This window comes from Barbus barbus (genome assembly GCF_936440315.1).
Source record: "Barbus barbus genome assembly, chromosome: 24".
Taxonomy (NCBI): domain Eukaryota; kingdom Metazoa; phylum Chordata; class Actinopteri; order Cypriniformes; family Cyprinidae; genus Barbus; species Barbus barbus.
Genome location: NC_136752.1, coordinates 17,658,994 through 17,774,868, shown reverse-complemented (window position 1 = coordinate 17,774,868; position 115,875 = coordinate 17,658,994). Strand labels below are relative to the sequence as shown.

At 38.0% G+C, this 115,875-nt stretch overlaps 5 protein-coding genes across 8 annotated transcripts; 2 read left to right on the top strand and 3 right to left on the bottom strand.

Moving 5' to 3' along the window:
• Positions 1 to 11,656: 11,656 nt before the first annotated feature.
• rhov (ras homolog family member V) lies at positions 11,657 to 14,176 on the bottom strand. Its single transcript, XM_079375397.1, has 3 exons — positions 13,828 to 14,176; positions 13,661 to 13,719; positions 11,657 to 13,262 (listed from the first exon to the last, which is right to left on the bottom strand). Exons 1-3 carry the CDS (start codon positions 14,024 to 14,026, stop codon positions 12,816 to 12,818), a joined length of 705 nt encoding a protein of 234 aa, XP_079231523.1. The 5' UTR covers positions 14,027 to 14,176; the 3' UTR covers positions 11,657 to 12,815.
• A 665-nt stretch (positions 14,177 to 14,841) lies between these two features.
• On the top strand, positions 14,842 to 21,529 carry LOC306843740 (vacuolar protein sorting-associated protein 18 homolog). 2 transcript variants are annotated; one of them, XM_079375387.1, is made up of 6 exons: positions 14,860 to 15,266; positions 15,358 to 15,499; positions 15,891 to 15,982; positions 17,524 to 19,397; positions 20,168 to 20,741; positions 20,856 to 21,207. In XM_079375387.1, the coding sequence occupies exons 1-6, from the start codon at positions 15,176 to 15,178 to the stop codon at positions 20,894 to 20,896; spliced, it is 2,814 nt and encodes a 937-aa protein (XP_079231513.1). In that variant the 5' UTR covers positions 14,860 to 15,175; the 3' UTR covers positions 20,897 to 21,207. The 2 variants fall into 2 exon arrangements, with proteins under 2 accessions (XP_079231512.1, XP_079231513.1); XM_079375386.1 differs by having other exon boundaries at positions 14,842 to 15,266; positions 20,168 to 21,529.
• An 865-nt stretch (positions 21,530 to 22,394) lies between these two features.
• On the top strand, positions 22,395 to 63,272 carry ino80 (INO80 complex ATPase subunit). 3 transcript variants are annotated; one of them, XM_079375616.1, is made up of 37 exons: positions 22,395 to 22,465; positions 24,883 to 24,944; positions 25,046 to 25,220; positions 25,500 to 25,660; positions 25,970 to 26,037; positions 26,563 to 26,709; positions 26,797 to 26,911; positions 26,997 to 27,199; positions 27,300 to 27,353; positions 27,858 to 28,061; positions 28,153 to 28,348; positions 28,442 to 28,509; positions 28,599 to 28,808; positions 29,344 to 29,424; positions 30,302 to 30,397; positions 31,242 to 31,301; positions 31,650 to 31,792; positions 33,295 to 33,379; positions 33,593 to 33,710; positions 34,295 to 34,380; positions 34,480 to 34,647; positions 34,846 to 34,979; positions 35,748 to 35,815; positions 35,895 to 35,988; positions 36,192 to 36,387; positions 38,913 to 39,053; positions 41,507 to 41,732; positions 52,503 to 52,630; positions 54,733 to 54,827; positions 55,169 to 55,241; positions 56,569 to 56,727; positions 57,138 to 57,240; positions 57,772 to 57,860; positions 58,367 to 58,528; positions 58,806 to 58,965; positions 61,576 to 61,797; positions 61,881 to 63,272. In XM_079375616.1, the coding sequence occupies exons 3-37, from the start codon at positions 25,078 to 25,080 to the stop codon at positions 62,081 to 62,083; spliced, it is 4,659 nt and encodes a 1,552-aa protein (XP_079231742.1). In that variant the 5' UTR covers positions 22,395 to 22,465; positions 24,883 to 24,944; positions 25,046 to 25,077; the 3' UTR covers positions 62,084 to 63,272. The 3 variants fall into 3 exon arrangements, with proteins under 3 accessions (XP_079231742.1, XP_079231740.1, XP_079231741.1); XM_079375614.1 differs by having other exon boundaries at positions 26,797 to 26,917; XM_079375615.1 differs by having other exon boundaries at positions 26,797 to 26,917; positions 58,370 to 58,528; positions 61,881 to 63,270.
• chac1 (ChaC, cation transport regulator homolog 1 (E. coli)) lies at positions 63,089 to 65,652 on the bottom strand. The gene is made up of 3 exons (XM_079375617.1): positions 64,830 to 65,652; positions 64,682 to 64,717; positions 63,089 to 64,275 (listed from the first exon to the last, which is right to left on the bottom strand). Exons 1-3 carry the CDS (start codon positions 64,998 to 65,000, stop codon positions 63,892 to 63,894), a joined length of 591 nt encoding a protein of 196 aa, XP_079231743.1. The 5' UTR covers positions 65,001 to 65,652; the 3' UTR covers positions 63,089 to 63,891.
• Positions 65,653 to 72,355: 6,703 nt separating this feature from the next.
• On the bottom strand, positions 72,356 to 80,404 carry dll4 (delta-like 4). Its single transcript, XM_079375197.1, has 11 exons — positions 79,969 to 80,404; positions 79,580 to 79,840; positions 79,226 to 79,283; positions 78,308 to 78,571; positions 76,571 to 76,631; positions 76,235 to 76,365; positions 75,836 to 76,005; positions 75,161 to 75,380; positions 74,320 to 75,040; positions 73,735 to 73,843; positions 72,356 to 73,424 (listed from the first exon to the last, which is right to left on the bottom strand). The coding sequence occupies exons 1-11, from the start codon at positions 80,020 to 80,022 to the stop codon at positions 73,419 to 73,421; spliced, it is 2,055 nt and encodes a 684-aa protein (XP_079231323.1). The 5' UTR covers positions 80,023 to 80,404; the 3' UTR covers positions 72,356 to 73,418.
• Positions 80,405 to 115,875: the final 35,471 nt, after the last annotated feature.

Genomic DNA, 115,875 nt, shown 5'->3' with positions numbered 1-115,875 from the left:
CCAACAGAGCACATCATAAACAAGCCGTCCACCATCAGCACTTTTCCAATGAATTCAACTCAGTATACAATAGAACATCAGTGTGTTTAGCTGCTCAAATTGACATGTTTACACTGCGCCCTCCAGACCCAGTTAATTGGCGCTAACCACGGTTTATATCGTTGTGTATACATAAACACTCCAGAGACACGTGAGCTCCCTTGGTTTATAAACTAAAGTACTCAAGTGATAAAACTTGGCATTTTCAGCACAAGTGGGAGGAAGCCTCTTGAAGGGCTCTGTTGGGCTTATTTTGCACAATTGATAGTAGAAAATGGTTCTTTGGATTATTAAAACACAAAGAAAAAAGGTTCTTTTAAGAACTGTTCACTGAAAGGTTCTTTAGGGATCCTAAAATGGTTCGTCCTTGACATCGCTGGGAAAACCGCTTTTGGATCCTTGTTTTTAAAAGTATATTTAAACTGAGACCCCTCGTGAGCGGATTTAACAGCTACATCTGATTGCCTGAAGGATGGGCTGTTTTTGGAGGGAAAAACAGTGTGGGAAGGGTGCATGAACCCCGCTGTGATGGGAGTTCCCCTCCTGACACTACTTTGCCTCCCTGTGGACTTTTACTATGTGCTAAGGTGTAACATTCACAGGCCATGAGGCAACACAAAAACACCCTAGAGATAGAGTATGGATGGACCTCTGCAGCGATTCCCCTCTCAGTTGTAATCTTCTTGTCATTGGCCACCTTTTTTTTTTGTATGCAGCTGCTAACTCATGGGTTGGGCATACTTATGTTACTGGGAGGCTGCATAAACCCTCCCTAAACTGTGTTTGTGTGCTTTTTGTATTGTGTAATAATAACATGCAAATAGTGCTGAGTAATTCAATGCAGAAAATCTCACTGCATCTGCTTCAGTTATTGACTTCAGATATGCAAATATATCAAATATTAGCTGAAGTAAATCGGGATATAAAAACAATCTGAGGGCATTATAAAGGCTTTGAAAAAGGAGAAGGCTCGATAGTTTTACCAAGGAAGCTATACTGCTGTGCTCTTTCAATGCTCTCCATCCCCCATACCTCTCTGAATAACAAAACTGTTACTGGAACTTCAACCAGAAAGCCCACCCCTTCAGCCTCAATTTGAATCTTGGCTCAAAACTCTTCAGCTTCTCTTGATAAACGTGTGCAGAAACGTAGGACAGGTGCTGTGGATATGCATCTTTTGTCACCTGAACTGACTCATGGGAACTCGGTGGCGTCTTTTGCCTTGCCTTGCCATTTATTTCTTAAAGTAGCCTGTTATAAAATGTATTTTTTCAGCTTTGCAGAGTTACTCAAGCTCTCTCTTTTTTCCTGAGGTTGTTTTGGACTGCAGTTACAATCTGCCTCCCTGTGAACCTTCACCTAGAAATAGCCACCAGATATCCTCTTAAATTAATTCATCAAGTTTGCTACTGCCAAGCCCCTGAGAACGGCAAAGAGGGAATAAACCATTTTTGTGATAGTAGGTCAGGCAGCACTGAAGCTGAAATGTGACTCTTATTATAATAAAACGAAAATAACAATAGTTGTATTGACATCATTTCCCTTAAAATCCACACCCTATAGAAGTTATTGTAAATAATCTGTTGGGAATGCATTATTGAGGTCAAATGTGAGAACCAATAAATAAAATACTTTTAAAATGATCAATTAATTCAGTCAATTTTGGCAATTAAAAAAGGTGTGTGTGTGTGTGTGTTTAATTTAACTTTGAAGTTAAATTATTCATCAAAGAATTCTTGAAAAAAAGTATGGTTTGAATAAAATATTAAGTTTATTACACACAAAATCACCATATTTCAATGATTTCTGAAAGATAATGTGACACTAAAGTCTGGAGTAATTGCTGCTGGAAATTCAGCTTTGCCATCACAGGAATAAATTGCATTTTAAAATATATAAAATTGTGGGAACACTTTATTTTAGGGTCTCTTAACCAGTTGCTTAGTAGCATGCATATTACTAGAATATTAGCCATTTATTAGTAGTAATTAAGCACATATTAATGCCTTATAATGACCTTATGCTACATCCATAATCCTATCCAATACCTAAACTTAACAACTACCTTGCTAACTATTAATAAGCAGCAAATTATATAATTTATTGAGGGAAAAGTAGTTAATAGTGAATAAGTGTTCCCTATTCTAAAGTGTTACCAAAATTGTTATTTTAAATTATAATCGTATTTTACAATATTACCGTTTTTACTGTATCAAATAAATGTAGCATCGGTGAGCATACCAGACTTCTTTCAAAAACATAATTCTTATGGAGCCCAAACTTTTAAACGGTAGTGTGTCATTACAGGCTTATCAAACATTGCAGCAATGCTATTTCCTCGAGGATTAATGTGAGGGCCTCAGTTTCATTGGAGCTTAATCATATATAAATCTCATTGTCTAAGTCTGTGGAAGCGGATGTTGATGTGTTAACCCAGCTCTCTGCTCACATTACCTCACCAGCAGTTAGCTGATCTGAAGGCTGGGCCGATAGGTGTTCTTCCAGTCAAACCGGCTCTTTTGACTCGGTGGCTTTTAAGATGAGAGGTGAGAGAGAGAGCTTGTAAAGCCGGTCAGGTGAGCGTTCGCTTTGTTAACAAATCTTTAAGTCTCGTGCAGACTTCGTTTTAAATCATCCGTTTACCTCTTATCAATGACCTTTGGTCTGGATATACTTTATACTTACATTAAGAGCCACAGTATGGGTTTCCACAGCTGGGATAAATTCAACATTTGTAGGGCTGGATAATGCTGATCATCCACTCATTTGCAGAAATGCATTTATTGTGACATCATGCTAACAAAAATCTTCTCTTCAGTGTTAAAGGAACACTGTTTTCATCTTTTTTTCAAGACTGGCTAGTTTGGGTATATTGGTGCTTCCAAATAATCCCTTGTCTTAATAGTCTTTAATAGTCCAAATAATAGTCTTTTTCCATCATTTTAACAATCAAAAATATGTAAAGCTTCTTAAAAAAAGCAAGAACCAGTCCAGTTTAAACATTTGGTAGATGTCATTGGAAAGTCAGCTGACCCACATGCCAGTCCTGCATGCATTGCATTCTTACAGTAATACTACGATTAGAGCTGACAAATGATGACACTGATGTCTGAACTGTCGCAGATCATTCTTACAGAGGATTATACGGCTCTTGAATGCTTCCTTTTCTTAGCTCAATGTCAAGAACTTAATCTGACTTCGTCTCGTAGCAGTGTTCAGCAGCAGCGCCTTTCTATCTTTCTTTAACTACTTAAAAATGGCCAAGTTGTCACTTCACTAATGAGAAATGTAATAAAGCAAAAAAAAAAATATTGACGAGACATTTCTATTTGTATTTGTTGGGGGAATACAAGGTAATTTCCCCAAGCATTTGTGTCTGGACAATGTCTTTGTACATTTGTTCCAGGTTCTTTTGGTGTTGTGAACTATATTTAAGATGACTGAAATAAACTGCCAATCTATGAAACTGTAATATCTGTCAGCCAATCAGAATCAAGCATTCTAGAGTGCCGTAGTATCCTTGCCACATGAAATTAAGCTATTTTCTGTGAACGTGTGAGACTTCTGATTCATTAGCTGCTATAGGTAATTAAGTACAAGAATAACAAAGTGCAGTACTATTTGTGTTATAAACCAGTGGTTTTATGATAAAGGTGATAAATTAAGGAGATAATTCACCCAAAATTGAAAATTCTGTCATTAATTACTCACCCTCATGTTGTTCCAAACCTGTAAGCCCTTCGTTCATCTTTGGAACAAAATTTTTGATATTTTTGTGAAATCCGAGAGCATTCTGACAACCCAGAAACGTAGAAAGAACATTGTTAAATAGTCCATGTGACATCAGTGGGTCAACTGTAATTTTATGAAGCTATGATAATACTTTTTGTGTGCAAAGAAAACAAAAGTAAGGTCACATGCACAACGACATCATACACATGCATCGTACTGTCATGAAGACTGGCACGGAAGAGAAGAAATTGTTGAATAAAGTTGTTATTTTTGTTTTCTTTGCGCACAAATATTCTTGTATCTTTATAAAATTAGGGTTTAACCACTGAAGTCACGTGGGCTATTTTAACGATATCTTTACTACATTTCTGGGCCTTGAACGTGTCAGGTGTGTTGCTATGGAAGGTCCGAAAGCTCTTGGATTTCATCAAAAATATATTAATTTGTGTTCAGAAGATGAATGAAGGTCTTATGAGCTTGGAACGACATGAGGGTGAGTAATGACAGAATTTTCATTTTGGGGTGAACTATACCTTTAAAATAGCATAATAACTAATAGTACTTTGCGATATAACGGATTTTTTTTGTACAGCTAACCTAGCTGCTGGCATTGGAACCCTGGCACATTCAAGTTAAAAATGGCTGTGCCAACTCTTAAGATAAAAGGTGGATAACAAGGATGTAATGTAGGATACAGTGCAGCTATTTGAAAATAAAGCATTCCCCGTTGTGTTTGTAGAGGTTTCTAATGTGGAATGGTGATTGAGGGACAGTGATGGCGTTCTCATCAGCCTATGTTCTTGTTATTCAACAAGCCTTAGCAAGCTTGTGAGAATTCATGCGACTTGATGTACCATTGTTAAACATGTTCTGATGTCAGCTTGTCCTCTCTTTCGGTACTAGCTCGGGTGGTTGAAAAGTGTGGGATACTGTCGGTTGTTGTTATCATCTTGTCCTTACTTGCAGTTGCGCCACTCAGTTGGCTCGTGAGCCTGCACCCCCACCCCTACATGCAAAGTGTGAGAAAGGCACCACCTCCTGATTCTCACCCATGATGGACCTATCATAATTAATTCACTTATCTTTACAGAGGCATCTCATTATTACAATAAAGCTATTGATGTTTCTAAAACTTTATATTGGCTGTTTGTGTGGCCAGTTTGTCTTGAAGTACGAATGTGTATATGGCTTGTTTCAAAATGTAAGGAGCTTCTATGGTAAGCTTCTTAACTGAAATGAAGTGACCAATTTTGATTGCTCTAAAGCAAACCGCAGACTTGACTCACATTTGCTGCAACCTTAATAAAGTGATTCTCTAATAAGCTTAAAAGCCCAAACATTACATTTAATTTTTTTAGAAAATGCTTTCAAAATATTAATCTAATTATATGCTTTGGTATTTTTTTCCTGGATCTTTTGCTGTTGTACGAAGCTCTTTAAATAACTTAAATAAAGTCATATGGAACTGCAATATCTGTCAGCCAATCAAAATGAAGCATTCTAGAGCACTGTTGTAGCCACCTTATTTTGCAACATGAAACTTAGCTGCTTTCTGTGAATGTGCAACTGACCTCACTGATTCATTATTTATATATATATATATATATATATATATATCATACAGTGATAGACATTATGAAATAGTTAATGGAAATCAAAATACAGCAAAGTGAAATGTCAGCATGTAACATTGTCTCATGTGACAAGATTGTATCTTTGTGTTTATGTTGACCAAGATGGATCTTTTGTTGGTCAAACTAAGCAGATCGTTGCTCAATGGGTTTCAAAAGGTCAAACTGTAACATGGGTAAGAGTGACACGTCAATGGCATAAGAGCCACGCAATTGATTTAGATCAATGGTCAAAATGATATCATCACATTGAACAGTCCAATCAAGGCTAATATCAAATTTTTGAAGTCATTATCAGCTCATCAGTCTTGTGAAAGAGGGCCAATTTGAGGGTCAGGAATGATTTCTTTGAAGATGGACATTTGTAATCCACTGAAAGACATGAACTATTGCAGCTGATGAACTGTCAGTCTCTAATGAAGCAATCCATTATGTCCGTGTTATCAAGCATTCAGTGTTCACAAGATCACATGACTACCAGTTAACTGTCAATACAGCCAGCAAAAGATTTAACAGGATTCTATCATACAGTACATGTGTGAGAACTGAAACCATAACAGCTTATAAGCCACACACCCGAAACTGTGGATGAATCAAATAAATTTGACAGTGAGTATGTAAGGTTACTGCTTACAGGCAGTTCGGCAGACAACAGCTGTGAGACAAGCACAAGCCCTCGAGCTGTCCGTTATCACTATTTATTTTCCTGATTAAAACTTACCCTTGCTCCAGGGATATTTTCCGCAACAATATTTGCTATCTAATTATAAAGATTTCTTAATTTAGTTAAAAGCATCACGTTTAACTAATTACATGAAGAAAGTTTATTAGTGTCAATTTGTAAAGCTAACAAGGTCTGTACAACCCCAATTCCAGAGAAGTTGGCACATTTTCGTAATAAAATCAAGAATCTGTGATTTGTTCATTCTCTTTAACTTTTTTTAATTGACAAAAGTACAAAGAAAAGATTTCCAAAGTTTTCACTGACCAACGTAAATGTATTTTGTAAATATGAACAAATTTTGTTTTTTGACGGCTGCAACACATTCCAAAAAAGTCTGGACAGAGGCAAAATAAAAGTGAAAAGGTTATAGAATATCTAAACAGTTCATAGTAAGCAGGTGAATTGGTAATAGGTCAAGGTATCATGTTTGGGTATAAAATGAGCATCTCAGTCTTTGCAAGCAAAGCTGGATCATAGCATTTCGAGTTCTCAGTCCCAAAGACCAAAGGGACCATCCAGACTTTCATTAGCGACAGAAGCAAAAGCAAACATCTGTCATGGTATGGGGGGTGCCAAGAGCATGGGTAACAGACTGGCATATGTGTGAAGGTACTATTGACTTGGAGGCATATACTGGGATTGTATAGAGACATATACTGCCATCAAGATGATGTCTTTCATGGTAAGCCCATGGCAGCTCTCATTCTGCATGTGCTACAGCAGTGTGGTTTCACAGATACCGAGTAAATGTGCTAGACTGGCCAGCAGATCTGTCTCCTGTTGAAAATGTATGGCTCATCATAAAAAGGAGAATCGGACAACAACAATCACAGACTGCTGAGCTTCTGAAGTCTTGTATTAAGCGAGATTGGATAAAAAGTTTGCTTGCAGAACTTTAACAATTAGTATCCTCAATGCCTAAACAATTAAACGTTGTAATTAAAAGGGCTGTTGATGTGACACAGTGTTAAACGGGCCTTTATCGCAACAGAGAGTGTTGGAGTGTTGCAGCCATCACAATCAAAATTTGTTCATATTTACAAAATACATTTTGTGAAAACAGTCAGTGAAAACTTTGGAAATCTCAGTGAAAACTTTGGAAATCTTTTCTTTGTACTTTTACGAATTAAATAAAAGTGAAAGAGAATGAACAAATCACTGATTCTTGATTTTATTGCATTTTACAAAATGTCCCAACTTCTCTGGAATTCTGGTTGTATGTAAAGAAAGTTTGAATACATGAATACTAAAATTACAATAAATAAATAAATAAATACAAATTAATAAACTAATAAATAAAAAGTATTTTTTGCTTATTTTTATTTATTTTTTAATGCACCAGTTTTGCTCATAGTTAGTTCTAGGAATGCAATGTAAAAACTTAAATCATTTTCATCAATTGAATTAAAACTGAAATGAAATAGAATATAAATAAAAAATTTGATTAAAAACTTAAATTTTATGAAAATTTGAAATTTTGCATTGACAACAAGTTAAGTTGAAGTACTATAATTGCTAAAACTAATATACATATATATATATATATACACACACACATATATATATATATATATATATATATATATATATATACATGTACACACACACACACACATACATATACAGGGCTTGACATTAAGCATTCTCATGTGGTTGTCCTTCAGACAAGTAAATTTGTCATTTACTTGTCCGAGTATAAAAGTTACTTGCCCGGAGACAATTTTTTTTTTAATTGAGTTATAAATATAATTATTTATTTAGTTAGATTTTTCTTTTTAAATAAAATAATGAAAAAAATAATAAAGTGTGATAATACTGTTATATTTTAAAATAAAAAGGGAGTATTAATTACAAATACAATTATTTTATATTAAACTTAAAAATAAAATGCTAATATTAATTTTTAGGCCGAGGGACGAGGCCATGGCCACAAAGACCACCTGCCATGGCTTCCTGAGCTCCCTGCTCCGCCATGGCCTCCATCTGTCTGTTCCGCTCTGGAGGTCCCTGTCCTGTATTCCTGTCCGTGCCTGTCCTGAGGGGCCTCCAGAGCGCCCAGCCCCCCCTCCCCGGTGGAACTGTTAAGGCTCGGGACGAGCCTTTCGGGAGGGGGGAGTTATGTCAGTCATCTGTCGTGTGTGTCATGTGTTTCCGCCTCGTGTGTCCATATTTGGCTTGTTTCCTGTCCTTGTTTAATGTGATCATTTGTTAATTCTTGTCCAGCTGTGTTTGTCTCGTTATCTATGATTATCCTGTGTATTTATAGTCCTGTCTGTTCAGTTTGATTTCGTCTGGTCCACTCGTTACTCCCCGGTGTTCCTGTCTGTGTCAGCCTTGCCTTGTCTTGACCTGCCTTGATGTCTTCAGTAAAGACTGTTATTTTGAGTTACATCCTCCTCTGCGTGTTCCTTGTTCCTCCCTCGTGTGTGCACCGTGACAATAGATAGGAAAAGGTGTGTTATTATTTAAGGTATTGTACTTGCATTTTTTTATGATAAATTGGTCAAATAAATCTCTTGAAAAAGAGCCATATCTAAGGAACACAATATCATAAAAACTTTTACTGAGACTAAAACTATTAAAATAATTTTCATCAGTTGAAATAAAAATGAAATAAAATATAAAAATACAAATTGTGCAACTAAGTTGAAGTACTATAATTACAAAAATTGAAATAAATTAAAGCTAAATAATATTTTTTCAAAAATTTCAAAATGACTGTCAAAATGATTAAAACAAACTAAAATGTAATTAAAAATAGAAAATATATTAAAAAAAAGCTAAATAAAAATATTTAGAAATACCCTAGCAACTGTTCAGCAACATGCTATAAATTGCTCAAACACCCTGGCAAAAACAACCAAACAACTAGCATAAGTTATTCAATGGTTGATAAAATGCAAAACTCTAATAAGCGTTTTAAAGAATGAGGTAAATATAATTTAGAAAACAAAATTTGTAAGATTCAAATCAAAACAAGCCACAAATAAGTCCCAGAGGCTTATGCATCATCTTGTCTGTGAATCAGCCTCTAGCACTAACAGTAATGGGTGATTTGGCTGACCAGGAACAGGCCGGGTCTGTGACTGAGTACCTGTCTCCTCTCAGGAGGCCTGTAGGTAATTGTGACAGGAGTGAAACTCACTGAAACTGGCTGCGTGCCAGAGAAGGCACTAGTCAGTTTGGTCTGAGGCCTGGGAAAAGGGGCGGGCAAGAAAGCTAACAAAGAGGTGAGTAACCGTTTCTTTAACCACAAAGTGAGATGAACACTTCACCATTCATGGGAACCTAAACCTGTCAGGCCTGGCCTCTGTTGCTCAACATGTGGAAAGCGGTATCATGCTAGACTCCAAAACACAAATACATCCTCAAAGAAACATGGGTGTGTGTGAACATGGCTGAATTTACAAGCAGAGAAGATTAGATTAATTACTTCATGTCAGGCTAATTATATACATTTGTTATTTCTTGCTTTTCTATAGTCCTCTGGTTTTCACTTAGAATATGTTCACTATACTGCTAGAATATATGTAACAAAAAGTACTGTATTGTTTGATTCCATTCATTCAGTCATTTTGTGGTCATCAAACATGATGGTCATGCGTCATTTGATCTTTCATATTGTTAGGAGTGGCGACACTTAATGAAGTCTTCATAATCAATAATGGTTCACTTCAATGCAACAGGAATTGTGCAACTCATTTAAACAGGATTTCTCTTCAGGTAGCAAGAGCGTAACCCTACAGTGGAAGTGATTCATTGTTGTTAGGCTTTGTTGCAGCAATAATGAGCAATACCATCATGCACATGACAATTTCACTATGTGGTTTTTGTCATTTAAACAAGTACTAATGGCAGCTGTTACTTCTGTAATTCAACATGACTGTTTAGTGTTTTATGAAACATGTGAAAGTTTAAATGCAAACTGTTATGATAGAAATTTGAATTTGATCTAGAAAAGTATAGTTTGTCAAGACACTTTAAATGCTGACACCACATTATAGCTTTGCCGGAAAGTTTAACACATTGTTGCTCACCGATGAATCCTCTGCAGTAAATGGGTGCCATCAGAATGAGTACAAACAGCTGATGAAAACATAATATTGACGAATAATCCACACGACTCCAGTTCATCAGTTCACTCAAAACAGAAAATTTTGGCATCATTTAGTCACCCTCGAGTTTCACCAAACCTGTATGAGTTTCTTTCTTTCGTTTAACACAAAAGAGGATATTTTAAAGAATGTTGGGAACCAAACAGTTGCTGGTAGTTACTGACTCCCATAGTATGGAAACAATGTTATGGAAGTCAGGGGGAAAACAAACAAACAAAACAACAGAATTTTCAGTTTTGGGTTCACTATACCTTTAACATCTTCTAAAGCGAAATACTGAGTGTTTGTAATGTACAAATGCATAATTTAATTCATATTTTAAATATTACATATCATTAACTGATGGGCTGTAGCAATGTGAATTAATTGTAGACAGCTTTTTGGACTCTAATTCTGATGGCACCCATTCACTGCTGAGGATCCAGTGGTAAGCAAGTTTTGTAATGCTAAATCTGTTCCGATGAAGAAATAAACTCCTCTAGATCTTGGATATTCTGAGGATGTATACATATTTAGCACATTTTCATTATTTGGTCAGCTACTTCGAAAGCCTTGAAGTTTGAATTCACTTCAAGGGTAGCGAGTGAAATCCTCTCCCACATCCCACATTGAGCTCGGCTCAAAGTCACAGCATGAGACCTCGGAGCAGAGAAGTGTGATTTCACAATGTATTCATATTCCTTCAGTACCCGACACTTCTCTGCCAATGATATTTGATATTTGAATGATATTTGATTTGATGATACACTTCTCTGATATTTGCAGGACCATTTACATCAAGCGCTCACGCTGTTTGGAAAGCGTACTCTGATCTCTAACATTTGTTTGCTATGTACATAATTTAGTAGCACATAGTGTGTGTAAATAAAGTTATGCTTGTTCAAATACCCACATATTTAATTTAGTCATTTAATTATTTTTAATCAAAGTGAATTTAAACATTCACAAGTTCATTTTAATTAGTTTGGAAAAAGATATTTGAAATGATTACAATTCATATATTTAGCAAAGATACATTCAATTAATCAAAAGTGACAGTACAGATATTTGTAATGTTACAACGGTTTCAACAAATATTTTAAGCCACATATTTTTTCTACATTGATAATATTAAGAAATTATTTCTCTCTTGCGCACCAAATCAGCATATAAGAGTGATTTCTAAAGGATCATGTGACGCTAAAGACTGGAATAATGGCTGCTGATTCAGCTTTGCCATCCTAAGAATAAATTACATTTTAAAATAGAAGTTATTTTTAATTATATTTCACATATTATTAAATTGTATTGTATTTTTGATTGAATAAATGCAGCCTTGTTGAGCACAAAAGACTAAATACAATAAAATAAAAAACTTTTGAATGATATAATGACTGTATTTTTGAGCTCAGTTAAGAAACAATTAGGGAACAATATCCATTTTCAACATGTTATTTATTTGATATTTAAGAGAAACACATGATTGTGTAAATAACTCACATATAACACTTAAAGCAGGAAAAAAGAATATAAACAGAACTTGCATAGTTGCATTGGGAAAACAGCACTGGAAATGTATTTTGCCCTTTAAATTTATCTTTGGATGATGCAAAGAAACACTGAAGGAGAAGCTGTATAAAAGTGCTGCTTGAATTTGATCAAAAGGCAAAGCAATAGTGAAGACAGATAAAATGATCAAGCGGTACATCCTTCTTGCCTGAGGCATCAAAACAGAATAGTGAAAACTGTTAAAACAAACAGCATTTTAAAAAAAGAAGAACTTCCACAAGAAGCATATTTGCAACAAAGACAGTATTGTTTACCCTGTGAGAGGCACACACTGTCAGTAAAAGATTAAAAAATTAAACCTAACCAAGCTACGGCTCCACAAAATGGGCTGGGCTTCTATACTTTCATCTGTGCATGGAAATAACCATGCCGAATTTTCCCCGGTTGTAGGAAACCATTTTCACACAAGCCTAATAATCTTATTTTGCCAATCTGCAAGACAATCCCCAGCTAAGGTTTATCAGGAGAACAGGCTGAATCATTGTAAGAGTGATGTCGGATTTATACAGTCACAGGCACCTAAGAAGGAGACATCTCACACATTGGTTTTAGTTTGAGCTGTTGCATATGAAAGAGTCTCTCTAAGCAGCACCTGACATAAAAAAAGATAAAAGACAGATACCCGCTCTTGTTCCCTCGACCATCAGAGACATCTCCATGTGAGCACCATTCAAGCTTTGAACAGGCAGCTATCCAGCTCATGCAAATTCATTCATTTACATATGGTGGGTGCTCTTTGCGATCAATAAATGATTTAAGGAGTAGTTTTCTCTAATCTTTCTTCATAATGTGTCTATAAATCTTACAGCAAGTCTTACTTATACAGCTTGTGTGATTAAAACGCTCTGTAAACTTTGTGTCGAGTAACGCAACAGCTCTCAAATGTCACTCGAACATTTCCTGGGAAGTATCCCACAGATCAAACAACTCCGCCCATAAAATAAAGCTAAATGACCGTAGGTAAACACATTGTCCAAAATAAATTAATATCTCATGTAAACAGTCCACACATTTTGACCCACAGGGTCAGATGAAGCAGAAGAACTTCTTCCAGCTGCACTTGGAAAAAGCTTTAGCTCGTCTGTCCGACAGTCTCAGTTTTTTGGCCTTCCTGGCCTTGTGTTTAATAGCCGCGAATATTGCCGAGTCGAAGGCCTCCTTTAGGTTTTTCTGGGTCAGGGCTGAACACTCCACGTACTCTGCGGCCCTAATCTTCTCAGCGAGGCTCCGTGCCCGTGAGCTGAACACAGGTTTGACCTTGTACCTGTCCAAGTCTATGAGAACGTTAACGTCCAATAGAAGGTCCGACTGAGTTCCAACTAAAATGATGGGGGAGGATGGGTTACACGCACGAATCTCAGGGATCCATTTCTTGGTTATGTTCTGGAATGACGTGGGGTTAACCACACTGAAGCAGAGAAGGAAGACATCTGTGTGTGCGTAAGACAGAGATCTGAATTCATCAAATTCTTCCTGCAAGTCAAAGACGAAGACAGATAAGAACACTAGACAAAGTTAACAATCTTCCGTTTAACAAAATGTACACTTTGCAGACTTAACAGAATTTTTTCACTGTTTACACTTGAAAAACTTTTAAACAATGTTTTCAAATGTACAAACCTTTTCAAGGTTCTTTACAAACTTTAACAATTTACAAAAAAATTTAACTTTGTTTAAAGTTAACAATTTACAAAACTTTCTGAACAGTTTAGACTTTACAAAAACATTTAAAATGGACAAACTAAAAGTTTACAACTGACAAACTTTTTGGACAAAGTTTACATACTTTATCCATTCTCAACTCACAAGACATTTCTACAACTAATGTGAAATATTTGATTAAATTTATCACAAATTAACAAAACAGTTACCTGTCCAGCTGTATCCATTAACTGAATCCGCACAGGGGTCCCATCCACCTGAACTTGTCCTGAATAAGCATAATGTAAAAACTGTTTAAGTTTGCATCCTCATAATTCATCTAATTACTTTATTTTAAGCATCAGGGTTTAGAAGGAGTCAAAGATCACCCTCTTACCCGAGAAGACGTCAAAAGCCGTCTGTTTGTAATCCGTAGGGTATCCATTGGTTGTGTAGCTGACTATCATACTAGTCTTCCCCACCGCACCATCCCCAACCAGCATACAGCTGATCCCGGGCTCCAGCGCGTCGTCCTGCTCTAAACACACGGACGGAACTCTTGACTCGTGGTAAAAGTAATCCATTTGAGGTGGCATGTCCAACAATTAAAGCCAAGAAGAACTGTTTTCAGGAAAACTTTGTAAACTCCACTGTATTGGGTGTTGTCTTTGTTGAGACTGATGAGTTACTCATTACTTTCGCAGCTCAAAAGCTGACTCTCTCTCTAATCTGTGACGGACCTCTCTGTGCTTTTTCAATCAGCGATTCGGAGAGGCTTGACTTTGCATTGCCACGCCCACCGCAGTCACGGCCCTCAATGGAAAGAACAAATCTTTGAACACAGATAAACTATTTAACGATTCGTTAACGATTTTAATCCCAAACGATTCTCGATGAAACAAAGTGCATGCCTTTTCTAAACGGTCGAAAAATGGCATTTTATTACTATGCAATTTAAATATTACCTACATTTCACTGCTGGACCTACATTTCACTGCTGGTTATACTCTGTATAATTGTGTATGTGACAAATAAAAATCTTGAATCCTATTAAATGCACTAAATGTAGAATACAGTAGTGTCCTGAGGCGTTTTGTGCTGTTTTCACAGAGTCATCATCTTTAAGAGGAAAAACTGGAATTAAACAGCCCCGGTCGACTGACTAGTTAAACACGAGTCAAACATGTTGGTTTTTACTCTTTCTAGACCTTTGTCTTTGCATCTGGATTTAAAATGTAAGACTACCATGATTGAGTATTTTTTTTTTTTTGTTATGTAGCACAAAAATAACCATTACAAATTAAGCATAATTCTAATATAACTTATAATACTGCAATATTTAATTATGCATGAAAGATATTCAATCCTTAACTAAACAGTGCCACTATGTGGACAGACAAAGAAGAACAGTGACGTTTTGTCATGTAATCACATGATAATCATCAGCTGACCAAGACAGCAATGCACACAACTCGGTCTCTTAGTTCTGTGTTTATTCATTCATAAAATATGATTTAAAGCTCAGTTTCGTTTTATTTTGTATCTTTTTTAGTTACAGTATATATTAACTAGCACTTAACGGAGGCATTGCCAGCAAATCAGCTTTTGAACGGGATATTTAGCTCACATGCTAAATGTGTTATGGCTGGGGACAGCTACTAGAGATACGTCTTTACATGCAGTGTGAACACAGCTTCAGTATTTGTTGTACATACGGTAGTTTTGTGAATAATTGAGCATTTGCAATGGCATCTATTCTGGATCAATATGAAGATTCTCAGAACATCCTTCAACACAGCCGTGTGTCAGCGGCCAACATCGGCATTACTCATTCAGGTATAAACCTCTTTTAGGATATTACAAACATTATGATTGGGTTGACTGTTGTACTTTACATTATTTTTTAAAATTATTTTTCCGTTCAAAGGGTTTGTGAATGTAAGGTTGGAGGAAGAGAAACCTATTTTCAACAAGCAGCGCATCGATTTCTCACCTCCCGAAAAAATCAACCACTTATTAGTGTGCAACAACCAGTTATGCATGAGTTTGGGGAAAGACACCCTGTTGAGGTAAAGCTGCCATGTCTATCAACAACTGTTTAATTGCGACATTTTGCAGCTGATATGTTTTGCATTGATTAGTTTATGTACATGCAATTAGTGTTTAATGTGTATTTTATTGTCTGAATATTGAAAGATGAAAGGACTAAGCAGTGAGGATGTGGACCATTAAAGACAATTCTCTTTGAAATGCAAATTTAATCAGGTCACAGGCTGTTAAAGTGGGATAAAAATAGCTTAATCTGTCTTTTATTTGTGTTCTTGTAAAATAAAAAATGCTAATTATGATTAATTCGCATTATACATGTCATTAAAATGGATGAATTCCTGTAAACTGACCTGAATGAGGTCAGCATCATTTAAAGTGTTGTAATATGTTGACATACATATTATGTTTCAGAATTGATCTTGGAAAACCTGATCAGCCAAATCAGATTGAACTGGGAAGAAAGGATGATGGCAAAGTGCACAAACTTTTTCTAGATCCTACAGGTAATCACGTGTCGATGTTCACATCTTGTAAGAGGATTTAAATGCATTTGGGACATCTATTAGACGTCATTAGACACATGAGTGGTCTGATTAGATTTCCATTGAAATTAGTATGATGATAGAAGCATCCCAAAGTAGTTTAACACATGTGAACTGGGAAATTCAATTAGGAAAATGTATATGTTCAGTGCTTGGAAACTAGTACAATGGATAAACACATGAAATGTAATCTGTTTTTGATAGGATGTATATCATGTAATGCTCTACAATGCATTCCATTAAGAGAAACCAATTCTCTGTTTAAGCCTGGTATTATGATCTGTCTTGTGTGATCCATTCACATATGGTCAGGTGAGAAGCAGCAGTGTTTACATCTGGTGACAATGTGCATTTGTCGTACAAACACTGTTTAAGCTTTGAGCTTTTTTAACATTTTTGAGCTTTCCATTAACCTTTTAAACTAGTCAGCTGGCATATGAGTTTTTTTGTTTGTTTTTTTTACCATGATTTTCCCCCTTTTGTCTGTTTTCTTTGCAACAGTATGCCACAAATTAATCAGTTTAGTTATTTTTTACCCTGTATGCTATCATTTAATGTTTTAATTAAATCATTTTAACATAAATATGAACTAAAAATATAAAGTGCAAATTTATAAATGTAAATATAAATTGTAATTTTAAAGTTATACTTTACTTTTTTTTTTAAAGCTGTAACCAGCAAAGCATAATATCTCTTTTTGGCACATAATTTGATTGACAGATGAGTAGGATCATAAAATTTTTTAAACTGGTTAACTTGGTCTAAATGCCTGACATTTCAAGTTTATCTTGTGATAGTCAATAGCACAAACTGTACAGTAGTGTTTTGCCATGTATGCCACAATTTGAATGCTTAATAATATTAAATAATTTAGAAAATGGTATTAAATTGTGTGTGTGTGTGTGTATGTGTATATATATATGTGTGTGTGTGTGTGTGTGTGTGTGTATATGAATTGTTGCATTTCTAAATTCTAAATGTGTGTGTATATAGAGCTGTAAAAGTAAAAAATAAAAATACATTTTAAATGTTTAGCAGCAATGTTAAAAACTGTCTTCGTACAATGGTTAATTGACAAGTGATTAGGCTCATGAGAAGGATTAGGGGTGGTGATGGCGCAGTGGATAAGACACATGCCTTTGGTGTGAGAGACCTGGGTTCGAATCCACTGTGAGACACCAATGTGTCCCTGAGCAAGACACTTAACCCCTAGTTGCTCCAGAGGCGTGCGACCTCTGACATATATAGCAATTGTAAGTCGCTTTGGATAAAAGCGTCAGCTAAATGAATAAATGTAAATGTAAATGATTAGCTTTTACAATGCGACACGGTCATTCTGAACCCCATGTTTAGCAAAGACTGAAGATGGATCTTATACCAGGTGTAAACTGGATCAAAAGCTCAGGCCTGGCATTTTTAAACTTGCAAATTAGTGTTGAACTGCTTAAATTTATTGGCTTTTTAATGCAATCTGTAAAATGACCTTATCGATTGTCTTACAGGGTCACATTTAGTCATCAGTCTCACCACAAACGAATGTGTATACCTAAACCGAAACACTCAAAAGGTCCGAAGTTTGTCACGATGGAGAGGCCATCTAATTGAAAGCATAGGATGGAACAAATTAATCGGCTCTGAGACCAACACCGGGCCGATTCTAGTCGGCACCAGCCAGGGAATCATCTTTGAAGCGGAGATCTCTGCCTCAGAGGGCAGTCTGTTCAACACTAACCCAGACCAGTACTTCAGACAGGTTCATTCCCTGGAGGAGGATGGTAAACCAGCTCCGGTTTGTTGCCTCGAGGTGGAACGTGGCTTGGAATCCAAGTACTTCATTGTTGCGACCACACGGAAACGCCTGTTCCAGTTTGTAGGAAAGCTTGCAGAGGGATCTGAGCAGCAGGGGTTCAGCTCCATCTTTGCCCAGAACCAGGATCTCCTACCCAGCTTCCAGGAGTTTCCAGTCAACATGGGCTACAGTGAGATTACGTTCTACACGTCAAAGCTGCGCAGTTCCCCGAAGACCTTTGCATGGATGATGGGAAATGGGGTTTTGTATGGACAGCTGGACTATGTGCGGCCTGACTCTCTACTCAGTGATGTTCAAGTGTGGGAATACACCTCAGACATCGATTTAAACTCCGTAAAGCCCATCTCTATAGTACTCACCCAGTTTCACTTCCTGCTCCTGCTCCCAGACCGCATCAAGAGTATTTGCACTCTGAATGGACAAGTAGTGCACGAAGAAAAGTTTTTTCCGGAAAAGTTCGGCAGTCTGAAAAAGATGATCAAAGATCCAATCACTGGGCTCGTGTGGATCTACACCGAGAAAGCTGTGTTTCGCTACCACATCCAGAGGGAGGCACGGGATGTTTGGCAGATGTACATGAACATGAATAAGTTTGACCTGGCTAAAGAATACTGTAAAGACAGACCAGAATGCCTAGACATGGTGCTGGCCAAAGAGGCGGAGCACTGCTTCCAAAACAAGCGCTACCTGGAGAGCGCCAAATGCTATGCTCTCACTCAGAATTACTTTGAGGAGATTGCGCTGAAGTTCATTGAGGCCAAGCAGGAGGAGGCCTTGAAAGAGTTTCTGATTAAGAAGCTGACCAACCTCAAGCCCACTGAGAAGACTCAGATCACCCTGCTGGTCACCTGGCTGACAGAACTCTATCTGAACCGGCTCGGTCAACTGGAGGCCGATGACGGCAAGCAACACCTCTTTCTGGAAACCCGTGAAGAGTTCCGCACCTTTCTAAAAAGCCCCAAACATAAAGACTGCTTCTACAACAATCGCAACACCATCTACGACCTGCTCGCTAGTCATGGCGACGTGGACAACATGGTGTATTTTTCAGTCATCATGCAAGATTATGAGCGCGTCATATCTCATTATTGCCAGCATGATGACTACAGTGCAGCCTTAGATGTTCTCTCCAAACACTGTGATGACAAGCTCTTTTACAAGTTCTCCCCGGTCCTCATGCAGCACATCCCCAAAAAGGTGGTCGATGCATGGATTCAAATGGGAAATCGTTTGGATCCGAAGAATCTGATCCCAGCGCTGGTGAACTACAGCCAGATGGGCAGTATGCAGCAGATAAACGAGACCATCCGGTACATGGAGTTTTGTGTGTATGAGCTGGATGTCAAAGACGAAGCCATTCACAATTACTTACTGTCGCTTTATGCCAAACACAAGCCAGATGCTCTTCTGTGGTACCTCGAACAAGCAGGAACGCACGTCTCTGACATCCACTACGACTTGAAATATGCCTTGCGCCTTTGTGCCGAACATGGTTACCTGCAGGCCTGTGTCTTGGTTTATAAGATTATGGAGCTGTATGAGGAAGCTGTGGATCTAGCTCTACAAGTACGTGTGCTTTTATACTCTTTACATTCTCTTTTAAAATCCTCTCATTAATTACTCACCCTCATGTTGTTCCAAACCCGCAAGACCTTAAGATATTTTGGATGAAATCCGAGAGATTTCTGACCCTGGATAGAAAACAAGGCAACTGACACATTCAAGGCCCAGAAATCATTCAAATAGTCCATGTGACATCAGTGTTTAAACTGTAATGTTGTGAAGATATGAGAATACCATTTGCGTGTGAAGAAAACTAAAATAACGACTTTATTCAACAAATTCTTATCTTCCGTGTAAGTCTTCAATTCGCGTTCAAAAGAGTACCACGATGCATGTGTATCCAAACCCTCTCGGATTTCATCAAAAATATCTTAATTTGTGTTCTGAAGATAAACGAAGGTCTGTTAGTGAAGTGAAGTGACATACTGCTAAGTATGGTGACCCATACTCGGAATTCGTGCTCTGCATTTAACCCATCCAACGTGCACACACACACCGTGAACACACACGCGGAGCAGTGGGCAGCCATTTATGCTGCGGCGCTCGGGGAGCAGTTGGGGGTTCGGTGCCTTGCTCAAGGGCACCTCAGTCGTGGTATTGAGGGTGGAGAGAGCGCTGGACATTCACTCCCCCACTCTTGTGGGTTTGGAATGACATGGGGGTGATTAATTAATTGCATAATTTTCATTTTTAGGTGAACTATCCCTTTAAAATGGTCTGTATTGGTATAATTTTAATTTTTTTTAAAATAATGCTTATGTTTATTCCTTTAGGTGGATGTAGATTTGGCCAAGTCTTGCGCCGACCTTCCAGAGGATGACGAGGAGTTGAGGAAGAAGCTGTGGCTGAAGATCGCTCGTCATGTGGTTCAGGAGGAGAAAGATGTCAAGAAGGCCATGAACTGTCTGTCCAGTTGCAACCTTCTTAAGATTGAAGACATCTTGCCTTTCTTTCCAGATTTTGTTACGATAGACCACTTCAAGGAGGCAATTTGCAACTCCCTGGAAGAGTACAACAAACACATCGATGAGCTGAAGCAAGAAATGGAGGAGGCCACAGAAAGTGCCAAACGCATCCGTGAAGACATCCAGGAGATGAGGAACAAGTACGGAGTGGTGGAGTCTCAGGAAAAATGTGCCACTTGCGATTTCCCCTTGCTCAACAGACCTTTCTATCTCTTCCTGTGTGGACACATGTTCCATTATGATTGTCTCTTACAGGAGGTCATCCCTCACCTCTCTGCCTATAAGCAGAATAAATTAGAAGAGCTTCAAAAGAAGCTGGCAGCGACCACGCAGACCGCCAAATCCAGGCACAGGCAAAAAGAGGAGGATACGGTCAGCTTAGGTAAGGGCCAAGGAAGCAGAGAGCAGATCAAATCTGACATCAATGACATCATAGCGTGTGAATGTGTCTACTGTGGTGAGCTGATGATCAAATCCATTGACAAGCCTTTCATAGATCCACAGAAGTTTGATCAAGAGATGTCCAGCTGGCTCTGAAGGACACACTACTCCATGAGTTCATTTGAGGGCTGCACAATAAATCTGTTATACGTTGCACGTATCCTGACAAATTAACCATTTGTGAAAGTTGAAATTTGTTTAGAATGTTACATGATACATGCTGAATTAATGAGTATTAACATATGTACTGTACAAATGGCCTTCTTTGATTTTATGTTGCTTCCTTAGATCACTGGTCACTTCAAAATTTAATATGCACTTGTTTTCATTTTGCATTATGAGTAATGTGAATAATATAATTTCTAATGTATGCAGCAAAAAAGAATAAATGATTGCTATATGACCAGAGTTTGTGTTGTGATAGTGTTTGGGATATCAGTGTAAAGGTATTACTCCTAATGTAAAGACATTTTATGGAAATTGTTTTCATTTTGTAAAAAAAACAAAACAAAAAAAAACAGTTACATTTTGATGAAATCAGTAAGAAATGTACTCAATACACACTTTTGTATCTAGGCACATTTTAAGTTATTGGTGTAATTTATTTAATAAGTTAAATGACCTTTGTTCATTAGTGTTATTTAATTTAACAATTATGCTTCTTATGTCCTCATTTGTGAGTCGCTTTGGATAAAAGTGTCTGCTAAATGACTAAATAAATAAATACCCAGAGATAATGGCCAAGGGTTTATACATAGAACTATAACACAGAGATAAAGGAAAATATATAACATGAGAAAATAAAAAACAATGAGAAAACTAAATGTGTTATATAGATTCTTACAGAATATATAAAAAGGTGTATAGATCACTTGATACAATAGACCTTCCCTTAAAATATAGATAAAAGCCAAAAAATATATAAAAACACCAAAATGTGAGCATTTTCAGTTTTAGTAGATTTTTGGTAAGATAGACAATTTATTTTTTTAAGTGAGAAAATTTGGGTTAATTTCAATACCTTACATTTATAGATAGCAAAATAATTGAATTGCATTGAAAAAAAATCATATTGCATTAGTGCTATTTGTTTTTTTGTTTTTTTTATTATTGAAGCTCAAAAATCAAGAATATAAAACGGAATAATACAACCATCAACATAACAATGATAAGTGCTATTTGTGTATTACAAGACTGTGACACATTCTACGTCAAGTCCCAATCACGCGATATTTTGAGGCTACATTCGGAAAGTGTTACGTCATAAGACCTTCGGCAACGTTCGGTTTTTCTAGGCACAATCAGTAGAACTCCGATAGCCATTACACTCTCCTCCAATATAACCAACTTAATTTATAATGGGTCGGATTCTCACCACTATCTTTTTTAAATGAAACTACTCTTTTCTTTTTGCTAATAGTACTTTATTATAATACGTCCCTAAATGCTTATAAGATTGCAGCCTTCGCTCTACAATTGATTAGTACGCCTGTTCCCCACTCTGTCCTCGCCATGGCGCCGTGTCCCTGCTCTCTTAGTTACTGAAAGTGGCCGCCTCTCTGCTGCTACCGACTCACGGTCTCTCTCCTCGCTCACAACCGCCATTTTGGAGACAGAGAGCTGCGAGTCGGCTGCAACAGAGACAGAGCAAAAACGGCGGACACGGTGAGCTAGCGTTTATGAGGAACATGGTGGGGGAGCAATGGGGGAAGATGGCCGAGAGGGAGAAAGAATTAGAATATGGGAGTCGCAGATCTGCTGGCCTCCTCGACTCCCGCGGTGCATATAGACATGAGACGGGACAGATGGTGCTTGACCTCACGTGGAACAAGGCCACGGAACATTACGAATCATTTTAAATCATATCTCCCTACAATTCATTTGAAAGAGGTGGTGGCCTTAAAGAGACAGAACCCATTTCAATTATTCAAAATGATCAAGAACTTGCCATGATAGTTAAACCTTTGCTAAAAAGTCACCTCTGCACGATTATCATTCCAAATAGCAGCCAGCTAAACTTCCTAGCCTTGTTTTGAAAAATCTAATAAAGCTCGTTTTTACTGGTCGTGGCTCAAGTTTACCTTACATTGCCGCGCTGCTAACTAGCTACATATCCAGTAACCCTGGGTTTAGATTAACAAGCAGCACTGGCTGCTGAGACGCTTAGCGTTAGCTAAACCTAGCTAGCTTAGCGTGCTAGCTAAGCTAAATCGGAAATAAAACATTAGCCTTTCGATAATATTCTGTGAACTAACAGTAGTTTTACCTGGATTTCATAAGTCTTAAGACACCCTGCGCCGCTATACATTTCCTCATTATATAAAATGATACGCTCGTAGTGTGCGCTAGGTTTATAAATTGCGTTGACGAGTATGAAGAAACCAAAATTGACGAGTATTTGTCAGTAACACATGAGTCCGTTGATTTTATAATAATACTTTCCCGGACATTAAAGCCAAATGAGTAGCCAAACTATAGAAATTAGTAACTCATAGGCTAGCCATCGCGCTGTTGGTTATAATGCATCCAGGAAATGGTTAAATGAGGCACTAAAACACTAGTGGTGTGTGTGCTTTAGTTATGTTTACAAAAACTCTCAAAAACCCGTGCAAATGTCCCAGTATTATTTGAGGTGGAGTATCATGTTTGCTTTAGAGTTGAATTACTATAAACTTATGTAAATCCTTTTCCAATGGTGCATTTTCAATAAAACTGCCTATTTTTATATAAATAATACTTTGCTACTTTACAGGCGTACTTTTATATGAATAATACTTATATTTTCACTAGTAGTTTTTAAAGTAGATGTGAAAAGGAAATTCACCCTATTTTCTATTTATCTATTTTATACATTTTAATTTTATAAATTATTAATTTGATTTTTATTTCAATTCAACAGTTCATTAGTTCAGTATTCCACAATTTAATATTCAACAATTCATCCATGCACTTCATGTTTTTTATTTCTTTAAGTCGCAGGGAAGATTTGTTGCTACATTTTCTCATCAGGAAATCACTTGATGCCACAAAAAGATGATTTGCTACTTGGTATTTATTACAAGTATTTTTGGAGGGTGTGGGTATTCTCATTCTAGTGAGCTTTTGATTTGAACAAAAATCTGCAGCGCAAGATGAGTTATCAATACCTTTTGATAAAATGTCAAGTAACTCTTTTGTCTGTTTTTCTGTAATACTTGAATTGTGTAATACTTGTAAGGTTAAGTTTTTTTGTGGTCAGTAATATTTTTTTAGTTTTATCAAGCAAGTATGATTAATGTGACTAAAAGTAAAGTAAACAGTAAAGACTTATTACAAAGTGTATCTCATTTTACACAAAATATTAAACAGTACAACTATTGTTAATGTTTATAATGATAAATGTTTCTTGAGCAGCAAATCAGCATATTAGAATGATTTCTGAAGAATCATGTGACACTGAAGACTTGAGTAATGATGCTGAAAATTCAGCTTTGTCATCACAGGAATAAATTACATTGTACAATCTATTAAATAAAATTGTATTAATATTTCACAATTTTACAGTTGTTACTGTATTTTGGATCAGATAAACGCAGCCTTGGTGAGCATAAGAGACTTCTTTCAAAAACATATTTAAAAAATCTAAATTTTTTATAAGAAAAATCTGCTCCTTGTCTTTGAACAGATGAAAATCTAAAATGTCCAATTATAAGTTCAGACAAAGTCTTTCACAAGTTTGCCAGCTGATTCTGAACCTCACAAGGTTGTTTATCAAGTTGATTAGCGCACCTCTGTTGCCCTACACATCCTGCTATAACAATGGAATAAATTCAGTATTATACTTCAGTATGCTCCCAATAAACCTGTCAGCTGTGTTAATCTAAATCCACTTCATTAACATTCAGCTACTGCCAGTATGCCATGCACAAATGTATTTTTTAATTTATTTCTCATTTTTATTTGCAATTTGTTATTGTCTTCTGAATATTTATATGCGGTATTCTTATTCTAATTGTGCAATAAATCTTACAGTGATTATATCTATATAAGAGCATACAGATTCATCAGTAAATAAATCAATATCACATCCTTTTCTGTTTCAGATTATTCATTTCTGGGACACTGAATGTTGAAATTGTGAAATATGAAGTTTCGCTTTCCAAAGGTACTGTACTGTTCTTTGACCACAGTTTTATTATCTGGATTCAAAGCATTCAGATGATCTTCATAATCTCATTTAGAGTACTTTCCATATTGTATTTGCAGTGATCGCCCTTTCTGGCTCTTAACCTCTACCTATGGCCTCGGAGCAGGATGGCGTGGGAGACGCCACATGCTCAAAGTTGGCCAAACCACTTCACCTGCAGTACCTTGAGCGATCCCTCCGCCTAGACACTTTTCTAAGGCAGACTGCTGCTGTTTTTAACCAGAACATTTCCAGGTAAATTGTTGTGTAGTTCTCAAAGGCATACAGGTACTTTTTGGCCTTTTATCTTTTGAGTTACTGCATGGCTACCATGCTTTTACAAAAATCCTTAGAGACTATAATGTCCCAACCCAGTTTGTGATTTTGAGCTGTTTTGTTGTTTTTGAATGTTTCTCCATTCCCCATAATTCCAAAAACCAAAAGCTAATTATGGGAAATAATGCACTGCAGCTTGGTTGTAAGGCATGTGGTGGGTTGTTTATGGTTGTGTTTGTGTGTGCTTCTCTATATCAGCGATGACAGCGATGATGGTTTGGACGAGGGGTCTTCTCTGGCCCCGTCTAACCCACTGCTGGCAGGGAAAAATGATCACATCAACCCTGAGAATGAGAGCAAGGACTCCTGCAGAGATAGAGAGGCAGAGTGTGGCACTCTCAATGGAGCTGTGCTGCAAGGTATAAGACACTAAATAAAAAATAGCTATGCTATATAACATAAGAATGTAATTTTCTGTATATATTGCGCTGACCAGTTGTCGTGGACTTCTGCTGGCATCTAATGCCATGGATGTAGTACATTTTGTCTTATTGATATGATATTATTTGGCTGGTCATGTGATTTTCCAGTGATTTTAGACATTCCAATGTTTATATGATTTTAAACATACTTTTCAAAAGTACTCTTCATTTATTTAGGGGTAGAAGCTTTTAATGGGTAAAAAATTTAACCTGAGTTCACCTTAAACCCCAAATTGTCATCCACAGAACACAAAGCTGACAAAGCCAGTCTGTATAACTTCTCAAAACTGAAGAAAAGCAGGAAATGGCTAAAGGTAACGTATAGATACAACACTACAGTAATTCTGGGAAAACCTTTATCTAAATACAATCCCTGCTTTAAAGAAGTCTGTTTTCGCCTCAAGAGTAAAAAATAAAACCAGTTATTGATATATAAATATAAAATAGTACATAAAGGCACTTTGCAAAATATAAACTAACAGTTACAAGAAATATAGTCAAAGTTTTGATATGAAAAGTCAAAATTGTGACAAATAAAGTGGCAGTAATAGTGAGAGTAAAGTCGCAATTAAAAGAAGTACACACAATATTGAGATACGAACTCTAAGAGGACATGGTGATGGAAAAAAATGAGATGCGGGAAAGAATTGTTGCAATTATGACAAAATGCAAATAGATTTCAGTAATACGATATGAAATTACAGTTGTTTTTGCTCTGAAGAGGAAACAGGTTTATCCATACTACTATTGGCAAAAAAGTTATTCATTGGTAATTGTGCCTCTCCTATATGTCTGTATCTAAGCGTTCTGATGTTTGGGAGATTGTTTGTGAATTTCAGGGCATCTTGCTGAGCGATGACACCACAGATTCCGATACTGACTCGGATGATTCTGACTTCACAATGTCACGGGAAGAGCTCCAGGACATGCTGCGCCTGCACAAGTTCACCAAACTCCACCAGAGCAAGTTCCACGCAGACAGAGAAGTACGATACGCTTGCTGAGTCTGGGATAGTTGCCCCCGCATAAATAGCTTCATGGAAACAGTTGGTAATGTGTGTTTGTGTTCACAGCTGCAGCACTATCAACACTACAGCACTGGCCTCTTGTCCACTCACGACCCATTCTACGAGCAGCAGCGCCACCTGCTGGGCCTCAAGAAAAAGAAAATCAAAGAAGAGAAGAAATGTAAGGGTAAGCCTACAGAACAAAAGAGGATGACAGTAGCTGTTTTCTGGTCATCTGAATACTCATCCTTCTTCTGTTTTCATAGCCAAGTTAAAAAAGATGAAAAAGAAGAAGAAACGAGGAGAGGAGTTCTCCATGGAGGGACGGCAGCACGTTACAAAAATTTTTGCCAAGTTTTCTCATGATGCACTTCTTCCCATAATCAAAAAGAAGCACTTAACCATCGAGCAGCTCAATGCTCGTAGACGAAAGGTCTGGCTCACGATTGCCAAAAAAGAAATCCCAAAGGTACAACCATTTTTCTTTGGAATCCCATTGGGCTTTGTGACACACACAATATCTATTTCTTCTGTTGCCGCTTTAATCTATGCTTTCATTCTCATTTCAGGCATTTAAACAGAAAGTTTCGGCAAAGAACTTTGTTTTAACCAATGCCAGAAAGGTAAGAGATGTTTATTTACATAACCTACCACTGGGGTTTGAAAGAAGTCTCTCATGCTCACCAAGGCTGCATTTATTTAGAAAAAAAGTAAAATAATGTAATATTTTGAAATTTTATTTTTATATTTTGATGTCAAAGCCAGTGTCACATGATCCTTCAAAAACATTCTTATATGCTAATTTGGTGCTCTAGAAACATTTCTTATCATCAATGTTGAAAACAGTTGTACTACTTAATATTTTTGAAGAAACTGAAATACTTTTCAGTATTATTTTATTATTTATTTTTACTTATAAGTATAAAGTAAGTATATATAAAGTATAATCTTTTGTAACATTATAAACATCTTTATTGACACTTTTGATAAATTCAATGCTTCCCTGATTAATAAAATAATACATTCTTACTGACCCTAAACATTTGAATGTCACAACATTTGAAGGTCAAAATTCTGAGACAATACTGAAAATCTGCTATTAAAAATGCATGTGTACACTTGTCCAGTTGGCCCACCAGTGTATGCGTGAGGTCCGGAGGGCTGCGATCCAAGCACAGAAGAACTGCAAAGAGACTTTGCCGCGAGCACGCCGCCTCACCAAAGAAATGCTGCTGTACTGGAAGAAGTACGAGAAGGTGGAGAAGGAGCACCGCAAACGCGCTGAGAAAGAGGCTCTTGAACAACGCAAACTGGATGAAGAGATGCGGGAGGTATCAGTAAATATGCACTAGAAATAATATTTCACTGAGACTCACTTCCTAAAAACATTGTCCTGACAGTTCTTCCTGGGTGTCCTATCAGGCTAAGCGTCAGCAGAGGAAGCTTAACTTCCTGATCACCCAGACAGAGCTGTATGCTCACTTCATGGGGGGCAAGCAGAACTCTGGGGGAGACAGCACACAGGAGGAGATCCTGCGCAAGCTTGAGGACAACACCTCCCAACGGCAGATCGACATCGGTGGAGGGGTTATGGTCAATGTCGGCCAGGAGGACTATGGTAAGATCTTATTCTGACCCTGATAGATCTTATCAAAATTTGGATTACAATCATATGCATTTTAGAGTCAAATTTCATGCTGTCCTTTTGCAGATAGTGAATATTACAAGTCTCAGGCCCTTAAAATTGCAAAAGAGGCATACCAGATTCACCAGGCCAGAGTAAGTGGCAATCTGATTTGCATTATACATGTCTATTTTAACGAATTTCGGCTGGAAATTATTACATTGTCCTTCTTTTTGTTGTACAGACTAGGTTGTTTGATGAGGAAGCAAAGGACAGTCGCAGTGCCTCTCTGCATGCAGCTAGCGTGTCTGGCTCTGGCTTCGGCGAGAGCTACAGCTTATCAAACCCGTCTATTCAAGCAGGTGAAGACATCCCCCAGCCCACCGTATTCAATGGGAAACTTAAATGCTACCAGCTCAAAGGCATGAACTGGCTGGCCAATCTTTATGAACAGGTGATTTTTGATGTTCTCTTATGTTTATATATATATATATAAGCGTTCAAAGTTTGGGTCAATAAAATTTTTCTAAAGAAATTGGTACTTTTATTCATCAAAGATGCATTCAATTTGTCAAAAGTGACAGTAAACACATTCATAAGGTTGGAAATGCTTTCTTTTGGACTTTCTAATCATCAGAAAATCCTGAAAAAATGTTTTCAAGATTGATAATATCAAAAAATATGTCTTGACTAAATCAGCATATTCGAATGTTTTCTGAAGGATCGTGTGACATAGCAGACTGGAGTAATGAAAATTCAGCTTTGTCATCACAGGAATGAATTATATTAAAATAGAAAATGTTTAATTTAAATTGTAATTGTATTTGACTATTACTATTGTTACAGTATTTTTGATCAAATAAATGCAGCCTTGGTGAGCATAAGAGACAAACAAATGTTACAGACCTCCAAACTTTTGAACAGTAGTGTATATCATATTTTTCCATCATGTCTGTGATCTTTAGATGATTTATGTTTGTCTCTCATAGGGCATTAATGGCATTCTGGCAGATGAGATGGGGCTTGGAAAGACAGTCCAGAGTATTGCTTTACTGGCTCATCTGGCAGAGGTAAGGCAAGGCAAGGCAAGGCAAGTTTATTTATATAGCACATTTCATACACAGTGGTAATTCAAAGTGCTTTACATAAAAGAAAGTGAAATAGACATTAAAATCAATAAAAACATGGAAATAAAAATAATAAAAACAAGGAATTTTAAAATGATATAGAAAATGATTTAAAATAAATTTAGGACTGATGTTCCAAGAAAATTAAGTAGCTACACACTGAAAATCTTAGCATTCACCCTAACTTTTAATAATACTATTTTAGTATTATTAATACATTTACAGAGTTCCATAAATAACAAATAGTAATACTACTATTACGACTACAACTACTAATAAAAAATCTCAAATTTAGTTTTCTTATAGCATTTATATAGCACGTATATGTGCTCTCCATCCCTATTGTATCATCTTCAAGCCAACAGATTGCACTTGAAAGATACTGTATTTCCCAATCTCCAGGCTCTCCGGTCGAAAATCTGGAAAAGGTTTATTTTTTGGGAATAAGACACCAGAATTTTAAAAGAAAACAATTCTCTGTTCTGCTTTCCTGTGCTATCATATTCTTTTCTCCCAAACAAACCCCTGACACCACAAATCAGTTGTTTGGCATCAGTTCGAACCCTCCAGCTGTCTCCGCTGCTCTCTGTGACTTCCAGGGCTTGCGAAAAGAGGAGGATACAGAGTTTTGGTATTTGATATGAAAGTGTAGCGCTGTGGGCCCATAGGAAGCCATGGTAGCATGTTACCTCGTTCTTTAGTTGTTTCCTGTTTTGACCCCTCTCTCCTCTCTCTTTCTTTCCCACCATCTCCGTCCCCTTCCCCCTCCGCTGTCTGCACCTGTTTGGTTTATTTTGTGTTCGTGTGCTCTATCTGACAGAGGGAAAACATCTGGGGACCCTTCTTGATCATCTCCCCAGCCTCAACACTCAACAACTGGCATCAGGAGTTCTCCCGCTTTGTCCCCAAATTCAAGGTGAGTGTGGCAGCTGTGCAGGGAAACACCTGCAGCCGTGGAATCCTTTTTACAGCTCTCTCTCTTGGTCTTTTTCAGTGTCCCTCACTGTCTCAAACTTTTTATAAACCCATTGAACTACGTCTATTTTTAAGAACAATGGAAAATGTGTTTTTTCTTACCCGTTGCATATTTTTGCTGTAAGGAAATGCATGAAAGATTACTGCACTTCTGGTCTGATTTTTGTAATCCTTAGGGGGCAGTGTTGTATCATTTATGGTGTGTTCCACTAATATCAGCATCCTAAATATTAATTTCCTGCCAGTCAGACTAAATCTCACAAATCATCTGTATCTGAAATCCCAGCCAGAAAAACTTTAGGAATATCGGAGGGCTGAGCAATAATTATTTCTTTTTGTTGGCCTGGTAAGGCCAGTAGTTCGGATTAATACTTGCCCTGCCAATGTTTTTACTGGCCCTGCCACAATTTATTTTTAGCAACACATTTTTGTGTGTCAGAAGGAAATATGTTTTTTCATGAATCACTAGTTTTCTTTATATTAAAAACAATATACAAAAAGTATTTAATCATGTTTTTTAATTTGTGTAATAACTGGACATTATAGAGATATAATGCAACTTGACGAAAGCTGTAAATTCAAACAAACACTTTTACTTTCTCATTCTTGCCTGGGTTAATCAATCTATCCTTATTGTACAGCCCTAAATAATTCATGTAATACACCTTGTAATGAAGTTAAGATTATGAAAAGTATATACATGTATTTTAAAGTTGTTGCTTTTTAAGTTTCATGTCTTTATTTGATTTCATCAGGCTTTCATCAGTTTTGTCTCATTCTTGCAGGTGTTACCATACTGGGGGAATCCTCACGATCGTAAAGTTATTAGAAAATTTTGGAGCCAGGTAAACATTTCATAAGAATATTGCTCTATAGGGGGGGAATTCTCACGATCATAAAGTTAATAGAAAATTTTGGAGCCAGGTAAACATTTGATAAGAATATTACTCTAAAACATAGGTCTTAAAGCCTGCTCCTGGTGACCCGCTGTCCTGCAGAGTTCAGTTTCAACCCTAATCAAACACACTTGAACCACCTAATCAAGGTCTTCAGGGTCACTTGAAAAGTCTAAGGCCAGGACTTTGCAAGATAGTTGGTCCCCAGGAGCAGGGTTGAAGACCTATGCTCCAAAGTATCAGACTAATTGAAATCTACTACTTGAACCATGTTTTATTCTTTTATGGCTTCTGTAGAAAACTCTGTATACCCAGAATGCACCGTTTCATGTGGTCATCACCAGTTATCAGCTGGTGGTGCAGGATGTGAAGTATTTCCAGAGGGTGAAATGGCAGTATATGGTTCTGGACGAGGCCCAGGCACTGAAAAGCAGCACTAGGTATTTAGCACTCAATTAGTACTTTTAAAATGTAAAATAGCACTTTTTAGAATGTTTACTTTACATGTATACATGTAGCACTATACAGTCATGGCCAAAAATATTGGCACCCTTGGTAAATATGATCAAAGAAGGCTGTGAAAATTAATCTGCATTGTTAATCCTTTTGATCTTTTATTTAAAAATCCACAAAAATCTAACCTTTCATTGGATAATAAGAATTTCAAATGGGGGGAAATATCATTATGAAATAAATGTTTTTCTCTTTAAAACACTTTTTTTTTTAATACACAATTAACGGCACCCTTTTATTCAATACTTTTTCAAACCTCCATTTGCCAGTTTAACAGATCTAAATTTTCTCCTATAATGCCTGATGAGGTTAGAGCACACCTGACAAGAAATCAGAGACCATTCCTTCATCCAGAATCACTCCAGACCCTTTAGATTCCCAGCTCCATGTTGGTGCTTCTCTTCAGTTCACCCCACTCATTTTCTACAGGGTTCAGGTCAGAGGATAGGCCCACAACATCAAAAATACAGCAGTATATTTCATTGTACACATGGGGTACTTTTTATCCCTGTGTTCACCAAACCCATCTTGAGTATTTGCTGCTAAAAAGCTAATTTTATAGGTTCATCTGACCATAGAAGCCAGTCCTATTTGAAGTTCCAGTCGTGTCTGATAACTGAATATTTAACTGAATAGTTTGTTTTTGGATGAACTAGAATAATTTTTCTTGAAACCCTCCCAAACAACTGCAGCAGTGGTGATGCCATACAAACAAATCTTGAAAAAACAATAAATACACAAAATGAAATAAGCTTAACATAAAAGAAAAACTGAAAAGATTGAAAAAAAATAGAATTTCACCCCTTAAAGCTATAAACGTTGTTTTACATAGTATTTACTGTGTAAACTGACACTAGCATTGCCACACTGCTGATAATCTTAAAATGGCCAAGTACAGCCAGTCAATCACTGTATTTCTGGTTGTCACACTGATAATGCATCCTTAGCTGAACCTTTCAACAAGGGAAAAAGATCTTATAAAAAGCTACAGATGCTTCACGGAGTCTCCAGTACTGGTGCATGTCAGATTTTCCATGTTCCTGTCCTCATAGTCAGTGCAGTGACACTATGTCTGGACTGGAACCCTTCAGAGAATAAGGGCCTCTCGGGCTCTAAGTGTGAGTTTGAGCCTCTCTGGAGATGGCAGCCCATGTGCCAGCAGCTTCTGTTGTGGTGGAACATGATTTATTGCCCAATCAGAGTCTCCACAGGCCGTCAGAGTGGCTTTCATGAGCTTTTAAGTCTCTAAAGTCCCCATAATCAATGGAAGACTTAACCGAGTCTGAGAAGTGAGCTCTGAGAGAATACCTGTAGGATTCAGAGTTCAGCATTGAGTGTTGATGTCATGTCGAGAGTTGTATCCTCCGTTAAACTCAGCCTGCTGCTTGCTTGTGAGGTCTTAGTAGCTGTGTCTGGGTATTCTTGGCAGTGTCCGATGGAAGATTCTCCTTCAGTTCCAGTGCAGGAACCGCCTTCTGCTAACAGGGACACCAATCCAGAACACAATGGCAGAAGTGAGTGTATTCATGTGAGACCTTGCCTGTGTCCCAATGTGCATACTATCCACTAAATTCTATCTATAATTACTAATATGTAAATTCTATATTAGTAATTTTCAATACTATTTAGGGCATATAGGATGGATAGTATGCACATTGGGAAGCAGGGCTTGTTTGAGAGTCCAAGTGTGCGAGTGAAAACCCTGATGTTGTTGTTCTTCCTCTCAGTTGTGGGCCCTGCTTCATTTCATCATGCCCACTCTATTTGACTCTCACGAAGAGTTCAACGAGTGGTTCTCCAAGGACATCGAGAGTCATGCTGAAAACAAATCTGCTATTGATGAAAGTCAGTCAGTTCTTGTGTTTATTACCTTTTTGTTGTTTACTGCTCATTTGATCTCCAAGTAGGTTACAATATGTATTGTGGAAGGGTGGAACAATGTAGTCAAATAAATAATTAAAAAACAAATTCAAGACAAATGTGGATGTTGATGTGAGAAAGACAGTATAGAAAGTCTGAAGTTGATTAAAAAGCTTAAAGTTTGAAGGTTTTCAGTTTGAAGTAGTTTAAAAAGTCATCCTCTGTTCTTCATCTAGTCTATCAGATATAGTTTTATCATTTTGCTAGCATATTTTAGCATGTTGTTAGGCTTTGCTTGTATGTTTTAACATTTAGCTAGCCTAGTCCTAAGCTAGTTGTTAGGTTTTGCTACTGAGGTGTTTGTATCAGAAATTGTAATCTCAGAATAATTCTGAGCCAACATAATTAATTCATTATATATTATTTGGGATTTCAGCTGATATAATATAAATATAATTAAAAAAATGTAATATTAAAACAGCAGCACTCACACTGAGCAAGCAAAGCCTTCATGTTTTGCTTATGTTCTTCTGTCGCTTGATGTGATTTACCGTGGTTTACTCTTTCAGACCAACTTTCCAGATTGCATATGATCCTAAAGCCCTTTATGCTGCGCAGAATAAAGAAGGATGTGGAGAACGAGCTCTCTGACAAGGTGATGTCCTATCGCCCCTCAGTCAAAATTAAGGTTTCATACCTAAAATGTCTATGTATGTGATATTTATGTTGCTTATTTTTCAAACCTGCATCTCAGATTGAAATCTTGACATACTGCCAGCTGACCAGCAGACAGCGGCTGCTCTACCAGGCTCTAAAGAACAAGATCTCCATCGAGGACCTGCTGCAGTCATCAATGGGCTCAGCCCAGCAGGCCCACAGCACCACCAGCAGCCTCATGAACCTTGTCATGCAGTTCAGGAAGGTGAGGCCGGGTTTGTCAGCTTTAAAGTGATAGTCCACCCAAAAATTTGGTTTGAAACCACAACAAGGTGAGTAAATTGACAGAATTTTAATTTTTTGGTTGACTATCCCTTTAAAGCCTGTGTGACCTTTTAAACTCTTATTGTGTATGTAGTGAAGAGCTGCTGTTTTTAAAACATGTTTTTCTCAACTTTAAAAGGTTTGTAACCACCCAGACCTATTTGAGCGTCAGGAGATACGTTCGCCTTTCCACATGTCCCTGAAGCCCTTCATCATGTCCAAATTTCTGTTCCGACACGCCATCCTCCACACGTCTGACCACGGAAAGACCAAGTAAGTTGATCTCAATGTAGCTCCCAGGTTACTGTACATTCCTTAAGGCCCGTTCACACCAAGGATGATAACTAGTTAAGTTAACCGCTCTAATTATGTAAGAATAGGGAAGTCCACACCACAAATGTACACAGAGGAACAATATGGTTGGCATAACTTGTTGGAATAAAGGGCAATATATATATTTTTCTAGCTAATTAATTAAAAAAAAAAAAAACATTGTCAGCTTATCAGAGCATTTAAAGCAGCAGACAACATACAGTTGTGCTCAAAATTATTCATACCCTTGGTAAATTTGATCAAAGAAGGCTGTGAATATAAATCTGCATTGTTTATCCATTTGATCTCCATTTGAGACTGTCCCTGCTAGAAATTTTATAATGGGCCATGGTTCGATTTTCCATCAGGACAATGATCCAAAAAGACATCAAAAACAAAACAAAACTGGTTCACTGAGCACAAAATAAAGCTTCTGCCAAGGCCAACCCAGTTCTCTGATGTGAACTCTACAGAAAATGAATGGGGTGCACTGAAGAGTTGAAGCACCAACATGGACCTGGAAATCTGAAGGGTCTGGAGAGACTGTAGTTTATAGTTTTTGTTACAGTTCTTTGTAGTTATCATGCTTTATGTGAACAAATATTTAGGGTGATTCTTAACCAATGGTGTGGCATTGTTGATTCCATGTTGTTATACAACATGTGTAAAAGCTTTTACAAGTTTTTTACAAATTCAATTCATTGTTTTATTTATTCTCTCACTCCTCAGGCTGAAGCAGACTTTTCTCTCTCCGTTCTCTGCTCAACACATTCAACAGTCTTTGTTTCACCGAAAAAGTAAGTCTCTACTATTCAACAATTATTTTCTGATTTTGTAAACTTATCTAATTTCTGATCATATGTTCAACTGATACAGCTGACGAGGAAGGCAGCAGCTATTCTTTCCTGCGTTTCATCGATGTGTCTCCTGCTGAGATGTCCAACATCATGCTTCAGGGGACTCTAGTCAGGTAAATTATGCCACACTCACGTCAGTCAGAGAACAGGATAGTTCACTTCATATATCAATAAGAATCAAATTATTGCCACACTTGAAATGCATAACTGTGTGAATTAAGGTGAGGTTTGGGTGCATTTCAGCACATTCATTGTTTCCTATGGCAGACAAGCAACTGAGGAGCTGTTTAGATAATAAAATCTCCTCTTTTCTCAGGTGGCTAGCCCTATATCTGTCCTTCAAATCGGCCTACCGGCTCCACCACAGCCGTCTGTGGGATGAAGAGGTGCAGGAGAACGAGGCTAAGGGGAGACCCCGGTTAGACAAGCTGTGTCTTTCACACAGTGATCTCATCCTGTGGCTTAACCGGCCAACATCTTACCCAAATGTCCACAGGAGTCCTATTCTACAGGTGAACTCTGTCGTTCTTTTTCTTGCTTTGTCATATGACAATATATTTACTAGCTGCCTTAATCACCATATGTTAGTGGTTCTCAACCCTTTTGATGGCCCCACTTTATCCAGGACTATTCAACAGCCCTTCGACCCAAGATGATAAACCTCAAATTTTTTTGGTTGCATTTTAAAGATCATTAATATAAATAAATGTAAAAATTTTAACATTTATTTGGCCCCTTCTGGAAGTTGTCCTTTGTAAGTGTTCTTTTGTCTGAACTGTGACAGATTACAAAAATTAAGCATCGACTGTTGTAAAATGATGTCAGATAAATTATGACAGCAGATGCAACAGCTTCATTGCTCTGATTTGCTGTAGTTCTGCAGAACCACAAGCCATTTACACAGTTATTGCATTGAAAGATGTGAGAAGCGGGCAATGGAATGGAAAAAAAAAAAGTTATTTTAACACAAACGCCACATTTTAAGAACGCCACGATCCATTAGATTTTATGAGATGGAAGACGTGAGCGTAACATGTATACATAGAAAAACATACGAAAAGCAGTACAGTGGAATACAAAAAAAAAATGCTTTCTGTGTGAACATCCCCTAGACTTCTCATTATTGGCATACGATCTGGTCGAAAGGTACGTCCAAAGATAATAAGTACTGGTTATTTCTCAGGCATAGTTCAAAAGACACAGTGGAACAGTCTTGCTTCTAGATGTCTAGTTAGCATGTTCGAACAAAACGGAATATCTTCCAAAGATTTGATTGCACAAATTTTGGCATATTTTTTGCTCATCATATTTCTTGCATCCACCGGTTTGGAGTTTATGTATGAGTGCGCAGGTCTACTCTTGCTTTGGGTTACCCCACCAAACCAGATTAAATGACCCTCATCTTTCATTAGCGTCAAAGGGTCGTATTTCGTTGTGGAAACCTTTTCCTACTCACCCACGAGACTCTCCAGTGTTGCTGTATATAAAATGCTGATGGAAATATCAAAGGTCCAAACTGATTAGCGGGGAACGGAAAGACGATAGAGGAAGTGATGCTGGATGTCCCAGTCCAGAAGCTACAGTGTCGTCCCCTGGAGGCCAAACAGCGGCAGGGGTTAACCTGCAGTTTGGCATGCTGACGTGTGTTCAGGCTACGGTCAGGGGAAGCTGTGTTCAGAAGGTGCTGACTGAGGTGTAATATTATCCACTTCCCACTATGGCTTTTATACTACACAAGCGTCTCCTAGCTCCACTGGGGCATGGATGGGGAACACGACACCACAACAGTCAGCTCCCCGTGTGGACTGGTCCATATCGAGGCCTGCTGTTAGACTTGTAAAAAAACCTTAAACTAGACTAACTAGTGACAAAAGTGAAAGCACCTGCCTTTTTCTACAATTTCAGATCTCCCCCAAACACAATTTGGAGCAGTTCAGTTTTCTCCAAACATTGCAACATATTGAGATTTTGACTAGTAAACCAAGATACTGAAACTGATTCCCAGTCTCTAAATTTAAGATGGCAGTGTGTGATTTGTGAGTTATCACGTATTGCTCAAGCCCAGTGCTGAATGTGAACCGAGGGATCCTCCTCTCTGTGCAGATGTAGCTGATCTGTGTGTTGTTGTATGGTAATTAGCATTTCATGTATTTGTATCAGTCAGTGAGCAGCCGCAGGCAGAAGTACTGTGAGAATCTCAGGGCTCTGGATGCTGGATCGTATTGATGCCTCATCTGTGTTTGGACGGTCACGCTCACTGACGTCTTGGCACGAGTTTCAAGCCTGTGCTTTATGAAACGAGACACAAGCACTCCTGCTGACACTGCCCTACTGCACCTTTCTTTCTTTCTTGCTTTCTTTCTCTAGCTTTTTGTTCTTTCATTTTATTGTTGGTGTTTATTTGTTCTTTCAGTCTCCCTGTTTTTGTTCTTTCATTTTTGCTTTCTCTCTCACTCCGCCTTTCTTGGTTTTTTCTTTGGTTTTTTCTTTCATTTTCACTCTTATTCTTCTCTCACTTTCTCTTCTTTCTTTCTCTCTTATCACATGTCTTTCACACCTTATCCATCACTAGCTCACGGCCTCCTCTAAATGAAGCTGACATGTCTGTTTATTCTTGTCACTTTTGTGGATGCAGACAGGAAACAGGCAGATATATAGGCTGGTCTTTATGATTCATGTGAGTCATTAGAGCTGTAGTTTTGACTGTGACCCCATCTGGACGTCTGTTACCACTGTGGTCTCATTTAGGGTATCACTTCTGCTCAGTGTGACCTCTTGACTTGTGACAAATGGAGTTGATGAGATGGGAGTTGGATTTACATTAGATTAGCAGTAAGTCGTTGTAGAGAGTAGTGAGATCACTAGGAGGTGCTGCAGGCCCATATACTCCTTTGTGACAAAATTCACACTTAGTGCAGAAAAACGGCCATCCTCACACACACACACACACTCAGTCATACATGTTGACGTTTTGACAGTATGTGATTTAGTAGGGTTTAATATGCTATACTGACCTTTTTTTCTTTCTTTCCTGCAGGAATTAGTGTTCACGTCCACAGGGGCTTTGCTGATCTGTCACAATGACGTGGTCATCCACAGCAGACGCTCATCCACTCAAACCTTCAGACCATGCCAGCCTACCCAACCACCCAAGTTTTTACTCGCCGTCACACCCAGGGTGAGAAACACACAGCCTTTCCCTCCAAGAACATCTAAGTGGACCATATTGATTGCCAGAACTTTCATTCAGTTTAGTGGTTTGAAATAAATCCAGATTTCTATATGCAGTAACTCTGTTTTCAGTATCCAGTAACAGTTTGGCAAAAGTCAGAAACTCATCAGCGTGGATTTCTGCTGAGGGTGGTCAGATGCTAACAGGGATCTCCTGCTGTCTCAGAAACAAACTTGCTATCCAAAATGAAAGACTTGTTCTCTGTGTGGCCCTCAGTACAAGCCTGGTTTATTTATCCTCTTTGACCCCCTGACAGATCTTCTGCTCAGCTGATCATGACCCCGGTGGAGAGTAACCAAACAACACAAGCCCACCAGTGAGAAATCAGAGTTCTTGGTTAAGGGCTGCTTTTCTGGCTGAGAATAAACAGCCCATCAAAAACCACACAGCCATTTGGGATACTCGCAAACTTGGGGATGTTATCACGATATTGTGAATTCACATGTTTGGTACTAATGGAAACATGGTAGTTGAGACTGAAAACATTATTTGCTGGATCAACATTCCTATCAAACAATTCTAACCAAACTATCGGAGTGGTTTTCAGATCTTTTTAGATAATTTCTACAATAATATTATAATTTCTGTTTACATATTTGTATTAGATTTTATAGTTATGAAATTAATAATATATATTTATATTATTATATATATAATATATTATTTATATTATATATATAATATATTATTTATATAAATAGTAATGTCAGTATTCTTATGTGTTCTTATTTATCTTATAATTTCATGTAATATAATGAAATAATTAAGTATTTAAATATATTTTATAGTATTTTATAAAATTAATAATGTTATAATTATTCTACATTCTTATTCTGCTATTTAAATATTATAATTTTATTTTATTCACTCAGTTTTCTTCGTTGTATTCCCAGTTTAAACCTCTGCTCTTTTTCTAACCCTAACAATGATCCACCTTTTAAACCTTTTATCTTTTATCAAATGACAGTTTGATCAGGATCTTTTACAAGGCCTTAAGCCTAACCGTAACCCTAAACCTAAACTGAAAATCTGATTGGTAGATAGGAAGGTTGTTTCGGATCCAACAAAAGAGGGTGAGCCAGGAAAACTTCCTACTTAAGCTAGTCAAGATATTAATCTTTTATACGTGACCAGTGTGCTTGTACTAAATCATATCCGCAACGTTAATGGTTCAGCCATGTATGAGAAACTGTTCTTTTTCCTCCAACATCTGCTGTTAACTTGGCTAATGTGAGGGTATCTCTCTGTTATCCCAGCCCTGGGAGTCGGGATTGTGTCTGGCCTCATGGGCACGATGTGAGAATTGGCACCGCGTTGGCACCGGCCCCTAGGCACCAGGGGCATATGGGCACTGTGGGAAAGTGATAAGATAGATTAGTCGCCTTTTTTCTCTTTATTCATGAGGGACTCTTGACCCTGTTGGCTTTTTATGGCCACATCTGCGTGTTCGCGCTCCTATTGGTCAGCTGTTTGCTACAAACCTGGAAGCCTGGCCAAAGCTGAGCTGTTTTTCATCAGAGATAAGAATGAAAGGAAGATAATATCATCCGCTTGTCAGCACGCCATAAAATTCTCCGAAAAGCTGAAAGAGGGATAAAGCGAGAGGGAGAGGGAGAGAAAAGAAACGGCCAGTGGAAGGGGTTGTGAGCAGTGTGAATCACTACAGGAAATGGTCATCTGTTACTCAAAGACCTGTTAGCGCTGTTAGCACCACTGACCTCTGCCACGCTTTCCTGCCAGAGCGGCGGGGTTCGGACAAAATGTCAGAAAGACAGGGTTGTGCGTGCCTGTGTGTGTGTGTGTGTGTGTGTGTGTGCGCACGTTCAACAACTGGAAATGATTCTTCTCCCCCTCAAGCTCCAATTTGTTTGGTGTTTCTTAGCGATAAAAAGATTGTATAGGGAAATAGATGCCAATTATCTGGAGGAAAGACACTTTGATGGTGTAAACAGAGATCTGCTTGAGATCTGCTAGTGAGCGACGCCGTGTGGTACCATCACAGAGAGGCTCAAAATCACTCTCCAGAACATTTTCGTTCACCATTCCTGGCTAGTGGAATAATCTTCCCCCTATCCGGAACGCCGGATCCCTGGCAACCTTCAAGCAACAACTGAAAACTCATCTCTTTCGGCAGTACTTGACTTCATCCTAAACTAAAAAAAAAAAAACTTTCCCTCTATCTTTCTCTCCACCTACTAGCTTGTACTTATTTGAACAATGACTGAGACTTGGTGTTACGAGCACTTGTCTGCTCTGTCTGATTGCCTCTTCAAGATTAATCGCTTTTTGTATTCCCCAATTGTAAGTCACTTTGGATAAAAGCGTCTGCCAAATGACTAAATGTAAATGTAAATGTAAACAGCCTCTGTGTTGACTAAGGGATTTTCTTCTTTCCCTAGGTGACTTCAGTTCCCATGGAACGCTACTGTGCGGATCGCAGCGCCGAGTATGAATGGAGATTAATACGAGATGGAGGGAGTCTCATTGCCAAGCAGTGCTTCCTGTACGGTTCCCCCGAGCTGGCTTGTGCCTGGGCTCAACGCTCTCAGGCCTTCCTCCCTCAGAGCCCAGGGGGCGTCATGGCCCTGCAGCAAAGACACGGCTGGTCCTTCATAAGGATCCCAGGTAGGTGAAATCCTGGATGGGAGTTAGCGTGCGTGCATGTGTGTTTGTTTATGTTTGCTCGTGTGTAAAAGCGGTCGAGAGGTACTTCGTTTTTCCAAGACGTTTGTATCCGGCTATTGTCCTTGCAAAGACATTTTTATTTAAGACAAAGGACTTTCTCACGTTCATTGGTTTGCTCATAAAGGTTTCGAATGTCTCGAGAGGAAGTCAAAATTTTATTGAAATGTATAATGCCCTCAGAAGCGACAACTCCCTCCTTTAGACCAAACACAAACCAGAGAACTGTCTCAGCTCCTTATGGCAAGCCTTCAGGCCCTGAGGGACCCCATGGCACCGCTGTGCTCTGGGGCCAAAGTGCATTTCAATCAAAGAAAACTGGCTAAAAATGAGATGGAGACCCATGGGAGAGTGCTGGAGGTCATGGAAGAGGCCACGTCTGAGGGCCGGTGCACCTCAGTCACAGTCACTGTTTTGGCATTAATGCACAGCCATTCGTCACATGTTTAGCATGGCAGTGCGATGGGAGTAGTGCCAGGCGATACTTAAGACTTAATTTGCAGATAAGACTGATTTTTGCATCGGCCTGTTGTGTGATTTACGCGCAGGCGTGTATTTGTGTGCGCGTTCCAGTGTAATTGCTGGGAGCAGACTGGGGAAGAGAAAGAGGTCTGGGAGTGCTTGTGAAGTTGGGAGGGGGGACAAAGCAAGGAAGTTGGACTATTGGACATTGTTTCTGCACAGCGTTAGGTAAGCGCTTTGAATGTGTATGTGTGTGTATCACTGTGAATGTTCATTCACAGGCTTAAGGTGTTTCAGAGCGCACATTTCTCAGAGTCATACTGTACCCAGGGAAGGAAGTGACACAAGACTGGGTAAGAGTCATTGAAGTATGCTGGCGGTCCCACCACTGGCTCGTGGAATTGAAAGCCTACATCTCCATGTAGAGGCTGATGGAGGATTTATGAGCAATGACTGGATACTGTGTTGAACGATTCCTAATTATAGGGTAATACATAGGGTAATATATATAGTCGTGGTCAGAATTATTGGCACCCTTGGTAAATATGATCAAACAAGGCTCTGAAAGTAAACCTGCATTATTAATCCTTTTGATCTTTTATTTTAAAAAATCACAAAAATCTAACCTTTCATTAAACTAAAACAATTTAAAATGGGGGAAAATCTCATTATGAAATAAATGTTTTGCTCAAATACACGTTGGACACAATTATTGGTACCCCTAGAAATTATTATGAGTAAAATATCTCTGAAGTATATTCCCATTCATATTCACAATTTTGAGCACTCCAGGGTGATTATGAACATGAAATTATCCAGCCATGACTTCCTGTTTCACAGAAATATAAATAGGAGGGAAAACTAAGCCCAAATGCCCTTAATCATCCATCACAATGAAAAAAGCCAAAGAATATATTTCTGATGTGCAGAAAAAGATAATTGAGCTTCACAAATTAGTGAAGTGGCTTTAAGAAAAGAGCTAGAGCAGTGAAAATTCCCATTTCCACCATCAGGGCAATAATTAAGAATTTCCAATCTACAGAAAATGTTACGAAACTGCCTGGAAGAGGACGTGTGTATATCGTCCTAATGCACGGTGAGGAGGAGAGTTTGAGTGGCTAAAGACTCTCCAACGACTACAGCTGGAGAATTGCAGAAAATAGTTGAGTCTGGGGGTCAGAAAACCTTAAAACAATATTGTCAAACAGCACCTACATCACCACATGTTGTTTGGGAGGATTTCAAGAAAAATTCTTCTAGCTCATCCAAAAACAAACTCCAGCATATTCAGTTATCAGGCACGACTGGAACTTCAAATGGGACTGGCTTCTATGGTCAGATGAACCTAAAAAATTAGCTTTTTAGCAGCAAACACTCAAGATGGGTTTGGTGAACACAGGGATAATAAGTACCCCATGTGTACAATGAAATATATTGCTGTATTTCTGATGTTGTGGGCCTATATTTCTGCTGGAGGTCCTGGACATCTTGTTTAGACACATGGCATCATAGATTCTATCAAATACCAACAGATAAAAAAATCAACAAGTTACTCTGTTAGAAATGTTATAATGGGCCATGTTTGGATCTTCCAACTGGACAATAATCCAAACACAAACCTCAAAATCAACACAAAAATGGGTCACTGGGCACACAACTTTATGTATATGTATGTGTGTGTGTGTGTGTGTGTGTGTGTATGTGTGTGTATGTATATGTATATATATATATATATATATATATATATATATATATATATACATACATACATACATATTTTTATTTACCCCTTAGTTATAGAGTTATGGATAAATTTATACCTGAAACAACCATCAAACAAATGTGGACATGTTCACCTCTGCCCTCTTCAAAGTGCAAAAACATTTACTGTGTTTACTGTATCACACACACACATTTAGCAAGATGCATATTTTTTTGGGCTGTTAACATCGGTGTGGCCGCCCATTGAGCGGGTTGCACACATGACAGTGTTAGTGTACTAGCTGCTGTACCTTTCGTGTCACACTAATTGGGGGGCAGGCCACAGGAGGACAGGCTTTCTCTTACAATAGCTCTGCACATTGTTGTAATGCGACTGCTGCTTTGAGCTGTTGTTTTGATGGAGAGAGAGTGAGAATGCTGCAGAGCTCAGCTCACAGACAGCCTGTGGGAAACTCTGCTTTCCCTTCCTGTTCTTTCAAAGAATCTCTGCACTCCAGCAAAATGGCCGGAAATATTCCTGGCCTTTTTGATTTGGGGCCCAAACAACAGTGACTGCATAATTGTTTGTGATCGCCCCGCCTTTCTGCCTGTGAAAAACTGCCAGGCTGCACCAAGGTGTTTGGAAAGATTATCCACATGGTTTGTGTATTAGAAAGTAATATCTATCTATCTATCTATCTATCTATCTATCTATCTATCTATCTATCTATCTATCTATCTATCTATCTATCTATCTATCTATCTATCTATCTATCTATCTATCTATATTATTTAAATAAAAAACAAGAGTATAATCACACTATCAAACATTGAATAGAATAGTATTTACATTTTAATTTAATTATTTATTATTCTTTTACAATTACTATACTTTTTAAAAATATATATTTTTGTCTGAAGCTTCATTTATTTGCTAGTAGTAGGACACATTATGGGAATATGGCCAGGAACAGACTCGAACCCTCATTTCCCATGAGCTCCACTGCTCAATCTGTTCTCAAGACCACCGCTTGTTTTGCTTTTGCAGGTCAAAGGCTGCAGAAGTCATGATGTCGACCTTTCGTGAAACGAGTTTCTTCCCTGATGCAGGTCTCCTTTTGGCCTACAGAGGGAGCATTTTGCTTGGTTTTAGTCTGCTTTGCCTCTCCCTTTTGTGTGAAATTCAAAATGTGGTCACATCTTTCACCCCCTTTGCTTTTGTGTTTGGGTTAGGCGGGATCTGGCGAGTATAATCAATATACGACAGCTTAATGACAGTCTCCCTGATTCGCTAATTTCACCTCCCGTCCCAGCAAGATCTGTGGTCGCTGGACTGATGCAAGACTCTGTAAACATTGTGTGTGGCAAATGTGTCACATTTCATATGATTTTTACCTACAAAAAGATGGCTTTAGATGGAATATCCTACTATCTGAAACCATTTCATCAGCAGCTGGCCTGTGACTTTTTTGACTTTCTAATTCTATTTAGCACTTTTTACAAAGTTTAAAGGGATAGTTCATCCAAAAATGAAAATTCTGTCATTAATTACTCACCCTTGTGTCGTTTGAAACCCGCAAGACCTTCGTTCATCTTCGGAACACAAATTAAGATATTTTTGATGAAATTCGAGAGCTTTCTGACCCTCCCATAGACAACAACACAACTGACACGTTCAAGACCCAGAAAGGTAGTAAGGACATCATTAAAATAGTCCATGTGACATGAGTGGTTCAACCGTAATGTTATAAAGCTACAAGAATACTTTTTTGTGCGCAAAGAACATTACCATGCTTCATAACATTAAGGTTGAACCTTACTCCCTTTTTTGGGCCATAAAACAAGGATGTGATTTTTCCATATAAATACGAGGGATGTGATTTGCATAGATCTGTGGGGATTTTGTTTTGTAAATGTTTTTGAAATCGCACAAATGGCTAATACTTAAACGGCGAAAAGGTTGTTTTCTAAAACATCATGGTCTGAATGGTCCTGAGAGCGCTGCACGAGTTGGCGGCGCCATCTGCAGGACAGTTAAAAGTGTTCAAATGATTCAAAGCGCCAAACGCGAGCAGAGTCAGCGCTGAAATGTGTTACTCCACTCGACCCGGTGACTTTTTATGAATGGCGGTGAGAATTTGAGATTGCTAGTGCGGTCATAAAAGTCGCAACGGTTGTGATGTAATTCTATAATAGGTTGTAGTCTGACGCGCTACATGTCTGCTGTTACAGTACTGTAGTGATGTTACGTTCGTGAACGAATCGTTCTTTTTGAACGAATCTTTTAGGTGAACGAATCATTCTCGTTCACGTAATCCATTGACTGAGACTCATATTTCTCGTTCACTGAAACTCCTCCCTCCACCGCAGCGCGCCGCTATTGCGCGCATGCGTAGCTCTGGACCGTTTCCTCTGTCAAAGAATGACTAAACCTCGAGCCAATAGCCTTCGAGTATGATACGAGGACGGAGCATGTGATTTGTTGAATCTAGTGAACGAATACGCCCTTCATTGAGTTGCTTTGAGTTTGAAAGAGTCAAATGAACTGTTACATACATACATCTCGTCTCATTATTACGTTCGTCGTTCGAACAACTGGTTCTTTGTTTTATTTTTTTATATTAGTGTTGTTTTATGTTTGAACAGTTACATACTTTTAAATAAAAAAATATTTCATTATGTTAGTCATGTCATGCACTTTTGTTTGTTTAAAAACTGTGAAACATAAAAAAATATGGCAGTATTGATTATTTGCGTCACGTCATCCCATCTCATTTGCGTCACGTGACTCACGTCAGCAAATAGCATTTCAGCTCGGGTTTAGAAGGGGCATGTAATTGGTTGGATCGAACGAACGAATATAATAGCATCATTGACCGAGATGGCTCTGTTTTGAGTCTGAACGAGAGAGAGATCTCCCGTTCGTGAACGAATTGAACGAACTGGTAGCTATACCCAGTTCGTTGACCGGGTAGGTCGGCCATTCTGTCAATCTAGTTCATCAATCAGCAGAAAGCGGATGCAAAGCACAGGTATCCGTACTGTGCATGCACGCTTGTTTATATTCATATTTTACATACAGAATAACTCCTCGTTTAACATAATCTCAGATTTGAACGTGTAAATCTCTGCCTAAACAATTAAATGTTAACTAGCCTAGTATGCAAACAAATAAAAAAACACTTGTGCTTTGGTCATCCGAAAAGAGTGTAATTTAAAAGATAAAAAGAGTAATGACTTTGATCACTTATTTAGACTTATTTTATTCATTTAATGAGAAGGGCACACTTTTTAATTTAGCCAAATCGGTTTTTATTTTGTAACAAGTAAATACGTTAGTTGAACGGCACATGCTGACGTATTTGTGTAATATGGAAAAATGGTCACTGAACGAGTTAGTGAACGAATCTGAACGAATCATTTTGGTGAACGAACGAAAAATGAACGAGTCTCTGGAAAGAACGAAAATTTCCACCACTACAGTACTGTGTTTAGTTTCGATTCACTGTTAGTGCTAGCTGCGCTGCTCTTGGTTTGAGCAAGAACGCAACATTCGTCATTAGAAACGTATATAAATCTGTTGTTTAGCCTACTAAGAGAAGTTTCAGTATCACAGAATCTTCAGAAATCATTCTAATATGCTGATTTGCTGCTCAAGAAACATTTCTCATTATTATCTATGCTAAAAACAGTTTTGCTGCTCAATATTTTTGTGGAAACAATGATGTGCAAGAAATTATGATCCGCACTCATGAGAACAGTCTTGTTTTCAACAATCATCACCAATACATCGTCATAAGCAATTATGGTTTTCACACTGTAAATACTCCAGATTTATTATATAACATCTTAAAGATTAATTCGACCAATTCTAGTACATGAATGAAGAACTAGAACTTTCTATTTTTCTTTAATGCAATTTGGTGTCAGTTATTTATGTTTATGAATCCAAAATGCTTCCCGTTTCGATAGTTCTTTGTTTATATTACCTCCTCGACGTGACCCATAAACCTCTTCTGTTCCTATACGTTCCGATTGCTTGATGTTGTGTCCCATTTCATTAAAATGTCTCGCTACTGAAGAGGTTATATCTTGTCGTCATATACTCGATTTATGTTCGTTAATCCGTCATTTAAATTGACGTGATGATTTTCCTATATATATCTTTTGACAGGGACATTTTAACATATAGGTCACATTACAAGTTGAACAAATAATACAAGATGTAATTTTAAAACATTTCTGTGTTACTGGACTCAAACTCTTTACACTTCACTAAATTCTGGCATGCAGCACAGTTTCTGCACGGGAAACAGCCTGTGCAGTCTTTTCTCCTTACTACATCTGAATTTACCATCATATCTGATAGGTTTCGTTATCTTTTAAAAGTGAACAATGGAACAATTTAAAGATTCATCAGATGATAATATGTGCCAATATTTATAAATGATCGATTTTATTGTATTACTGTGCTCATTGTATGTCAATGAACAATTTACTGAAAAATTTCTTTGTTTTTTATTGTATTTATTTATTTTCAAAAGATCATGCCTATTCAATTTGTTCACCTTATCCAATGCGTTATTTAACCAACTTTGTGGATACCCTTTAGAACGAAATCGTTGAAATAGCAGTTTTACCTGTTCCTCGAATTCATGTTCAGTACTACAGTTACGTTTTAATCTATGTAACTGACTGATCGGTAAACTACGTTTTAAAGGAGCCGGGTGATCAGTCAATTCAGTCAATTACATAGATTAAAACAACTGTAGTAACTGTAATTTGTGTTCCGAAGATGAACGAATTTCTTATGGGTTTGGACCAACATGAGGGTGAGTAATTAATGACAGAACTTTCATTTTTGGGTGAACTATCTACTAAGGTATAGTTCACGTAATGTTGTATTTAACCACACTGACTCATTGTATGGACAAAAACAGCTGAAAGGGCCATTAAAATATCTTTTGTGTTCCCCATTAGACAGTTATTCAAAACAAAATCAGGGTGAGTAAATGATGACACAATTTTAATTTCAAGTGAATTACACCTTATTTTGGAATTATATCACATTTCAAATCTGAGCTCATGCTCTTCTAAACTGTGATTGCGTAATTCATTCGTGCAACTCTGCCCTGTTTTTAAGGTGCAGTAATCACTGTCACTTCTAAATTTTGCCAATTGACAGAGTGGCAAAACAAATATTGTTTGTGTTGAGCACCAGCCTCATCCCTTGGCCCTGTGCTCATGTTTAGGTGTTGACTAGTGGTTGTACTGGGCGTCAGTAAACACTAAAGCTAATTTTATAGCAAGTTAGGCCAGTGCTTGAGTTGTCGCACACTGTCCCTTTTCCAGAAGAAGCGGCCCTAAAGCTGAGATCGCTTTAATGAAATTAGCAAGCAGCGGAAAGGCAATTAAGTAGGCAGGGGGGTTAATGAGCTCGTCCAGGGCTCTGTGACAGATTTTTAAATTGGTTCACCCTCGGGTCAGACCTGAACTGTGGACAGGAGGGATTGGATTGGAGACTATGCTCTTGGAAGGGCAGTCTTGAGGGGTTTCCACCAGCAGGTGGGTTTAATTGATAGCAGTAACCAGAATGATGTCTAATGGCACAGCGCTTGGTATCTTTGTTCTCCCTCTGTTTTGCAGTTGGAAGGTATCCTGAAAATACACAAAGCCGTCCTCGATGAACTTTCATTCCGACATAATCCACCCCTAAATCTGTTATCGTGAAAATCTAAATGATGACGTCACACTTGTTAGTTTCCCCTGAAAATGTTTTTGTATGAGATTAGTTGTGTTTGATAAGCATGTCTAAGAGCTGGTTTTAGATGAAGTAGCATGTGTCTGACTAATTGCAGACTCGTCAGACTTGTGAAATAGGACGTGTGGGGGGATTTGATAAGACGGGAATGGAAACACCAGAGGAGACTCTGTGGTGCCGGTGCCGTTGAGTTGTGGGTACACAGTTGTGGGTTCACATCATCCCCTTAGACCACCATCCTCATCCCACAGTCTTTCATGGGCTTCATAAAGTGGGATCTGGCAGCTCTTTCCCTCATCCCTCTGACGCCAGACCCATTAGATTAGAGCTTTATGGGACGGGCGTATGGGAGACTCTTCTCTCTTCGTGAAACCATCCTTCTCTCAGTCGGGAACCTGAAACCTTGGCTTTTTTCTAAAGAAACCATTACTGTTAACACTGTGGGATATGGTTGTTAAATTTCTGCATGTATTTCAGCAGGCAATCTCTTGGTGAAAAATGTGATCCTTCAAGCAGTCTTTAGTGGTCTGAAAGTGTAGTATATAATCATTATGTAGCATAGTCTATAATCATTGTATGGTGTATAATCAGTTCCAGTAGATCTTTATTGAATCTGCAAGTCACTGTAAAAAAAAACTAGAGCAATTTAAGGTATGTACACTACCATTAAAACATTTGGGGGCAGAATATATTTATTCAAAATATTTATATTTAAATTAAATGCTGTTCTTTTGAATTTTCTACTCATCAAAGAATCCTAAAAAAACAACAACAACAATCATGGCTGAACAAAAATATTAAGCAGCAAATGGCTGCGGAACATTCTGCAGAAAATAGAAATATTTCATAGTATTTTATATTTTACTGTATAATTGATCAATGAAATTAAATTTGAATTTCAGTTTTGCAAATTAACTGTTTTGTAAATAGTTTTTTTCTGTATATTTTCAATATTAAAGTCAACAGCAAGGCTTTTAATGAAGCAAAGAATCAAACTGGTTTTAATCTAACTTTTTAGACGCTTGCTTTGAAACTCTTCAGAACGCTGATGGATATGCAGTTTCTTCATGATTAGTAAATGAAGAATTTGTAAACGTAAAGTGTCTAATTTGTTTTTCCAATTTCACTGCCAGATAATCTCATCAAATTTGGACTTTTTTTAAGTTGGACAATAATGAGAATTCAAGTGTAATTTTGTGTGATTTGCTTGTAAATTACATGATTTGCTCTGAAACTTTCAAACAGAACTTGCCATCCTCTCTGCAAACATATCGCTTAGATGTGATCTAGTTTTCCATCTAATTCAGTGCAGCCGAATGTAACTGTTTCGATGTATAAGAGGATGCAGGCTCGTTCGTTAGTCTTTTGGATTATTAAAACTTGAAAATACCTCTTTGGTCAAATATGGCCCACAGGCCTGATGTTTAAGACCCCCTGCCTTAGAGAAAATGTTCATCTCGGGTGGAGTAAATTAGATCCATGTCGTCATTATCTTGTGGATCATCAACACGGTAAGTATGAGATTCTTGAGTGGATGGGTTAATTTGAGCCATTCTCCACCACTCATTGAAAAGGTTACACACATGCCCTTTTCAGGGTCATAGGGGTGTTGAGTCAGGGTTCAGCTATGGTTCACATTAGCATGGCCATGATGTGGTAACAGCAACATGGTCATGCTGGCCGTGTGTTTGACATGATTTTTGTACTGTCTAAGGCTAGGCCAGCAGGCCTCAAACTGTCTCTGGGGATCTCTAGATTGCTCTGGCAGCCGGCTCATTTTGTGTGTATAATCACTTTCTGAGTGCCCATGACTAGCAGGGTCATTTAACTCCCCCCCCCCCCCATGAGCTGACCCTAGGGTCAAGAGTTGCACCAGTCAACAATGGGAAGCCCGTGCTTCCTCTTTTGTAAGCACCGTTGGGGTGACAGCACTGACAGACCATTGCCACAAAATTTTCTGGTCTGTGAACGTCAATCAAATGTGTTGAGGTCTTACATAACTGATGTACATTTGATGACCACCTTAAATTTTGATGTGGATTAGATGAAAACAAACAAAAAAAAGTTACTAGAGATGCATCAACATTAAAATTCTAGATATTGATTGATAAGCTCATGTTATGGGCAAAGATATAATTCAGTATTATTTAGTTTTTTATAAAAAAGAAAGAAGAAAAAAACACACTTAAACCGTCATGAAAGCGCATCGGATTTAGGCATCACAACAATATGATGCACAGTATGGAAATTGAAAAAAGGCTAGATATTGATAGGCTCATGTTATAGCCAAAGTCAAAACTCAATACTATTTTGTCTAAAAAAAAAATAAAAGCCTCTGTCATTCTGAGTGTAGTACGTACAGTATATTTTTGCCTAATTTTGGTCTTTCAATAAAGCGTACCATTTCACTCTTAAGTAAATTTTCTTTTCCACTTAAGAGAATGTTTCACTTTTGTGCTCAATTGTTCGCGATATCATAAAACAAACATATTGAAAGAACTTTACAGCGTATCTGTAACAAATTTTGCTGCTGAGAGTGGGGTTTCTGTCATCTGCAATTGAGGAGCAGGAAATGGAAACCCGGAACGGAGCTGCAGCGGAGTGATTATTGAACGTTTGAGCATGGAGGGGAAATTGCTGTCACTCGACAAGCTTATTCATTATATTGCTTTGATTTGTCTAATCAGCTCCATTCCGACAGTGTGGGATACAGTTTTGATCTTGTGAGTTGACACATTATTTACCATTTTTCAGTGTTTTGAAATGTTTTTCTCCTCTTTGTTCTTCAGACAAAGAGTCTCTGATCACAGACAGCGGGAAGCTTCACACTCTAGACCTGCTGCTGACTCGACTGAAGTCTCAGGGCCACCGAGTTCTCATTTACTCGCAGATGACCCGCATGATAGACCTTTTAGAGGTGAGTGCTTCCAGGAACTTCTCACAGTCGTTGACTGACAGCTCTGTGGCCTGTGAACATTACGTAACTACGTCATGTCATTGTGACATGTTTTTTCCTTTAACCTTCAACCTTTCCTTCATGTCCACAGAAAGCTGTCTGTTCTGAAGCGACTGTAGATACCTGAGGTCGCGTTGTATGTGTTTTGTTTACATGTTCGTTGTACTTTGAGTGTTAATCCCACAAAAGGAGAGATAAAGGCTAAATTTGATCAAGCATTGTGAAGGGAATGTTTGCTTTTAAATGGCTTCATATTGTTAAAGTTGGACAAAGCTGAGCGAAGAGAACTGGAGGAAACAATCACTTTTTCCAGAGGCACACAGTTGTTTGCCACATGTTCAGCAGCAAGCTAAACATGGAGCTAAAAGTAGAAGCCTCTAACAGCATTGTCAACACAGGCTGCTTATAATCCTACACAACAGCGCTCGTAGTCTAGAAACACCTCCTTAGAATCAAAAGGAATTCCTTCCGATTTATTTTGGCTTAAGCCTTTTCCATGGCAGCCTCTCTAAAGTCTGATTACGAAGATTTGACTTCCTTTATTTGTGAAGTAGTTGGCCTATAGAAAAAGTTACAAATGGAAAAACATGGCATCAACCTTTGGCTTTGATTGGCCATTAGTTTTGGCATAGACATGTATATCTACACCTTATATTATTATTTTATGTCAACGTGAAAATCTTGATTGATCCTATTTTCTTTTTGGATACATTCCTGGTCTTATTATGAATAATTATTCAAATGCAATTCAAAAGAAATTAAATGTTTGGCTTCACATTCTTTCATCAAAATGTAATAACTTATCCCGTGCTGAAATGACTGCTTTTCAGCTGGCATCACACATTTGTCTTATTTTTCATGTGATGGATAATATATTATCCACAATTTCCTGCTCTTTTAATAGAAATATGTCACAATAGAAATAACCAGACTACTTTTGTAGTTAGTAGATTACTTTTTACTTTATTTACTAGAACCCTGTCCTAAATATGTATATATTTTCATTTATAAAGACCCATTTATGTTGTGTGTGGGATTTTATAAAAAAAAGTTGCAAAATATATGTATGCAATATTAAATTGTATGTAAAATATATTGTAAAATATGTATAATGTAATATATAATGACATATAAAATAACTTGCATGTATTTAAAATGAAATTGTAACTGAAATTAAATAAAATATCCATCCAAAATGTTTTACTGTTAAAATGTTTAAAATCATTCAAATGTTTTAAAAACATTACATTAAACAAATGCAATTTCTGTCTTAAGCTAACATGTCAACTTTGACAGCCCTAAAAATGCATTTTGTAAAATCAATTTTTTTTCCCCCACATTTTTTGCGGACTCCATAGAAACCCTTGTGGGGCGCTGGAGCCCAGTTTGAAAAGCTCTGTATCGATGTATTCTCCGTGCAGAAGCTGAAGATTGTCAAGTCTTGTCTCTTTTGATATCGTGTCTCTCCAAGCAGATCCCTTGAGTGTTTTGGTCATGTTTTTTAAGTTATTATGTTTTCAATAGCTCAACTCTCACTTGAGATCCGTTCAAGCATATTCCAGGCTTTGTTCCTAAGTCTCAGGCTAAATCATGTTATGTTCGACATTCTGCTAACCTGGATTTATATTCTCAGTGGTGTAATGTCGTTTAAGATGGTCTCATTTGTTACTTACAGCTGCAGAGAAGCTTGGGATTTGTGATCTAATGTTACTTCAGGCTAGAACAAAGTCCTAATCAGAGACATTTAATGTCAAAGAGAGTGCTAATGCTCGGTTCATGCGGTCCAGATGTGCTTTTGGGAGGCCATCCAGTGGAGTGGTTGGCCCAGTGGAGTTGAGACTTCACTCTGGGTGGCGTTGGAGAGTGGGAGGTCATCTGAGAAGAGTCTGCAATGCTAACGAGGATCTATGGTGGTGTGTTAAGGGGGACATTACTGAAAACCGGCCCTGCAGATTTTTTGAGAGGATTAAAGTGAAATAGACATACCAGTTTCATATCGTTGACTTCTTCGCCTGCATGATTTTCCATTTTCTTACTTGAAATGTTTCTCAACTGTCCTGCAGGAGTACATGGTGTACCGCAAGCATACTTACATGAGACTGGATGGTTCATCCAAGATTTCGGAGCGGCGGGACATGGTGGCTGACTTCCAGAGCCGGTGAGTTTTCAACTAGTTTTCAGCGGCCCGACAGCAAGGCTTTTCTTAAACCTAATTGGGGGTTGTTTTTCCAAAATGTCACCAAGCGTAAATTCCTCATCCCTGACAGTGCTGTCAGGGTTTTGCGCTCTCTTCTCTTTCCCCACCCTTCCTCACAGGGTCTGGTTTGCATTAGATCAGCTCTCTGTGGGTGCAGTGGGCTCTGGTTTTTATTTTCTAGAGGAGTGTGCTGTATATTGAAACGTCTGTCTGTGTAAATCCTGGGCAATTGGGCAGGCCCCTTAAAGAGCACAATCTGCCTCCACTTTATTTGCTTTCTCTCACTGTTCTGGTCTTTGCAGGACGGATATTTTTGTCTTCCTCCTCAGTACCAGAGCCGGAGGCCTGGGGATCAACCTGACAGCTGCAGACACGGTGAGGCCGTAGCCCATCAGCACATCATGATTACAAGATCGCCTTCCCCCCACCGGAGGCCATGAGGGGGGAGGCCTCTAATATTGGATGAAATCAAAGACATTTAGCACTCATGTAATAATAGCTGCTGAACTCGTTGACCTTAACACAGACACTTTGACCAAATGGTCGGAATGTAACACGACCAACCACAGTTTGTTTTGTTTGGGGGTGGGTTTATCTGAAATGATGGATATCGCAATAACAGAAAGTTATTAAATAAACAAATAACGGTGCAGCAGTCTCTGGAGGTGGTTACACAGAAAACGCTAAAAACAAACAAATTTTTTTTTACTATTGAATATGTTCTGTTTGTAATAATTAAAATATTACAATATATATTAAATATATTAAAATAATAAGAACTGATTATTTGGCATAACTCAGAAAATGAAAATCGGCAAAAAAAGTCAGCAAAATGTGCAGGTCAGCTTGAGGATATCAAGTTTATTTACTACTACATGCATGCTACATATATCTAATATATATGCAAAATATATTTGTGCAAAATTTAATTGGCTTTTATATTGTCACTTTACTGAAATTAAAGAATATTATTTTGTATTATCTAAAAAATATTTACTTTACTGTTAAAAACCATGTATAGAATAAAGTATTGAACTGTTTTTGAAAATTAGTATTGAAAATTATTGCATTTAGCATAATTCAGTTATTAAATTTTCATGTTAACTTTGACAGCCCTAATGGAATAAAGGGAATGCTTTTTTTTTATCCTAGTGAATAAATAGTGAATGTTCACCTTTAAACTGATGCTCTGTGGACAGTTTTCACATGTTGTTTTTGCTAAATGTTGACAACAATGTTTAAATTAGTATATAAAACTTAACTTGAATATTACCTGACAGCATATTTTTGTAATTGATTTATTTTTTTAACTAAAGCATAAAACTGTGCTCACTGTATCAGCCCGGTACCTTGCTGACTTGACTTTTTCAAGTGGACTGATAAAAAAAAAACCTCTGCTTTTATTCCCATGTTGAATTGGGTCAGCCAATCAGATAAGAGCTTGCCAGATCCAGAAAGTGCTTTTTAGTTTTGTGTACAGTAACATTTAAAATGTATTCATTTGGCCGATGCATCAGTACACATCAGATGGTTAGTGAATTGACTGTGGAGGTGTGCGATCTGAGGCTTAAACAGCATTTTAAACCAGTGTGGATTATATGTGCAAGAATAAAAATACAATCTGTGGAATTGCCTTGAATAGGAATGAGTTCATAAGAGGAGATCATTTCATGTGACCAATTTAGCCATTTCCTCTTTCCAGGTGATCTTCTATGACAGTGACTGGAACCCCACAGTTGACCAGCAGGCCATGGATCGAGCCCACAGACTTGGACAAACCAAGCAGGTCACAGTCTATCGGCTAATATGCAAAGGGACAATTGAGGAACGCATCCTACAGAGAGCCAAAGAAAAGAGTGAGGTTAGTACACAGGATTGAGTGCCTTCCTCGGGCCAGAAGGTTACACAAAATATAATGTAACACGTTTTCCTTTTAATTCAGCTAATTCTGCAATGGTTAGACAAATTACCCTTTTTTCTCCTGATAGCTTACATCAGTCAGTTTAAGTTACAAAGCTATATTTATCTAAATGTCAAAACTCAGAAGAGTCTTTGCAGTAACAAGGTGGTTAAAGGAATATTTAGCCCATGGTTTTTACTCTAATTACAACTAATTGTACTGTAATTGCATATGTGTGCTAAACATGTAGTCCAGGATGTCTGTATCAACACATCATTATAGTTTGTTTTCTCTTCTTTCTGCTCTTACTGATTTGATTTATTTATTTTCTCTCTCAATAATCACTTTCGGCTGTGGGATCTGCACTTCAGATTCAGAGGATGGTAATATCAGGAGGAAATTTTAAACCTGACACCCTGAAGCCCAAAGAGGTGGTCAGCTTGCTGCTGGATGATGAGGAGCTGGAGAAAAAATGTGAGTTACCACTCCGTTTATGATACTAAATGCATATGTGACCCTGGACCACAAAACCAGTCATAAGGGTCAATCATCTGAAAGCTGAATAAATAAGCTTTCCATTGATGTATGGTTTGTTAGGATAGGACTGAGATATTTGGCCGAGATACAACTATTTGAAAATCTGGAATCTGAGGGTGCAAAAAAAAATCAAAATATTGAGAAAATCACCTTTAAAGTTGTCCAAATGAAGTACTTAGCAATGCATATTACTAATCAAAAATTAAGTTTTGATATATTTACAGTAGGAAATTTGCAAAATATCTTCATGGAACATGATCTTTACTTAATGTTCTAATGATTTTTGGCATAAAAGAAAAATCTATAATTTTGACGCATACAATATATTGTTGACTATTGCTACAAATATACCCCAGCGACTTAAGACTGGTTTTGTGGTCCAGGGTCACATATGTGTAATCTAAATGAGTTAATAAATTAATTAATTGCTCGGCTCTGATTGGATGGTTTGGTTGTGTTTCCGGGCAGTGCGTTTAAGGCAGGAAGAGAAACGGCAGCTGGAGGAAAGCAGTAAGGTGAAAGAGCGGAAGAGGAAGAGGGAGAAGTATGCAGAAAGGGTAAGTACCCTCAGCTGTAAAGTGATGAAGAATCTACTTCCTCTGCAGTGGAGTTGAACAATAATAAAAATAAATAAATATATAAATATACATATACATGATTACTATGCATAATAAGTTTTAATATATTTACTGTAGGAAAGTTACAAAATATCTTCATGGAATATGATCTTTACTTAATATCCTAATGATTTTTGGCATAAAAGAAAAATCAATAATTTTGACCCATACAATGTATTGTTGGCTATTGCTACAAATATACCCCAGCGACTTAAGACTGGTTTTGTGGTCCAGGGTCACATATAATACTGAAGTAGCACTGCTTTATATTCATTATCACATTTTACATTATCACATTATCATAATTTTTTTTACTATCAGGATGTTCTTAATGTAGAAGTCCATATAGATATTATAACAATTTATTTTATATGTGAACATCAAGAAAATGCCCTAACCACCCTTGTCCAACTGTCTTGTTTCCATGCATCCCTCTCATTTTAAAGAAGAGAAAGGAGGATGACCCAGACACTAAGAGGAAGAAGGAAGGTGTGAATGTGGTCATCCCTTTTGTCCCGTCTGCAGACAACTCCAATCTGTCAGCAGATGGAGAAGACTCATTCATCAGTGTGGACATGGACTCTGCCATGCCCAGCCCCTTCAGTGAGGTAAGAATGTATGAGACTCTATTCGTATGCACTTCCTAGACTGGATTGAACTGTGTGAACCTGATAATGTTTATTGAACATGTGAGAACTTTCCCAACGAATGGATGATTTCTATAGAGCTATTATGCCATTGTCAACACGCATCCTCTCATTTACTTGCTACATTGATCTCACGCCGCTCTTCCTCCTCCTCATCCATCTCCTGATCCTGCTGTGTTTCCTTCGTGGTGCTGTCCCTCTGTCCCTGTCTCACCCCCAGAACTATGTGTCCCTGCAGATCTCGTTGAGCAGTGAGCTCCAGCCCAGCTCCATTCCTGCTGACGAAAGCAGCAGCGACATGCTGGTAATTGTGGACGAACCTGTGTCTTCTGCTCCACAGTCCCGTGCCACCAACTCTCCCGCTTCCATTGCCGGGTCTGTGTCTGATACGATGAATGGTGGGTGCCCTTTTTTAATTCTTGTTAGTTTTTAATTACATTCAGACTTATATAGCTCACAGAAATCTTTGTTGTATTACACACATACATAAAATTACACACATTAAAGTGCCCCTATTATGGGTAATGAAAGGTTCATATTTTGGTTTTGGGAGTCCCCAATAACAGGTTGACATGCATGCAAGGTCAAAAAACACTTTCATTGTCTTATAATCTGCATTTCTTTTTACCTTACTTGCTCAACGACTCCCAAAAGATTCGCTGAATGATTCATTTTTCCAAACCCCTCCTTTGCATGACACTAATCTGCTGTGATTGGTCCGATTGGCCTCATTTTCATTTCATCATGCCTGTAATGCCTGATAAAGCAGCATTTGTGAGCCAGTGCTGCTTTGTGTACAGCGTTACCGGGGAAACCACTATTTTACTGCTGCAAAAGTGGCACCTAGTGTCAAAGAATGAATTTGCATTTTCATTCAGACCAATGCAAAAAGACCAACAAGTGGGCGGGCAATATGCTAATGTTTCATGTTGATGTCAACATGAAGCGGCTTGGGATTAGTTTTAAAAACTAAGTCATTTCAATGATTCAGAGTCGACTCTTGCTTTTGAGAGACAAAAACTTTATACACGGTGCACTTTTAGATTTAAAACTTAGGATGTTTTCACTCACTTAGCGCTGTGTTATACACTGCATGAAAGGTCATTTTCAAAAATCCATAATAATAATCCATAATTAGTGCATGTCTCTTTAAATGCAAATGAGCTGCTACTCCCCGCCTCCTTTTCCAGAATAGGGCTGTGCCTTTACAGCTAGTTCCTCAAATACTCTGCTAAAAAACATCTATTTGCTTTTGATTATCATATCTATCATGCTGAAATCATGCGTTTTAAACCATATTAGTTTAAACTTCTGATAGACGGTTTTCTGAGCACACACATCTGAAGTAAAAACACAGAAACAGAAAAGCGGCTGTCACACGGCTTGTGAGTAACTAAACTAAGTTCTTTTTCATGTCTTATTGCGCTTAAACTTTCAAATACACACAAGTTTGTTAAAAACACACGAGTTTCAAAAACAGTCGGTTATGTCTGTGAAGGTAAACAGCTGGGAAAGAAATCACATGTCTATATTAGATCTGTGTGGCAGCAGCGCATGAAAGAAGCATAATATAATATAAGCATAATATAACAAAATGACAGCACCGTGTTTGGAAACATGTAGATTTAGGGGCGGTAATATTAAAATATATTTCCCCTTACCACGTCATGGGGGAAGCAAAATCTCACATGTTCGTTTTTTCACAAGCTTGCAGAGAAAGGCTTACCAAAAAAAATTTACTGGGTTGTTATTTTTCACGTTTTCTGGGTTGGTAGATGCACTAGGGACCCAATTCTAGCACTTAAACATGGTAATAGTCAGATTTTTATGATATATCACCTATAAGAGTTTTTTTCAGTCTAAAAACCTACATTTGCTACAACTTATACGTGGTTGTTGGGGCTTATTGGTTTACTGTTCAAATCCATAACTATAGTTTAAGAGGGTCACATTTAGCACAGATCTGGCTGCCTTCATGTCGAGTGATGAGCAGTGCTAATAAGCAGTGTTGTAGTTTAGGCCATAAAGCTGAGAGCGCATAGGTTTGTGGGATTGAGCTTGCCTGTGAAACGCGAGCAGAACTGTGGCTATGAAGGAGACATGGTGTGCGTGAGTCTGGGCCGCAGTGGCTCAGACAGCCTTGGCATGCAACCTCATAATAAACTGAGAATTAGAGGACAAATGGCACACTCCAACAATTTAGAAGAAATATATTGATGTGTTTGACTGGCACATAATCTGTTAAATAGTTGTAGATCTGTGAAATCACAGTTTGAGGATACACTACCAAGTTTGGAGTTGGTAATTTTATTAAGGTTTTTGAAAGAATTCTTTTATGCTCACCAAGGCTGCATTTATTTGATCAAAAATACAGTAAAAACAGTATTATTGTGAAATATTTTTACAATTTAAAATAACTGATTTCCTTTGTAATATACTAAAATGTAATTTAATCCTGTGATGGAAAAGCTGCATTTTCAGAAGCCCTTAAAGGATTAGTAAACATTTCCGGATAATTTATTCACCCCATGTCTTGCAATATGTTCATGCCTTTCTTTCTTCAGTTCAGTCGAAAAGAAATTAAGGTATTTGAGGAAAACGCTCTAGGATTTTTCTCACCGAGGAATAAGGATAAGGGTCTTATCTAGCGAAACAATCGGTCATCTTCTATTAAAAAAAAAAAAAAAAAAACACTGGTTAAAAAAAGTATCCTTTTTTTTTAGAAAATGACAGACCGTTTGGCTAGAGTAGACCCTTATTCCTCGACTGGGATTGTGTAGAGCCATTTGAAACTGCACTGAAACTGCAATTTGGACCTTAAACCCACTGGGTCCCATTGAAGTCCATTATATGGAGAAAAATCCTGTAATGTTTTCCTCAAAAATCTTGAGTTAATTTCAACTGAAGAAAGACATGAACATCTTGGATGACATGGAGGTAAATCAATTATTCTGGAAGTGAACTAATCTTTTAATCCTAACCCATTTCATCACATGACTCTCTCTCAGGTGTCTCCTCCCAAGATATATCCAGTCCAGGCAGGGGAAGGTCCAGTCGGAGTCGAGGACGACCCAAAGGCTCTGGAGGAGCTGGGAAGTCGTCTTCTGTGAGGAAGGGAAGAGGACGGAAGTCCACCGCGGGCAGTGCTGCAGCCATGGCGGGGGCGATGGCAGGGGCGGCAGCAGCGTCTGCAGCTGCGTATGCCGCATACGGCTACAGTGTGTCCAAAGGTAACAGATTCGACTTTGACTGGCAGAACTCCTGGTGAAAAGGTCTATAACAGTTCATCCATTGTTAATCAACCCTCTTCCAGGTATTCCAGCAACTGGCTCCTTACAACCGGCTCTCATTCGGTCTTCAACCACACCTGCCTGTATTCCAGCTGGCACCTCCTCCCCCCAGGCTAAAGGAAGCGCTTTGGCCACCAACTCACAGACTTTAGCACACGGCAGTTCACAATGCCAACACAACCCCACTAAGAGAGGCAAAGGACCCAGCAACCACAGTGGGCAGTAGCAGCTTTTGTGAACATTCACTTTTTGATTGTAGCATGGGCAGTGCATTTTCAGTCCCAGGTTGGCAATTCTCACGCTGACAATGTTGAGCCGTTATCACACCACAAGCCCTACTGTCACTGTGAAACCCGACCTGATGGCCACCCCAATTTAGCATCCATTTCGGGGGCTGGTGAGCAGGAACAGCAGGTTGCGCACTTTCCTAAAATCAAAAACAAGTCACTTTTCCATTGAGAATTTGATCTTCAGAATATGAAATTTAACTAATTGTTCCTTCATACAAAAAATAGCCATTGCAAAGGCTGACAAAAGAGTTTGTTATTCCAGTGACAGCTCTTTTTTTGTTTTTTGATGACCAAGTAAGCAAAGGGCAACAAGGCCAATTGAAAGATCAAAGAGTTTTCTTCATCTTCTGGCAGTGATCATGAGATGTTCAGCGTCATTGTGAGCAGAGATGAGTTGAAATGGGAATGGGGTAGGAATGTTGGTTATCGAACGCCCTCTCGAACAACATCTTTACCTTGAACACATAGGAACAGATAAGACTGCTTTTGTAAAATCACTCTTATTTTTGTAGGACAGTCTTGTTGACATTAGTTCAATTAAGATACCGAATGGCCAAATGTTTATTTGCTGCAAATTCAAAGATTTTGGCTTAAATACTAATATATATTTTCTCCTGGGAAGAATACAAGAAATCAATGTTTTTTGTAGTAAATGCAATGAAAAAATGTCTGAAGTGAGTGCTGCTTAAAAAACATCACTGCTCAGATTGTAACTTAAAATACTTGGATGTGAAATGTATCATAGCTTATTGGATGTGAAATGTATCATAGCTTAAGTTAAAACTTGGTAATTTATGATGATCTCTGCTAGTTGTAAATTGTATCAAAGCTGTTTTATTTTTAAATAACACGATGAAAAGTCCATAATTTTGTTGCATCTGTGACATATGGCTATGGTTTTGAGGAAGGCCATTTCTGGGTTTATTTTTTCTTTAAATGTTATGATAAATGTTCTATGTATGTAAATACTTCAAGGGTATCATCCCTTTCAAAGTTCTCCATTTTCCTGCAATTGCTTGTCTATTTTTATAGGTCAGTGTAAATACCTGAAGAGAAAAACCCAAACGGTCCTTTTACTAACTTGGAGAAAAACTAAATAAACATTGATTTGAAATTTTCACATATAATGTTGCTTTTGCCTATCAACTTTCTGCCTGTTTTTAAAATGCAAGTCTACTTGAGTCAAATCTTGTCACCATTTTCTCTCATATTCAACACAGATAACGACTTCATTTCACACCAAACACACTTGACAATCAGGTTACAGGTTCTCTGAAGGTTTTAATGTGCAAAAGGAAAACCATTGTAATGGCTTAACGGTATTCTGCTTCAGTGCAAATTAAAATGGAAGTGTATTGCCCAGTCTCATGCCCACACATTCAAAACAAAAATGTGAACAGCTTTAGAACTGGACAAACTTTGGCAATACATTGTCACATAAGCACACCTTTGTACTACAGCACCATATACTTAGGTCAAGAGCACAAGACAATGAGAACTGACAGTATGCATGATGTCACATATAGAATAACATAGCCTTAAATACCATGTTCCCTTTATACAGTATGTTTACTGTAGTACAGTAAGTTTTAATAGCTTGGTATAGGGAGAATTAAATATTTGAATAGCCACTAAAATCACAAAATCACACCTCAAGGACAGCAACATTGACTTAATGATAGGTCCTTAATAGTGTTTGGACTAAATGTTGACCTATTTAATGTTTTACAGAACATACAGGTGTCTAGCCTGCTAACAATATGGGTCTAATGGTGGTGAGAACAGCTGCCTCGATGGAGAATAGGTGAGGGTCATCCACATCAGGGCAGCTGACTCTCATGAACTCCGCCAGGCGAAGAAGGTACTCGATGTTGTGGCCCGACATCCCCTTGCACACAGCGATCTGAGCGGCAATTTTCTCTGTACTGGCAGGCCCCAGGTAAATAGGGTTGTCAGGTGTAGCGATGTAAACCAGAGCCTGGACAGGTGACTGGTTTGTGCCCTGCGGGAAGAAGTCTACGAACTGGGTCAGGTAGCCGCCTCTTACTGCCTCCCTTACATTCAGATACTTGAGAGACTCCTCGACCTGAGAGCCGGTCACTTCGAAGGCAACACCCCAGGTGCACGCCTGTGTATGAAAACAAGAGGTTAGTCCCACATAGTGAGGGGAACCAGTATTTAAAAAGACAGTCCACTCAAAAAAAAAAAAAAAACACATTGTAACTTGCTTATTCTCATGTTGTTCCAAACCTGAATAACTTTCTTCCAGCAGAAATAAAAGATGTTAGGCAGAATGACAGCCTCGGTCACAATTTGCTTTCATTGCATCTATTTGTTTTTATACAACGAAAGTAAATGGAGACTGGCTGTCATTCAACTTGACATTTTTAGTGTTTAGCGGAAATCAGTCAGTACAGGTTTGAAACAACGCAAGAAAAAGGAAAAAAAAGTAACATCGTTACGCCCACAAAATGTGATATTTCTCGGTTGTCTATTCATAGCGTTGTTCCTCTAAAAGCGGAAGTTCCACTTACGTCATCCTCCTCGATGAGCGTCACCACTCTTCCGGGCTGTTATGGAAATACGCAAGACTCAATGAGTTTCAATAGAGGAGCTCTTCAGGTATTTAGTTGTACGTTTTTTATAAAACTATATTTTTTTTTATAAATAAAAGAAACTCACCATCTCATCATCTCCACGATGAAAATTGTCCCCGTGCCAGAAGCGTCTCTTGTACCCATTAATATAGCCGACCTTGCTCCTCTTGTACTTGAAGTCTGGTTTCCAAACCAACGAGCCGTACCCAAAGATCCACAGACTGGATTTTCCAGCGACGATGTCTTGAGGTTTCATCTTTACAGGATGGTACGAGGATAGAAAGGGTAGTGGTTTACGCTTTGATGTAACAGCTGCTTTGCGCTAAATTAATGGGCCCACAAGCTAACTGGCTAGCGTTAGCTTCCTCCGATCAAGCAGGAGAGGTATCGGTTGGCTCACGGCTATACCGCGGACGGTAGCAGAGCCCAACTGCTTGGCAGTTGTGATGGTGATGTCCCGCAAATCGCTTTTCTTTGCCTGGTGCATGCCGATGCCGTGCAGTTACCGCATTATTGCTTTAGAACTCCATCTTGGCCTCTTCGGCTCTATCAACTAGAATAAAACGCAAAAGCTGTTGCTAGCTCACCAGCCAGCCTGCTGTTTACCAACAGACCTCTACCCAGTCTCACGACACTTTAAAGTCGGAAGAAATAGCCTTTCAACCGTTGCTTTCGCGCACTCTAGCCCGCCGTGCTGCTGTTCCTCCTCAGCGGATGATGAAATGTAGTTAGCTTTGAGGCAGACTATATGTGACGGTGTCTATGGGCGTATCTGATCTAGCTCAAAATCCTGGCCAATCACAGTTTAGATAGGACGGGGCGTTTTATCTTCTATCCAATAAAATAATCTCGCCGTGACTCTGTAAGCGCATACCTGTCTGATTGGCTCACGAACCAGGAAAAAACGCGAGAGGCTGTTTCATTTCATAGGCGAGTCAGACGTCAGTCACAGAAAACTCTCACGCTCATTGGCCAGAGAATCTGTCGCTTAAAGTCTGTTCGGCTGATGCAACTTGAAACAAGCGTTTCAAGCGGCGATACTGGAACAAAACGTACTGAGAGTATTGCATCAGGCCTTTAAGAATGTTATTTGACACCGAAAACCGCTGAATGCACATACAAGGTAGCAGATTTGACCTCGTATAAAGTCTTCATTGGAAGATATATTAATTAATATATTATAACAGGACATAATACATGAGAAAATAATATAACATTCATCCATTTATCCATAGCAGGGATGCTGAAGTGTAACTCAGCATCTCGGAGCGATAATATAATATAATATAAGATGTCCACGATTTCCATTTTTATTTTATATGCAGTAGTCTAGTCAATTAAATGCATTTTGCATTGCCACCAGAAATTGTAACATCCTTCAGAAATCTCCATTCAGTTTTATCCTATCATGACTGCTGAGACAGATTAGTTTCTTCCTAAAGATCTTTTAAGCTATGGCATCGGCTTGTATTTTAGATCTCCTTTGTCTGTAATCTCTATCTGTGATAGTGTCACATATTTCAGACCTTTCCAATAAATACACAAACGATTTTTCCTACATTTCTAATCTTTCTACAAACCTGTGACATCCAGTGCCACATTCTTGACAGGGTCAACCACATGTGTTTATCTCTATTTTGTTTACATCTCATGCTCTGATTATTTACATATTATGATAAAGTTAAGGTGATCAGTACTATAAATTCGGAAAGTACATGTTGTTTGTCCTTAGAATGTTCTTAGCAAAACAAATATTTATGTACTGACCTGTTGTCTGTCTGGAAGATTCAGAGTCTTATTAGATTAATGTTTTTTTGAGTATTATATATCTGACCAGCCTGAGAACAACAACATGACAGCATCATGAAACTATTAAGAAATACAGGCAGGTCAGACTTCAGTAGCATCACAGTTCTTTTGTCTGCCCTGTTTTGGATTTACGCCTTAGGTTGATGAGTTTTGTCAGGCCGGTTTAAGCCATTAGTCTACCATAGTGACTCATTTAATATTCCCTCTGTAGCAATACAGATGTAACATTTTTCTGATGTCAACAGAAAGAATTAGTAGCTTACCCATGTTATTTTAGTTTTGCAAGCCTGTTAGTCATTTTTTTTCCAGGTAAATGAGTCACTGAATTTCAAAACAATTAGATCAGAGACAATATTATATTTGCTATTTTTTGCTGCTATTTTGTTCTTCTCAAAAGTTCAAATTAGTCCAATTTCGTTTTATAAACAAAACACCCCTCTGCCCCTGGCCACCCCTGGACATTTCCTTGTAGTATAGCTTAGGCTCTTCTTTGGTTAAAATAGGATTATCTATAAATAGAGGTATTAGCTGGCATCATAAGATACAAGCACATGTAAGCTCCTTAAAGGTCTGCATGATGCACAAGCCTTTCTCTGCCTATAGCTCAGGCAGACGGGGGAGCTCCAGAGACCAGACCTTTCACGGGACAGCCTGTTTACTTTCTCCAGTGCAGTAAACTTAGGTGCGGACACGCTAGGCCCCTGCTGACCTTATATGAATGACAAATTCAGAATGGAAAGAGGGTTGTGTGAATCTCACATGTGTTGTACTTGCCGTTTGTTTGCGTGGTTCTTTTTAGCCATTACTAACCAGTTTCTAAAGCCATACTTTTTTTTAAAAGTTTTTTTTTAAGCTACTGAAAGTTTTATTAGCATAACTGATTGAATGTTTAAATTAATCAATGTAATTGTATTATAATTGATATGTAATTTGACGAAGCTCATTATTTAAAAAATGTACAACATTCGGATCTTCATGCTGCTTACGTTGGCTCATGTTAGTTTGATGTTATGTTGATGACTAGTTGAACTAGTTTCAGCTAATCAGGAACATGCCGTCGTCAAATGTTCAAAAACAAAAACACACATGTACTGTATGTCTTGCAGAGAATGGGCTTGCCATATGGGGGGAGACCAAGAAATCTGCTCCCAAAATAAACAGACCCAAAATCTTGGAAAAAATACATTCCCATGCCCCGTGCACACACATAGTGCACTTAAACATTCTTCCTGCCATACATGATAAAATGCAGGGAGCATTTCAGGCATGGTGTATTTCATGTAATGTTAGTTTTTTTTCCAACTGGTTCACTAATAGATGAGAATGTTTGATAATTATATATTTAATTTAATCATCAATTTGTAGGCAATTTTGATCTTACTTTTAATTTCTTTATTATTATTATTATTATTGTTATTTTGATAATGTTCAGATGGAAAAATGTTATCATTAGCCTACTCACCCTCATGTTCTTTATGCATGTATGACTTTCTTTATTATTTAGAACACGATATAAAAAAAAAATCTCATCGTATTTAAAGATATTATGAAGAACATTCAACTATTATTGTCCATAGAATGAAAGTGAAATGGGTCAAAAACAAATATATATAAATATAATTTTGCCTGTGTTAATGCTAACTCCATAAATTTTGGCTCAGGTGTGTATTTTTATTGGAATTTTAATATTCCACCCTCATTTCCTTTAATAAGTCTATTTTACTCTAGGTACAAAAAAGTGAAACACTCAGTACCATTTGGACAAAAATGTCCCCATTGAAACCCATTAAAACTGCTATTTTTAATCGCAGTGCCATTTAACTGTAAAATTATGCAATTTTTGTTAATAGGCGTTCATTCTGTTGGCTTCAAAATTAAATTTTTTGCTATTTTTTACCAGATAGTGCCATTTTTTTCAGGTTTGGTCTGTAAAGGGTGTTTAAAGGGGAAGACGTGGAAGTCGTGACCTAATGGTTAGAGAGTCGGACTCGTAATCCAAAGGTTGCGGGTTCGAGTCTCGGGCCGGCAGGGATTGTAGGTGGGGGGAGTGAATGTCCAGCGCTCTCTCCAACCTCAGTACTATGACTGAGGTGCCCTTGAGCAAGGCACCGAACCCCCAACTGCTCCCCGAGCACCGCAGCATGGCTGCCCACTGCTCCTGGTGTGTGTTCACGGTGTGTGTGTGTGTTTTTTTTTTTTTTAGTGACATTCAGCCAAGTATGGTGACCCATACTCGGAATTCGTGCTCTGCATTTAACCCATCCAACGTGCACACACACAGCAGTGAACACACACACACCGTGAACACACACCCGGAGCAGTGGGCAGCCATTTTATACTGCAGCGCCCGGGGAGCAGTTGGGGGTTCGGTGCCTTGCTCAAGGGCACCTCAGTCGTGGTATTGAGGGTGGAGAGAGCGCTGGACATTCACTCCCCCACCTACAATCCCTGCCGGCCCGAGACTCGAACCTGCAACCTTTAGATTACAAGTCCGACTCTCTAACCATTAGGCCACGACTTCCCCAAAGGTTCGGTGAAAGCGGCTTAGCAGAGTGAGCACTCAGTCGTGTTCACTGCTGTGTGTGTGCACGTTGGATGGGTTAAATGCAGAGCACAAATTCCGAGTATGGGTCGCCATACTTGGCAGTATGTCACTTCACTTATAAAGCAAATACTCGCTTTATGCCTGTTTTCTGCTTCTGCATGTTGTAGAGCCAATTGGATAAATAATGCAGCTATAATTGTGTGGGTATGTTGGTATAGATGTCAAAGTGTAGTTTGTATGTGTGTCATAAAAAAATTGTGTGTGTGTACTGTACTTGTAATATTTGAGAAAGAAAAACTCTACTGTAAATCACAAATCCAAGCACTGTGTGCACCAGCAGAGTTTTGCTGGCATCTAATGGGGAAAATTTGGTACTGCGCCCAAACAAAATCTTACTGAGAGCTCATTTTTTGAGATATCAACCTCAAATTTGGAACACAACTTGTTTAAATTTATGGCTTTAATTTTATGGCAGGTTTAGAGTTCAACATGTAACATAAAAAATATATTTTATATAAAATATTGTTAATAAAGCATTTTCATAAACTTAAACTTCTATAACTTTATTTTTTTGGTTTCATTTGTTAAACTTTTTTTACTTCAATGATAATCTGCCATGGGTATTCTTTAAAATGAGACCAAACTTAACTCTGTGCTCCTAAGCTTAAAATTTTTATGCACTAGGTACACAAAATTGCCCCTCAACGCCTTTTGGACAAAAATGTCCCCATTGAAACCCATTAAAACTGCTATTTTTAATTGCAGTGCAACTGTAAAATTATGCAATTTTTGCTAATAGACTTTCAATCTGTTGTCAAGGCTTCAAATTTAAATTTTTTTACCAGATGGTGCCATTTTTTCAGGTTTGGTCTATAAAGGGTCTATAAAGCAAATACTCACTTTATTCCTGTTTTCTGCTTCTGCATAATATAGAGCCAATTGGAAAATAATGCAGCTATAATTGTTTGGGTGTGTTTGTATAGATGTCAGAGTGTGGTTTGTATGTGTGTCATTAAAAAATAGTGTGTGTACGTGTGTGTTCTTGTAATATTTGAGAAAGAAAAACTCTACTGTAAATCACAAATCCAAGCATTTTGTGCACCAGTTTTGCTGGCATCTAATGGGGAAAATTTGGTACTGCGCCCAAACAAAATTTTACTGAAAGCTAATTTATTTAGATATCAACCTCAAATTTGGAACACAACTTGTTTAGATTTATGGCTTTGATTTTCTAGCAGGTTTAGAGTTCAATATGTTTCATATATAAAATATTCATAAAATAATATATAAAATATTGTTCATAAATAATTTTCATAAACTTAAGCCTGTATAACTTTTTTTTTGGTATCACTTTTTGAACTTTTTTTACTCCAACAATAATCTGCCATGGGTCTTCTTTAAAATGAGACAAACTTAAGTCTATGCTCCCAAGCTTCCAATTTTTATGACCGTTTTTTTGACATGGACATTTTTGTCCACTATGGACCTAAATGTAACTTTTTTATTAATGCACAAGGGTTAAAAAATGAAACTAGCAGCTTGTGTTACTGTACAAACCTCATGGGCATTTTAGTGACATCTAGTGTTAGTGAAGGGAAATTTCAGATGGAGGGCCTCTGGGTTTGCTGGATTTCTGGCTCATGATAGCTGTGTTTTGGACATCATGTGCTTTAAATTGTACATTTTAGTATTGCATTTGAATGCTGTTTTAGGAAGGCATTAATGTGCAATTTCAGGTTCAGAAAAAGTTAATTTGTGTTGTTTACCCATGTTACTCTTTTGACTGCACACGGCTGGCCGTGTCAAAATCTAATGAATGTTTAGCATCCTCCTATCAAGGATGTTTTCACATTCCACAGCCCAGATTTCAAAATACTCGTGAAATGAAATCAATAGTCTTGATTTGATGCCCCCCTCCCCTTTTGTTATGAGCTCGTTTCCTGAAACTTTTGGGGATCCGTACAAATACAGAGAACGAAGAAAGAAAGAGATGCGTGAGAAAAGCGTTTGGCCAGTGCCGGCATGTTGTGCATTTTTTAATCAGACAGGAAGCAGGAAATGATGTCACTGGGTCACAAACAGGATGCAGTGATTATAACACAATGAGAATGCCTGGCCATGCGATTTAAACCCAGAGGCCAGAGAGCAGAGCGCACACACACATACACACTTGCAGTTGCGGCAGGAGGGGTTCGGGTAACAGGTTGCATTGCAAAAGCTTTAGCGTAAGACTAATTGCTCCGATAACAAGTGTTTAGTGCTCCGGCCGCTGACGGAAATTCTCTCCAAACCTTTCCAAAATGTGTTTATTCTTCCTAAGCGTCCTTTTGACCCAAGCACAGACAAGGATGCTTAGATGACATGGATGAACAGGATGTGTGTGTGGAGTATGTTTGCGTGGCACAGATTTGTTGTTGGTTGTTGATTATGTTGCTCTTTGGAATGGAAAGAAACCTGAGCTTGACCTCCTGGAAAACCATTTCTGGTTTAGTACTTAGTTAAATTCAAAAACGCATCTCCTGCATGGCCCTCTGCTGCCTTGCATGGGGTCTCATAATATTGACTTTGGCCAGGGTGATGGGAAGGATGAATCTCGGAGCTGAACATCAAATGAAAGTCTAAATTGCCTTATTTTTTATGATGCATATCAACTATTTAAATTGCCAATCAAGCCTTAGCTGACCTTTGCACCCTTTAGGTGACTCTGTACAGGCTGTTCTGCTCTGGCAGGCCGATAGGGTCTTTGATTAACTGAATTCTTTTTTAATAAAAACCTCGCTTTTTTCCTATTCGTTCCATGTTACATGCCAAGGCCACATACACAGCTCCGGTCGATTCTTTTGTTGTGGATCGAGATGTCTCCTTCAGACCCGAAGGCGAGGCTGAGGCCCTCGGAGCTGGAACTCGTTTGCGTCTGTAGATAAGTGTGTGTGTTTTCTTTACGGGTGCTCTGCAGAGCAGCGCCATGATGAGCCTGGTGAGAGGGGTGGCATATGCCGCTGTTTTTATGGCAGGGCAAGGTTGCACCCTGGGGCATCTGTTTCGGTTTTCTGAGGAGGGGCCGCTCCTCTGTCGTTTGCGCTCTTCGCCTGTCTTTGTTTCAGAATTTCCAGCTCAAGGGGCCTGTATCCGAGGCAACGGATTTAAATTTCAAGCCAATTTACAACTGGGGAAGGGGAAGGAGGGGGTTGTGAGGTTTTTTTTTCTCAAGACTGAGAGAAAATAGTTCATGGGGAAGTAAAAAATACTGCACATTTGTAAGCAAATTGTTGTTTATATATAATACACAGACAAATGTGAAATTATCAAGAACACAAAGTAGCTTGAAGGAATTAACTTTTTTTATTCTTCAGATGTTTGGTTTCTTATAAATATGCATTATATACAAAATAATAGTATAAAACATATAAAGAGCAGTGTGTCATTATTAAATTAACTCTGGAAATAATCACTTTTAAAAAAATTACATTATTGGTTCTGTATTCTCAAAACTAATTATAGGCAGTCAGTGGTGAGCAGTCGCTTTGTTTTTCAGTTTCTGTCCATTTCTTGTCTTGTACTCATGGGCCGTGTTGCATAAAAGAAGTCAACTTAACTCCCTCTTGGATCTTGCTGGCACAGTTCTGCGTATTACGGTTCTGCAAGTAATTTTTCTTTTCTTCTTTTTTTTCCCATGTTGATTAAATTCTCAAAAAACAATCCAAGAAGACCCTGGGCCCAAACATAGCACTCTATTTAATTCTTTTAAGGCTTTTTTGTGAATTTTCAGCTGCTTACAATCTTATTGTAGAGAGGAGAGCAAAAAGTCTTTTTAAATGATTGATGTTAGCAGTTTTTTTTTCTTCTCAGACATTCATAGCGCTCATCGTTGATTTGTTTGGGTAAGCTCTCTGATTGGTGCTCCCCTCCTCGTTCTTGCATAGCTGGCAATGCTGGTTGAAGGTTTGGAAGTCCCTGGCACCTTCTATTGATTACTTGGCGGACGACGTGTCCATGATTACCGTAAATGATCTTTTTTATTTTTTCCTCGAAGAAGTCCCTTTTCCTTTCAGCCCACGGGGGAAAAACATACCGTAGCAGAAGAGTTCAGAAATCATCCAGGACTGTACACGTTTTGTACACAAACACTTCTTTAACATAAAACTAAACTATTGCATTCGACGAGCAGGACTCTGCTCTCTCCAGTTTCTCAAGTTTCTCAGTGCAGCAGTGGACGTCAATATAAATCTCCAGTCTCTAAGTATTTTTGTAAACAATCCAGAAAAAGATTCTGCTTTGATTGTGTTTTTTCTCCTCTCTTCATAGACATCAGCCTGTAATTTATACCTGTGGAAATTGTCAAAACAAAACAGAGGCTTAGATTATGCTTTGGAATTGATGCATTCCTCTCAATATGTGATGCATTCCTCTCAATATGTACAGTAAGACTATCATAGTTTCATTACAACTTGAAATGCATACAGTAGAATATTTAGTGGCCTAAAAGGCAGGTTTATCCCTTTTCTCTCTATTAACAAGCCTCTGTTCGGTAGCCTAGATTAGTAGACGCTGACAGAATGATAAAATTGTGAACAAGGCCAGCAGATCCCTGCTTGAAACATGGAGATATATTAAGAAATGAAATGATCCTCCTTACCTCAGTTGCTATGACACATTCACTCCTCTCCTCTGCTATTACAAACACAGACTGGTACACGGAGTCCCTTGGGGAACATATCGTTGATATCCTACACTCTGGCTTTTCCCTGCACACACAAATCACGCTTCATGTTAACACAAAGTAAAAGCACATGGGGTAACTATTTATTGTGCTGTGATGGGGGTGAATGTGTTCGGCTCATTTTTTCGCTTTATAGCATTTTGTTCTTTTGCTTTGTTTACAGAGGCTGATGTAAGAAAATCCCTGTAAGAGGAAAAAGCGCTTTTGTTGTGCGGTCCAAATCAATAAAAATCTTTTAATGGGGTAAAAATGCTTCTTGATGTCAATGCCTTAGGGCCCGTGAGTAAAATCCGCATTCGAGCGTGTAAATGTGTGTTGCGGTTGCGGATAACTTCTTTTAGCCAGTATTGATGTTTGTATTACGGTCATCAGGCGAGCACTAAGTGCAAAGGTTAATATACTGGGCGGCACTCTAATGGAGCATGACCTCAGCATAATAAAGCAAATTCAATTAATCCAAACACCTCTATTTATCAAAGTGACATGAAATCCATTTCTTACCTGTACATTCTACTCAATGGTATTTTCTCTTCTAAACACTTTTCGTTTTTATGACTTTTGTCCTCTTGGGATATGACGTCCTTGAACTCTTTCGATGAATTGTAGTCCAAGTGGCAGTTCTTGTGTATGTAATTTGATTTGTCAGGTGTGCAGTCCACCTCCAGGCTGACCTGCTTATTAGTGTTCTTCAACTGGGAGGTGGGGATCAAGTTGTCTCTTTGCGATTCCGACATGTTGTTCATTGCCTCGCCTCGAGTCCTTTCTCCAGATGCCTGCCTGTGAATGTGGCGCAGGGCAATGACCACCATGCAGAGCAGAACCACGAGAGCCACCAAACCCACAGCTAGAGAAACCGCAGCCCACTGGAAGCGATCTTGGGTATCCTCTTTGGTCACAGGAGCGGTGACAGAGTAGTATTCGCAGTGGGGTCCGGAGAAGCCGCTGGGGCAGAAGCAGGCGGGCGGGTTCCCTGGGATGCCCACGCAGGAGCCGCTGTTGAGACAGGGTCTGGACGAACAGGCGTTGGAAGGCCGGTCGCAATTGCGGCCTTCGTATCCCGGGGCGCAGGAGCAGACGTAGTCGTTGATACGGTCGTAGCACGTGCCGCCGTTAGCGCAGGGGTTGTTTGCACAGTCGTTGATGTTGATCTCGCAGCGCTGGCCAGTAAAACCCGCTCGACAGCTGCACATGCGAACGCCCCCCAGGACCACACACAAGCCATCTGTGGATCAGTGGGACAGGTGTCAATGACCAATTTTACATAGATATGCATGCATAGATCTCTGCATCCACAACATTTCTAAATGTAAAAGTTAGAGGCAGAAAAGATGCATTCTCGTACCATTGGCACACGGCAGTGTCGTGCATTTGTCCACTCGTCTCTCGCAATTAAGACCCGTGTAGCCTCTGGGACAGTCACATGCGTAACTGCGCCCATTGTCTTTCTCGTGGCATCTGCCGCCGTGAAAGCACGGGGAGTCTGCGCAGGTGAGCAGACTGTGTTCACAGTGAGTTCCCTCAAAGCCAGGCAGACAGGTGCAGATGTAACCTTTGTCAAGATCCTATAGGGTGAGAGAGGAAGACGCAGATGTTTCATAGAGCTATTTATGGACCCATTTGCATTGTTTTATGTTTGTCCAGTAATTCTAGATGTTGAGAAAACGGCTTTTCAAAGGATGCTTGAATCCATTAATAAGGTCATAACATGGCTAGTGATTAAGCCTGAGGTTTTTCCAAACACTAACAATGAATATTCTGACATGGGCAGATTTTAACATTGAAAAGTCATTTAATATCAAAGATTATCTGTCATATTTTAGTGATTTTAGTATCATTAAAGTCTATTGTGAAGAGGATTAATTTATTTGTGTTTCTTCCAGTCCAAATTCACATTACAGTACAAAACACTAAGCTCGTTAAATGCATGTGGTTTTAATCAAATTCATATACTTAGATTGAGTCAGAATGACTATAAAAACCTGAAGGTTTGGGGCTTTTCAATGAAATAATGACTCACCGAGCAAAGACCTCCATTCTTGCATGGGCTGCTGTCACATTCGCGCACCTCAAGCTCGCAGTTGACCCCAGTGTAACCAGGCCGACAGGTGCAGGTGTAACTGCCCTGACCTGTGTTCATACATGTGGCTCCGTTCACACATGGCTTGTGATGTGTGCAAAAATTCAAATCTGTTTTGAAAGAAATAATAAAAAATGTCAGTATTAGAAAGGGTCATATTTTTCAGCATCAGTGTGAATCACCTTAAGGTTTTCCACGTTTCAGTCACAGATCTACTTGTTCAGTCTTAAACTAGCAATGAGCTAAAGTTCTGTAAGCTCTATTATTACCATGACACTGAGGTCAATGAAGAGTGAGACATTCAGTCAGCTACTGTAACTGTTTAGTGTTTAGTCTTACCTTGGTCACAGAACAGTCCACCCCAGCCCTCTTTACAGTTGCACTGCCATGGTTGCTGACAGGTGCCGTGTTTACAGGCTGGATATTTCCTGCACTCTGTGCAAAGTTTTCCCTGCCATCCTTCTCTGCACCTGCAATACACAAATATGGCAAAAAAAAAAACACTTTAAATATGATTTTTAAAACCCCACTAAACTAGATATTCACATAGGACATTTTTCCATCAAACTATAGCTGCCAAAACTCAAAGCAAATACTATATAGACTATACATGTATGCAAAGACAAAAATGAAAAGGAATATTCCACACTTCATACACAGGCCGTGTATACTTACACACACTCTCCAGGTTTGGAGCAATTGCCATTCGCCTCACTACATCCCTCCAGACAGATCGCTGCATTAAAAGGAAAAGCTCTTGTTAGTAAAGGTTCATGGGTTTACAATAGTTAGTTCAAAGTTATTTTGACTTATTAAAGGTGATGTATGTAATTTCCCCCATGTTAAATCATTTGTCCTCTACCAGCTTAATATCCATTGATTAAAAAGTAAGCCTTTCAGATAGATTCTTTAAATAGTGTACCAAAACACACAGACCTCATTCGGTCTGAAATAACAATGTTGTCTTAGCCATGCTCGGTCAGAACCACCTGTTTGTCCAACAAACGACAGTTCTCAGGTAACTTCTCTTTTTGCAGTAGTGGCACAAAAAATGTGAAGGTTCATACTTATTGAAGATGTAATAAATTAATAAGTGTGATTGACTCATTCTTTGCATTAAGCGTTGATGAACGAAAAACAGAAATGACAGAAACCGTCTATTTAACATCTATTTCCAAGATCTGAGTCCATTTTCCAATAGGAGCATCTATAATTGCATTGGGGCTTTAATTTAATATCAGCTGCTCTTGTATAAACTCAAGTTTAGTATGCTTACTTGTCCATTATAATGGCCTTTAACCAAATAAATCTGCAAGCAGTTGTACAGAACCTGTCTGGCGAGGTCACTGCTTTGGATGCGGGTAATTTACTGTTGCTTGTGTTGAGCTGTCTATGACATTGATTTTGAGCGGGTACCGACCGGCGCTGAACTGCTGGTTAGACCGCAGCAGATGCTCTATCCCAATAACGGACAGCTGCCCCTATTGTTGTTTGTAGTCTGTGCAAACCATATTTGCAGCTGCTACGCTGGAGCGCAACAATGGGGACTACAATTTCGTGGCGCGTGGCGGATAATAATGGCGCGATTAACTCGGCGCGTGCTTGCCATGACGCTCGTGCAGGATTAAATTACCAAGCACGCGCGTTTAGAGTATACATAAACTCTGTCAGCGCCCTGATCAACACCGTGAATTCTCAGAGAAACTACAGCAGTACAAAGAAAAAGCCGAAAGCAAAACACACAAGACTCAAATGAATACAGTCGGCAAACATACGCTTTCCATTAAACCCATAACAATCATTACGATCAAAAGAAGTCAAACCCCAATCTTAAAGGACCTTAAAGGTACATTTATCTGTTACTTACATATAAATAGAATGTTTTCGTTTCAAAATCGTGTTTGATTGACCAAGAAAATAAATTAGAAGAGGTGACCGTAGCAACATCATTGGACGAAACATTGACATGTTAATTATTTGATATTACATATTAATTTAAACACTTATTCACACTAAATGTTATTTATTAGTTAGGCTAATTATAGATTTGCATCTCTCAATTCGCCTGTATGTATATATGTATGTATATGTGTATATATATATATATATATATATATATATATATATATATATATATATATATATATATATATATATATAATATTGTTTAACAGAATTAAAAGCGAGTTTATTTGTGCTAGGGGCCACAAAATACAGTTCTGGGTGTTCCATTTCTAAAATTTCCTATGCAAATTCCTTTTAAAAGGGTAGATCCTAGAGGCCGCTGGCAACACCGTTAACATTATTCAGACATGCTCTAATATGGAACGAGCAAGACACAGAGCTCACACCTAAGCAAAGCCTCACTTTTCAAGCCAAGAGTCCAGTGGTTTGTGATCTCTGATTGCTTACGTTCTTCGCAGTACTCCCCCTTCCAGCCAGGGAGACAGGATAGCTGCCCATCTGGGTTGCAGGTGTAGTGGCCAAAACGGTCATCCCTGGGCGTGCATTTTTTGGAACAACTGTCGCCGTAGTAATTTTCACTGCAGATGAACCGGTAAGAATACCTTAGCTCCGTCTGCTTCCAGCTTTGAACATCCATAGACCATTCAGCCCCTACTTCCAACTTTCTTTGGATGGAAAAAAAGCTTATCTGCAAGTCGGGGTTGTATGTGTCTGCAGAAAAAGAGAAGATTGTGATTAAGTATTTGCTAAATTATTATTTGATTTCTTGTTTTTTTTTATTTTTCTTGGGTTAAAAAGCTTAAATTAAATAAGTAGGTTAGAGTGTGGTGTGATGGTTTTCTTTTTTCTTTTTTGAAAGTGTCTTCAAAAGAAAAAATATAGCCCAACTTTACGTTCTGGGAAGCTGACACATTTGGAGTAAAACTAATGTTTAAATTTCCTCTTCCTTTGAGTTAAGCACAATATTCCCATGGTATTATCCCATTCTAAAGGGCGGGACAGACAAAGGTGTAAAATACAGGAAAATGCAGTCGGACGGTTTTGGCAAGCGCTGCGTATTCTCACCAAAGCCCACTGCGCTTTCCCACGCCAAAAATAAACCAAAGGAAGTTCAATTGTGTTTGAGCATGAGAATGCAAAGGTGTTTGAAGCAATAGGAAAATGCATTACAAATTTATTTTCAATGAACATGTTCCTTAGGAGAAGGATACAGCTTGCCAAGGTTTAATAAAGCTCTATGGACAAAAAAAAAGAAAAGAAAGAAAAGTAGGCTATATAAAACGTTCTAATGAAAAGAGAAGCTTGAAATTATGTATATGTACAATATCGAAGTGTCGCCCTCTAGTGGACAAAATCTAATCTTACCTACAGGTAGATCCGCGTAAGGTGAGTGCCAGGCCTCAATAATCAATGAAAATGATCCCTAGGAGGAAAGAGACATTTAGATTTTCGCCTTTTATATCTAAAACACAAGATTACATACATTATTAAAACATGAGAGGATGTAGCCTATAAATAAAAAATCTTTAAGAAGCAGAAATAAATTAATAACAGCAATTAAAGTGATCCAAATATTGAATCATGTGGAATGGATCAAAACCGTTACTCTGCACATGTTGAACCTGGCTGCATTACAAACTGTTGCTACCCCAACACTGCAATAAAACGCAAACATGTTTCAGCTCATATACGATCAAAAGGAGTTGCATTTGAGCTCACCGGCCAGCCAAAGTTGAACGGCAGTCGAATCGGTGTGCTGAAAGAGCCACCTCCCATGATACTGAACGAGTTTGTCCCCAGCACTGGCGTTATGGCACTTCCAAAGATACAGTCACCTGGAGACACCTCCACCTGGTAGTTTTTTAGGCAAACTCGGAAGAAAGTCCTGCATTCAGGCTTGCATGCATTGCCATTTTTGAGCAAGCCTTTGAAATTTCTGAATTCGTGAAGGTCGAGTTCGAAAACACCAGATCCAAATATCTGAAGGGAAAAATTACACGCGTTACAACATTGCACTGCAAACACTGGCTTACCTACAAAAGTGCGCTCGAGAAACAATTAAGAGAAACGGGGTCCTGCTGACTTTCCACAGGACCTGGGATGTTTACCTGCGTCAAAACGGTCGTGAAAATTGCGATGAGAAAGGTGAGCCAAGCTGCCATGCTTTTCGATTCTCCTGGGCAGCCGCGTCACCCACGATTATATTCCCCGAAAGAGCCTATTCCAATGTAAAGGTGCAATGAAAACAAACGCCGAAGAGCAAAAAGGTATATCCCGCTGCGCGTCCACCCTGCACGGCACTTCAGTGTGCAGGAGCACGTCAAATTTCCAGGTTATCCAAAAGGTGAAGGTGAAACTGGGAAATCAGCATCCAGTCTTATTCCTCTTCGTCTCGAGATATCCACGGAGCATGTTTAGTATTCCACAGTGAGCGCACCGATGTGTTTAGTGTCAATGGTAATGTCTTGTTTTGGTTCTAAACTTTGTGCGTCAGCATCGCGCTGTTGGGTATCCTCGCGCTTCTCGCGTAATTCGTGAATGAAGACTTGTTTCTTGCGTCCCGCAGTATTTATACTGGCTTTGTGTCCGCGCTGCTCATTATATAAACTGTCTATCACTAAACGCCGCCCACTTTATATACTCAGTCAGCCCCCCTCTCTCGACAACAATGATATCCACATTTAATACCCACCACTACGGGGATGATGACCAATTGAGCGCGAGTGATTATTAACAAGCCCAGCATCTGTTGGCATATTTAAAGCAGACACGGTTAAACGCTGATCGTTTCACACCGTGCAATTTGCTCTCATCCAAAACGGAGGAAACTTCGCACAACGTACGCACAGCCTGTTACTTCTCGTTTGTCCCCGTTCCAGTCAATTGCGCGGGTAATTATATTACATCATTGAACGCGTGCGCGGTCAGTGTAGGGTCATACACCTTACCTGATGTTCGTAGAGCCTCTTCATGTTTCTTCCTAAGCGCTATAGTAGGTAATATTTGAATTTGAAGATCTATTTTAAATACATCTTTAAGCATTTCTTTTCATTTTCACAGTTTTATACAAAGTATTTTATTTTTGTATTTTTATCAAAAGCTCACTCCAAGTGATGCCTAATTCAAAATATGATAATGAATAATATTTCCTCATTTAATTTGATACATGCGCTGCACGCGTTGTCCTTTCAGCCTAAATGCAGCGTGCCATTATTGTTGAGTCGCGTGCCCCTCGTTAGAAGCGCATTTCGAGGGCTTTCGTGATGCTTTCATACGGGCCTCTGGCTGCGATGGGGTGAGATAACAATTCAGCTGTATGATAATGAGGGTTTTAGCCATAACCGCCATAAAACTTTTCGTCTTCTTCTTTTGCAGTTAACAAGAATGATTATGTAAATTACTCCAGTTTTATTCTGGTTTAATTTGACCCTTTAAGTGTCACGATGGTTTATGAATCAGTCATTTTGGATGAGAATAATAGCGTCATTTAGGTGTAAGCGTTGCAGTGTTATTTAATTATCTTTATTTCTAGAAAAAAGTGATTTAATTTAGCTCAAAATCAATCATGCAACTTATGAGCTCAATAAAAGGTTAGTAGCCTAAATATATTAAAACAGTCATCATGTGCAATCTTTGCATATGCTGAACCTGATGGGCTAATAAATTATTTGGAAAATTGGTTTGCAGGCATGCTCTTTGACAAAGCATTACATAGGATTGCATAAGCCTATATTTCTGAAAGGAAAGAGCAATGCAAATTACAGAAAAGTTTAAATTGAAAGCATTTCCAGTTTGGTTTCGATATTTTTGATTGGTTGTGCTATTGGACTGTCATGTCACTTGAGGATTTTCTATTTACCATCTGGTGTTAGATTGAGCGCGCGCGCTGATCGACTGACTGAACCTGTTCATTTTGGATTCTAGCTGGCATCGTTAGTTTGAATAGAGAGGGATTCGGCGCATCCAAGCAGTGCATTAATTGCATTACAATAATGCGAAATTTTCAATAATTACAGCAAGCCCTGTTTTCATTTGCCAGTGCGCTCTGAACGAGCCAACATGAGTAGACTATTTGAAGCAAACGCCTGATACATGCACAGGTGGCGAAAGTGCATGAAAGAGGGTTTAATTGCTTTGTGGTTAGCGGTGACATTTGAGCTCTTTCTACAAGGCATTATAGTTTCTCTAGCTATCTTGAGCTTGAATATCCCATTATCATTCACGTATTAGGAATAAAACTTATAAGATTTAGTTCAAAACATTATATTTTCAATACAGCTACCCTATATTTGAATCATACACTGGCCATACAGCCAGATGTAGTTCATTGATCCTATTTAGAGCTGAGGGAGTATAGCTAAATCATAAATCATATCAATCAGCTCAGCAATAGCTACTGTAGACTCCAATCTCTTCCATCCTCTGTTGTTTAAAATATTATTTTTTGTGACATATTTTTAAATTGTAGATACCTCACAAGTGTAAACTTTGATCTAAACCCTTATGTTGATAAACTGTTATACATAAATGTGATTCTGTTTATATTAGCCGGTTTTTACTTTTTTGTCAATAGGGTAGTTGATAGTTATAGCAAGAAGAGTAGCCATAATAATAAATATGGCTCACTTCCCATGTTTTATCGGTTAGTGTTTTTATGAAACATTTATCAAGGGTCTTCTTAAATGGAAATTCTAGTGGATGTTGACACAGACCCTGATATGTGAAACGGTGTTTGTTGATTCACTATTATCGGTAAGATCTCTTTTTCTCCATTCTGGTCTGCTTTTGAACATTTGCTGAGACAGCATTTATCTTTTTTTCCTGATGATGTATTGAATAGGTTTTGTGAGTCATATTTACACACCTGCCATGCTGATGATGGACAGAACAAATTAAACAACAAAATGAAAGAAAATGCATGTCGAGAGAGAGAGAGCAAGGGAGAGAGAAAGTGATGGAGAGACATACCCTTTGCATCGATACTTGTTTTGTTTATGAACTGAATGAATTGTTAAAAGCACCATTTATAACAAATTAACCATAGCAGAGACATGTTTGTTTTGGCTTATGTGAGCAATCACTGGGTTTCAGTGGACAAAGCCGTGCATTAGTCCACAATGCCACATGGCCTATAATATCATTTGTTTCACAACTAGTTAAATAGCAGTACCACTCTCAGCACGCTTCAAATCAGCCTGTTTTCCTCAAATCATTAAACCAGTTTTATAGTCTGATGGTATCGTATTATTTGCACGCAGGAGGTTGTGTAGAAAGCAGGTTTCTGGTTTGATAGCTGTGGAAAATATTGCCCGTCTTATCTCCTCTGGTGCCATATGTCTCAAATTAAACAGACATAATAAATGTCATGGTGCAAGCAACAATTGAGCATTTATAGATGTGTTTCGTGCATTCACACTGCTGATGATAGTGCATTGTGCTAAATGTGGGAAATTACCATTCCTTGTCTCTTTTCATGGTAGAAGGGAGATAAAAGACAGAACAAGCTTTGAATAACATGTGTCTTTGAATAGATTTTTCAAGGAGAAATATCTTTAAAAATTTCCAATAATCTATAAAGAACAGATAAGATTTAGAGATTTTTAGATTTTATATAAATGTAAGATTTTTATTTATATATATATATATATATATATATATATATATATATATATTTAATTAAAAAACAATATATAGAACTAAGAAAAATAAATGCCGCTGTTAGTAAAAATTCATACCGTAATTACATTATAGATGACTGTTTGATAGCGCCACAAAACTAAACTTTTCAACTTGTTCATTCAATTATTCGACCCAGAAACTGTAACTCTGGATTGAACGAACTAAAGTCCCAAGAGGACTTTCTGTAGTCCTCAAATTGTCTCTGCGGTGAGCAGAACAGTGGATCACAGAGCATTTTTCCTCCTGTGTCTACACCACTTCCCTCCACTCCACAGTTGTCTGGTCTATACAATATATGTCTTCTTGTTTTGACTGTGAAGAGATTTGATGATCTGTGAGATCAGTCTGATGATCTGCCTGTTCTCATTCATTTCCAAAAAGTGAACTAAATTTTATATATATATATATATATATATATATATATATATATATATATATATATTATCCTTGCAGTTCATTTGTGATATTGTCAGATCACCAAAATCAGGTCAGACAGAACAACAAGAAAAATAGATTTTTTTTTATCTATCAGCATACTACTTTAGATATGAGCACAAATTTCTCTCTATTTAAATAAACAAATAAATAAGGTTTCTTTATTATAAGGTTTGTTATGGTTTATGTATGTCAGCTAAATCTGCTTTCTATCGCCACATGTAGAAGTGCTTAGCATTGTTACTGTAAATCCAGAACTTATAAAATAAACCTGCTTCTTTTGCCGGACTGACTTATCAACACTTTTTTTATTGCCAGCGCTGGAAGTGGAGGCAGATGGCCCTGGTCCACTTGGATTACACCCCTATTAAAAACATGGCAGTTTCACACTCTGCGATGCTACATTTGATCTCTGAGCCACAATCTGTCTCAGCCAATCAATATCCAGTCCATTGGTAGTGCTGCGCTGAGAGGCTGTATATCAGCAATATAAGCCACCTGTTTCACTGATTATAGTTCAGAGCTCTATTTGTTTTAGCTAAGCACCAGCAAATTACTAAAGTAGGACGGCACTCATTGTAAAATATTCCACTGAGGAAGGTTAATTAAACCGAGTTGCTCATGTTGTTAGATATATAGATAAGAATTGGACAGTAAACAAAAGTACAAAAGGTTTTGCTACATTATAAACATCCTCACTCAAGCATAGCGATCTGATATCTATCAGACAGGCTGTGTCCATCTTGATGCTGGCGAGCCATTAAGGTTTCTCATTAAAATCACTAGCACCCACCCATCACCCCACCGAGAGGAGCTTGTCTATCATTCTGAACCTGTTTTGGAACTTTTCTACCATTCTCTCCCACATTATGTTGACACAACAGTATTGTTCCAGCACTCTTCTCATCCCTCACAAGAATGCTGTTACTGGCAGTTGTTCTGTTGAAACCATGATCCATGAGTGTATTTTAAGGTGTCACGATACATCATATCATGACCTTCTGGAAGAAACCCTACTGAAAAGTACATAATAATCAGAAATATATTAGATTGTACATGGAAATACAGAATAAACTAATTTCTCAGATGCCATCAACATTACTGGCCGTTTTATTTAGCAAAAAGTGGATGTTTGAATCAGTAAATAATGTATTTTAAAAACTACTCGATCATAGTATAATATACAATTTCTTTTAAAATTAAACTTCCACTTCGATGTCTTCATAATTCAGGTTTATACTACGGCTTAAAAGTTTGGGGTTGGCAAGATTTTGAAAAATGTTTTTGAAAGAAGTCTCTTATGCACAAGGCTGCATTTCTTTGATAAAAAATACAGTAGCAAAGCAATTTTGTGAAATATTATTACAATATAAAATATCTGTTTGATATTTTAATATATTTTAAAATTAAATTTATTCCTATGATGGCAAAACTGAGTAAGCAACCATTACTCAAGTTTTAAGTGTCCTTTAGAAATCATTCTAATATGTTGATTTGGTGCTCAAGAAATTGTATTTATTTATTTAGGAAGCCATTATGCATTTCAGAATTATTTAATGAATAGAAAGTTCAAAAGAACAGCATTTATTTGAAATGGAAATCTTGTGTACAATTATATTGCATTTACTGTCACTTTTGATCAATTTAATGCATCATAACTGAATAATCTTTTTTTTTTTTTAAATCTTACTGACCCCAAACTTTTGAACAATAGTATACATTTAAATGTCACCCCTCCTGATATTTGTAAACCTGCAATATTTATAGGGAAACAATGGGGTTGAATGAATCTGATATTTGTGTTCTCTCACCTCCAGAGCAGCAGCTGAACTTGATGTATCCAGCTAGTATGGTGCTAATGACAGAAAGAGACTAGTTCCACTTCCTGACTCGATTATGAAAGAAGACATGTGGTTGAGATACAGAACGTAGATTAGAGAGACCACCTGCAGCCATTTAAGGGGTTTAGAGCACAATGCGAGACTGAATTAAAGCATGCTCTAATCTTCCCAGAAAACATACTCTATTAATCAATGACATGCTACATCTTATCATCCACATCTTTGCCTGCGAAACAAACCGTGTGTTTGATCTGCTCTCTGTACTTCTTCAATACGGAAGCTGGACACAACTAGAGATGTGACTCATTTTACTTTCAAAACTTTGTCACTGGTGCTAATGGTGATGAAGTAAAATGAATCCCAGTGGTTAGGTACATGGCACCTTGGGAGCATGGCCAAAAGCAACACATGGGGGCACAGTTTCTGCAAAGCCTTTGCCACAATGGGATTAATGTCTGTAGCCCAAGATAATCCCAGTTGTCTCCACCCTAACCCACCCCACAAAACTGGAAGATGAGATTTAGATTTAGCGTAAATGGACAGAGAGGGGTAAGATGGAGTCAGAGGGCTACACTGGACTCATGAGTGATACTCCTACAGATTTTTGTCTACTTTCTTTTTTACCAGGTAGGAGTGGAAGGTTCTACTGGCCGAAAGTCTGAAAACAATTTGGGTAATCTGTTGCATGGGGTGCAAGACTACTAGCCATCTGTGGGCGTGACGTGGTCAGTAATCAGTCAACAAGTGAGATCTACGCTGCAGTTAAGCTCCATACAAGTAAATGCACTACATACTTGGAAGTCCAAATGGTCTTGAACTTAACATTTCTTCCAATCCTGTATGATGTTTACTTCATGCAGGTTATAGTAGGATATGCTTTTTTCAAAATGCTCAATCAGCACATCTGGTACAAGAGAGAACAAATGACAACACTGTAAAATTACTGGTTTTGTACGATACTCTGAAAAGATTTACGTTTAAACAATTTTCACTGAGATACTGCTAGTATATTTTTCAAATAACTACAAATAATACATTGAGTTAAAGATGAATTTAAGTAAAAAGACTGAAACAGTATTTTCTCCTTTATGAAAATGAACCATGGTTTTACAGTAAAAGTGTAGTAACATTTATTTATTTATTTTTGGCATATTGACTACCATTTGTATAACCACAGTTCTGCTACAGATACCATGGTAAAACTATGGGTAGTGTAGCAAAACCATGGTTAATTTTTGGTTACCAAAAATACCCCAAAATGGTTTAACTATAGTAACCATGTTTTTTTTTGTTTTTTTTGGTTTTATTTGTAGTAAAACCATGGTTAATTTTCATAAGGGCTTGTAAAACATACTGCAGATAGATGGTAAAGTTTGTAAACAAACTTCTTTAAGAAAGCGCAAAAAGCTGTAAGTTGGACAAAATCTAGGTTGAAGTAGTTGCAAAAGCTTGAAGTTTAAAAATGAGATAAATAGAAACATTGTTAGCATGTTTCTAGCTCATTTTATCACGTTGCTGGCAGGTTTTGGGATGCTGTTAGCATGTTTTAGCACATAGCTAGCATGTTGCTAGCATGTTTTAGTAAGGATTAAAATGTTACTTTGTTTCAAAGTAAACACAAATTACTCAGATATTGCTTGTAAAATTCACAAAATAATTACAGAGAAACTGCAGGTAACACATTAAGTTAAGTGAAATTTTAAAGCAGAAAGAATAAAATAGTATTTTCTTGTAAAACATACTCTAGTACATGTATAACATTTGAAACAAGACAATTAGTCAAATAAAAGAATGAGCTTTAAAGGGATAAAAGCAAATTTACTTGTGCTGCTCTAAACCTGAATGACTTTCTTTTTCTGTAGAAAAACACAGAGGAAGATGTACATATAATGAAAACCAATAGGCTCCAAAACAACATCGGACCACACTGACTTACATTTTATGGGGGGAAAAACACTTTAGTGTTTATATCTCGGCTACGTCTTGCATGTATACACATTAGTCAGAAAGATGGCTCAACTCCATAACTAAAATATGCTTTTATACTCCCAGAGGGTTCTCTCCAGAGATCTTGTTAGCCACTCTCCTAATTAACCACCAGGGTCCACATCTGTAACGCTTCAGGTCATGGGGTCATCCATTATTCAAGGACTGTGTTAATGGACAAAGCAATCTTCTTCAATTTTTTTGCATCTTTTAAACTAGCTAGCCCAGCAGACACAGAGCAGGTTATTTGAGTAGTGTAGTAGTGTTTGACATTCATGAATATTTATGAAAGTATATAATGGAATATATGTCAGTCAGCACATTATATAATTCTGCTCATCATTTGGTACCACGTTACCATTTTTCATATAAATCAAATTTCAACCCAGAGTAGATTTATCACAATTATGGCCACTCGAATGATGTTGTCTCTCCGATAATGCTCAGAACCAGACTATTGAGGAGAAAATTGAATCACTAGGAAGCTGGGGTCAGAGGAAGTGACCTAAAAGTGCTGACACAAAATTGCTCATAGCAAGGGTTATGTCACAGGCTGTCACAGTTGTAAAGTGTTGGGTAAAGTGTGTAGTTCATCTGACAAGACACTGATGCAAGTGCTCCGACTTCACGGAAGACAGTAGACGCCCATTGATTACTACATTATGACTTCATCACCAAGTCAAACCAAAAGTCAAACAACTCCCAAAGGAATGATGCAATTCATTTGAGAAGTGTATGAGTTTAATCATGTCAAACAAGAAACTTAAAAGGACAAAATGACAGCTGATACCAACAAGCCAGATGACGACAACTTTGGATCGTCATACAGAATTGTCTAATATTGTCCATATAGTAATCATTATGACCCCATCTATAATCTTTGCCTAATGCTGTGCATTCATTGTGTGAATACATGATGTTTACTAACTGCATAACTTACAACTGTATATTACTTCCATATGGATATTACTTTGACACATTAATCTCTGCTCAAACTAATGACAGAATACTTCCTGACTCTAACATTTAAATATGCATTTTCAGTGAAGCTGTTTTGAAACAATATGTATTGTGCAAAATGGTATACAAACAATTAAAAAAAAATACTTTTTCTTATGCATAAACATATATTTATTTATTTACATTTATGGTTCCACAAACAACCTTTAACTGGACTTGCCCTGGACAAAAGGCTCTTTACTATGGAAAAAGGTTCTTGAGAATATTAAAACATTCTTCTCTCAAAACTAAGAAATTCAAAACTGTTCATAGAAACCTTTATTTAGGAACTTTTATTTTTAAGAGTGTTCTATGAAAATCAGTGGGTCCAGTGTTGTTGTTGTTGTTTTTGGGCCCCATTGACTTCATTGTGTGACCGCAAACATTCTTCAAAATATCTTTGTGTTCTTATGGGTTTGGAATGACATGAGTGCGAGTCAATGATGGCAGATTTTTCATTTTGGGGAGAAATATCCCTGTTTGCAATGAAAGTAGGATTAATGTGGTGGTTATAACAGGAAACCATGCTTGTCTTTCAACTGTTGTGATGTTTCAGTCTGTGACCGTCATGAAACAGGAGGCTGATGAGGCTCCTAATGAGCAGTTACCACTGAGCTTCCTGGCCAGTGAGGAAGGGGCAACAACAGAAAATGATGATGGCTGGAGCAACAAAGGAATAATATTTCTGTTTATCTGCTTTGGGATGGGTCAGGGGTATTTTTGGAAGGCTGTTGTTTTTTCCTCTGCAAATTCCAGGTTCCGCTTTTTTTCCGTCTCCCCCCTTCACCCCTGGTTCCCAGACTGTGAATGCACGGACACTTCCTCTCCCTTCTTCCTATTCTCAGCCTCTGATTGCTAGGAAGCGTTTGTGTGTATGTGTGTGCGTGTGCATGTGTGTGAAGCAAAGACACACAGGCAGATATTTAATAGTGAGGGGGAGCGTGTGTGTGGTGTGTAGGGTGTGGGGGAATATGGCCATTAAAGAAATGAGGGGAGAGTGTCAGCGCTTCCACGAGTGCCGCTTTCTCAGAAACAGCTGCTGGTAGTTAGTGTGTTAAACCTGCGCAGACAGCTCAGAAAAGCACATGCAGATGGATTTAAACTCCTACAGTTTTAATCAGACTGTGTCATGCTAAAATTACATTGTGTTGCAGACTAAATAAGCAGACTAAAAATGGTTTGTCTGTTGGAGGACATGGTGGTGCTTCCAGGTGATATGACTTTAGTTTTCCTGATTGCATGCGTTTATCAATATTGAATATCCTGAGGATGTCTCTGCTAATTGGTGACCATCTGAAAATCCATGAATCAAGCTTATGTATAAAAACAGTAGTAAATGGCAGCATGCCCTGCTTCTCTCATAAGTCTTTTATAAACAGTGCAGTAGCTTCCAAAAAGAAGTTTGTCCAGCGATTATGATTTCAAATATACAGTGGGATCCAAAAAGTCTGACCACAATGAAAATCTGGGATTCGAAATGCAACTTAAACCTGGAATAAACGATGTGTGAAGTAATGATCTAAATGTGAAATAAATATTTATGGTTCTGCACAATGTCTTAGTCATTAATTAAATAAATCTATTTCTGACATTAATCATGTCTGGAAAATTTGATCGTCCGGTTTTACACAGCTTGTTGTTATTAAAGCAAAATGGGGACAAACAAAATATTAAGACATTGAGAATTTCTCAGTTAACTTTTCACTCAAATTGTTATGCTAATAAATATAATTTGTAATGTAATTAAAATGACATCAAATTAGTTAGTATTCTTCTCTTCTTTCAAAGTTTAGGGTTGGTAAGAATTAGTCTCTTATGCTCACCAAGGATGCATTTATGCGATCAAAAATACAACAGAAATTTCAAAGTAAACAATTCAAAGTAAATTCTTTAATATACTTTAAAATGCAATTATTTCTGTAATGGGAAAGCTGAAGTTTCAGCTGACTTCGGTCTTCAGTGTCACATGATCCTTCAGAAATCATTCTAATATGCTGATTTGCTGCTTAAGTGACATTTCTTATGAAAGTTCAAGAGGACAGCATTTTATTTGAAATAGAAATCTTTTGTAATCTTTTGTAAACTCTTCACAGTTGTTTTAAATCAGTTTAATGCATAATTACTTAATAAAAGCATTGTTTAAAAAAAAATAAAAAATTGAACATGGAAAACCAGACAATATAACGATTTAAATGCAAAAGAAGAGCAGTAAACAACTGTAACCCTCACTTCTAGTGTGCCAGTGACACACACCAGCCTAGAGGATGCAGACACCAGAGGGTTACTGAAAACTATTAGTGCTTGTGACCTTGGAACGGGTCATGACCTCTGCGTGTGTAAGTCCCACAGTGACGTATATAAGTATAGACACTCCATGTGAACAGTGATATTCTCTGGTGTGTTTCACTTTAACATTTCTTTTAATGAACAATGAACATTTGAACATTACTTTTATTTTATCTTTATCTTCATGGATAAGGATCTGAGCTGACAACTCATTCCAGGGAAGTATGAAGAGCCTGCCACATCATCTTCCCCTAAGGCAAGGCATGTAATCCAAGGCTGCTAAAAAATGACTGTTCTTGCACTTTTGAGTAGATTAAATAGCTTCCCTGAGTGACATGTAACCTAGCTAACTAACTCATTATAAGTATAATTTACAGTGGTAGTAGCCTGAGGAAAATAGCACATAAAATATGGTATTTTGCTTCAAAATGCTGCTTCTGTTTTTAACTAAAAGAGCAACTAATCCATAGCTCTTTGTGCTCAAATCTTTTCTGCTTTTGCAGAATTGACTTTTTATTTGCCAATCTAGAAGTATTGCAAAACAAAGCATTTTTGTTAAACCAGTGTCTTGATTCGAGTTCACGTGGGGTCTAACGCCAAAATTAACAGTAAGACCGAAACTGTTATATTCTTTTAGGAACCATTTTCTGCTCCTGAAAATGTTCAACAAAACCCATTCCCTTGATGCGAACGTGTTTGACAGAGATCCAAACGGAGAGCTCAAAACATCACACTTTCAAGAAGTCCTTTTGGGATGCCACAACTCTCGGCAATTACTCTTCCAAGGTCAGTGTTATTTCAGTTCAGGGTCATTGGGTAACACTAACAGTTGTAGAAGAGGAGAGACTTGTATATGACTTAACTGAGATCATTACACCATATGCCAGCGCTGTGGTTGTTTAGAGACAGCATCATCACCTAAAGCTTGCTGTTGATATAAAAACAAAGCAGTGCTGCTTCACCAACAGTACAAGCCACAAGCCAACCCTCTATGTTTACAGAGAAACAACAACCTCCGTCAGTCTTCTCCATCCAGAGTTTGCAGCTTTCCCTCAAGGTTCAGCTGGAATACTACATGAAAAAGAATTCAGCCAAACCACACTTCAAAATTCACTCATGCTAAGTGAGCATATCATATTTTTCTAGCTGTAAGAGATCATTAATCTTACTTTATTTACATTATTTTTGGATTCCCTCAGAGGTTTTTATGTCATGACCCACATCTGAATAAAAAAAGAAAGCAGGCCCCAAGGACATTTTTGAACAATCCATGTTTTTATTCCAGCGGGTCCAAATCTCCTGGGGAAATGTTAATACATAAAACAAGCAGATAAACACAAACCCAGACTATTATTTACTATAACTCTCCCAAGTGCTGTGCATCTGCACTTGACTGCAGAAATGGCACACGCCATTCTTATCTGAAAGGCCAAGGAGATACAGTCTGTTACATTGTCAGAGCAGGGAAAATGTTTCATTTACAGACATGGTTCTGTTGCGATAACCAATCTTCACTTCAGTCAGCTGTTTGTCTGGAAGCACAACCAGAGATAGGGGCACCTTTATTAATGTTTAATATGTAAATATTTATATGGGTTGCATTTCATGGAGAAGTACAAACAACCAGCACATGGGTCTTTTGAATTTGAAGCCTGGTCGGGTGTCGAAGCGGAATAATTTTTGATTTATCGGTACATTAATTCACATTATCTCTTGGACAGTAAATCAACAGTATAGCAGATGTTTTGTTAGTGTAGTCTTCTATGCCTTTCAAAATGATTTAAAAACTCATAAAAAAGGAAGAAAAAAAAAATATTATCTTTGGGCTCTCACATTTCACTCTTGTTAAGAAAAATCATGACTCTAAAGTTGTCCTGAATTTTTCAGGCTAGCTGTCATCTTATACTCTACTAAATTCCTTACATATGTTTTGGGTTTGGTTTAGGTTTTTGTGCATGTAATCAGTAGTATGAGCTAATCATATGAACATGCAATACATTTAAAATACCATAATTAAATTGTGGTTTTCTATAAGCTAATAAGCTCTTGCCCTTTCATTTTTCCCTATGGAACTATGTCATAAAAAACATTTTATTGACTAATTGATTGATTGTGCAGGCTCATTCAAAATCAACACTTTATTTACTCCACCTTGTTATAGACCGGTGAAGTATTTTTGGCCGTAATCTTCTCAGAGTTCCCATCGATGCTGTTATGTTATGCGTAAGGTATAATGGCATTAAAGGAACAGGAAAGATCCTGTTCTAGCCGGAACTTCCCAGTTTGGAGACAAAAGCAGTTAATGATGACTTCACACAGTTAAAAAAACCCCTTATGAGTCACATTAGGACTATTGTAAAGAGATTTTTAAGGTACCAGCTCAAAGTCTAGTATTAATATAATTCATGTGCATTAGAGGGAGCTGGGAGGAAATATTGAAGGAAGTAAAGAGGGAAATGGTGGCCCAGGACTGGGGTTTGAATGTACCAACAGGAAATCACAATTGTGTATGTTCCTCGAGTCACACACTGCTATATGCATATATAGATGATAAATTCCACATAATGACAGATCTGATCTAGTTGATTATCTGCATTTCTGAGTCATTTCTGAGCGGTTTTTATATCCACATCAAACAAGCACCTGTCTTTGTGTCAGCAGCTATAGGGTCTGTCTAACTAAAATGCTTTCAGGATACAATGTAAATGCTATAACTCCCCTGGGTTTAATGCATTGTTCTTGTGATCACCGAGTCATGCATTTAGACATAGATGTTCTTGACTGTACTATTCACTGCTGTGACACTCGGAGCATGCTATTTTAGTGGAAAAAACAGCACATTAATCATTAGATATCTGCAGTCCAGTAGAACAAGGCATTAAAATTAAATCAATTTGTTCAATACAGATATGCTTTCGAAATAAGTTAGACTAAATTATGTGTTGTGTCAAATTCACTTTATGCATTGTGTCTTATTCACATTTTACAGTTCAAAAGTTTGGTGTTGGTCTCGTATAACTACATTTATTTGATCAAAAATACATTTCAAACTTTAGTACAGTGAGACATTATTACAATTTAAAATAATGGTTTTCTATTTTAATATACAGTTTAAATATTAATATTTAATATGCAATTTATTCCTGTGATGTCAAAGCTGAATTTTCAGCAGCCATTTCTCCAGTCTTCAGTGTCACATGATCCTTCAGAAACCATTCTAATATGCTGTCCTTACGATAATCAACCATGGTTTTATTATAGTAAAAGTGTAATATTAACCATGTTTTTTTGGCACATTAATTATTATTTTGTAACCGAAGTTTTACTACAGATACCATGGTTAATTTGCAGTTACCATGCTTTAACTGTAGTAAACATGTTTTTTGTTTGGTTTTATTTGTAGTAAAACCATGGTTAATTTAAGGATGATTTGTTGCTCAAGAAACATTTATTCTTATTGTCATTACTTAAAACAATTGTTCTCTTTAGAATCATGCTGAAAAAATGCTGAATATTATTTATTTAAAAAACAAATCTTACTGACCTCAAAACGTTTGAACAGTAAAGTGTGGAAAGCGGACAGTAAACCTTTAAAATTGGTTTTCCATTAAAAATTGTGGTTTCACTTTATTTTGATGGTCTCTTTAACACATTCTGTTGACTATAAGTAACATTGCACCTACATATCTACTGACTCTCATTAGTGTTAGTAGAGTATTAGTAGACTGGTAGGGTTAGGGTTAGAGTAAGTTGACGTACTTGCAAAGTTATAGTCAGTAGAATATCTGTTGAGATGCCATCACAATAAAGACTTAGCAGATATTAATTAGACAGTAGTACTAATATTCTAACGAGAGTTTGTTGACGTGTAGTTGCAAAGTTACTTACTGTAGACAGAATGTTCAAAAGGGTCCATCAACATATAGTCTTAACAAAATTGTGTCCATTTTGTGTAAAACTTTGATCACATTAGTATGTTTCTGTACCTCAAACAGTAGCGTGTGATGCTATCAATAGAGGTTCGCTTCAGACTTGAACTGATAAAATGTAAGCCTGAATCTAGTCTTCTTAAAAGTGTGACTGAGCTGCAAGATCAGAAATTGGCGCCATTACCTGATTATGCAAATAATTCCTTCTACTTAGCTAATTCCCAAAATCACCTGACCTGATCTCTCGGCTCTACCTTTTTTGTCACTTTTCCCACATCCTGTGTGTACATATACGGGTTGCAATGTCCCAGAGAACCACACGGAACACAATGCTGAGAAGGCCTTGCCTCTTTCCCTATTGTGGCCTCGTTAGGGAAATGAAAGGGGTGTTCCGTCTATACTGACCCTCCGATGTTTTTGCCAGTCCCTGCGTTCAAGGATTGCCTGGGAATTATTTCGTTTATCAGTACTATTGTTGCCAGCCATGGTATATCTCAATAATCTATCTATTGCACAAATTACAGTTGGATTGTGAGGCCTGCGGCAGGATATACAACTCACTGAAGTGGAAACAATAGGAAGGAGTCATTCCATCTTAGTCATTAGCGCTTTTATGAAGGAGCTATTTAATTAGCCACAATAGTTTCGTGTGAGTCACCCCCTAACAGAAGTTCACAATGCTGTGAGGACCTGTCTGGCTTTTCACAGCTGATCGTTCTCATCCTTCAGGCCCTCCCTCCTCAACCCCTTCCCCCTACCGTTCCCTTCACATTCCCATCTCCTCACAGCTTGCCTCTCTTATCTGCAGCCTCCAGACAGCTGTGTGTGTCATTGTGTTTGTCTGCACTGACAGTGTGATGTGAACGTGAGTACGTATGTACGCATTGACATGGAAGCAGTGAGTGTAAGCGTTTTGGTCAGAGGCCATTTAAGTGCAATGTGTTTTGATGTGGTTTGCATTACATATAAGCCCACAGAAAGGGTCGAGGACTAACAAAATATTGAATTTCTTGAGAAACCACTGAGGCTTACTCATTGTGTTTGGACACAGCTGATTTGACTGTTTACAGTGAGTCTGGGAGGTTGAGCAATGAATGGTTGAGTAAACAATTATACTGTATGCGCATGATCTAAACCGGACTTGAATTTTATCAAAACAATGGATCCGCTGATGACAATTACTGTCAGCATTGCCTGTGTACAATGTGCTATTTAAATATTTAAATTCGAAAGCTTCACTTTTGGAATGTTTGCGCACTTGTGATTTTGTTCAAATATGGGATGCAGCTTGCTGGTGAGAAACATCCTGTTTACTGTGGCCTTCCTGGCTCAGGGATCATCTTTGACATCACTTTATTGTCTATGGCTGTATTCAAGGTAACCACTCATAGGGGTCACTGTCTGATGTTCTTCCTGATTTTAAAACATATAGAAGTTTTCAGAACCGTGTGTATCAGAGAAGTGGTTCTCAATTGGTTTTTCTTCATGACCAGGGGCTTAAAGGGTTACTCCACCCCAAAATGAAAATTTTGTCATTAATCACTTACCCCCATGTTGTTCCAAACCTGTTAAAGCTTTGTTTGTCTTCGGAACACAATTTAAGATATTTTGGATGAAAACCAGGAGGCTTTGCCCATTGACTGCCAAGTAAATAACGCTGTCAAGGCCCAGAAAAGTATGAAAAGCATCGTCAGGATAGTCCATCTGTCATCAGTGGTTCAATCTGAATGTTATGAAGCGACAAGAATACCTTTTGTACACAAAGAAAATAAAAATTACGACTTTATTCAACAGTTCATCTCCTCCGCGTCACTGTAGCGCCATTTTGGAGAGTATCCGCTGGACGCAAACTGCATATGCTGTTCTGTGTCAGCCGCACCACACGGATACGCAGTTTTCATTCGAAGCATAAATAAACAGCGTACGCAGTTTGCTCAATGGGGGACCATCAACTGTTTTATTACCAGCACTCTTCAAAATATCTTCTTTTGTGTTCAAGAAAGAAAGAAACTTATACAGGTTTGGAACGACATGAAGGTGAGTAAATGAAGATACATTTTTTTGGGTGAACAATCCCTTTAACACAACTTCTTTATTTTTTTTCTCTCGAGGGGGCACCAATGACTTAATCTTTCATTATAATAATTACTGCAGTGTCTTCAGATTCAATATTTTAAAATTATGACTCCAAACAGTAATATACATCCCGAATTCTTTTAAATTTGAATAAAATGAAAACTAAAAGACTTTCAAATGACATGAACCAATATTTTATTCACAATTGAACATAGAGAACATAACAAATGTTTAAACGGAGAAATTCTACACTTTTGTCCACTAAATGAGCTCATTTCAAATTTGATGCCTGCTATAGGTCTTAAAAAAGTTGGTACGCGGACAACAAAGGGCTAATAAAGCAATACATTTTGAAAAGATTCAGCTGGGAGAACATCTACCAACTAATTAAGTTAATTAACATCAGGTCTGTAACATGATTAGCTATAAAAGGGATGTCTTAGAGAGGCAGGGTCTCTCAGAAGTAAAGATAGGCACTAGGATCTCCAATCTGTGAAAGAGTGCGAAAAAGGCAAGGCAAAGCAAGTTTATTTATATAGCACATTTCATACACAGTGGTAATTCAAAATTGGAAAAAGATTGTGGAATACTTTAAAAGCAATGTTCCTCAACGTCAAATTGCAAAGGCTTTGCAAATCTCATAATCTACAGTGCATAACAGCATCAAAAGATTCAGAGAAACTGGAGAAATCTCTGTGTGTAAGTGACAAGGCCAAAGGCCTTTGTTGGATGCCTGTGGTCTTCGGGCTCTTAGATCACTCAGACACTGCATCACTCATCGGCATTTACAGTTTAAACATTTGTTATGTTATCTATTTTCTATTGTGAATAAAATATTGGTTCATGTGATTTGAAATTCTTTTAGTTTTCATTTCATTTAGAATTCGGGTTGTACATTATCAATAGATTTACTGTCGCTATTCCAGAATATTATGAATAATAGGACTATAAATTCAGCATTGATTCAGGGATTCACATATTCTGTAGCTCATCGAAACAAATGAATGTAAAACCTAAGCACCACAAGTCTAAGGTTGATTTATTCAACCTGGTCTCATGGCATAAACGTACTTGGGGGCACGTTTTAGAGAGACCGTTTTTACGTACCTTACTGCACGTTACATGGGATTCGAACCGGAGCGCCTCACCTCTTAACTACGTCTCCGTACTCCGTGAACTGTCTATGAAAACCAATAGATATGAAGATGGATATGTGTGATGCTAACGTTCAAAAGCATCAGTTTTCAAATCTCCCAGCATATTAATATTGTTTTGAAGTCATAACATGATATTCTTCAAGTAATCGTGCGAAAATTACACTTTATTAATCGAAACTCTATAAATTTGTGTGAAAAGAAATAAAAGGCGTAAGAGTTTTACTGCCTCTAGTGTTAATTTCTTTTGGAAACTGCAGTGATATGTACTTATTGGTACGTATTTCGCGTCTCGCTAAAAAGTGACCCAGGTACGTTTATGCCACGAGACCAGGTAGGATATATTGGTAACACTTTATTTCGATAGTCCACTTTAGACATTCTACTAACACTAAATAACTTTGTAACTACATGTCAACTAATTCTCATTAATTTGCAGCTACAAGTTACTTATAGTTCGTAGAATGTCTAAAGAGGACTATCAAAATAAAGTGTAACCAATATAATTTAGATTATAATCTGTGAAAATCACTGAAAGACAACATTCAAATCTGTTAGGCTCAAAAATCTGAGGGGTGTATATTTCCTTGAATGTGCATGACGCATCTGTTCACGACCCAGACTGTAGGATACATTAGGTAGCAACCCAGCACAGTTCTAAAGTTATGTATTTAAAAATGAATCACAAATATGAATAAAAACTGAAAATATATTTTATGAATAAAAATAAAAATAATTTTTTTGTTCTTTAAATGTAATTTCACAGGTTTTGTGCTCTTGAAAGCCAATAAAAAAAATCTTGAAAGCTTTTTTTTGGCCTTGTGTAGTTTTGTTCATGGTTTGAGGATAAGGGCATATCAAGCAAACTTTCCATGTTGGCATCTGTCTAATGACAGAATTTGTGCCAAAATACTGCAGAGAGTGTCAACAACAAAATATTAAATATGGGAAATGTTCACCATGTTTGATTAGTTGACAAGTCTTGTTACGTTGAGAAGCCTATTTATTTTTCCTTCCCTAACAACGCACAACTATAGTTAGGTGCATTTTATTATTTGCTATAGGAAAAGGGGCAATTTTTTATTTCCTTTTCAAAACAGACACTTTTGACCCAACAGTTGAAAACAACACACCACAGAGCCTAGGCTATGAGGCATTGTGCGTTGGTTTATTTTTAATTTTTTTGTGGTTTGATAAATTGGCAAATGTGCTATATATAATTACATTGTTTTGTTTTATTTTTGTTGGCTCACAATTTATCCAATTTAATAGTCATGAAAAAATAGTTTAATCATAAACGGTTATGATTCAAATCAGTCACCACATCATTTGAGCCCCCAGAGCCATAAAACACTAACAGGCCATGGCATTTAATCATTATTTTTTAAAAGGCCTCTTGTCACGTTTGTTTTTGGAATGCGTGTCAGAATCCCTGAAAATATTTATAATTTCATGGGAAGGTACTCGCATGCTCTAGCACACACACTCCCACACATACTACTTTACATCTGCCAGCTGTGTGCACTCAATCTGCAACTTAACTTGATCTTTACCTTGTTCGATGCATGTTTATGGTCTTCACAGTAGTGGCTGTATAACACCATAATTTATTCAGCTTCTGTTGTCTAAATTTTTCATTATCCACCAATTTCCAAATTAAGTTGAAGATAAACCTGGCCTTCATTTAATATCCAGAGGCAACTTCTGTCAACACCTGTGCCTGGTAATCACTATTTTTTACACAGCCATATATACATTTAGGGCTAATAGTGTTAGATTTTATGTTGCATTTTTTTAATCAAACGCAAGACCTTGTTTCCATGCAACGTTGAGTCAGCTTCCTCTTCTGCCTCATTCCACCTCCTTTCCCCCTCCTCCATCTCCTAGTGCCACTTCCTGCGTCTTATGTTTTTGAGAAGCTTCACATCCTTACGCTTTGACTATTAGGTTCTGTTACTAACACAGGAGGTTGCGTACAGGAACATCTGCGTGATGATTATTTTGAGCCCTCACATGAGGTCTGTCCTTTATTGCGCCGAGCACTTTATTGTGCCGAGCACTGGCTGTGATCTTGCGTGTTTCTCACCCCCATCGCCTGCTGCCTAACATGTTACCTCTGTCTGTTTGGCTCTTTAGCCTCATGGTGTGGTGCTGTAGTGAATCTTATAGCCTTTAAATAGCAGTGGGAGGAATGGTATAATTGCAGGCCCACAGAGGACAGATACCCCACTATCACCAAATGTTAGCAATGCAGTATGATAACACCTTCATAACCCCCACACGTGAGAGCCCTCGCCAACACAGAAAACACATGGTGCTTTTGGCTGCCCATGTGAACACACAAAGGGGTGTATTTGGGGGTGCGTAAACGACGGGCGAGCTGGCACACGTCCCACTCCATGTTTCACACATTTCCGCGCTGATGTATCTGCTCTCATCAACTCCTGTCTTTCCCAGCATCTGTTGCTGTGTGATTGTTAGAAAGTGACTACTGTGCTGCTGCAGCGTTGTGCAAAATTCTGAATTTCTCTATCTATCTATCTATCTATCTATCTATCTATCTATCTATCTATCTATCTATCTATCTATCTATCTATCTATCTATCTATCTATCTATCTATCTATCTATCTATCTATCTATCTATCTATCTATCTATCTATTGTGACGAGTCGGCTGCCTCCCCCCTTATTATCATCACCACCCCGTCCCGTTATTCGCCGCCCTTCACCAGGCTCCCGACGGGAGTGGGTGTGTGAGAGAGGAGGGGCGCTGAAACAGCTAGGGCTGAGGCGCACCTGATGTGAATAGAGCCTCATCACCGCCGCTGTTTAAATGCCGAGCGCGCCTCTCCTCGGGAGACCGGTCTCTTCCCCGTGCATGCACGCTGGTGTCCTCGTGGGTCCAGGACGGGTGCGTAGAGGGATTCCCGCACCACCCAAGACGTGAGCTGCCGGACCCGCGACACGGTCGACGGGCCAGGAGGTCGGGTCCGTAGGATCCCCCGGAAGTGCCGCGGCGACTGAAGATGGATGAAGCCGCTGGATGAAGCCGCCACCCTCGCGCCCCGGTCCCGAGAGGGGAGCGCGTGCGGCCGCCGGACTCGGCCCCTTACCTGGACTCTTCCTTCCAGAACACTGCCCTCCTTCACGAACCCCGCAGCACGACGAGGACACCAGACCCCCTGTTTATTCTGGACACTTTTACCCCCTTTGGACACTTTATTTGATTGTTTTGTTTAATAATCTGCTAAATGACTAAAAGTAATAAAAGCCTTTCCGAGGACTAACGCCACACCCACTGTGTCTGTCGTTTGCTCCTCCCGCCACACTGTCTGTCTGTCTGTCTGTCATTTTATCTATCATTCTATCAGTTGTCCTACTTTTTTCAAATTTTTCAAATCAGGCTTTGTCACAGCAATATACAAGTTTGTTTATAGAATACATTTACATGAATGTCATTTTAATTCTATCAATTAATATATTCCTCTATATAAATATATAAAATTTTTATTAGGCCTATACGTCCTTTTTTGCTATACCTTTACTCAAATTTAAGATGTTTGAGTAAAGTGTGTATGTGAGTGTGTATGTTTGTTAATGGGGGAGAAAAGTGGTAATATGACATGGTCTTATTTTATTTCATAAGCATGATTGGCGATCATACTTGGACTTTTCTGTTTTTTGTTTTGTTGTTGAGCCCATTTCCATTTGATCGAAATTTCAGGACAGACTAATCATCTTCTCATCTTGATCAGTTTTTCACAAATCCAGTATTTGGATCGGTTGTTTATTAATCTGCAGCAGTATTAGGACGGATCCTGGGCAGATGGCTGCATGATTTCATTATTTCCCAGTTCCTTGCCATACTGGTGCAAATACAGAGAGGCTTGGATGTGGTGTGCAGTTCTGGCGGGGATGTCAGCTCAAGGTCGAACTCAGCCTCATTTGCTTCTCATTAAGCAGTTCCAGGCATGCTCAGCCATGCCCGGTCCCACTTTATTTCCCCTTATTAGAAATGAAATTTGCGTGCCAACGGCACATGGAAAGAAAACACTAATTTTGTTGTTTTTTGATGAGGGAAGATGAGACATTGTATTTAGCAAGGCACAGGAGCCACTGGATTTCCTCGAAGATGATGAGGTGTGTTCAATCGCTGCTCCGCGTACCACCTTCCGGGAAGTCAAGCGCCTTTCCCACAGGCACAGGCTGAGAGGAGCGTTACCATGGTTACGCAGACTCACCGCGACATGTGACCGCTGGTTAATTCTGATCAGGTCTCTCGCTTTTTCTCCATTCCTGTCTCTCTCTCTCTATTTCCTCTGCTCTCTATTCCCTCCCTCCATTCCCAGCCTTACCTCTGAGCCTGGGAGCGGAATTCTGGGAACATTTTTCCATGTGAAACACCGAGCACCAGTCGAGGGGTGTGACGCCACTGCATTGTTTTAGCCGGCGAAAAGAGGAACCGCGCGCGATGAGGCCAAATCCTGTCCACTCCAAAAAAACAGCCACTTTCTCACACTGGCTTCCTTCCTCGCTGGACAGCTCAAAACAATCCCATAGTCGTAGGGACTGAGGAGTGTGAACGAGGAATCAGCCGCACAGAGAGCAAAAGGGAAGCGAGCCTTTTTCTATCGGTTTATGGAGACTGTTTATGAGCCATTGAAAACAAACAAAGGGGCAACACTGCTCATGCCCCCCCCTCGACAGCCGCCAACTGACACCCACACAACAAAGAGTGAACGGGCATTATATCATCGCAAATCAACTAAGCCTCTCGGCTGCTGGATATTTTTTTCACTCCAGCTGTCTTGTTGCAAAAACAATGAAAAATCCTTATCATGAAAAACGGTTGGCTGTAGCCTACCGGAGGGCCTTTTCGATGTTCAGCTTAAATAATATATAGTCACCTACTGTCACCTGGGAAGTTTCAGAGATGTAATATTCTCGGTGCATATGGTTTCTTTATGCCAATTTTATATTTATGTATATATAAATGTATATATTGTAATTAATAAATATTAGGCTATAAATATATTACTAATTAATCAATTTTTAAATCAAGGTTAGGTGTTAAGGTAAAAATGATCACCCACTTTTCATAGTGTTTTACCTTTTTTTTCTGGTAAAACACATCTGTACGAATTCTTGTGGCATTCTAGAGTGGGGGCCGGAGAGGTCTACGGATCCAATCAACGGCATGAAGCATTCCCGCTCACTTGCACATGAGGTCAGGAAACCATCTCATCTATGAGGATAGATTCGGCTGCGGTGGTCTGTCTTCAGCTGTATAGCGCTGTTCTCGGGTCAGGAGTTTAACGAGTTCCAAATGTGTGCATAAGGCCATGGAGAGGCTGCATACGTGCCTCCCCTTGTGATGACTCAGATGCCCCCCCCCTCCAATCCTCCGCTCTCATCATCCTATTGTTTTATTCTGCGATGCGTTCAGCACGTATGGACACTGACTTTCCCTGCCCCCATCTATCTATGTAATATTTAAGTGTGCGTATATATATACACACCATGGGGTCTGTAAGATATTTTGGAATGAAATAATACTTTTATTCAGCAAGGAACCATTAAATGTATCAAAATTGAGAGGAAAGACTTTTAAATTATAAAAAAGTAGTGCTGGGCAATGATTAATCACATCAAAAATAATGGTTTTTGTGTACATAATATATGTGTGTGTACTATTTATTATGTATATATAAATACACTGACATGCATGTGTATATTTAAGAAAAATTTTATGTTTATATCAAATATATTTATAATATAAATTATATCAATGTAAATATATACATGTAAATATTTTAAATATATATATTGTATATCTGTGTCTTTATATAATAAATATGCACAGTACACACATATATTATATAAACAAAAACTTTTATTTTGGATGCGATTAATCATGATTAATCATTGCCCAGCACTAAAAAAGTAAATAAATTTAGTTTTTTAAACTATATCAAATAATCCTTAAAAAATGTATCACAGTCTCCACAGAAAATATAAGGTTAAGAACTAAAGAAATGTTTCTTGAGCACCAAATGAAATCAGCATATTAAAATGATTTTTGAAGAATTATGTAACATTAAGGACTGGAGTAATAGCTGCTGAATATTCAGCTTTGCCATCACAGAAATTAACTATATTTTAAAATAAATTCAAATAGAGAACATTTATTTTAAATTGTAATAATATTTCACCATATTACTGTTTTTACTGTATTTTGGATCAAATAAGATCAGCCTTGGTGGGCAAAACACTTTTTCAAAAAGATTTTAAATCATATTGACCTCAAACTAGGTGCAAACTACGTACTGTGCACTGACAAGCTAAAAGTATTTTTTTTCCTGACAGTGTATAGAAATATATTGCATAAATATGGTATATACTGTTGGTATACTTGGCCCTTGACTCAATCTTCCCTGGGTGCCTGCATGCAATAGGCTTCATTCATCAAATTAAACACTGATGTTCGCGGTTGCAGGGCTCCGGTCAAGTGTCTATATTAGGAGCAGATGAGCTTGGGCCCTTGATGAGGAGTAATGACCGAGTTTGTCTTTTTCTGAAAGTAAATGTGTGTTTACACTATGTATATAGAAACAAAACGGGCGAACAAAAACAAAAACAGCCGGGGTTGTGCGGCGTTTCCTGGCTTGTGTGCGTGCACTGTCCTTCGTCTCGCCCCACCCGAGGATGCTGTTCCTTTAACAGCTCCGCTCAAACACACGCACACACACATAGGCTGGGAAAAGCCTAGTCTGACATGGCCGAAGAAGGGAGCGAGCTTGGAGGAAGCACCTGTTCTTCCGCGGCCGCTGCTGTTGCGTTTATCTGACCCCAGTCACATCAGGTGGCTTCCTGGTTTGCGTCAGTTGCTGCTCCCTGAGGCCTGGCTGTCATTGGGCAGCTCTGGCCCTTCCTCTTTCTGTTGCTGCCATGCTCATTGATCTTGAGAGCTTTGTTGCTTCCTGGTTTCTGAGACGACAGCAAATTGGTGGGTCTTTGGACCTGACTGATGGAGTTTCTCGTCAGCCACACTCTGACATCTGCAAACACAAGCACATGCACACAAACAAACCCGCTCAGACTGTGAGATTGTCTGGTTTCCCTGTTTATATGTGTATATATAAATAAATATATGTATGAATGGAAGAACTAATTTAAGAGGGTGAAAGAAATTCATTAAACACACACACAGTGTACTTGCTCAACCGCCTTGATGTTTACCAGCAGAGCTGTTTCTTAGTTAATGCGACGCAGAACATTTGGGAAATTAAATGATGGTTGGAAAGCAACAGCAAACACACCGCTTCCTACACGCATATACAGCTCATAACATATGCTGGCCAGTTTTTTATGAACCACTCACCAAGTCCACTGGGGTTTTGGGTGAAACAAACACTCTGATCTTGCATGCGAGCACAGTGGAGGAAAAGTGGGCAGAAATGACAAGTTATGGGTGCTTTATACATTTCAGTCCTAAAATAAAGTGGCACATGTGAGTAAACTAATAACATCAGACTTAAGTTATACTTTTCAGTTTTATTGAACACATTAAGTTGAATTGAACTATTTTCACAAACATTTTTGCAACTGTAGAACACAAATGGTATAACATCACGTGCATTTAGGCTACGTCGTGTTTATGTGTAGTGTTTTTGTGCATACATGACACAGTGTCTAATCAAATATTTAAAGGATTAAAGGTGTAGCGCATCACCTTTTTCTTTCCGAGCCCAATGTTACACAACGCCAGACTGATTAACATGTTTAGCAGTGTTGTTATTGTTAACAGAAACTATTAAAATAAGAAAAAAAAGTTTTTGTCATTGAAATAAAGCTGAAATAAAATAAATTGTAAATATTAAATAATAAAAAAAAAATACTAAACTAAAATTACTAAAACTAAAAATAAAAAAAATAAAAATGAAAAAACAGAAACTTTAAAATGTTGAAAGCACATACAAATTAAAACTAAAATTAGAATGAAATCTTAAAATATAAAACTAAAAGCCCATTAAAGATATGAATACATATTATAATAGTATATCAATAAGTCTATAAATAACACATACATGCTAGACTAAGCCAAGTTACAGTTATGTCTGCTAGCCTGACTGCACAAAATCCAGATGATTTAAGTCTGACTACAGTGTTTACATGCCATTTTAAAAAAAGACAAATTATTGCTTTAGTCAGACTGAAATGAGACTTTTAAAGTGCATGCAAACATACTTATCCTGACCTCACATAAACTCCACAGAGGTTGATTGACACCTCCCTCAACAGTAGTGTGAGAAATCAAATATGGTGCCTCCCTTTGGCACTGAAGTCACTCCCTTTAATCACTTAAGGTATAGATCTTTTAATGGATGGAATTTTATTGTCACTAAAGCTATATGACTAACAGGAAGTGTTTTTCAGAGAGTCCGACTGTGTGGCTATTGATTACTATGGATGTAAGCTGAAATGAATGGGACAGCATTTACAGTGTTACTGAGATTCTCTTTATTCTTTTTTTTCTGTGACTTGTAAAGTGAAAATAATTGTTTTCTGACTTCCTGAGACATGGAAGATTCAAAAGACCTGTATCTTCTGTATCTTTTACCAGAATCTTTGTTATCTCACTTCACAACAACTGTAGAAATGTCAGACTGAAACCTCTTATCTCCTCTATCAGGAAGAATATATCTACGTCATGGCTCTGGGTTTTGTGAGATGCATCAAACATGCAAGATATTCCAGAGCATCATCACTCATCCTGTAAATGTCGCTTCCTTGTGTCTTGTTTTCCAGCAGGTGTTTTTCCAGAATGACTCCACCCCTTCCCTTCAAAGCCGTCTTTGTTATGTCTGTTTAGGCCTGTTGTTTGTGAGGCCATTTCTTGTTCTGTCCTCGCTCAGATGAAGAAAATACCGAACATAATGACACTGGGTAATTGCAAGGTAATTTCCTGTTTAAAGACTCTGCGTCTGATGACTTTTGTTGTAGTAAATGGCATAGGCTTTAATGGTCCTCTTCTGCAGATGAAGGCCCAAACCAGATCATTCATGTTACTAGAGGGTATTTGGTCTGGTTGGGTCAAACGCATCACTAATTTCTAAGAGACCATTGCCTTTTGACTGGGTCTCAGCAGTTCTCTGGTGTTTGTCTCTTGTGGTTTTGCCCCCCCCCTAATAGGAGAAAATAGACTCTTCATGTACTTCTCCATCCAGCCCATCAGCTGTGTCTCTTCATTGACAATGCCACACTGATGGGCGTCGAACCAACCATGCTCTTTGTGAATGAGTTTCTGAGGATGCTGTGGCCTTAAAGCTGGTTCAATAGCTGCTTTCCTGTCATTACCCCCTTCCCCCATCCCAACCTGGCCCTTTCCCTCTGTCTCATTTCCTTTCTGTTAGTGCCACGTTTTGCAGGGGTCCGATAACAGGGGCACAGTTCCCATGGATATCCCCTATGGGGGAGGGAGTGATATTGGCCAGGGCACAGAGAGAAACAGTCACTACATATATTATATTGAACATAAAGATTGGCTGTGAAAGCAACTTAGCTCTCAGGCTCTAGCGCCAGTTATACCAAATATAACTAATATGAGCAACACAAAAATGAAAACAATCTCTGGTTCACATAAAATGGATTATAGATTCCAGATGTGCTTTAACAGTCTACTTCCCTTTAATGCTGCAATTCATTTGCTTTGTTTTACTCTTTTAAATGCCATGGACCCTCAGATACGATCATCCTTATGTTCCCCATTGTAAAATTTAAAAGGGAGTTTTTTCGTGTATATAAAGACCATGTAAAGATCTATACTGTACAAATTAATAAATGTGTAAAATAAGATTTGGTACTATACTGTTAGACCTACTATTTATTTTATTACTTAATTTTTTTTATTTAATTTTATCTTATTTTGAATTTTATCTCATTTTGAATTTCATTATATTATATTATATTTTATTTTAAATTTAATTTTATTATATTATATTTTATTTTATTTTCCCCCTTTTTTTCTCCAATTCTCTTGTGGCCTTCCAGAACCCAGTTTCAAAACCTCTTGTTTAAGAATGAGAGCATCTTTGCATATATATAAATATTGCGGTGTTCTAAAACTAATGGTACATTTGTACTGTATATGAATAAAATTCCATAAAAATATTTAGTCAAGTCGTTTAGAACATCAAATAAGTTTCTGTCATTTTCATTAACTGTTGCGGTGCATCCCCAAATGATACATCTTGCCTAAGAATTTGGTAAAACCAGTTATTTTATGTGAAGACTAATACCTTCAAATTCTGTTTCCTAGGTCTCTCACTAGGTTTTGAAAAACATAGCTATTTGTCTATCTGTCTGTCTTCACAATGGAGTGGTATGATGTCATTGTGTCACAAATTTATACATAAACAAAAGCAAAAGCCACTTAGTTTGTTTTCTTAGGAACTCTGTGGGTCCGCAGTGAAGCTGCCAAGGGACAGGGAGTGGATATGCCCTCCAATATAGAGCAGGGCCATTGCCTGTCAACAAAGCAAAACCAAGCTTTGTTTCTGGCTCTAGTTATAGTATCTCCTTATTTCTTTGACATCAGCAAGCAGTTTCCTTTTTTTTTCTTTCCAGACATCATAACCCCAGGGGCACGATGGGCTGATTTTCCCCAGCTTTTTGTTTTATCTCATAATACATCTCTCAGCACTGTTTCTGTAATTACATTGCAGTTGTATAACACCTTGTAGTACTGGCTAAAGGGTAAATTCCAGATAATCAACAGAGGGGCATTAGGGGGCTCCTTGGGTAGCATCTGAATCCCCCCAAGGACAATTATGAATCACAGGATAGATAAGACCTTGTCTGCTTTACTGTATTCTTGCATGTGCAGTCTTGTCTAGATCTGAGTACACTGGACTGTGATGAACACGAGATGTTTTTCTTTGGAATCTTGTAGAGAAATACCACAGACATAGATGCATGAATTCTCAGAAAGGTTTTTTTTTATTTTATTTTTTTATAAGAAATGAATACTTTTATTCAAGAATGCAATTTATTTTTCAAAAAGTGAATATAAAACAAGATATCTGTTTCAAATGAATGCTACTCATTTAAAGTATCACTGTTTCCATTTAAAAATATTAAGCGGCACAACTGTTTTTAACACCGAACCATTTTCTTTTGCACCAAATGCTGATTTAAATAATAATATTACAATGATTATGAAGGATTATGTGACACTGAATACTGGAGTAATGGCTGCTAAAATTCAGCTAAGAAATTGAAAAATTAAAAACTGTAATAATATTTTATATGAATTTACAGATTATATATTATAGATTAGATTATATTTATTGAGAAATAAAAAGTTAAAAAGAACAGTGTTAATTCAAAATAGAAATTTTGTGTTATAATATAACACTACCGTTTCAAAAGTTTGGGGTCAGTAAATTTTTTCTCTCTCTTTTTTTTAAAGAAATGTAATACTTTTATTCAGCAAGAATCTGTTAAATGGATAAAAAGTGATAACAAAGACTTATATTGTTAGAAAAAAATAAAATAAATAAATTATGTTCTTTTTAACTTTTTATTCATCAAAGAATCAAAGAAAAAAGTATCACAGTTTCCAAAAAAATATTAAGTAGCACAACAGTTTCAACATGGATAATAAATCAGCATATTAGAATGATTTCTGTAGGATCATGAAGACAGGAGTAATGGCTGATGAAAATTCAGTGCTGCGTCACAGACATAAATCATATTTTAAAGTATATTAAAATTAAAACAATATTAGAAATTGCAATAATATTTCACAGTATTACTGTTTTTTTCCCCTGTATTTTTGATCAAATAAATACAGACATGAAAAGCATAAGAGACTCTATTAAAACATTAAAAATCTTACCGACCCCAATCTTTTGAATGGAATTATGGTGGCATGAAAAAAAAGTACTGTAACAGTAGCACAGCACATTAATGATCAAATGGTAATACCATGCTAGTGAATGATTTACATATCCAAAAATGTCCAAATTGCATTATCATGGAGGCATGTCCAAAAAATGCCATGTAACTTTTTGGTTACTTTTGTGTTGTGAGAATCACAATAAATACAGATAACATCATCTTATATTTCAAGAAAAGAGGATGAACCTTTGATACTAGTAAAAACATTGTAAATGGCGTCAGATTAGAAAGTCATGTCATTTGCAACATTTTACATTTTGACAGGACTGCAAAGTTTTTGTGTTGAAACAAAGAAGGGTAATTCATCCTGCTGTCTAATATTAGTAAACCAGTCTCTCTCTGCATTCCTCTGTATGGCGCAATGTCAAGAACAATAAAACCATCAATTCAAAACGCTTTTTCAGCTTGGATCTATTATTACTGGCTAAAGATCTCATGGCATTCTCAGAAAAACATGAAAGTAGGTCCACATGAGGTCATGTGAGCAGAGGGTGTTTTTTGCTTTGTTGAAGCCCAGAGAGTGATCAGCAATCAGGTGCACAACTGATCTGGGATTTATATTTAAAATGTGAACAGCGCTGAAGACTATTAGTTATGACTGTAACAATTTCACATCAAACATGCGTATAACATTAAATAGATCATCCTGTAAATGATTTCCTCCATTTTTTGAATTCTCATGCTTCTGACCACACATCTGGATGGCTGTCATGATGAAAAAGATTCAATATGGCACGGTTTGTTTTCTCAGAACTGCTTTCACCAAACATTTATGGGGTAATAGAGAGGAAAGGACTTACAGAAGGCTTTGTATTGGAGTACTGGCCACGGCTGACAGGAACGTGACGTCGGTCATCCCTGTTCAGTGTTACACGGGGAGGTTCCTCACCCTTCAGAAATACGGGCCAAAAGAGCAGCTTTTTTTCAGATGTAGACTGTATATCTTGGCACATATACAACTGCATATACTCATATGTTTTTGTTTGCATTACTGTGTTTGTGGTAGCTGAAGCCTCTGGGCATGCCTGTGTTGAATCTCTCATTGAGGTCCTCACAGATCCATTTCAGGACACCCTTCTGCTGTTCTTCATCAAGAATATACAGAGGTGAAAAAGCACTAGGAAATCATATTAAAGTACTTAAACATTTTGAAGTTAAATATCTTTAAACAATAAGTACTTTAAAAAATGAATTTAAGCTAAAATTATATTTAAAAAATGTAAAGTAATTTTAGAAATTAATAAAACAAAAATACAATTGAAAAATGCAATTTTAAAAATTACAAGTAGTGTTGTACTTCTATTACCCATCATGCTTTGTGACTGTGATAAAGACAAAAAAAGCCCCAAAAAGTTTACAATACTTATATTTTAAACTATATAAATAAATTATTAAAATTAAGAGGTTGATTAGAGGAAGTAAAATAGTTATAATATATGTAAAATATGTAAAAATTAATAACTGATGTTCTCCGTGAATATCGTTCTACGTTCACGGCTGCAGAAAGAGTATGGCGCAAATCACAAAATCCTACTGACCTTAATTTATATCTATCATTCCTCTCTGACTTCTCTGCTAATGTCTCCACTGCTAAGAGGACATACTATCACAACAAAATTAACAATTCGCCTAACTCTCGCATGCTCTTTAAAACATTTTCCTCCCTCCTTTGTCCTCCTCCTCCCCCTCCTTCATCAACTCTAACAGCTGAAGACTTTGCCAGATTCTCCATTAATAAAATTACAAACCTCACAGCACAATTCTCCATACCACAAACTGTCAAACACATCATACCTACAAACATACACTCGTTCACATCCGTCTCTCCACTCACTGAGGCAGAAGGCTCTAAACCCATCCTTTCCAGTCATCCTACTACTTGTTTGCTTGATCCTATTCCATCTAATCTCCTTCAAGCCATTTCTCCTGCAGTTGTACCTACACTCACTCACATCGTTAACAGATCCCTTCACACTGAAGTTTTTCCCTAAGCATTTAAACAGGCTCGTATAACCCCACTTCTTAAGAAACCCACTCTTAACCCAACTCTTTTAGGGAACTACAGACCGGTTTTCCTTCTACCTTTCATTGCAAAAACACTTGAATGAGTTGTGTTCAAGAAGTGACCGAAACTGCCTTGCTCTCAGTTGCTGAAGCCCCAAGACTGGCAAGAGTGGCTTCCAAGTCTTCATTACTTATCTTGCTGGATCTGTCCGCTGCTTTTGATAGGGTCAACCACCAGATCCTCCTGTCAACCCTATTGGGAAAGGACATCTCAGGAACCACACTCCAGTGGTTTGAGTCTTACCTCTCAAATAGGTCCTTCTAGGTATCTTGGAGAGGTGAGATATCCAAGTTGCAACATCTAGCTACTGGGGCGCCTCAGGGCTCAGTTCTTGGACCAATTCTCTTCTCTGTCTTCATGGCATCACTAGGTTCTGTCATTCAGAAACATGGCTTTTCATATCACTGCTATGCTGATGACACTCTCTGCCTCTCATTCCATCCTGATGATCCGACGATAGCTGCTCGCATCTCAGCTTGTCTAACAGACATTTCTTGTTGGATGAAGCACCATCACCTTCAACTTAGCCAGGCTAAGACAGAACTGCTGGTGGTTTCAACAAACCCATCACTTCATCACAATTTCACTTTCCAGTTAAGCTCATGAAACAACTCCTTCAAAACAGCCTGAAACCTTGGAGTTGTGATTGATGATAAGCTGAATTTCTGCTCAGTCCTGCAGATTTGCTTTATACAATATTAGGAAGATCAGGTCCTTTCTTTCGGAACATGCAACTCAACTCCTTGTTCAAGCTCTTTTTCTGTCCACACTGGACTATTGCAATGATCTCTTGGGAGGTCTTCCAGCCAGTTCCATCAAACCTCTACAATTAATCCAAAATGCCGCTGCAAGATTAATCTTTAATGAGCCAAAAAGAACGCACGTCACACCTCTGTTCATCAATTTGCACTGGCTACCAATAGCTGCTCGCATAAAATTAAAGGCATTAATGTTTGCCAACAAAACCACCACTGGCTCTGTACTTCAGATCTATGTGCCCTCTAGAAGCTTGCGTTCTGCAAGTGAACGACGCATTATTTTACCATCTCAAAGAGGCACAAAATCACTTTCACTGACTTTTTCACTAACTGTTCCCTCCTGGTGGAATGACCTGCCCAACTCAATCCGAGCAGCTGAGTCCTTAGCCATCTTCAAGAAACGGCTAAAAACACATCTCTTCCATCTTTATTTGACCCTCTAACTCTAGCACTCTCTATTCTAATTCTATTTTATCTATATGTCTTCTTTGAATCTATTAGTCTTCTTAGTATTTGACCCTCTAACACTAGCTTTCTTTTTTTTCTTAAAAACAACAACAACAAAAAACAAGTAGTTTTTTTCCTATTCTACTTGTTTTCTTTCATAAAAAAACAACAACCTTGCTATGTGTACTGCGTTAGGCTAAGCAAGACTAGCATATTGTTGCTCTTTTGATGGTTTTGATTGCTTCTATTGTCCTCATTTGTAAGTCGCTTTGGATAAAAGCGTCTGCTAAATGACTGGTAAATGTAACTGTCCTTTAACTGTAAAAGACTATTAAAATGCTGTTAAAATTGGTAAACAGCAAGTTCCTTTACTATATATATGGCGAAAAACTGTTCAAACCTTGCATTTAATGTAATTTTACAGTAAAATACTACTAAATGTAATATTTAATTTTTAGAACTGTTTCTTAATAGTTTTTTTTTTTGTTATCACTTAAGTACATTAGTGGTTTAGGTTAAGTCTTATGTTATTCTATTAATATGTATTGCATTATTTTTGTGCCATGTGTTTTTCCATGATGGTGTTTTGTATTTTTGTGTATGATACACTTATTATTTACATCAGCTTGTGGAAAAGCTACTTGTGATAAACTTTACTGCTTCTTGTGGGTTTCGCTTTACCACCTGTTATGGTAGTTGTCAGTATATGTCAGTAGCAGCATACCTTGATAATTCCTTCTTTCATTCTTTGATAATTACTCAATTTTTATAAATAACAGTTTTAAACTAATATTTACAGATTGCTCTGTAAATATATTTTACTGTATTTCTACAAGAATTACAAAGTTTTTTTCTGTAAAAAATGATTTGAGTTTATAGATTAATAAATGTTGACTTTTGGGAAACATTTGAGTTATTTTCATCCATTTTTCCTACATTTTGCACTGAAATACACAATTTTATTAGCGTGCAAGTTCATTAAGAAGGCCAAAAAGATTCATAATGACATACAAGAAAAAAAAAAAAAACTTTCAAAGTGGTTTTTGCCTTGAGTAGATTTTTTAATTGGACAAATGCATATTTCTTCCATTATCATTCCATATTGGCACTACTTTTGGCAAGATTTCTCAGTCTGATGATTAATCTCTGTTTTTTCAGTGTTTCAATCAAATCCATTCATGATTAGTATGTGTATGTGTCTGTCACACTTTTCTCTTTACAAATGGATTAATCTTCCTGTTGCCACAGTGCCCAGATGAGAGATGTTTATGAAATGGTTTTCTGCAGAGAAGGCCACCCAGTGCCTCTGTTTGTTTCCATCTGTACTATGCAGGTGCATTGTAGAAATGCAGGCCAAATGGAATGGAAGGACAATGGAAAGCTGGCATTAGCGAGCCAGTGGAGGGGGACCAGGTGCAGTCCAGAACTGTGATCAGGCAGGGCGGGTAAATAAATAACCCTGTTAGTGTGTGCAGAGTGGCATTATCGCTCCCAAACAGCATTCTGTCAAAGGGTGCTAATAATTAGTTGATTGATTGTCTCCCAAATGGTTACACTTTTTGAAAATGTGCAAAATATTTCCCTAAATATTTAGCTGTTATATTAGACCACACATAAAATATGCTACAAAGCAGCTGGGATAGAGATTAAAATGATTTACTTTGCACCATAAAAATTCTAAATTGCATGCAGAAGTTGCGCTTTTTAATTCAAATAGACCACAATGCACAATTACAGCACTGTTTCCTACTCTTACTGCCGCCATGTAGCACCAGCTTCAATAAAACAATAATGGAAGAAAAATAATCCAGGATATCACAGTGTCTAAACTGCCAGTCCATTAGTTTGCCATGTTTAATGCATATATCAAACAAGATTCTTTTAGAAAGCCTTTTCCGTCTGTATGAAAATCAAGACGAAGTCATATATCTCATTTCCAGACCGAGCAACATGTGGAAAAAAAGCCATCAGAAGTGATCGTGTGACACCTGCAAAGTCGTTCCCTCTGTTTGTCCTTGTGTCTGTCTGCGCTGCAGTGCCAGCCTTGTGGCCTTTGACTGTTGATGGTGATGACAGCTTTGAGGTGGAACGTTTATTTTTCCACTATTTTATCGTAAATACAGCTCACGGCTGCCAAACACGTAAAACGGTTCACAGACCCGTAAGCAAGATATTCGAGTGTGAACAAATGCTGCTTCAACTGTAAAACATGCTGGGATTAGCTGCCTTTTATATATGAAGCTGCAAAAACCACTGAAGTAGATGCTGATAAAGTTGAGTGAGACAATAAAGAGTCCTTAGAGAAAAACATGCTCAAGCATGTTCGGAAAATTATAACCATGATTGGTTCTGTTTGGTTCACTTATCAGTGTTGTTAGTTCATGGTCCATCTGTGAAAG

Bases quoted from the DNA above. Each gene is read 5' to 3' on its own strand.
- chac1 (XM_079375617.1), bottom strand. From the start codon at position 65,000: ATGAAACCTCAAGACATCGTCGCTGGAAAATCCAGTCTGTGGATCTTT. The intron at 64,718-64,829 runs GTGAGTTTCTTT...TTTCCATAACAG, and splicing joins ATCGTGGAGATGATGAGATG to CCCGGAAGAGTGGTGACGCT. The intron at 64,276-64,681 runs GTAAGTGGAACT...TTTCATACACAG, and splicing joins CGCTCATCGAGGAGGATGAC to GCGTGCACCTGGGGTGTTGC.
- rhov (XM_079375397.1), bottom strand. From the start codon at position 14,026: ATGCCACCTCAAATGGATTACTTTTACCACGAGTCAAGAGTTCCGTCC. The intron at 13,720-13,827 runs GTAAGAGGGTGA...ATGCTTATTCAG, and splicing joins GGCTTTTGACGTCTTCTCGG to GACAAGTTCAGGTGGATGGG. The intron at 13,263-13,660 runs GTAACTGTTTTG...TTTGACTTGCAG, and splicing joins TAATGGATACAGCTGGACAG to GAAGAATTTGATGAATTCAG.
- ino80 (XM_079375614.1), top strand. From the start codon at position 25,078: ATGGCCTCGGAGCAGGATGGCGTGGGAGACGCCACATGCTCAAAGTTG. The intron at 26,710-26,796 runs GTACGATACGCT...TTGTGTTCACAG, and splicing joins AGTTCCACGCAGACAGAGAA to CTGCAGCACTATCAACACTA. The intron at 34,648-34,845 runs GTGAGGCCGGGT...CAACTTTAAAAG, and splicing joins TTGTCATGCAGTTCAGGAAG to GTTTGTAACCACCCAGACCT.
- LOC306843740 (XM_079375386.1), top strand. From the start codon at position 15,176: ATGGCATCTATTCTGGATCAATATGAAGATTCTCAGAACATCCTTCAA. The intron at 15,267-15,357 runs GTATAAACCTCT...TTCCGTTCAAAG, and splicing joins CATCGGCATTACTCATTCAG to GGTTTGTGAATGTAAGGTTG. The intron at 19,398-20,167 runs GTACGTGTGCTT...TTATTCCTTTAG, and splicing joins CTGTGGATCTAGCTCTACAA to GTGGATGTAGATTTGGCCAA.
- dll4 (XM_079375197.1), bottom strand. From the start codon at position 80,022: ATGGCAGCTTGGCTCACCTTTCTCATCGCAATTTTCACGACCGTTTTG. The intron at 79,841-79,968 runs GTAAACATCCCA...TTTTCCCTTCAG, and splicing joins TCACGACCGTTTTGACGCAG to ATATTTGGATCTGGTGTTTT. The intron at 75,381-75,835 runs GTGAGTCATTAT...CTCACCCTATAG, and splicing joins AGAATGGAGGTCTTTGCTCG to GATCTTGACAAAGGTTACAT.